Below are 144,179 nucleotides of genomic sequence, written 5' to 3'. Positions count from 1 at the left end.
GTGCTAGAGTGAAGGAGTGTGAGTGAGCATGTGGCCGAGATTGTAAGATTGTAAGACTTCATGGCCGTGGCAGACATTTTGTCGCCCATTCAGCCCATAGAGATTTCCAAAAACATTTATATAAATTACTACAGCGGTGCCCGTTGGGCACTGGCCTACTTGGAACGATGCAAGTTGGAAATGCATGCCCCCAGTGGTGTCATGGTGTTTTTGTAGCTACTGGTAGCCTACCACAGCAATTTAATGACGTCACGTGCACACGCGTGTGCATGTGCGCATTGTGGCATGCACACAGAACAACTGATATAGCCTAAGCCTATTGTATAGTGTGTGAGAGTTTTAGACACAAACACAAAAGTAGACTTAAAGTGTCAGACAAATATCTTTACTGCACACTATAGCAAAACTAAAAAGTTTGCTTTGGACGAATGAATCGGTTCTTTGATGGAGGAAGTAACTAGTATAAAGTTTTCAAATTATTGTAGTGAAGTAAAAGTAAAAATGTTGTCTCGGAGATGTAGTGGAGTAGAAGTATAAAAGTACAGAAAATGTGACACTCAACTTGAGTAAGGTACAAATACCTCTAAACTGTACTTCAGTAAATGTACTTAGTTATACTTTCCACCATGGCCCACACAACTCTGATGAATTGAACATGGTGGACCCTGTTGTAAACAAGTGTAATTTATCAGTGTGTCGTCCACAGTAACAGTCTCTGTATTGAGTTGTGCTTTCATGTGAAATGCACTCATTCTGCGCACCCGCCAACCCCTTGTCATGGTGCTGCGGTTCCGCTTGCTATAGTTAATGTAGAACATACATTATAGATACCCTACATATATATATGTATAATTGTATATATAGCTATAGTTCATGTAGCATTATACATATATAGTTCATGTAGAACATATACTATACACTTCTGCTATTTATTTTATAGTCTTGAATTAATTTATCATTTAAATACATTTTACTTTGTTTATTTAGTGGGTTTGACAGTTTAGTTCATTATTTTGTCTTTGGTCTTTAGTTAATTTAGCTTTTATAACCTTAAATATAGACGGTGTTAGTGTATGTTTGTCATTACAATCATGGGGTCATCAGGGTGATGTTAATTAAAACAATGGTTTCCTTATAGAAACATAAAGTTACGTCCATAACTGTAACTTGAAACGATGGACACAACTTACTTAACCGTTTCAAAGGCAACACTGCCCTCTGCTGGACTCAAGTAGTAACTGCCAGCTGTTATCCAACAACGGTTTATAAACATAATATTGTTCATTGAGTATCTGCACCTTTAGCTGAGTATTTGTATATAGGAGGGGCCCTCCTATATACAGGTTTTTAGTTCAATCTTTGTCTTAAAAACGTTGACAATGAAAATAATTTAGTGTTTGTTTTTTCCCTAACACAAACATTAAACACCATTAACAATAAAGATAATTTAATGTTTGTTTTGTCCCTAACACAAACATTAAACGCCATTAACAATAAATATAATTTAATGTTGGTTTTGTCCCTAACACAAACATTAAACGCCATTAACAATAAAGATAATTTAATGTTGGTTTTGTCCCTAACACAAACATTAAACACCATTAACAATAAAGATAATTTAATGTTTGTTTTGTCCCTAACACAAACATTAAACGCCATTAACAATAAATATAATTTAATGTTGGTTTTGTCCCTAACACAAACATTAAACGCCATTAACAATAAAGATAATTTAATGTTGGTTTTGTCCCTAACACAAACATTAAACGCCATTAACAATAAAGATAATTTAATGTTGGTTTTGTCCCTAACACAAACATTAAACACCATTAACAATAAATATAATTTAATGTTGGTTTTGTCCCTAACACAAACATTAAACGCCATTAACAATAAAGATAATTTAATGTTGGTTTTGTCACCGTTTGTTTTACATCATCATCACATCACCTAATCCACATGAGTTAGACTTTAATAGAGTTAGATTAATAGAGGTTACACGTAAAACACACCTGTATGTATTACGTTTGAGTCGTTGTATTTTCAGGTAAAAATACCTGTGTTCCCTTATTGGCCATTGATGATATCCTGGGTGAGTAAAGGCCCTGTGATTGGTGCGATTGTTGTCAGGGTAAAAAAGAATGTCCTCTCCTCTGCGTCATCAGTGCCCATACCTTCTAGGTGGGGTTGGCGAAAGGGCCTTTCTGTGTGGAGTTCTTCCCGTGGCCCCTAGGGTAGGTACCCTAACATGTTCTCCCCGTGACCCCTTAGGGTAGGTACCCTCACATGTTCTCCCCGTGACCCCTTAGGGTAGGTACCCTCACATGTTCTCCCCGTGTCCCCTAGGGTATAGGTACCCTCACATGTTCTCCCCGTGTCCCCTAGGGTATAGGTAGGTACCCTCACATGTTCTCTGTCCCTAATCCATTCTGTGGATTAAGTTTCTGAGAGAGAGACCCCAACGAGTCTGTATTAATAACACTCTGTCTGACTGCCTTGTCCTAAATACTGGCATTCCACAGGAGTGCGTTTTATCCCCTCTGTTATTTTCCCTATACACAAATGTGTTGAAATACAACAACACAGAACGTTCTCTCTCATGAAGTACGCTCATGACATGGCCTTGGTTGCCTGCCTGCAGGACATTTCCAGTCTCTCCTACTCCCAGCACATTGACCGTATTGCCACCTGGTTTGACCTTAATGGAAGACCAAGGAGCTGTGGAGGGGGGTCAAGAGCAGAGGGTTCAGGAATCAGGGTTCATCTTTAGGCCTGTTACTATGAGTGGGGAGGAAGTGGAGCAGGTCAGTGACTTTAAATATCTGGGAACGACCATAGACAATAAACTCACCTTTCAGACCAATGCAGATAACATCTACAAAAAGGCAACGCACCCTGACCATGGTCTATAGATCACTCACTGAGAGTGTAACATCGTGTCTTGGTTTGGGAATCTCTCAGTTAGAGATAAAAAACAAACCCACCCAGGTAGTCAACCAGGCAAGTAAGATCATTGGAGACAAACCATTTCAACTTCAGGACATATACAACTGCTCCATAACCAAAAAAGCAATTCAGATTTACAATGATTCTACCCATCCTCTTCACTCTGAATTTGACTTGTTGCCATCGGGCAGGAGGCTTAGGGCAAAATTAGCTAAAAAGAAGGGTTACAAAACTTTGTTTGTGCCAACTGCTGTGGACATTTTAAATAAGAAAATGTTTAAATAGTTCACCTTTTCCCTACTGTTCATGATCACTGTTGCTGTGTTTATGTGAATGCATTTTATATGCTTTTCTTTTATTCTCCATTTTCCTGTAAAGCACTTTGAGCTGCATTTCATGTCATGAAAGGTGCTATACAAATAAAGTTTTATTATTATTATTATAAAGTATTTTAATGCATCTGTGTAATTTATGTAATGTATGCACGCACGCACGCACACACACTGCAGGTCACAAAACCTAACCTACTGACTGCACAAACACACACACCCACACAAACACCCACACAAACACAACGCATTGAACCATGTGATATTTAATTGGTGTTATTGCAATGTTTCAATCAATGTTTCAACTTAACCCTTAGAGGCCTCTAAGGCCTCTAAGGGTTAATTAAATAACATCAGTGTGTGTGTGTGTGTGTGTGTGTGTGTGTGTGTGCGTGTGTGTGTGTGTGTGTGTGTGTGTGTGTGTGTGTGTGTGTGTGTGTGTGTGTGTGTGTGTGTGTGTGTGTGTGTGTGTGTGTGTGAGAGAGAGTGTGTGTGTGTGTGTGTGTGTGTGTGTGTGCATGCGTGCCTGCCTGCCTGCCTGCCTGCCTGCCTGCCTGCCTGCCTGCGTGCGTGCGTGCCTGCATGCATGACATCACTCAACTAAGGGACTGTCATTTTGGACACAACTGGTGAGTTGAAGATGCCTTGGGTTTTGCTCTTGTTTTCCCTCACACTTCAGCGGTAATCAGGAGTGGCCACCTGAGAAGTGGGGAGGACTGACCACTGCTCTGATTAACAACTTCAGAGCTGAACAGTTTTATGGTGCTCAAATTCTTCACGTGCCACTGACCGGCAACCTGCCACTGACCGGCAACCTGCCACTGACCGGCAACCTGCCACTGACCGGCAACCAAGGTCGTCCTCAGACGAGCCCTCCATCGTCGCTTCCAGTAATCCCGGTTCTCCACACATCTGGCCAGCTCGTTGGTGCTTTGCGCTCCTGCGTCGTTCTTGAGTACATCCACATGTTAATGTAGGACGTCGCCATGACCGGTGCCCGTGTGTTGGTTCTCACAGCACTAGTTTACTGGCTGGCAGCTCTTGATGCCTTTGGCAGTGTCCTGCTGTAGTCTCATTCTCCTGGCTGCTATTTTCTGGCTCACCCTTGGCATTCCATCATACAGATTCTTGTTGGTAACATGTGTGCTCTTACTGATGTTAAGTACTGCACACAGCATTCTGGTATAGCACCCGTCTAGAGACTTCTGCAGAGTAGGCTTCATGGTCCAGCACTCACTGCCGTATAGGAGAACAGACTCTACCGTTGCGTAGAAGAAGCTGAGTTTGGTTTGACACTAACCACCAACCTGCCACTGACCCTATACCTGCCACTGACTACCAACCTGCCACTGACCACCAAGACACTGACCACCAACCTGCCACTGACCACCACTGACCACCAACCTGCCACTGACCACCAACCTGCCACTGACCACCACTGACCACCAACCTGACACTGACCACCAACCTAACACTGACCACCAACCTGCCACTGACCACCAACCTAACACTGACCACCAACCTGCCACTGACTAAGGCGACATGTTGCGAACCGATTTGCAAGTTTATTGCAGATCTCATTGTCTCTCGTAACGTACAAAAGTAATGGCATCAAAATGTACTTAATGTACCAAAAGTAAAAGTAGCCTACTCATTATATAGAATATGGCCCATTTCAAATGTCTAAAAAAATCTTTTTTTTAAATAGCTGATCTACAAGCTCACAATGCGTTGCAACCGGCTATTTTCAAATGGCCGAAATGTATATAAGGCTGAAGTGGTTATAATGTATGTTTTGTGACTTTCACACAGTCCAAGGAACACAGTCCCTCCTGCAGTCGGTGAGTATCACAAATAGCCAGCAAGACAACACCAACCTTGTTTTGATGTATAGAAACATGATTAGTTGATGTGTATGTTTCTGTCGGGTGGAAACCTTCTCAGAACATGTGTTTGGATGGATCTAGGGTAGTTTTTTTGTCACACTGTAGTATGACAAAGTAAGTAAGTTATTAAACAGAACGTTTAAATATTGAGATACAAGGTTTCTACCCGACAGCAATGATATTCAAGGCTACAGTGTAATTGTGTGTGTTAGTTTTTTCATTCCAACGTTCAGATGCGCACAGATCATGGCTTTTGCCATCACTGAGATCAACAGAGACCCCAGCCTGCTCCCCAATGTGACTCTGGGATACAGTATCTATGACACCTGTTTAGCGCGGAGTTGCAGTCCCTGCAGCGTTGTCACTGATCAGTGGGAGAGAGGAGCAGTTTACACTGGATCAGAGCTGTGTTGGGTCTCCTCCAGTACTTGGAATTGTGGGTCCTAGTACCTCAAAAAGTTATATTACCCTCTCTAGAATATTAGGTGTATACAGAGTGCCCATGGTAAGTTCCCTATCCCCTTTCACCATAGCCTATTTTATTTAATATTGCTTACTTACAGAAGCTGCTTGTGGCATATCTAAGCACATTGTGCATATACATGGATGATCTATCTAGTGAATTAAATAAGTGCAATACAGGCTGTCTTATAGGTAACTATCATTAATCACCTTATGTACGCTTATGACCTGGTCATCATGAATCCACACAGTGGAGGGTTAAAAGCAGCTATAGAAAGTGTTGTCAATTCTTTTTTTTTTCTTTTTTAACAGTGCACGACTAGTCTAAAGATGAAGGAAACACAGAGTAAAAAGCCACATTTCCATCTACTTCCAGCCAAACCTCAATGAACAAAAACATTGTGATGAAGTTACAACAATTTACAATTTAGGCATTTAGCAGACACTCTTAATCCAGAGCGATAAATTAAGCAAGAACAAAAAGCATCGCAATACATCACATACATTAAACGTAGTTATCATAAGCTGAGAACGTAACAGTGGAATATTTATGGGCTCAGATCCATGCCAATATTATCTGTGTGTTCGTAAAAGAAAATGCGTAAAAAAACAATCCGTAAAAGAAAAATGCGTAAAAAAACAATCCGTAAAAGAAAAATGCGTAAAAAAACAATCTGTAAAAGAAAAATGCGTAAAAAAACAATCTGTAAAAGAAAAATGCGTAAAAGTTACAGATGCTTTTTTTGGTTCCCCAGTGATATCACTGCCAAAATTCACATGACGGCTGAGAGCCAATCACTTACGAACAGAAAAAAAGACAACCTAAATTACGAATGCTTTTTTTGGTTCCCCAGTGATATCACTGCCAAAAATCACATGACGGCTGAGAGCCAATCACGTGAGGCCTTTTCCTCTACCCAATCAAAAAGCTCCATAAGTCTGCCTGGCAACTGAGGTTGCCATGTTTGTCTGGGGCTACGTTATAAGTATAAGTATAAGTTTATGAGTTACAAGTTTAGCTATATTATATCCATATCTTGTCTTAAAACAACCACTCAATGGCATTATTGACTAATTCATTATTTTATTATATATATATATATATATATATATATACTATAATTAGTGAATCACTGCCTGCACCAATCGCTCCCACTTTTCACACGGGGGGGCAATATCGCACAACGGGCAAGGGCTAGTGTAAAATAGTAATACATAACTTAAAAATATATATTTAATCTGGGACTGGGCTTTCCTGTCTATAGGTTTAGCTATATATCCATAATATCTTGAATTAAAACAACCAGTCAATTACACAAATTCGTTATTTTAGTAGCCTAAAATAAATAAAATAAATTCAGCTATATATCCAATATACATATGATATTTAAACAATCGGCAAATAGGCTATATCCTAATTTCTGCACACAGGCATCATTATTTTCGTTCTGACGATTAAGTAAGGCATTGTATAATTTCACCACAGGGAGACGCTGTACGTCTTGCTCACTGTCTCATGCACACACCACCCGCACCCCCCCCCCCCTGCCTGAAACAGGATGTGACGTTTATGGGCGTTCCAATCTAGTATGATAAAAATCGCCAAAGAAGAAGAAGTCTTCACCTATCTAGTCAGGAACCCTGCTCGCTCGCGGCTAAAGGCTTCTCCCCATAGAGTGGCTTGGAACAAACAAATTAGGCTACACAAACCGACAGCAGCTGAGGGAGAACGTCACATCCGGTTTCAGGCAGGGGGGGGGGTGCGGGTGGTGTGTGCATGAGACAGTGAGCAAGACGTACAGCGTCTCCCTGTGGTGAAATTATACAAGGCCTTACTTAATCGTCAGAACGAAAATAATGATGCCTGTGTGCAGAAATTAGGATAGCCTATTTGCCGATTGTTTTAATATCATATGGATATTGGATATATAGCTGAATTTATTTTATTTATTTTAGGCTACTAAAATAACGAATTTGTGTAATTGACTGGTTGTTTTAATTCAAGATATTATGGATATATAGCTAAACCTATAGACAGGAAAGCCCAGTCCCAGATTAAATATATATTTTTAAGTTATGTATTACTATTTTATACTAGCCCTTGCCCGTTGTGCGATATTGCCCCCCCGTGTGAAAAGTGGGAGCGATTGGTGCAGGCAGTGATTCACTAATTATAGTATATATATATATATATATATATATATATATATATATATATATATATATATATATATATATAATAAAATAATGAATTAGTCAATAATGCCATTGAGTGGTTGTTTTAAGACAAGATATGGATATAATATAGCTAAACTTGTAACTCATAAACTTATACTTATACTTATAACGTAGCCCCAGACAAACATGGCAACCTCAGTTGCCAGGCAGACTTATGGAGCTTTTTGATTGGGTAGAGGAAAAGGCCTCACGTGATTGGCTCTCAGCCGTCATGTGATTTTTGGCAGTGATATCACTGGGGAACCAAAAAAAGCATTCGTAATTTAGGCTGTCTTTTTTTCTGTTCGTAAGTGATTGGCTCTCAGCCGTCATGTGAATTTTGGCAGTGATATCACTGGGGAACCAAAAAAAGCATCTGTAACTTTTACGCATTTTTCTTTTACAGATTGTTTTTTTACGCATTTTTCTTTTACAGATTGTTTTTTTACGCATTTTTCTTTTACAGATTGTTTTTTTACGCATTTTTCTTTTACGGATTGTTTTTTTACGCATTTTCTTTTACGAACACACAGATAATATTGGCATGGATCTGAGCCCATAAATATTCTATATAATGGAACTATGCATGTATGCTTTAGTGCTATGTCTACATAAAAATGCTATAAGTCTACATAAAAAATGTTGCGGCTACGGAAAGTGCCATGATGGAGTCTGAAGAGGTGGGCTTTCAGACCACGGCGTAAGATTGTGAGTGAGGCTGCAGTTCTGATTGTAATGGGACGTGCATTACATAGTTTTGGAGCCAGAAGAGTTTGGGACGTGTGGAGCGTTTTCCTCTGCGTTTTTAGTGAAGCTACTATAATAATGAACAGATTATCACAGGTGATAAAGTAAGTGATTTATACTAAGTTGACATCAGGCCATACAACCTTTTACAATACAATAACTAAAATCTTGTTCAAAACTTGTGAAAATAACAAATATTATATTTTCATTGTTGGCCGCGGATACATTAAGCAGGGGCCGCGGGTTGAGTAGCACTGCCCTGAGGGTACCAGACGCACTGTTGAATACCTATGATCTAGTACATTACAGAATAGATATGTTGTATTTGTTTTTATTCTGTTTTTCCAGATAAGTTATTATGCAGGTTGTTCCTGTCTGAGCGACCGGACTCAGTTCCCATCCTTCTTCAGAACAATGCCAAGTTTTGTCTTCCAGGTGAACTTCTATAACAATAGATGTGTTGGTATTTAATAGTTCATGTTTCACAAACTGGAATACTCAAACCCATGGGGTGGGCCACTATATTTCTACACTCACTACAGAGAACCACTATTATTTCCACATTCACTCCAGAGGGCCACCATATTTCCACACTCACTCCAGAGGGCCACTGTATTTACACACTCAGTCCAGAGGGCCACTGTATTTCCACACTCACTCCAGAGGGCCACCATATTTCCACACTCACTCCAGAGGGCCACCATATTTCCACACTCACTCCAGAGGGCCACTGTATTTCTACACTCACTCCAGAGGGCCAGTATATCCACACTCACTCCAGAGGGCCACCATATTTCCACACTCACTCCAAAGGGCCACTATATATCCACACTCACTCCAGAGGGCCACTGTATTTCCAGACTAACTCCAGGGGAATACAATTGTAATTATGCTACTAATATTGACCATTATAGATATAATAAAGCGGGTCATGTTTGCATGTTTGGAATTGTAACAGCTGAAATCAATAATATAACAGTATTCCAATATTAACCTGCAGGCCACATAAGTGAACACACAGGTGGCCCCTGGACTTTATGATCTAACCTAAGTACATTTCCGTCCATTGTTCGTCCACTCAGGTGCGAGCTATGCTGCAGACTATGAGGTGGTTGGAGTGGACCTGGGTAGGACTGTTGTTCAGTGATGATGATGCTGGCCGTGACGCAGCCCGATTGTTCCAGTCTGGCTTGGACCAGTCTGGTCTGGGTTGTGTGGCTTATTCAGAGGCTCTGCCCTTCCACAATGACCTGGATAAACTCCAGAGGATTGTCTCTGTGATGAAGACGTCCACAGCTCGTGTGGTCATTATGTTTGGATACGGGCCCTATATCCATAATGTCTTGGATGAGGTTTGTGTTACGATACATCTGTGGAGGATGTTAATTTAGGCATTCATAATTAGAAGAATCTAAAATGAGAATGTATTGAAAGAAAGACATGCCTTTCATTTCTTTCGAAACTTTCGAACAGGTGGTTAAGCAGAATGTGACAGGTCTGCTATGGATCTTACCTGCCACTTCAGCTTGGTGGGGAGACGGTTATCTCCAGTCTCCTCACTACCTACCATACCTCAGAGGCACCCTGGGTTTTGCCATCCGTCGTGGAGAGATACCAGGTCTCAAGGACTTTTTGTTAAAAATACTTACTGACCATGAGGATAACATAGTAAGTATTTTTGTTTAATTTGATTGTATATTTATTTATTTGTATGTCTTTAAATGTCTCAATGAATTGAATACACAGGACCACAACAGAAACACACCCTTAGGGCATGTGTTGTACTTTTTGCACCATTGTATAATTGTACCACTATAGTATCTGCAAACTGTGAATGAAGTGAAAAATCAATACATTAATCAATGAATTGTACTTACAGGTATTTTTATGAATTAACTTTCTTTCAGGTGAGGCAGTTTTGGGAACACACATTTCAGTGTAAATTTCCACCCCTTCCACCAGAGTGGGTGGACACTGTTGGAAGGGTGTGTACTGGACAAGAGGACCTGGTAACGGCAGAAACTAACCTGTTAGATATGTCTGACCTCAGTTCAGAGTACAATGTGTACAAGGCTTTGTATGCTCTGGCCCACGCCCTCCATGACATGTTGCAGTGTGTGCCAGGAAGAGGGCCTTTCCCTGGGCACAGCTGTGCCAGTTTGCAGACAATACAGCCATGGCAGGTGGGATATTAATTCAGTTAACCTGTAGGATTCTTTTTATTTATAGTTTATTTGCACATTTAAAAACACCACATTTGAAACAACAACATATTATTGGGTTGTGCAGGTGAGACTTAGGTGACATTCACACCAGAAAGCTTTACTGCGATAAAACAAATCCTGCTGCACATTGTCAGAAAGTGCGCTTCGTTTGGCAGGTGTGAAGCATCATTCGAATCCTAATGCACATCAATGAAGCACATTCTACTCCGACCAAATGATCTGACAAAGAACTGAAAAAACAGGGGAGTATAAATACACAGGGAAAAATGGGCACAGTGAACATAACTAATAATCAACACTGGGATAGGCTGGGGAACTAACAGGACAAGGTGGAAAAACTAGGCTAATCATGGTGAGACAACACGTACAGGCAACAAAAGCAACAGAGGAAACCAAGAGACAAAACGTACTACAAAATAAGAGTATACAAGTGCAAAGGAAACTCCAACTGTCTGGAACTAAGATACAAGGAAAACAATATAACAAAATCATAGGAAAATAGTAAGGTAAAGCACTAACTAAATACAGAAAGTGTCACGGAACGTGATAGTGCCTCCAGACATCCCCAGAACAAAGTCCAGAACATCGAGCAGGGTGGGCGGTGGGGGTCTGGAAGGAGGGACACAGAGTCAATGGACCAGAGCAAAGGGGAACCCGGACCCCACATGGGGAGCCAGAATACTGGACAGGGGCAGTGCAGGTGCCTTCAGGTGGGCGGCCTGGAGGCTGGGTGGGGGTAGCCTGGTTATTAAACCAGACTAATATCGCACGGACCGCGGGATATTAGTCTGGGGAGGCTCAGCTTGGATTTCATTTCCAGGGCGGCGGGTTGAAACATTTTCTCTTTGACGCAATTGGTCAGAGCTACTCAGTCAGTCTGGAGGCGACGCCGGAGGTGCTGCAGGCCTTGAGAGGCGACGTTTCTGAAGTATAGGGGGCAGGTGGTAATTACATGTTCTTCTGAATGTGGTATTTTAAATAAAATCCACGTTTACCGCTGTGTCTTCTTGCGGTCATGCCTCTCTTCATTATGCTATAGTCACACAAAATGCAGAAGTCTTCCTCACTCCTAATTCTCAACAAATGTGGGTGACAGTATGAATATGGTTTTGTTGAAAGGCAATGCATAATGTAAGGGGTAGAGCACATGTTTTAGTAATGAGGCTGGTGGCGGAAGATAGCAACTCAGCAACAGGAACACCCCTTGAACAATGCTTAAATCCCCAAATAGTGTGTAGTGTGACTTGTGCACAAACTTATGTTTTTAAAGTCTCTTGCTCTTCATGATTCTGCTCATCACCATTTCTAGCTTCTCTATTACCTGGAAAAGGTCAACTTCACCACATCTGGTGGTGATCCTGTGTACTTTGATGAGAATGGTGATGCTCTACCAATCTTCGATATATTGAACTGGGCATGGCTCCCTGATGGAAGCACGAAGATTCACAACGTAGGTGTGTTCAAGATTACAGCCTCCGGAGATGAAGAACTCACCCTCGATGAAGACAGAATCTTCTGGAACTTTCAATCCGCAAAAGTCATTTCAGCTTTCTAATTTTTTTAATTGAGCTCATGATGTGAATGAAATTTATACTTAAAATGATCATTTTTACTTTCCTCTGTGTTGTGATATACACATCGGACACTCTGTAGCCTCCTCGGTCGGTGTGCAGTGAGAGCTGTTCTCCTGGAACCCGTGTGGCCAGAAGGAAAGGAGAACCTGTCTGCTGCTTTGACTGCATTGCTTGTTCTGAGGGAGAGTTCAGCAATGAGACAGGTAGGGTTACATCATGTAGCTACAGTATATGTACAGAAGGTTATAATACGTGTCTGTCCCGTATGATATCGACTACATTGACAATTTCAACCTTTCTTGGACCGTCCTTTTTTCTACAAAGACGGTTTACACCCGAGCAGACGGAGAAGTCAAGCACTGGCTACAAACATAGCTGTTAGCCTTCGCCATCACAACTCACCCTACTTGACCACAACAACACTGTCCAGTCCCAACACGTTCCCAGCTCCAATAGTTCCGCCTCATTCCCATTGGGCTTGGACCAACCTTAACTTTATAGCCTATAGAGTGTCTCAGTCCCGCCCCCTCGAGAGACCCGGAAAATAAATCCCCGTTAATTTTCCTCATAGACTTTTCAGAAAGTATTTATTTAAAGACGTTTACGCCGCGGACAAAGCCAAGTCTTGTCGTGACAAATCATGACAATAAACACAATGTTTTGGGCCAAACAACGAATTAGAAAGTAGAAAAAAACGGCAGGTTACAATACTTTTTTTGTTTGTTTTTCTTCTTTGTAATTACTAGCCTTTACCCATTGTGGAATACTTGCCGTCTTGTGGCCGCAGGGGGTACTGCGCCCTGGGTGCGTTTTCGCATTTTTAATTCACTAATAAATTCATTGTGAATTTATAATTTGTTAAATTGGAAAAAGGGCTTCGTTAAGACAATGCCTGTGTGAAAAGTGGGAGCGATTGGTGCCGGCAGTGAGAAGCTACGGAAGTGTTTCTGACACAGACAGACACACATTCATTTAGACAGACATTGGCTTAATTATAGTATGATTTGTTTGGTCCAAAATATTGTTTTTGTTGTCATGATTTGTCACGACTCGAGTTGGCTTCGTACGACGCTTGTCTATGGGGGAAATGCATTGGGATTCATTTCCTGGGCCTGGTGTCGTCATGAAAGGGGGCGGGACTGCGACGCTCTATAGACCACCAAAGAAAAATGTCCCTCTTTTTCCAACAGAATTTGCCGAGCTCTATCATTAACACAAACTATGACATGACAATCATCAGTGGGGATATTAACTACCATATCGATATGAATTATTTTACTTGTTTTTAAAACATTGAATGGAAATGCACCTGCCTATTTCTCAGAAATGCTTCCTAAGCATGGGGGATCTGTAATGAAAATGAAAAATTGCTTAATAAAAATGAAATGCTTCCTATATATGTGCCCGGCAGACCCCTTAGATCCTCTAGTAGCCTAGTAGCCAAAAAGTGAACCCGGACATGTTGAGTACACCAACGTTTTATGTTAGAAATGTTGAGTATGGATCCCCAGCATGTAGAAACTGCCGGATGCTAACTTGCATATGTTGAGCAATTTTCAGAATTGGCATAATATGTGACCATACCATTATCAACCTATAGAAGGCAAAATTGCATCATGATTTATCTAGCATGTGACGTGTCAAACTAGGGGGTTTTCATGATGCTGAATCCATTCCGAGCATTAGTTTTGCAAAAAAACGGCCCTGCCCACTTGCCCAAATGTGACATCATCAATTTGTGATGACGGCATTGGCCGTTTTTAGCCCAATGAGTGTTTTTATATATATAGTGCTGGTCTCCTAGAGATTCCAGAGACCCCTAACATAAAAAATATGGAGAAGCCGCCTTTAGCTACTATGCCCCTGTGCTGTGGAACAGCCTGCCAAGGGATCTACGGTTCTCTGAATCTGTGGACATTTTTTTACTTTTAAACTTTAAACTCTTATAGACACAGCTCTTTAGCATTGCTTTTAGTTAGATCATTGCAAGTCCGTTTCCTGTTTTAGTTGCTTCTTTTGTTTTTGCTATTACTATTACTATGTAGTAACTTGTAGTTGATGCTCTCTCGTTGTGTTTTTGCTTTGTTATGTTTCTGTGAAGCACTTTGAACGGCACTCGTCTGAAATGTGCTATATAAATTGATTGATTGATTGATTGCTTGATTGATGTCCCTTGAATCTTGTCCTATTTGTTAGACTCTACAGAGTGCACCGTGTGTCCAGAGGACTTCTGGTCCAGTCCCCGGCGTGACCACTGTGTCCCTAAGAGCATTGAGTTCCTGTCCTACCATGAGGCCCTGGGAATCTCCTTAACAACCATCTCATTGCTAGGAACATTTTTCTGTGCTATTGTCCTGGGGATCTTTGTTTATCATAAAGAGTGGTGCGCGCCAACAACTCTGAACTCAGCTTCCAACTCTTGCTTTCACTCAAACTATGTTTCTTGTGCTCACTCCTGTTCATTGGCCGTCCCAGACTCTGGACTTGTCAGCTGAGGCATGCAGCATTTGGGATCAGCTTTGTGCTGTGTGTCTCCTGCATCCTGGTAAAGACTATGGTGGTGCTGGCTGTGTTCAAGGCCTCCAAGCCTGGTGGTGCAGACATTATGAAGTTTTTTGGTGCTATACAGCAGAGAGGAACAGTTCTGTTTCTTACTGCAATCCAGGCAATAATCTGCACAGCCTGGCTTGTGTCTGCCTCACCAACTCCTCATAAAAACACACAATACTATTCTGAAAAGATAGTCCATGAGTGCAATGTTGGATCAACAGTTGGTTTTGCGGTGTTATTAGGTTATATTGGCTTACTAGCACTCCTCAGTTTCCTCCTAGCATTCATGGTAAGGAATCTTCCAGACAACTTCAATGAAGCCAAGTTAATTACTTTCAGCATGTTGATCTTCTGTGCCGTGTGGATAGCCTTCATACCAGCATATATCAGTTCTCCAGGCAAATATGCCGATGTAGTGGAGGTGTTTGCTATTTTAGCATCTAGTTTGGGCATTTTGCTGGCGCTGTTTGGACCAAAGTGTTATATAATCATTTTGAAACCTGAGAGAAACACTAAGAAGTCCATCATGGCTCGAGGTGCCACCAAGATGTAGAAGCAGACATTTTTAACCAATTAACTGCTCGTGACGGAACGTTCCGCCAGTTGGAATCGAACCGGCAACTGCTATTGGCGTAACGTTCCGTCTGATAAGCTTTATTATTGATACCAAACCGGATCGCTGATTATTATTTTATTGCTTGGCCTTTCCTTCTTTAGTGATCCTAGACCGGATAGCACATCCTCGCTGCCGTTCACCTCCCTTTATACAGGCTGACTAAAAAGATGAATAACTCGAAATCTACGGAGCTCTCACAGACTCACACAACACGCAAAAAGCATGGAATACAGATGATATTACAGGAAACTTTTTCACAATTTTCACAATTTAGTTATGATAAAGCACTTTGATAAAGTGAGCAACTTAAGAAAGGTGTACTCCATTTTCATTTTATAAACAATTATTGTCATGTCACACCATAGTACAACAAAATGCTGAATACATTCTGATTCCAATAAAAGATATAAAAACTAAATATGTTTCCACAAAGATGAGAGTGTGTGGAACAAAAGTAAATCATTTTTAATCCTGTTATTTAAAGGTTTTAAAAAAACATTTTTTTTTGGCGTGTCAGACTATTAACAATCTGAGAATCCCATCGTCAAATATTCGGGAAAACAGCGCCTCCCCAGCGCCTCGAAAGTTGACGCGAGGCAACAGTCTGTCTTGAGACTAGACTATTACTAACAAGGTTATCAGCAATATATATATATTATATATATATATATATATATATATAGCTGATAACCTTGTTAGTAATAGTCTGTTTTCTATTATTAAACTACATCTAGTCAGAGATACAAATCTATTATCTTGGAAAAAGGAGAAGTTGATTACCCTCCCTTAAAGACTGTTGATGTTAGAGCTATAATAAACCATGCGCACCTCAAAATAGAAAGTAAAGTACAGTAAGAGAGTGTGTGAGAGAAGGCACGCTGGCGCACACTGGCTGCCGCTCCTCTTTGACACTTATTATAGTACTGTTAACTTGATTAGCGTGACTTTTTAATACTACTTTTTTTGGCCTCCTATTGTTCGTGTCTTGTGCGTTTATTTTTTATTGCTTCCTGAGCTGGATAGCGGCATATCTGGATTAACCAATGCACGTAACGTGGAAGAAAACACCAGCTGGATGTAGCGCTGGCTGCCTAGCCCAGCCTGGACTCGTTGCCAAACGACCCAGCTTGCTTTGTCTGCTGTTTTTATTTACCGCGCTGGCGATGTTATCATACACCGCTCCACAACTACAGCGTCTGCGTAGCTGCACAGTGCCACTCGATGTAGGGATTTTAATCCACTGTCAACAACTCGGGATACAAAAACACAGACTATGTCCACAGAGGCTCTCGCCGAGGTTACAGAGTGGAGCCAGACAGGAAGCAAAACAAACCTCGACGTGGTGGCGTCATCGTCGGTAACGTCGCGAGATTGGCCAATACTAGGCGGGATGGAAAACGTGGAGTGGATTGCCGTGTGCTGCGGAGGTTGCAGAGACTTCTACCATCAGCTCTGTCTCCTGCCAGTGTCACCATGGAATTGTGGAATGCACAATCTATTACCAATAAATCCTCCCTCATACATAATCATATCTTGGAGAAAGAACTTGATTTCATGTGCCTTCCACTGTTACGCTGATGACACCCAGCTGTACATTAAGACTGCCCCCAACCCCTCTGCAGCCATATCATGTCTCACCACCGGTCTTGGGGAGATGAAGGCATGGATGAGCAACAACTTCCTTCAGTTAAACAGTAGCAAAACTGAAGCCCTTCTTGTTGGCACACCACACCAGATTCTTTCATGCCCCATGTCCCATCTCACCTTCGACGGCCAGGTTATCCCCTTCTCCTCCTCAGTCACAAACCTGGGTGTCAGGTTTGATCCTCACCTGACATTCAGTGACCACATAAAACTTCTATGCAGAACCGCATTCTACCATCTCAAAAACATCTCCAAACTCCGCCCCCTTCTAACCCAGTCCGATGCAGAGAAGCTCATCCATGCCTTTATCTCCTCTAGACTGAACTACTGCAACGCCCTCTTCACTGGGATTCCTGGCAAACATATACAGAAGCTGCAATACATTCAGAACAGCGCTGCCAGGGTCCTAATGAAAGTCCACAAGCATGACCATATCACACCCATCCTCTTCACACTGCACTGGCTCCCCGTTACAGCCAGGATCCACTACAAGGTCCTGCTGATCACATTCTACTGCATAAACGGACATGCCCCTCCATACCTACAGGAACTAATCACCCCTCCAAAAACATCCTCCACCCGCACCCTCAGATCTGCAAACAAACTCCTACTCCATGTTCCCGATACCAAGCTGTGCACCATGGGAGACCAGCACCACGTTTGTGGAATGGCCTCCCCATGGACCTGAGAGTGCCACAGACTGTGGAATGTTTTAAAACAGGCCTGAAAACCTTCCTGTTCCGGAAGGCCTTTTTATGCTGAACTGTTTTGCACTGTTTTTGTTAAACCTGTTTTTAACCTTTTATGATATCATATGTTTTTAAACCTTGTAGCACTCTGAGATTCCCTGTGAATGAAAAGTGCATTATAAATAAAATTCATCATCATCATCATCAGTAAGAGGCAAATTATGTATCGGTTTTAAATTGGCAAATATATAGCCTATAGCTTTGTGTCAAACAGCATTACTTTTTCAATGCCTCTCGTTTCAATGGGTTAAAGCTGCTTTGATTAATATTTTCAAAAACATATTTCAAAACATACAAGAGATATTATTATAATAAAAAAATAAAGACGGTTTGGACATGCAAGGTTTCCACCCGACATTGTGGATTTGTAGAATGCGTTGGTTGTCATGTGGTCTTTAAAGGGACACTTCACCCTTTTTGCAAAAAAATACATGTTAATGACGTTTAGAAGCTTTAGATCACTTTCCTGGGGGTATTTATGTGTGTAATATGTGGTTTTAGATATTTTAGATTGTAGCAGTGAGCCTGTTGTCTCTGATGTCATGGACACTGGTCTCACTACCTTCCTGGACTACAATTCCCATAATTCTTTGGTGCACTGCTCCTCCTTGTGGATAGGGGGGAGAGCTGTCTTTCTGAGACAACATGTAGTCCAGGAAGGAAGTGAGCCCAGTGTCCATGACATCAGAGACAACAGGCTCACTGCTACAATCTAAAATATCTAAAACCACATATTACACACAAGACCCCCAGGAAAGTGTTCTAAAGCTTCTAAACGTCATTAACATATATTTTTTTGCAAAAAGGGTGAAGTGTCCCTTTAAGGCTCAGTCCTTGTGCAGCCGACCCGCTTTTACCACACCCCCAGAACGGCTGGCCAACATTAAAGCCACGCTACCCTTTGGCCAAAGTTGGAACTGCAGGACGTTCATGGAGGTGGACGGACGTTCAGTGACGTCATGACACAAAAGTTTAAATCAAATCAAACCAACTTTATTTCTAGAGCACAGACCAGAAGGTCAACCAAAGTGCTTTACACGATCATGAAACAAGCATACAATCAACACAAACAGCATAGTAAAACAACATCAAAGCAACAAAAATATTACACAGGTGAATTAGCCAGGGAGAAGAGATGGGTTTTAAGTAAATAAGTAAAGGCCTCTAAGGAACAGGCAGACTTAATATGTAGGGGCAGACAGTTCCAGAGTTGGGTTAAGTAAAGACTTTACCTCAAAGTTGACACGACGGACGAGCCAACCATAGCCATACTTCCACTGAGTCAAACATAGCCAACAGTCATACTTCCACTGAGCCAACCATAGCCAATAGCCGTACTTCCACTGAGCCAACCGTAGCCAACCGTCATACTTCCACTGAGCCAACCAATAGCCAACAGTCATACTTCCACTGAGCCAACCATAACCAACAGTCGTACTTCCCCTGGTTTCGAACACGGGCACCGTCAACTCAGCGTATGAGTAGCACGGCTGGGGTGTGGCAAGTTGTGTGATTACCACATTTCGGCGACCAATTTCACCATAACACAGAGTGACACAGTGTAGGAGACAGTGTAGGACACATTTTAGGAGACAGTGTAGGAGACAGTTTAGGAGATAGTGTAGGAGCGGGTGTAGGACACAGTGTAGGAGACAGTGTAGGACACAGTGTAGGACACATTGTAGGAGACAGTGTAGGACACAGTTTAGGAGACAGTGTAGGAGACAGTGTAGGACACAGTGTAGGACACAGTTTAGGAGACAGTGTAGGAGACAGTTTAGGAGATAGTGTAGGAGCGGGTGTAGGACACAGTGTAGGAGACAGTGTAGGAGACAGTGTAGGACACAGCTTAGGAGACAGTGTAGGACACATTGTAGGAGACAGTGTAGGACACAGTTTAGGAGACAGTGTAGGAGACAGTGTAGGACACAGTGTAGGACACAGTTTAGGAGACAGTGTAGGAGACAGTTTAGGAAACAGTGTAGGAGACAGTGTAGGACACAGTGTAGGAGACAGTGTAGGTAGTAGGCCTAGGAAGTCAACCAGGCAAGTAAGATAATTGGAGACAAACCATTGCAACTTCAGGACATATACAACTGCTCCATACCATGACCAAAAAAGCAATTCAGATTTACAATGATTCTACCCAACCTCTGAATTTGCAGACTGCTATGGACATTTTTAATAAGAAAATGTTTAAATAAGAAAATATTTAAATAGTTCACCTTTTGCACTGTTGACGATCACTGTTGCTGTGTTTATGTGAATGCATTTTATATTTTAATGCATCTGTGTATTTTATGTAATGCACACACGCACGAACGCTAGTATTGCACAGTCTTGTCAATTAAACAATAAACGATAAGATCAGCTAACTTGCCAAGGCATTGAACCATGTGATATTTAATTGGTGTTATTGCAATGTTTCAACCTTGTGTTATTTATATATCCTCTAAGGACTGGGTTAATTAAATAACATTGTGTGTGTGTGTGTGTGTGTGTGTGTGTGTGTGTGTGTGTGTGTGTGTGTGTGTGTGTGTGTGTGTGTGTGTGTGTGTGTGTGTGTGCGTGCGTGCGTGCGTGCGTGCGTGCGTGCGCGTGCGTGCGTGCCAGCCTGCGTGCACCCATCTAGAGACTTCTGCAGAGTTGGCTTCAGGCTTCAGGGTCCAGCACTCACTGCCGTATAGGAGAACAGACTCTACCGTTGCGTGGAAGAAGCTGAGTTTGGTTTGACACTAACCACCAACCTGCCACTGACCCTATACCTGCCACTGACTACCAACACTGACCACCACTGACCACCAACCTGCCACTGACCACCAACCTGCCACTGACCACCAACCTGCCACTGACCACCAACCTGCCACTGACCACCAACCTGACACTGACCACCAACCTAACACTGACCACCACTGACCACCAACCTGACACTGACCACCACTGACCACCAACCTGACACTGACCACCACTGACCACCAACCTGCCACTGACTATAAGGCGAACCGATTTGCAAGTTTATTGCGGATCTCATTGTCTCTCGTAACGTACAAAAGTATTGGCATCAAAATGTACTTAAAGGAGAATTCCATGCTAGAATGCTTTCTTATCTTTCTTACCTTTCTTTGTAGTTGTTACGTCCCCACCAAAGAGGCCCAGGGGTTTTTTTGTGCAAAAACTCCTTATTGGCTATTTTCCCTACCATAAGCGAATTGAATGGGGCTATGGGGTGTTATGCTAGTTCGCTTATTTCCATCGAAAGAAGTAGTAAAGTGTGCCGCTTGGGATATTATTTACATTATGAAGAGAGGATATATACAAAGAAATTATAATTTTGAGCGATGGAAATAAGCGAATTAGCACAACACCCCATAGCCCCATTCATTCAATTCAATGCAATTAATTTAGGGCTTATGGTAGGGGAAATAGCCAATAAGGAGCTTTTGCACAAAATAACACCTGGACATCTTTGGTGGGGACGTAACAACTACAAAGAAAGGTAAGAAAGCCTTTTAGTATGGAATTCTCCTTTAATGTACCAAAAGTATAAGTAGTCTACTCATTATATAGAATATTGCCCATTTCAAATGTCTAAAAAATCTTTTGAAAATAGCTGATCTACAAGCTCACAATGCATCGCAATCCGCTATTTTAAAATGGCTGAAATGTATATAAGGCTGAAGTGGTTAATGTATGTTTTGTCTACAAAGTATTATTCCAAATAAATGGAGGAGTAAAAGTACAATATTGGGATTCGAGATGTAGTGGAGTAGAAGTTAAAGCATTGGAAATGACAAATGTTCAAGTGAAATACAAATACCTCAAAATTTAACTTAAGTACTTAAGTAAATCTACTTTGTTACTTTCCACCACTGATACCTGATATGTTAAGCCCTTCATCTGTGTGTGCCTAAAGGCCCAGATTGGTGTTGTGAAAGATTGCATAATGTCATCATCTGGCACAGGGGAAGGCACTGCACTGTGTATAAAACCTAACAACTGGACAATGGTGGGGGGGTTGTTAGACAGAGGAGGACCGTCATGAGGGCTTCTTTAGACATACAACTGTTTTCATACTTGATGATGTTCTCTTGCTTCTCTCCTTTGTCTTCATCCTCGTCCTCTTCTTGTGAGTTACAGGCACCGTATAATCCTGGCAGAATGTACAAGGCTGGAGATGTGCTTCTTGGTGGTTTGTATCCATCCCACGTCTCCTCTGTGTTCCCTGAGCTGACTTTCACACAGTCCAAGGAACAGAAGCCCACCTGCAGTCGGTGAGTATCACGAATAGCCAGCAAGACAACACCAACCTTTCTTTGATGTATAGAAACATGATTAGTTGATGTGTATATTTCTACAAAGTTATAAGCTGTCGGGTGGAAACCTTCTCAGAACATGTGTTTGGATGGATCTAGGGTAGTTATTATTTAGTCACAAGCACTTTCACTTAAATATTTTCTTCAAAAATAGCACAATATTTTTTTTTGTCACACTGTAGTATGACAAAGTAAGTAATTTATTAAACAAAACGTTTAAATATGGAGATACAAGGTTTCTGCCCGACAGAAATGATATCCAAGGCTACAGTGTAATTGTGTGTGTTAGTTTTTACATTCCAGCGTTCAGATGGGCACAGATCATGGCTTTTGCCATCACTGAGATCAACAGAGACCCCAGCCTGCTCCCCAATGTGAGTCTGGGATACAGTATCTATGACACCTGTGCTACGGTTGGAGTTGCAGTCCCTGCAGCGTTGTCACTGATCAGTGGGAGAGAGGAGCAGTTTACACTGGATCAGAGCTGTGTTGGGTCTCCTCCAGTACTTGGAATTGTGGGTCCTAGTACCTCAAAAAGTTCTATTACCCTCTCTAGAATATTAGGTGTATACAGAGTGCCCATGGTAAGTTCCCTATCCCCTTTCACCATAGCCTATTTTCTCCATATTTCAACTTGTAATGCTTTTTTAATGCCTTATTTCTTCATTATGCTAGTGTTAGACAAAAGTATCAAACACAGCCGATGAACAAGGTCAAAGTGTGACGTTTTTTGAGCTTGTAGGCTGCTATTTTTCTTTCTTATTCTGTCTTTTTTTCCCCGCCTTTGTTTTACGTGAAAGTGGTAAGTAACTGCCCTTGGCCTGTGTTTTACAGGTCTGTTGGTTCATGGTACAGAGTCAATCACCTCTGTACAATTAGAGCCTGTCCTTAAAGTCAAGGCAGGTAAACTAAACAGACCTACAGATGTGCCATTCCAACTCTTCACACTTTACTGATTTTCTTGAAGGTTTCTAAAAATGCATGTCTTCCCTGCAGGTTTAATGTTAATGCTACTGCTTTGCTACTGAAAAGAAGTGTCCAGCAGAGGAACAATATCTATTTTAGGATCATTTACATTGACAATGCCCCCTTACTGAACGGTTCTGTTTCTGACAATCTACTGAACTGTTCTGTTTCCGACAATGCACTGACATTCTACTGAACTGTTCTGTTTCTGACAATGCACTGACAATCTACTGAACTGTTCTGTTTCTGACAATGCACTGACATTCTACTGAACTGTTCTGTTTCTGACAATGCACTGACAATCTACTGATCGGTTCTGTTTCTGACAATGCACTGACATTCTACTGAACTGTTCTGTTTCTGACAATGCACTGACATTCTACTGAACTGTTCTGTTTCTGACAATGCACTGACATTCTACTGAACTGTTCTGTTTCTGACAATGCACTGACAATCTACTGAACTGTTCTGTTTCTGACAATGCACTGACATTCTACTGAACTGTTCTGTTTCTGACAATGCACTGACATTCTACTGAACTGTTCTGTTTCTGACAATGCACTGACATTCTACTGATCTGTTCTGTTTCTGACAACGCACTGCATTCTACTGAACTGTTCTGTTTCTGACAATGCACTGACAATCTACTGATCTGTTCTGTTTCTGACAATGCACTGACAATCTACTGAACTGTTCTGTTTCTGACAATGCACTGACAATCTACTGAACTGTTCTGTTTCTGACAATGCACTGCATTCTACTGAATTGCCAATGGCAGGACATGTAAAGTTCTCAAACAGCATATCCGAATCTCTGGCCAGCATCCTCTCCACAGTATTGGAAAGAATCATGTTTGTACATCTGGAAATGTTGGTCTTTACTGCAGATAACCAGTTCAGATTAAAAAAATTACCCGGGCACAGTGTTATGCATTTTTGCAATTAAGGAAATGATTGCCAGCTACAGTATTTCCACTACCTTCCTATGCTACATTGAAACTTATTGAGCTTTTGACAGGATAAACCAAACGGTTTCAGAAGCTGCTTGTGGCATACCGGTATATCTAAGCACATTGTGCATATACATGGATGATCTATCTAGTGAATTAAATAAGTGCAATACAGGCTGTCTTATACAGTAGGTAACTATCATTAATCACCTTATGTACGCTTATGACCTGGTCATCATGAATCCACACAGTGGAGGGTTAAAAGCAGCTATAGAAAGTGTCGTCAAATTATGGCCATGATCATGACATCATTTTTCAGTGATAGGCCCCATGAAATCTATTTTTTGTATTCTTTGTGAAAAAATGATGAAATATTGAAGAAGAGTAGCTCAAGTTGCCATGCATGAATTGCTGTACTTCAAATATATTTTGATGAGAGATATTTCTTTATGGAATATTTTACATTGGGTAAAATATACCTGTGTTTAGTGATGGTGCAACAAAAAATATTCTAGTCTAAAGATGAAGGAAACATAGAGTAAAAAGCCACATTTCCATCTACTTCCAGCCAAACCTCAATGAACAAAAACACTGTGATGAAGTTACAACAATTTACAATTTAGGCATTTAGGCAGAGCGATTTACATTAAGCAAGAACAAAAAGCATCGCAATACATCACATACATTAAACGTAGTTATGATGAATCATACGTAAGCTGAGAACGTAACAGTGGAATATCTATATAATGGAACTATGCATGTATGCTCTATAGTGCTATGTCTACATAAAAATGCTATTAAGTCTACATAAAATGCTATCTATAGTCTACATAAAAAATGTCGGGGCTACGGCAAGTGCTAAGTGCCATGATGGAGTCACAGGCTTTCAAACCACGGTGTAAGAGGCTGCAGTTCTGATGGTAATGGGACGTGCATTACATAGTTTTGGAGCCAGAAGAGTTTGGGACGTGTGGAGCGTTGTCCCGGCGTTTTTAGTGAAGGTACTTCCAGCTTCCCTGCTGGCTGATCTGAGCGCTCGGGAGGGTTTGGGGTTCGATCAGACTTGCAAGATATGGGGTTGCCATACCTTTGGTTGCTTTGAATGCCAGCATCAGAGTTTTGTACTCTGTGCGGTCAGCGACCGGGAGCCAATGGAGGGAGCGGAGAAGGTGGAGACGTGTGAGAATTTTGGCTGGTTGAAGACCAAAATGAGGCTTCATTCACAAAATGTGAAGAGAACATATAATGAACAGATTATCACAAGTGATAAAGTAAGTGGTTAATACTAAGTTGACATCAGGCCATACAACCTTTTTGAATACAATAACAGAAATCTTGTTAAATCTGTTGGCCGCAGATGCATTAAGCAGGGGCCGCGAGTTGATTAGCACTGCCCTGAGGGTACCAGACGCACTGTTGAATACCTATGATCTAGTACATTACAGAATAGATATGTTGTATTTGTTTTTATTCTGTTTTTCCAGATAAGTTACTATGCAGGTTGTTCCTGTCTGAGCGACCGGACTCAGTTCCCATCCTTCTTCAGAACAATGCCAAGTTTTGTCTTCCAGGTGAACTTCTATAACAATAGATGTGTTGGTATTTAATAGTTCATGTTTCATAAACTGGAATACTCAAACCCATGGGGTGGGCAACTTTGATGTAGGAGAGGGCCACTATATTTCTACGCTCACTCCAGAGGGCCACTATATTTTTACAGTCACTCCAGAGGGCCACTATATTTCTACACTCACTCCAGAGGGCCACACTTATTTCCACACTCACTCCAGAAGGCCACTATATTTCTACACTCACTCCAGAGGGCCACTATATTTCCACACTCACTCCAGAGGGCCACTATTATTTCCACACTGACTCCAGAGGGCCACATTGTGTACACTGTTGGGTAGAAATATCTTATCTCCATTCTAGCTCAACACACATTGCACTGCGACACGTTTTGAGTTTGGGATCTTCTATTTTAGCTAATTTTTAACAGACTCCTGAATTATTATTTGCTAAGATTAATTGGAATCCTGAAAGGTAGGCCTAACAGTTTTATTTAATTTCAAATGCATTTATTTATACTGTTAACTTAAATTAAACGTATACTTAAATTCAAATGCATTGGACAATTCAAATGCATTAGACAATTTAAATTGTAATTGTTCTACTAATATTGACCATTATAGATATAACTAGAACTGCACTGTCGAGTGCCTACTTGTTTGTTGCACACTAGTAGTGCGCAAGCAGAGCACGCAAGTACTGTCGACCACTACAAACTATCAAATCTCAGCTTCTCTGTGAAGGAACGTTTGAAATGTTGAATTATTAGGTTTAGCTATTTGCTACCTACCTGCTTTATGCATGTAAAAAAGTAGTATTATGAAGTATGGTACAAGTTTCTATCTATAAAAGAAATACAGTTTTATCGATTTAGAATTATTCTGGATCCCTTTTTAGTTTCTCAAAGAAAAATAAATCATCGATATCTGATGAAAAAAAAGGTATATAAACTGAAATATAAGATGTTATCACGTATACAGTATAATTATTTAATTATTTATTTTAAATTGTCAATTGCTTTAAATTGACTTAATCTTGGACTATAGTGATATTAATACTAAATGCCTCTGTGTCTTTGTATATGTAATTAGTAAGTTGATTAGCGGAATACTGTGGTTACTTTGCGCCACTTTTGATGCGTATGCACCGTCCCAGCATATTCGATGCGTTTGCACCGTCCCAGCAAATGACGTAATGACTACTTGTTCCTGATACGGCAGTGGTGCCAGATTACATACATGTATACATAGGAGCATTACCTTTAATACTCCCGACACTAAAACATATCGTCATTACATCACCACCAAAAACCAATTACACTCTGGCATTGGGTCCTTCAATCCACATCTTTATTACGTCAGAGCTAGTTATACCAGTTATACCCTGACGTCATATGCTGGGGCGGTGCATACGCATCGAATATGCTGGGACGGTGCATACGCATCGAATATGCTGGGACGGTGCATACGCATCAAATATCGTGCTGGGCGAAACTAGTACTTGTGTTACGATGTGTGTCAGGTTGTGGACCCAGATGCAGAACAAGCAGGCAGGCAGGTAAAGTCCAGTATTTATTAGAGCAAAAAACATAACAGCTTACATGACGAGGGAAACAGCAGGACAAAACAGGCAGGAACACAAAGTAACATCAACTTTGATCTGGCAGTGAGAGAGCAGAATGAGTCTAGTACTTATAGACTACAGGCTGAGTGTAATCAGGCAACTGCAGGCTAACGACAGAATGGAGACAGGTGTGTAACAGGGAAAGAGGCGAGACAAGACAGGCAACAACTAGGCAAAACCGGAAACTACTAAGACACACTACAAAATAAGGGTAACTTACACAGTCAGATCATAACAGTACCTCCCCCCAAGGGATGGGTACCAAACATCCCAAAACAAAACATCAAAATACCAAGCAGGGTGGGTGGAGGGGGGTTGGAACGGAGGGACACAGGCACAAAACAAACATGGGGCAGGCAGGGCAAAAACAGCTAAATAACAGATCTACAAGCTCAAAACAGTAGGAGAAAGAAAAAAAAACACTGGACTGGCCTTATAGGCATGGTAGGACAAAAAAAACTGCATGGGCAAGAACAACACAAAGTCAACACTTGCTGATAGACTTGGGGCAGGGCAAGACAAAAAGGTACACTAAACACTAAACAGTGTTAAGGATGGACCTGGACTATCTGGGGAACTAAATTCTAACCGATAGGGAGACACACAGACAAACATGCAGGCAGACACGCAGTTAGACAGGCTGACAGACAGATAGACAGACAGACAGACAAAAAGGAAGACAAACCAAGGAACTGACAAGTGACCTGACATATAGGTAGACAGGCAGACAAACAAGTAATTTGACATAAAGTCAAATAGGTAGAAAAGTCAGACAGAAGGCTAGAGGACCGGGGGGTAGTCTGACAAACAAAAAAACTAGCGGAGAGACTAGCAGACACACAGACAGGCAGACATAAAGACAAGCAACTAGGCAGGGCAGGGTAACTAGGGCTAGCAGACTGGGCAAAGTGAGAGCTATCAACCCTAGTAACAGGGGGACTGACAAATGGAGGAACACCAAAGACAGGGCTAGGCACTGGGTTAACATGAGGGTTAGGAACAGATTGTGGGTCAGGGAGCTGAAAATCACCCCCGGGGTCCCGCTGCCGTAGTGCAGGCCCTTGACGGGGCCGCACCGCTGCGGGCGGGAGTGCAGAAGGACGTGGCGGGGCTGCAGGCGGGACTGCAGAATGACGTGGCGGGGCTGCAGGCGGGACTGCAGAATGACGTGGCGGGGCTGCAGGCGGGACTGCAGAATGACGTGACGGGGCTGCAGGCGGGACTGCAGAATGACGTGACGGGGCTGCAGGCGGGACTGCAGATGGACGTGACGGGGCTGCAGGCGGGACTGCAGAATGACGTGACGGGGCTGCAGGCGGGACTGCAGAATGACGTGACGGGGCTGCAGGCGGGACTGCAGATGGACGTGACGGGGCTTCGGAGGAGGCGAGCTGCAGCGGCGGGGCCTCAGAGGCGAGCTGCAGCGGCGGGGCCTCAGTAGCGCTGTGCTGCGTCGGCAGCGCCATGGTGTCGCTCTGTGGCGGCGGTGGCCGCGTCTCGGCGTCGCTCGGTGGCGGAGGCCACGTCTTGGCGTCGCTGGGCGGCGTTGGCCGCGTCTCGGCGTTGCTGGGCGGCGTTGGCCGCGTCTCGGCGTTGCTGGGCGGCGTTGGCCGCGTCTCGGCGTTGCTGGGCGGCGTTGGCCGCGTCTCGGCGTTGCTGGGCGGCGTTGGCCGCGTCTCGGCGTTGCTGGGCGGCGGTGGCCGCGTCTCGGCGTTGCTGGGCGGCGGTGGCCGCGTCTCGGCGTTGCTGGGCGGCGTTGGCCGCGTCTCGGCGTCGCTCGGTGGCGGAGGCCACGTCTTGGCGTCGCTGGGCGGCGGTGGCCGCGTCTCGGCGTCGCTGGGTGCCTGTACACTGGGCAGCCAGTTGCACTGGCGGAAGCGACGGCGACCACTCCTCCTCCTTGAAGACCCATGACAGGCAGGTTCCATTCTCACGAACCCCAGCCGTACCACTGGAGAAGGCTGGTCACAAGCCAACTGAAGGCTAGAAGGCTGGGAATCAGTGGAAACAGGAGTGGCCGGCTCGGGGCCAACAGGTCGAGGATGGTTGCTGGCTAGCAAGGATGCTAATATGGAAGTTAATTGTCTGGCCGTTCCATCCACCAATCTTGCGAGATCTGGTCTCTTCTTCATGAAACAAAAAACCTCCTTCAGAGCCATCCTGAGCGCAGTCTCCTGCTGTTTAATACAGGAGGTGTTCTTAACAGCTGAGTCCACATAGCTCTTGATAGCTAGTAGGTCAGCATCAATGTCCTGGAGTTCTGTTGGGTCCATGTTGGCCAGATCAAACTGTTACGATGTGTGTCAGGTTGTGGACCCAGATGCAGAACAAGCAGGCAGGCAGGTAAAGTCCAGTATTTATTAGAGCAAAAAACATAACAGCTTACATGACGAGGGAAACAGCAGGACAAAACAGGCAGGAACACAAAGTAACATCAACTTTGATCTGGCAGTGAGAGAGCAGAATGAGTCTAGTACTTATAGACTACAGGCTGAGTGTAATCAGGCAACTGCAGGCTAACGACAGAATGGAGACAGGTGTGTAACAGGGAAAGAGGCGAGACAAGACAGGCAACAACTAGGCAAAACCGGAAACTACTAAGACACACTACAAAATAAGGGTAACTTACACAGTCAGATCATAACAACTTGCGCGCTCTGCTTGCGCAAGTAATTAAAGCGGGTCATGTTTGCATGTTTGGAATTGTAACAGCTGAAATCTGTCAGGCACCAGAAAGGATTGGACTCAAAAGCAGGCAGCAAAAACTTGTAACGGGTTTTATTAAAGTCAAGGGAAAAGGCAGAGGCGTAGTAGGTAGGGATAGCGTGGGTCAGGGTTCCGGGAAGGCTGTCCGTGGGGCGTCGGTTCCGATAGGGATTAGGCAAGCCGTAAGTCAGAGTTCGGTCCGGGTCCATACACAGTGGTTCTGGGAACAGGCAAAAGTACAAGGCGTCAGGCAAGGGATAACCTGCAGGCCACATAAGTGAACACGGGGGCCACATGTGACCCCTGGACTTTATGATCTAACCTAAGTACATTTCCGTCCATTGTTGGTCCACTCAGGTGCGAGCTATGCTGCAGACTATGAGGTGGTTGGAGTGGACCTGGGTAGGACTGTTGTTCAGTGATGATGATGCTGGCCGTGACGTCGCCCGATTGTTCCAGTCTGGCTTGGACCAGTCTGGTCTGGGTTGTGTGGCTTATTCAGAGGCTCTGCCCTTCCACAATGACCTGGATAAACTCCAGAGGATCGTCTCTGTGATGAAGACGTCCACAGCTCGTGTGGTCATTATGTTTGGATACGGGGCCTATATGCATAATGTCTTGGATGAGGTTTGTGTTACGATACATCTGTGGAGGATGTTAATTCAGGCATTCGTAATTAGAAGAATCTAAAATGAGAATGTATTGAAAGAAAGACATGCCTTTCATTTCTTTCGAAACGATGAACAGGTGGTTAAGCAGAATGTGACAGGTCTGCTATGGATCTTACCTGCCACTTCAGGTTGGTGGGCTGACGGTTATCTCCAGTCTCCTCACTACCTACCATACCTCAGAGGCACCCTGGGTTTTGCCATCCGTCGTGGAGAGATACCAGGTCTCAAGGACTTTTTGTTAAAAATACGTCCTGACAATGACCATGAGGATAACATAGTAAGTATTCTTGGACACAGGACCACAACAGACACACGCCCTTAGGACATGTTGTGTTGTACTTTTTGCACCATTGTATAATTGTACCACTGTAGTATCTGCAAACTGTGAATAATCAATAGATTAATCAATTCATTGTATTTACAGGTATTCTTATGAATTAATTGTGTTCTTTCAGGTGAGGCAGTTTTGGGAACACTCATTTCAGTGTAAATTTTCACCCCTTCCACCAGAGTGGGTGGACGCTGGTGGAAGGGTGTGTACTGGACAAGAGGACCTGGTAATGGCAGAAACTGCCCTGTTGGATATGTCTGACCTCAGGGCAGAGTACAATGTGTACAAGGCTGTGTATGCTCTGGCCCACGCCCTCCATGACATGTTGCAGTGTGTGCCAGGAAGAGGGCCTTTCCCTGGGCACAGCTGTGCCAGTTTGCAGACAATACAGCCATGGCAGGTGGGATATTAATTCAGTTAACCTGTAGGATTCTTTTTATTTATAGTTTATTTGCACATTTAAAAACACATTTGAAAAAACATTATTATTGGGTTGTGCAGGTGAGACTTAGAAAACCCTGTGGGGTTTATAAAGTTAGACCGGCAGTGTCACATTTAACCAAACTGGCAGACCCAAATGCAGACACGACAAGGAGGGCAAAGTCCAAGGGTGTTTATTCAAACAAAATGATGAGCTTGTAGATAGGCAACTGTCCAGAATGAGCTTCTACATTGGCTACTTTTCAGAAAGCTAGCAGGGGCTGCCTAGCAGGTAGGCTGGCAGGCAAACAGGCAGGCAACTGAGGCAGAAGGAAAAACCAAAAAACACTGGAACAAAGCAATAGTAGAGCGTTACCGCACGGAGAACTGTGGGACGATCTGGCAGCGTGTGGCGAGGAAACCAGGGCTTTTATGGAGTGGTGGTGATGAGAAGATGGCAGGCAGGTGAGTGAGATTGGATGATCAGAGCCAGGTGTGCCAATCTGGAAAGCCAGGAACCAAGCCTACGCCCACACATGCTCACACACAGACACACTATCACAAATAGACACACACAGGACACTGGCAGGGGCCGTGACAGGCAGCTGCCGGAGTAGGTGGATGGATTATGACAGATCCATTCCGCTGCTCTGTCTGGTGGTATTTTAAATAAAATACACGTTTACCGCTGTGTCTTCTTGTCTAGAAATGCGGTCATGCCTCTCTTCATTATGCAATAATCACACAAGATGCAGAAGTCTTCCTCACTCCTTAATTTGTGGGTGACATCATGAATATGGTTTTGTTCAAAGGCAATGCATAATGTAAGGGGTAGAGCACATGATTTAGTAATGAGGCTGGTGGTGGAAGATAGCAACTCAGCAACAGGAACACCCCTTGCACAATGCTTAAATCCCCAAATAGTGTGTAGCATGACTTGGGCACATAATACGATCCTCAAGTATGTTTTTAAAGTCTCTTGCTCTTCACCATTTCTAGCTTCTCTATTACCTGGAAAAGGTCAACTTCACCACATCTGGTGGTGATCCTGTATACTTTGATGAGAATGGTGATGCTTTACCAATCTTCGATATATTGAACTGGGCATGGCTCCCTGATGGAAGCACGAAGATTCACAACGTAGGTGTGGTCAAGATGACAGCCTCCGGAGATGAAGAATTCACCCTCAATGAAGACAGAATCTTCTGGAACTTTCAATCCGCAAAAGTAATTTCAGCTTTCACATTTTTTGAATGAAATGTATACTTAAACTGATCATTTTTACTTTCCTCTGTAGCCTCCTCGGTCGGTGTGCAGTGAGAGCTGTTCTCCTGGAACCCGTGTGGCCAGAAGGAAAGATGAACCTGTCTGTTGCTTTGACTGCATTGCTTGTTCCGAGGGAGAGTTCAGCAATGAGACAGGTAGGGTTACATAATGTAGCTACAGTATATGTACAGAAGGTTATAAGAAGATACGTGTCTGTCCCTTTAATCTTTTCCTATTTGTTAGACTCTACAGAGTGCACGAGTTGTCCAGAGGACTTCTGGTCCAGTCCCCGGCGTGACCACTGTGTCCCTAAGAGCATTGAGTTCCTGTCCTACCATGAGGCCCTGGGAATCTCCTTAACAACCATCTCATTGCTAGGAACTTTTGTCTGTGCTATTGTCCTGGGGATCTTTGTTTATCATAAAGAGACGCCCATGGTGCGCGCCAACAACTCTGAACTCAGCTTCCAACTCTTGCTTGCACTCAAACTATGTTTCTTGTGCTCACTCCTGTTCATTGGCCGTCCCAGACTCTGGACTTGTCAGCTGAGGCATGCAGCATTTGGGATCAGCTTTGTGCTGTGTGTCTCCTGCATCCTGGTAAAGACTATGGTGGTGCTGGCTGTGTTCAAGGCCTCCAAGCCTGGTGGTGCAGACATCATGAAGTGGTTTGGTCCTATGCAGCAGAGAGGAACAGTTCTGATTCTTACTTCAATCCAGGCAATAATCTGCACAGCCTGGCTTGTGTCTGCCTCACCAACTCCTCATAAAAACACACAATACTACTCTGAAAAGATTGTCTATGAGTGCAATGTTGGATCAACAGTTGGTTTTGCGGTGTTACTAGGTTATATTGGCTTACTAGCACTCCTCAGTTTCCTCCTAGCATTCATGGTAAGGAATCTTCCAGACAACTTCAATGAAGCTAAGTTAATTACTTTCAGCATGTTGATCTTCTGTGCCGTGTGGATAGCCTTCATACCAGCATATATCAGTTCTCCAGGCAAATATGCAGATGTAGTGGAGGTGTTTGCTATTTTAGCATCTAGTTTGGGCATTTTGCTGGTGCTGTTTGGACCAAAGTGTTATATGATCATTTTGAAACCTGAGAAAAACACTAAGAAGTCCATCATGAGTCGAGGTGCCACCAAGACGTAGAAGCAGATTAGGCTATTTGTGTGTATTTGACATGTATATGGATATATCGGACTGCTGATAACCTTGTTAGAAGATTAAAACTTCTACCAGATAAACTAAAAGCAGTAACACAATCAGTGAAGCAAACATGGGGTGTATGTGTTTGGTCCGATGTACAGTCCTACAGGCATGAGACACTCTACACAACACCCAAAACTAACCTCACAGGACGCCACAGGTTAGTTTTAACCCACCACAGTTTAGTTTTAACCTGCCGTGCATGTCGGGAGCCACAGATGAGTTTTTACCCTGCTCTTACTACTTATTTAGATGGAAATAAGCATACAAATCTAACCCCCATTGAGGGCTTATGGTAGGGAAAATAACCAATAATGCACTTTTGCACAAAATAACAACTTGACCTCTTACGTAACAACTACAAGTTAAGAAATCCTTCTAGTCCGAAATATGCACTAACTTGTGCACTACAAGTTAGTGAGTTCAAAGTACCTGTGTAATACCTTATGGGTTTCTGCATACCATGCATGTGTGCATTTTTACTACCACATAGCCTAAGCCTACCAATTGTATTTATATTACAGCAGTTTTAACTTGAATGTATTGTTCTGGTAACTGAGTGAGAAAAATAAACTGAGTGTCAGACTCAGTCAGAAGTAAAAACCGTTTTGTACATGTTGTTGTCTTGGATTGACCTTAAAACCTTTACAATTATACAAGCTTTTTACTAAAGTAGATTTTGCTGAAATCCTATGTATCAAATTGTTTTTGGATAGAGATTGGAGACTATGGAGTCGAATCGAAAAGATCGATTTTGAATTGAATCGTGACCTCAAGAATCGGAATCAAATTGAATGGTGGGACACCCAAAGATGCCCAATCTTCAAATCACCACATGTGTGTTCCATCCAATCACCACATGTGTGTTCCATCCAATCACCACATGTGTGTTCCGTCCCTGCACGGAAAGCTGAAACACCACGCTAATACCACCAGCACGCACGCACACACACACACACACACACACCCCCTACTACCTTTGGCTACCCCACGGCAAACGTGTGGCCGCTGGACATCAAGCGCTTTGGGAACCTGCAGAGCAGTCGCACCTTCCTCAGACACTGGGTCATGGAGGTCATGCGTGAGTGATTGCGACCTTTGACCTTTGTCTTCTGCTGTCATTTTGCAAGACCTCCGTGCGGGTTTAATCCATTTAGAGTCGTCAAAAAGAAAAAAGAAAAAAAAAGTCATCTGAAAGATTTCTGAAAGAAAAATAGCAGACCTACAAGCTCGTAGCACGCCACTCGGTGGCGCGCTATTAGCTTGTAGGTCTGCTATTTTTGACACCAAAAGGGGTTCCCGTCCAGAATGGGTTAATATTGGACTAAATGACTATGTAAAAATGGAGATATGCTTTGCCAAAGGGACTTTTGTTGTGGCAGATTTTATTTGTCAAGCTTGTATAAATCTGAGTTGTAATATAATGAAAATATCCGTTTTGCAAAAGATCCATGTACGTATAGCTTGGGCCTAAAACACACACACACACACACACACACACACACTCTTTGAAAGTAATTATCAATCTCCTTGGCAAGTCATCTCAGGTGAAGTAAGGCCAACCAGACAGCAGGTATCACTAAATTATTTAACCACTTGACTGTATTTTCTCTGAATTATTTAAATGAGGACTTTAAATAGTTTAAAATATATAGTATAAAGCCTCTTTATTTTTTTTATTAAATGACAAATTTGATATGTACAGCAAAACAATATCACAATGTTTAATCTGCAAATATTACAAGGCAAAATAAAATGACACTTCCATGAACTTCGGAGCCTACAGAGGAACTTTACTTGCCACAGTCAAGATGATTCCAGGAATCTAATTTCCAACAGACAACTGAAAATGCTCAACAGAAAAAAGGTGCAGCTGTCGGATCATTCAAGAAGAGGGATTTGTCTTGCTATATGTGACGTGAAGGCATTGCTTTGTTTTGAGTGGCTGAGCTACATCTGTATCAATGGGTTTCGCCAGTACTTTATTTTTCTCACAAATTAACTCACTTTATTTTGGATTGGCCATGGTATAAAGCATGATAGAGCACTCCTGAGCTCTCCCAATAATATGGGGAAATATCACCCCCCAGGTCATCGTTTCCACAATATCTGGACATCATGCAATACTGCATATCTGCTGGCAGAGTGAGATGAAGATGGTGGTACAATAACCAAACTTCCCAGCCAACTACAGCATACAGTATTGCTTACCTGATGACGGTGATATTGACATAATTTAGGTTTCCTCTAGAGTCGTTATTATAGCGACATAATAGAAACCTTAAATTTGATTGTTGAATGTTCGGTCATATAGCTGAAAATCTATGCATGTAAAACAAATTCTATGTATAATGATCGGCGTGTCCATTTGGGCAAATGAGATGCAAAAATAAAAGCAAAACCTATGAATAGTATATGCATGTTTATTTATTTTTTAATTATTTTGCCAATAATAATTATTAGGACTTTTGTTGCTGGTTAAAGTGATATTTTTTTTGTTAAAACAAAGTTTTTGATAAAATGTTAAAGCTCTACATTCTGTAACAAGTGTCTCCAAGAGAAATACAGTTTCTAGTATTTCTATATATTACTAGTTTATGGATCACCAAATCCTTTCAGGAAAGAGAGCCCATTCATCAGCTTCATGTTCATAGTGTTGCAGTTCACATTTTTCTGCAAATGTAGTTCATCCTGTATGAGTTCTCTCTCCTGATTGGATGAAATTAGTATCCCAACCGAAAAAAACCGTAAAGAGATATTGCTCCATTACTGCACAGACATTCGATAGCAATGATTAACAAAAGAATATCACTTACGTCAGTTTTAATATGTATAAAGATGACTACTTGCATCTGGCCAAGTGTGGAAGGAGGATCTGTGCGACTTTGTTCACAAACTGCACACATACAGTGTTTCCACACTTGGGCAGACAGGCGCGGCCGTTTTCCGCTGTCGGACAGCGTCTTTTCCAGGTTTTTTAGACAGCTGGTGGATGGGAAACAAAAGCTCCACCCATGCGGCTGAAAGCCGCGACGGCCAGATTCCCGGGAACGCTTTCCCCTGCAGCGGCATTCTGCCGCGTGGGTGGAGCTTCACTTCCATCCACCAGCTGTCTAAAAACCCGGAAAAGACGCCGGCAGACAGTGGGAAAACGGCTGTGCCTGTCTGCCCAGGTCTGGCAACAGCTATACTGTAGATAGCCTAGTACTTATAGTAGTTCAAGATTGGACAGAGGCCATGCTGTCCAATGAGGACAGAGGCCATGTTGTCCAATCAGAGGTCAGAGGACAGAGGCCATGTTGTCCAATCAGAGGTCAGAGGACAGAGGCCATGCCATTAGACTAATTATCCTATTCCAATTGGCCAATGGGAGGACCACGGCCACGACACTCTGAATCTAATCTCTCAAGAACAGATTATGTGAAACAGCAGCAGGGTGGGCGGTGTTTTGTTTTGTTTTTTTGCCGTCGGGCCCCAGATTGCTTTGACTCAAGACATAAATAAACGGCATACATGGAGATCCGGTTATCCAGAGCCACAGTATCGTCATGTGATGTTGCACATAATCGGGACCGACCGACTTCAAACATCGGCAAGGAACTCAAGGTGTACCGGGTACCGGGTTCTCCAGAACCTGCTGATCTGACGATAATATGTCCAATCCATATATATATAGGCATATACAGTACGGGCATAGAAGGGACAAGGACTGACCGTTATAGCGATCTCGATATATGGGCATAAAAGTGACACAGGCAGGTAGGTACAACGGATACTCTGACAGGACCCCCAAACACTATGATTCAGTACAGGTCGTAGAGGCTCCCCTATGAGGGCCTCATAGTGGCCCTCATAGGGGCTCTAGATGTGAGGCCCTCATAGGGGCAACAAACCTCCAATTACATTTGAAAACTGGGGAACTGAATAAGTGCATTTGACTTCAGTAGAAGTATAGAAGAAGTCCCTGGTGTTTTCTTCTTCCACAATCTTGCAGTGAACCAGGTGTTAATTAAATTAAATAGATGACATGAAAGCTGTGAGCATGTCCGGGGTTTTAAGTGTCACCAAATGGACTGATCAGTGACAAATGTCTTGTGCACGTTGCCAGTAGTAGGTCAAGAAGAAAATCCCCCCACATATCTATTTTTCTTTTACATTGTAAAAATGTATAGTTGCAATGAATATATACTTATACTTTAGGTTTAGGTCAAAGAGGTTAGATTGGGCTGAGACTGTTAAGTAACAATGACTCATGTTGTTACCGACTGGCCACAACATAGACATCCCAGATCCACATGTATGCCACAGCATCATTTTACACCCTCTCTCGGCGATAATAGTCACACGTTTTATTTTAAAGTTTCACAACCCACGACGTGAAAGTAGTTTTTATTTTAAAGTTTCATTTAGACATAACCAATTATGTGAACACTCTTGGCCGTACTATATTTCGCTTCTAGATGTGATAAAAGCACCATTATACGTCTCCCTTTCACATGATGTATACGTATTACGTATCCAATCACAACGTGTTCAATAGGGTGAAGGAGAAAAAAAAAATGGTACAGTAGGTACAGACAGAGACTGTAGGAAGCTGTTAAGAGCGTCATAGATCTATCGGGGGGTCATCTTATAATGCAAACAAATGCTGTTGAATGAGCTGCGAAAACATTAAAAAGTTCATGACATGCACTGAAGCCTGTGATTGAAGCCTTGTGATTGAAGCCTGCTTCAATCACATTCATTTGCAGTAACCATTGCCCAAGGATTCAGACTAATCAGTCAGCGTCGATCAGAGCCTTTCATCAAGGCTGTTCTACACTACACATGTTGAGTGGACTTGCTGCTATAGGCATGTGGGCACACACTACATGAATGCCAATGCAGGTTTGATGTACCAGTATTATTCATGGCCATCGTTTTTTGTTAAAAGTCTCACGACTCAAGCAGCTAACATTCGAAGAGGATAACCTGCTTGAATCTCTCCCACGTCCTACTTTGTTTCGGCTCACTTTGTATCATTGTAACCTTTAACAATAGCCCAGGCCCTGTCGTTATACTTTTCTCTGATTCATTCAGCCAAAAAGAAAAACAAAAACAAAAATTGGCACCGGCGCAAAAAAACCCTCATCCATGAAGCCTTGAACTCTGAAACACATGTACAGTATATGTGTGCGTTGACCCGCCCGTCAGAACCGGTGATATTTTACGCTTGACCAAACTCACCCGACCTGCGGGTCAACTTGACCCATGCATCACCAGTCGATAGGGTCATTTAAACTCACGGTTTGAGTGAGAATGGCCAGTGAGGATCGTCTGACAGAGTGCGCATGCCTCCATGCAAACACCTACAGTGTACAACTACAAGGTACACACATGCGCACGCACGTACGTACACGCACACACACACACACACACACACACGCACACACACACACACACACGCACACACACGAGCAGTTCAACTGAAATCAGTATCAATCATTAGTAATAAACAATAAATAAGGCAAAAACAATCAAACAAAAAAAAAGAAAAAGTGCAATGATTCAGTTTAGCATTTAGATAAAACTTCTGAATGAAAATGTCCACTCAAAATCCCCCAACGATGCAGAGGGGAGGACGGACTGTTTGGCGTAGGATTTCATCATCGTCGTTGCCGTTATCACCGTCGTCCTCATCAACTGAGTGTGTTTTTCAGTGGTCAGTTGCCTGGACCTGAAGCGCTCTAAACCTGGGGAGCAGGGTGGGTGGGGGGGGGGTGACTGTGATCAACGTGGAACCATGAGTGAAAAAACCGAGGGTGATCTTTTTTTTCTTTTTTTTACATTTCAGGAGCCCAAAAACCCTCCGTGAAGCTGGCAGCGAGGCACCGGCATTATAGAGAAACGGAGAGCCTCGATCTCATGGGACTTTTTTTAACATGTGGCAGGAACCCCCAGGACTTCGTCGTGCCATCAATGGCCTCCTTCACATGACGAGCAACTGGACGCAGGGGGAAGACGGGGGACCCCTCCCCCACTCCCCAACAACACCTGACTTCAACTCAGTCCATTCAAGAGAAGCGACAAAGCGCGCTTGTTTGACCGTCAGTAAATCAGAGAAGCTGAAACTTAAAAATCACCGGACGGATGCGCAGCTTCGGTCCGAAACCCCCCCCCCTCCCCCCTAGTCAGTAAAAGAACGCTTGCTCATAGTTACAGCAGGGTCAGTCAGTAGTTCAAAAGATGCACAGCTACAAGGTTCTAGAAAAAACATGTTCCTGCATCTTCCTGGGTTAATTCAGAGAGGGAGAGAGAGAGAGAGAGAAAGAGGGAGAAAGAGGTAGGAGGGGCCTCTCTCTACAGCAGAACGACACATTTAACCATTAGGCTTCAGCAAACAGCAGGACGGGATCAAAAAGCAAATCCATAATGCAGGTCAGTTGGCACTTGGCACTGTGCCCAGTGGCTGCTCACACAAGACGTCAGTGCTTCTTCTGCAGGAGGAGGTGGTTGGTAGTTCAAACCGTCCCTCCCTCTCACCTCACCGGGGCCCCAGTGAGGTGAGAGGAGGCTTTTGGGTGCCGGGCGGGGGGGGGGGGGGGTCACAGGGATTAGACGCTAGTGTCTTTTCCAGAGTAGGGGGTCCCCCTCCTCTCTCTCTCTACCTATCTTTGAGTTCCTGAGTCACGCGCTTGGTGACGCGGCCGCACAGCAGGCCCACCAGGAAGAGGATGCACACGCTCAGCGCCATCACCAGCAGGATGTAGTTCTTGGAGGGCGAGGTCATCACCTGCACGGCCAAGTCTGAGAAACCCTCCGCTGGCGCCACCTGGAGGTGAAATACAAAATATTAACCCATTTTAGACCCGAGGACGATTCTACAAATGTCTTCTAAATCATGACAGTTTTCTGAAACATTTTCATGTCATGGACCCCCAAAATATATGTAATTGGCCGCGGACCCCCGATCTGAAAATATGTTGTTCCGGGGAAGAATATATATTCAAAGATTTGCACCACATTTTCACGATTTTTCAAAGAAATTGCAGATCTACAAGCTCGGTGTCGCGCTACTCGAGTTTGTAGATCTGCTATTTTTCAAAAGCTAAAGTATAACATGATGCTTAAAGGTGATATAGACAAGTTTCCAGTGTTTGTACACAGAATTCAAATAGCTCCATCTCCCCCCGTCATTCTATTTATATATTAAAAAGTGTTTAAACTATATCACCTTTAAAACACCAACGGTGGTTTATAAACATGCCCTTTGTTTGCGAGCACCTAATCTTGACAACATGTATTCACCTGCGCAAATCGTGAATGTAGTTAGGCAAGTTTGTGTTTGTTTGGTGAGGTCAGACCACAACCCGGTCAGCCGACATAAAGGCGTTTGTAGGGCCTTAATGCCCTTAGATGGTTACCTATGTAGGGAGGGTGTGATATGTTTGTATAGACAGACAATGAGAGTTAAGACGAGTCATACCGATCTAGAGAGACCTGCGTAGGGAGACAACGAGAGAGAGAGAGAGAGAGAGAGAGACACGCACAGAAACACTGAAAGAGAATCTGTAGCAACATAGCGCTCTGCTGGGAACAATGCTCCAGATTCTGCACGTTTTGCTTATCCTTTATCCCCTCAGTGTGCTTGTTTTAGCCTCGTCTGCATTAGCCCCTTTATTCATTAGGTCTTTAACTCAATCCAGAGTACAGATTGCTACCGATACCTGACCAAGCTGGACAAGGGGAGGAGGAGTGACGAATTCACCAAGAATAAAGCCGCTGTTCAGACATCTGGTTGGAATCCCAAGAGGCTATAGCCGTATTTTCAGAGGGTCTCTGTGGGCGTCTTTGTATTGTACATGTCTGTCCACGTTTGTTAACCTTGAGAAATGCTGGACCCATCAGTGGCCATGCTTTGTATACCCTCCCTGCGAGTAGGCCACGGAAGTGAGTACCCCCACTTATTGTCACACGTTTTACACCTTTTGAAATATTTAGCGTTAATTGTATCTTATACTGTATACTGTATATCATTACTGTATATGTGTGTCACATGAAGTCTGAGATGGGAGTCACGTCGTTCCTGTGTGGATCCCATAAGATCCACATGATGTCCTAGTTCATCACTCCCAGTGGACCCCGAGACGCGCATAACGAACAGTCATCTCCATATTTGGGCATAAAGAAACACAGATTCGTGGAATTTTATAGATATACTACACACCAGGCTTACTCTGGAGCGTTAAGTCGAGAATTATGCAAGCTGGAAATGCCCAGGGTCCAACCAGACGCCTGCTCTGCACAACACAACAGTTTGATCCACAGCGAACACGCCGAGTTAAATTAAGTGGATCGGTTGGCCAGGTTTGAGTTAGGGGACGGACACACGCTCGTGCACAGCCACACACACACACTTATTCTGTGAATTTATAGATAACTAAACATCTGCAGTATCTAGCTTGTATTATCTATTTTACTGACATTTTTTGTATCTTTTAAGTGTGTGTTCACAAGCACAAACTTTGTCCCAACACAAACATTGACCGGAATGAGATGACGTACGATGATAAGAGCGCCCCTCACTTCACATGGGTGTGATTTCATTATTATTTTTTACTTGTCTTAATTCTGGGTTGTTTTATTGGGAAGCACTATTTTGATTTATTGACGTTTTGCTAATCACGACACACATCGGACATGCGTAATGCACCACTATAAATTAATATCAATTAAACTATGAAACATATCACTCAGAAATATACATGCAGGACATTTCAGATGAAGCCGGTCGATTTGGCAGCTTACTTTTTTTCCCCCTTACATTTCTATCCCACGATTTCTGTAACCCATTTTTTTCCACCCAGTGTCAATCATCGTCTAATGTAATCCTGGCCGCTGCACTCTCCCTCTTTCTCTCCTTCTATCCAAGCCTCTTCTTCTCACCTGGCAGGGGGAGGTTCTCCGGTTGGACGTATAGTGAATGAACACGTTATTCCAAGTAACCAGTTCCTTTCCCCCTCCATCAGGCTGACCAGGGGGAGGTACTAGTTTAAAGACCAGGATTACTGCATGTTTTTTTGTGAGGATACCTACCCGAGTGGACACGGGGAGAACATGCAAACTCCATGGGCACTGATGACGCAGAGGAGAGAACACGCCCCCCCCCCCCCCAGCGGGAATCGAACCCAGGACCTTCTAGCTGTGAGGCGACAGCGCTGGCGCCTGTGCCACCGTGCCCCTACACCAATATTATATGTATATATTGTGTTGCAGGATGACTGTATGAGGAGCAGCATGCAAAACTTTGGGGCAATATAACAGAAATAGGTGAAATCATTACCGTACTACTTATACAGGGGTTCCTACACATTTCCTAGAACTTCCTACACATTTGGAATTTCAAGATGACATTCCATACTTTTTCTAATAATTTATTTTTCTATAATTCCTAACCCATTCTGAACGGGAACCCATTTTGGTGTTAGCATCATGTTATGCTTTAGCTATTGAGAAATAGCAAATCTACAAGCTCATAGCGTGCCACCGAGTGGCGCGCTATGAGCTTGTAGGTCTGCTATTTTTGAAAAATCGAAGAACGACTGACCTTTCTAGAATCTGATCTCAGGTCAGAATGGGTTAATCAGACCAGTGTGTGTCCAGTGGAAACCTCGTATGAATCTGATCTCAGGTCAGAATGGGCTAATAATAAAAGGGTTAGTTTACCTTAGCGGCATAACTCCACATGTCTATGCGATCCTGTAGTCTTTTCTTACACTCTGGCTGCAGACGCACTCGCTTGTCCTGCAGCGCCTCCATCAGACAAGACATCTCTGCAGGGAAAGGGTTAATGGTATGGTCAGATATTATGCCAATTATGAAAATTGCTCAACATAATGCAAGTTAGCATCCGGCAGTTTCTACATGCTGGGTACCCGTACTAAACATTTCTAACATACAAATGGAACCAAACAGCGTTTGGTTCCATTTGTACACTCTCAAGAGTTACAGACCCATAAAAGGGTCCATTTGGTTACAAACTATCATCTAGCTGGGGACCCCCTGGAACTCCCTCAAGGACCCCTGGGGGGACCCCACTAAGGGAACTACTGGTTTACAGTAAGGGAGTACTAACGGCGTCCTCTGCCTGGAGTGATGGCGGCACAGTGATGTTTCAGATCGAGAGCACAGGCTGTGTGCAGGACCGGGTCAACAAAGATGTCCGCCTTACTCTCCTTCAGCATGGTCAACACCTCCTGGGAAGACACAAGAACATCAGTCAAATCGTCAACAACGGGGGGGAAAAAACTGCTTTTAACCCATTTAGGCCTGAAAACAAATGTCTTCTAAATCCCATATCACTAAATATCACTCAATATTTCATGTCAAGGACGGCCCAAAAATTATCTGTAATTGGCCTCCGACCCCCCCCCCCCCCAGAGATGCGGAATCAGCTGCGAATGATATAAAAAGTGATTGAAGGTGTGGGTTATGGGTGAACGGTCACGTGACGGTAACCAGCCAATAAGAATCAAGTATTGGGACTAACTGTTTTAGAACTGCCATTTTTCAATAGGAAATTATAACATAACGTTTAAAACACCAAAAGGGGTTCCTTCCCGCCCCGAAAATGGGTTAAACGGCACTGCTGCTGCGGCAAATCACATTAAAGTTGGAGCAGCAGTAGAGGCTGTTTATTAGAGTTGTAGGCGGTGTCGTGCAGTGACCTTCTTGCAGGCGTCCTGTTTGATCTTCAGCAGGTTGACCTTCAGACACTCCTCCACCTGACCCGTCTGCTCCTGAGCCGCGGCCTCCTCGGAACACAACCTGGAGATCTACAGCGAGGAAGAGACGACACGGGAACCACATGTTTTGCAGTTTTACTGTAGTTATCCCTGTGCGTGCGACGTGCGTGCATGCGTGTGTTTTCATGTATACCTCTTCGGTGCAGTGGATCTGGAGTTGTGGATCCAGTCTGTAGTCCAGAGCAGACTCCTGCAGGATCACCCTTATCTGGTCCTCACAGTCTGGAGACAACCTCTACACCCACACACACACACACACACACACACACACACACACACACACACACACACACACACATAACAGTAACGTATAAGTAACAGGTGCATTACTTTTAATAAACTATAGGGGCAGTTACATAAAAAAATAAAAAGGCATATCCATTATTATTCAGTATTATACTGTAGCTATCTGAACACATGTAGAGGAATAATAATAATAATAATAATAATAAACTTTATTTATATTTAATAGATGTTGACAAAATGGTGTGTAGGCCTACATAAACAACAGGCTTAAATGAGTCAACGTGTGTGTGTGTGTGTGTGTGTGTGTGTGTGTGTGTGTGTGTGTGTGTGTGTGTGTGTGTGTGTGTGTGTGTGTGTGAAGTTAGCATTTAGCAACGCAACTACAATTACAATACACTGTTATACGCCAGTAGGATACTGAACAGCAGTGAGCGACAACACAGACATGTGTACGGGGAGGAATCAATTGGCATAAACGACTAAATTGGGAAGAAAAAAAAAGTGGTAAGAGATGTAAAAAAGGAAAATTAATGTAGCCTGCCGACAAACCTGGTCCGCATATTTGAGTTTAAGACAGGATATGACTTGTCCCTCGAGTTCGGAATCGTCACTGGCTTTGTTCAGGATGCTCTGACAGAACTTAGGGATGTCCGCCCGACACGCCTTCCTCAGCACGGGATTCAACCTGTAGTCTGACACACATTATGCAACGGGTCATTTCGAGGAAGCAAATCCGATCGGTTGAAACGGCTTCTAGCCGTGGATCAAACCAGCACCATTCACCACCTAATCAAAACAAAGAATTCAGCTGCTCTGTTTTCCCAGAGCGCTAGCAAACTCGGTGGCTAGGCAAGCTAGTTTCTTGGGACATTTGTGGTCGTAGTGACTACATCTGTCATTCAAAAATGAAAAAGAAAACAATTTCAGCGATTTTCTTAGTTTTAAGGGTAATTGTTGTATAATTGCAATACACTTGAGGGTGTGGTTTAACGTGATTATTGCCACTTCAGTGATGCTTGCGGAAATCGACTTCGTCTCGTTCCTTACCGCATCACTGTCGTGGCAATAATCACGTTAAAACACACCCTCTCGTGTAATATTGCTTAATACACACACAGTTATAAATGTAGTTGATTCTTATTGATTGTATCTCTAGTGTGTGTGTGTGTGTTTACCTGTATTCTGTGTGATTTGTCTCTTGGTGATCATTTGTTTGCACTTGGGGTCCATTAGCTCGCTGTTCTTATTCTGTTTGAGACACTGAAGGACGTTTCTGGCATCTGCATCCGTACAGAACCTCTGCGCACACACACACACACACACACACACACACACACACACACACAGTTTCCTAATTGTCCACATGTACCTGCTTTGACTAGGTTTATTCATGTTCTCATGAATAAAGCACTTTGTTTGTGAGCTGAACATTTTATGTTATTACTAAATCCTGTATTTCTAAATATCTGTTCCTTCTCTCTCTCTTGTCTACATTTTTACGGTCAAATAACACACCTTGATCATCTGCTTGCAGACTCTCATGAGCTGGTAGTCCAGCTCTGGGTCGCTCATCTCCACCTCCTGCAGTCTGAAGATCCTCTGATGACAACGCTGAGATAACTGCTTCTTATTCTCCTTCAAACACTCTATCATCTGAGAGCGAGAGAGAGAGAGAGAGAGAGAGAGATAGAGAGATTTTAACCCATTTAGACCCGAGGACGATTCTACAAATCTAAATCTAAATCATGACAGTTTTCTGAATAACTAGTATAAAAAGGTAGGTGGCTAGCGCACATCCAGTTCCTGTCTGGTGCTGGACTAATAAGGTACATACAGTGAAGAGAAGAGAGTCCGCACACAGGTTTGCTCCAAGGTGTTTGTTTTTTATTCAAAACACCATAAATATAACACGACGTTTCGGCCGTGAACGGCCTTCATCAGGTGATAATCGGCAGTATATGTGACAACTCCCTTTTAAACCTAGTCGTCACATCACGTGACTGATGACGACTGCATGGGCAGGTGATTCACTAACACCAATAAGTGACATGACAATCAATATGAACATGAATAACCACCACATCAAGCAAGTTTACAATAAGGCAACACAGTTTTCAAAAGAACAATTTCAATAAAACTTGCTGGTTTTTGCTTGTTACAGACTGTTTTAGTATTTTTTTAAATACATTTTTTAATATTTTTTATATATTAGATTTTGCATTTTTTGTTTGTTTTTAGTTTTAAGATTTAAAAAGCTTTTGGTACCAAAAGTAGTTTACAGTTTGGGCAGTCTGCTCCAAAATAGTGTTAATCAGTCAGTGCTTCTTGACTTACTCTCCACAGGGAAAAGAAATTGATAACATCCTAAACAAACACTGGCACATAATCCAATCTGACAACGCCTTTAAATCAGCGTACGAAGGACCACCACAGATAGTATACAAAAGGGCACCAAACATCAGATCGATGTTGGTGAGATCGGATCATAATCCCCAAACACCTCGTACTTTCTTGGACAAAAATGTCCTTACAGGCAACTTCAAATGTGGATCCTGTGCACAGTGTAACTTCACCACCAGATGTGACACGTTTAACCATCCACATACAGGCAAGGCCATTAAAATCAGAGGAACAATTACGTGCTCAACCACAAACGTTATATACATGTTGACATGCCCATGTGGCCTCTCATACGTGGGACAAACCAGTAGAGCCCTAAAAACACGTATTAGTGAACATAGATCCAACATCAGAAACACCAATCCCAAAAGCCCAGTAGCCCAACACTTTAATAAAATGGGCCATACCGTGGCATCGCTCCGGTATGTGGGCATAGAGAGGGTGCAGCTACCACGGAGAGGTGGAGATATCCACAACCTCCTCTTAAGAAGGGAGGCATATTGGACCTACACCCTCCGCACCCTACAACCCCATGGACTAAATGAGGACTATGAGTTATCAGCCTTCCTGTAAATAGTGAGCAAGGACTTAACAATCAGATTCCCCTGTGTGAACTGAACTGCATGTTGACTCTATATTTATCTATTTATACTTATACTTATTATTTAAGACTTTGGGTCTTGTGAAGTATACTTCTCGTTACTTGTCTTTTATCAGGGTTGTCCACTTTAAATTAAATTTATCTTGATGGCTTTACTGGCCGATGTCCAGAGAACCATTGATTGATCTTGAATGCTAGCCTTCATGTGTCTCTTACCTGTTCCCTTTGATATTGTTCTGACTGATTAACACTATTTTGGAGCAGACTGCCCAAACTGTAAACTACTTTTGGTACCAAAAGCTTTTTAAATCTTAAAACTAAAAACAAACAAAAAATGCAAAATCTAATATATAAAAAATATTAAAAAATGTATTTAAAAAAATACTAAAACAGTCTGTAACAAGCAAAAACCAGCAAGTTTTATTGAAATTGTTCTTTTGAAAACTGTGTTGCCTTATTGTAAACTTGCTTGATGTGGTGGTTATTCATGTTCATATTGATTGTCATGTCACTTATTGGTGTTAGTGAATCACCTGCCCATGCAGTCGTCATCAGTCACGTGATGTGACGACTAGGTTTAAAAGGGAGTTGTCACATATACTGCCGATTATCACCTGATGAAGGCCGTTCACGGCCGAAACGTCGTGTTATATTTATGGTGTTTTGAATAAAAAACAAACACCTTGGAGCAAACCTGTGTGCGGACTCTCTTCTCTTCACTGTATGTACCTTATTAGTCCAGCACCAGACAGGAACTGGATGTGCGCTAGCCACCTACCTTTTTATACTAGTTATCAACTATTGCTGCAGCACTCCACCACGAAGACTCCTACTGAAAATTACCCTACCACCTCAGGATGGAAGAACAAAGGACCCATGGGCCTAAAGACAATGAAGGTAACACATTCCAATTCTCTACGGAGGAAATAGAACGGATCGTATGGAAAGAGTCACTGTTTGACCAGGAACCCATTGGCAGTAACACGGAAACGACCATGATCAAAACACTGAAAAAACTGTATACACAGGAAACAAGCGCATTCCTACATGGTCTCACTCTCAGCGACTATTTACGTAACAAGAGGATCCCCAGAGGACTCCGCATACAAAAAGCCCCAACACTGGGCAGAAACAACGAGAAGTTTTGCGACAGATGGTGCGAGATTCTAAATAAGTGTTCCTTTGATCTTATGGCTCTAGTGATTCAGGAGGAAACTGAACAATTAGAACGCACCCGTGAAGAAATAAAAACAGCCACACAAGAGCTCACCGCAGCTGTCCCAGACAAACAGAAACTGGACGAGATCCACGCTACACTCCAGGAGCATAAAGCCAGAGTAGAGCAAAGAAACCGAACCGAGAAACGGGACAAGTACATGAATAACGAGAAAGATTACGCTTCAAACTATGTTTACTTCTGGAGATCCGGAAAACAACGCAACGCCGCCACCACCACCCCGACGACGGATGTCGAGGGAACGCACCATGAACAAAGAGAACAGAGACCGCGGCTCGGTACCGAGTGGACCTCAAACTCCTCCCTGGATTCCCACGCCAGCACACAATCCACCGAGCACCACCATCGTTTTTTAGGCAACGCCAGAGGACACCGAGGCCGCCGACGAGGACGGGGTGCAGGAGGGGGAAGAAGAAGAAGAGACTGGCATTCCCCACCATTGACCCGCAGCCAGACACGGTCATAAACATATCCACAAGGTCAGTCACAGATATCGAAATTGCAGCTCTATGCAAAGGTCTCTCTTTTGTACCCACGACTACATGCAACAGTTTTGAAACTCATATAGACTTGAACAAGTTTTTCAGATCACTCAGGCTGACAGAGTTTTTTAACAAACCCAACAACACTGTGCATGAACCAACCCGTACTAGTGAACATGACACAGGTACCATAGATGAGACTAACTCGAGCACTGTGGCAACCCCTAAGAATGTGTTTCGTCCAAAATCCAAATTTATACCTTATAAAGGAAGGAATGCGTCCCTTGATACTTACTGCCGCCTGGTGGAAAGAGACGTATATGTAGCTCTCAACAAGAGACAAGAACAGAGAATCCACAACAATATGACAAAAGCTGAAAGAGAGGCCCTTAAGGATCTAAAAAATGACACAACAATCATCATTAAACCTGCAGATAAAGGGGGAGCCATAGTTCTACAAACTGTTCAGAACTATGAAGGAGAGATTGAGAGACAATTACAGGACTCAGATTTCTACCAAAAACTGACAAAAAATCCCTCCACAGAGTTCAAAAAGACCATCCATGGCAAACTACAAGAACTACTGGACAAGGGAGACCTCAACAAAAACGAGCATGATTTCATGAAGGTAATGCACCCCAGAATTCCAGTGTTCTATACATTGCCTAAAATTCACAAGTCATTACAGAACCCCAAAGGCCGACCCATAGTTTCATGTATTGGATCACTGACTGAAAATATATCTTCTTTTGTAGACCACCATCTCAAACCCAGTGTTGCCGGACTACACTCATACATCCGGGACTCCGGTGATTTCCTCCAGAAACTCCAGGAGATCGGACCTGTAAGTGAAAATGACTTCCTAGTCACCTTCGATGTAGAAAGTCTATATACAAATATCCCTCACCAAGGAGCCCTAGAAGCTATCAAATATTTTCTAGAACTACGACCCAATGACAACCCTCCCAACACTAATTGTATCCTCGATCTGACGGCTTTGGTTTTGCAACACAACTACTTTTTATTCAAAGATACTTTTTATCTACAGAGGGTGGGCTGTGCGATGGGCAGCAAAATGGCCCCACAGCTAGCCAACATATACATGGGACTATTTGAAAACAAGTTCATATTGAACCCAGTAAATCCGTTCCACAAACTAGTTAAGTTCTACAAACGCTTTATCGATGACATCTTTATTGTATTCTCAGGCACAAAAGAGGACCTTGCCAACTTCCATGGCTATCTCAACAGCCGCAATGAGCATCTTCGTTTTACAGTGGACGTAGACAAAAGTGAGTCTAACTTCTTGGATATCAAGATAGTCAAAGTAGGCAATACACTCACCACCAACCTATATTGCAAACCAACTGATCGTAATACTCTCCTCCGTTGTGACTCTTATCATCCCACAGCCCTGAAAAGGAGCCTACCCATCAGTCAGTTCAACAGAGTGCGAAGAATATGCAGCACAGAGGAAGCTTATGAGGAACAGTGTCAACGCATGTCAGTAAGGTTCACACAGAGAGGATACCCAGACCAATGGACCCAGGAGGCTAAAGACAAGGTTAATCATATCTCTCAGACAGAGTGTCTTAGTACAAAAACCAAAACCAAATCACAAAAGAAAAGACCCATGTGCTTCTTGACTTACTCTCCACAGGGAAAAGAAATTGATAACATCCTAAACAAACACTGGCACATAATCCAATCTGACAACGCCTTTAAATCAGCGTACGAAGGACCACCACAGATAGTATACAAAAGGGCACCAAACATCAGATCGATGTTGGTGAGATCGGATCATAATCCCCAAACACCTCGTACTTTCTTGGACAAAAATGTCCTTACAGGCAACTTCAAATGTGGATCCTGTGCACAGTGTAACTTCACCACCAGATGTGACACGTTTAACCATCCACATACAGGCAAGGCCATTAAAATCAGAGGAACAATTACGTGCTCAACCACAAACGTTATATACATGTTGACATGCCCATGTGGCCTCTCATACGTGGGACAAACCAGTAGAGCCCTAAAAACACGTATTAGTGAACATAGATCCAACATCAGAAACACCAATCCCAAAAGCCCAGTAGCCCAACACTTTAATAAAATGGGCCATACCGTGGCATCGCTCCGGTATGTGGGCATAGAGAGGGTGCAGCTACCACGGAGAGGTGGAGATATCCACAACCTCCTCTTAAGAAGGGAGGCATATTGGACCTACACCCTCCGCACCCTACAACCCCATGGACTAAATGAGGACTATGAGTTATCAGCCTTCCTGTAAATAGTGAGCAAGGACTTAACAATCAGATTCCCCTGTGTGAACTGAACTGCATGTTGACTCTATATTTATCTATTTATACTTATACTTATTATTTAAGACTTTGGGTCTTGTGAAGTATACTTCTCGTTACTTGTCTTTTATCAGGGTTGTCCACTTTAAATTAAATTTATCTTGATGGCTTTACTGGCCGATGTCCAGAGAACCATTGATTGATCTTGAATGCTAGCCTTCATGTGTCTCTTACCTGTTCCCTTTGATATTGTTCTGACTGATTAACACTATTTTGGAGCAGACTGCCCAAACTGTAAACTACTTTTGGTACCAAAAGCTTTTTAAATCTTAAAACTAAAAACAAACAAAAAATGCAAAATCTAATATATAAAAAATATTAAAAAATGTATTTAAAAAAATACTAAAACAGTCTGTAACAAGCAAAAACCAGCAAGTTTTATTGAAATTGTTCTTTTGAAAACTGTGTTGCCTTATTGTAAACTTGCTTGATGTGGTGGTTATTCATGTTCATATTGATTGTCATGTCACTTATTGGTGTTAGTGAATCACCTGCCCATGCAGTCGTCATCAGTCACGTGATGTGACGACTAGGTTTAAAAGGGAGTTGTCACATATACTGCCAGTTTTCTGAATAACCCTATGTTTCTAGGTCAGTCGTTCTCAAACTATTTCATGTCAAGGACCCCAAAAATATATGTTGTTCCAGGGACCCCCCCCCCCGCCCCCCCCCAGAAGCAAAGATTTGATTTAAAAACGTTGGCTCTGAAAGCATATAATATTCAAAGATTTGCACCACATTTTCACGATTTTTCAAGAATAGCAGATCTACAAGCTCGTAGTGCGCCACTCGGTGGCTAAAGAACACCAAAAGGGGGTTCCCGCCCAGAATGGGTTACGGTGTAAAAAACATTGCTGTATAGAGAACACAATGTCACGATTGACCAATAAACCATGTGAATAATAGGTTATTAGAATAATCACGTTAACACAACTGTACACCTGTAAACACTTGAAGGGGCATGAAAACCCTGAACCCTGTTTTAGATAAAGATATACAGTTCCAGAGCTGAGGAACTCACTTAAAGCAGTGGTTAAAGTTACAAACTCTAACCCATCCAGGCAGAGCAGCCGAGTGTAGCCGGGCGGTTTAGCTCAAAAGCTCAATCTTTGGCATCTTGTTTGCAAAGAATGTCTACATTATCACTAACCAGCATTTCACGGCTGGTTAAAAACTTTGATATCACAATTTGCACCTTCATCCGTGCGGTCTTTCTGGGCTGTGAAGTACCGTCCGAACTATTCCACACTCCACTCCTTCACCTTACACTAACCCCCACGTCTACAATATTTTGTGTTACAATCATTTTTGATATCCTGAAACCGACGTATCATTGAAAAAAAGATTCCCCTTTAACCGACTCATTGTCCGCTGTAATCATGCTATTGGTGTGCACGTCAACAGTTGCTGATTGTATGCATGTGTACAAGACTCACCTGGGCATTACCAAAGTTCACGTTGGAACACAGGCGGTTGATGTCCGTCTTACAGGAGTCGTATAACTCGGGCTCCAAACGGATGTCTTCCGACTGAGGAGAGGAGAGGACCTGCTTTTTAGCTTGTTTTTTATACACAGCACACAATTAGTTTGCAGTTTTAAGTTCCAGCTGAGAAGTATCAATATGTTTGGTGACAGAACCAAAAATAACAAAGCAATGATATTTAAGGTGTTGGGAAGCAAGGTGTTCAAGGCTGGACCACCATCTCTAGGGTGGGTGAGTGGTCCTACCATCTCTAGGGTGGGTGAGTGGTCCTACCACCTCTAGGGTGGGTGAGTGGTCCTACCACCTCTAGGGTGGGTGAGTGGTCCTACCATCTCTAGGGTGGGTGAGTGGTCCTACCATCTCTAACTCCTCCACGCGCAGCTGTTTGCGGCATTTAAGGGAAACCCGCTGTTCCTTGACGTCCTGGAGCGTGTCATTTCTCACTGTGGTGCTCAGACAGATCACTACATCCACCCTGACAGGCAGAGAGACAGAGACACACACAGAGACACACACACAGAGACAGAGACAGACAGACAGACAGACAGACAGAGCAGATTAATCACAGGTACAAAATATGCCATGCTTTTCCATATAATGTTGTGGGAATGGAAAGATAAATGACAGCAGGCAGATTAACATACGTATGTTTTATTCTTTATTATGTTTTATTATGGGATGTATGTCATCCAAGCATGCATTCATTGCTATTGCTGAACCCTGGCTAAAGAATCAAGTCAGACAACAGAAGAGCTTTGCATTTGCATTGAATTTATATATGGAGTATTTAGAAGATTGGCACTATAGGGACACGTCTGTTTTTTGTTCAACACTCTCATAGCCTCTGTACGCAGGCTTCTATTTCCCTCGAAAAGAAAAGCCTGTGGGAACAAGACATTTCCTGGTCTAGGAGTGGGAGAGAACTACAGTGCAGAGAGAGGAGCGTCGCTCCAAATTTGGTGACGTCAGTGTGCACTGTTTTCTACCGGGGAGGGGAGGGGCGGAGGGGGGGGAGGGGTGCTCAGATCGGTGAACCAATTATGATCCAATGCCGTGATCCCAGCGCCCCTCTAGACCGGAAATCACGGCGGCAGCGCTCTCATGACCAAAGAGGAAGCCATTGCCGTGTCCACACACACATGCTGAGACAACTACCAAACGTTATTAGCCTTCATTTTCACCAAACAAGTATACCCTGGGGCTAGAAGCAAATGTTTAATCATAACACATCAGCGTCCACATTCAAATCAACGAGGGACTCACTTCTTCTTGATGTTGGGACACAACTTGAGCACGTCCTCCTTACAGGCCATCTTGAACTTGTAGGAGAAACGGAAGTCTTTCATCTGAATCTGGAGGAGAGGAGAGGACGAGAGAGACACGGGCACATTATGTCACGTAACTCTTTCCTTTTTATCTTGACCGTTGGGTCATCTTAAAATCGTCTCATGTCGTCCAAATTTTTTTTTCTTTTTTGGAACACAGTTCATATTTGACGTGATTTTCTATGGGAATACATCTGTATTCCCATAGACTTTTTAGTTTTTTAAACCAATCAACAGTAGGACGTGTAAATTACGTCAGACTTCGGTGCTCTATGGTATCAGATGAACTCTGAAGATGCAGAAATGCACTTACAAGGTGAGCGCAAGTGAATGAACAAGACAAAGGAAAACAAAGGATACAAGACATCCAACACAGACGGGCAGAACAACAGACGGGCAGAGAGGGAAGGGATAAAAAAAAAGACAGACTGACAGACAGAGGTCATACAGACAGACGGGCATAGAGGACAGACAAGACGGGCTGTACTTCACTGACCAGCTGGAAGTGTGTGACTCCCACGGAGCATTTGTCGTTCATCTCTCTCTGATGTTTGTTCTGGACCAAACACTCCATCAGCTCACCTGTATCCATCTGGTTATCAGCAGCATCCTGACACACACACACACACACACACACACACACACACACACACACACACACACACACACACACACACAAGTTATGGTAAAAAGATGTTGGCAGTTGCCTTTTAATTAAACAAAGGCTATGCCTCCTTTTAACTTCGAGTGCCTGGATCGTCTCTTTTTTTTCTTACTAACTGAACTTTTATTTAATTTAACCACTTTTCAAAAAAAAAAAAAAATCTAAAATAGCTCACAGTGTGTCACAACACACATCATTGTGAGCTTCTAGAACTGCTTTTTGGCCTATAATGACTTGCCCAAATTAGGTGACGGCAGGTTGAAAGTGGTTACAAATGGGGACACGTGGGTTGAGGCTTGAGGGTGGATGAACACTTACGTGACAGTGGGCCTGTAGAACTGGCTCACAGGCTCTCATCAGCAAGGCCTCTATCTGGATGTCCTGTCAAACACAACATCCAGCACGTCACAATACAACCTCACACTCCAAAAGTCAACATCCCACTGAACTATACAGTAATACACAGTAAACAAATGAAGCCATACATAAGATACATGTGCTACCAAACCCCTCTAACCCACCCCTCTAGACCAGAAAGCACGCTGGCTGGGCCACGCACCATGCGCTACCCACCCCTCTAGACCAGAAAGCACGCTGGCTGGGCCACGCACCATGCACTACCCACCCCTCTAGACCAGAAAGCACGCTGGCTGGGCCACGCACCATGCGCTACCCACCCCTCTAGACCAGAAAGCACGCTGGCTGGGCCACGCACCATGCACTACCCACCCCTCTAGACCAGAAAGCACGCTGGCTGGGCCACGCACCATGCGCTACCCACCCCTCTAGACCAGAAAACACGCTGGCTGGGCCACGCACCATGCGCTACCCACCCCTCTAGACCAGAAAGCACGCTGGCTGGGCCACGCACCATGCGCTACCCACCCCTCTAGACCAGAAAGCACGCTGGCTGGGCCACGCACCATGCACTACCCACCCCTCTAGACCAGAAAACACGCTGGCTGGGCCACGCACCATGCGCTACCCACCCCTCTAGACCAGAAAGCACGCTGGCTGGGCCACGCACCATGCGCTACCCACCCCTCTAGACCAGAAAGCACGCTGGCTGGGCCACGCACCATGTGCTACCCACCCCTCTAGACCAGAAAGCACGCTGGCTGGGCCACGCACCATGCGCTACCCACCCCTCTAGACCAGAAAACACGCTGGCTGGGCCAGGCTACTACAGACGTTGCCTGCACTAATAGGGGTGTGTGGGCAACGGGCAGTAACAGTGTTGAGGAAAACTCAGTTATTCTAAAATGTTAGCTTCGACTAGCTCTGGTCCATAGCGATAGAATCTAACGCTATGGACCAGAGCTAGTCAAATAATAAAGCCCAAAACGTGTGTAGCGTAACGCGGTGGATTGGTAGAACACGCCACTGAGTGCAGTGGGTCTGACTGGTAGTGACAGACTGTACCTCTGACTCCAACTCGGTCAGGTTCCCCACCACCTCTTTACACAATGGAACCAGGTCCTCCAGGTGGTCCTGAAGACACTCCAGCTCCTGCAACAATAACACAGCATAGTTCCACCATCAATGAATCAGTGATTTTGATTTGGGTTGATTAGTAGGTTAAGTCTGTTGAATAAAATAAAAAAATCGTTTATTTTTTCGACAAAATCTTTTTTTTTGGCGGGCCTCGATGCACGATTTTAGACTTGTGTCTAAAGGCTGAAAATGGCCGATCTTGTAGATCTGCTATATTCAGAGCATAACACCCGAGCACAACTAAACATAAATTAATTTGCCTTAGTTCTACTCCTGGATCTCTCCTCCACAATATATTTAGTCTTCGTTGATGATTGGTCACGACAAGAGTTGGCTTTGTCCGCGGCGTAAACGTCTTTAAATAAATACTTTCTGAAAAGTCTATGAGGAAAATGAACGGGGATTTATTTTCCGGGTCTCTCGAGGGGGGCGGGACTGCGACGCTGTAGTCTATAGTGTATGTATGTAGTAGTATTAACTGAGTATTACCTGTCCAGTATCTACAGTCTAGTGCATGTATGTATGTAGTATTAACTGAGTATTACCTGTCCAGTATCTGTCTTGTCACTGCACCATTTTCCCAGGTCAGTCAAACAGCGTCTCTGGAGTTCAGGGTCTAACTTGACGTCCAGCGCCCTCTGGTGGAGAACCCTCTGTACCTCCACCTTACAGTCCCTAGATAACTGCAGCACACACACACACACACACACACACACACACACACACACACACACACAGTGAGTGCAAAACACACGTGCACACACAAATATGCAAGCATGCTGACTGACACACAAAATAATGCTGAGGATTCGATAATCACAGAAGCAGTTCATCCATTGATTAGACGGAGTAATTACACCACTGAGGCCAACCAATCAGCACATCCTCTACTAGCACCTCATTGGCTCCGGGCAGGAGACAGTGTAATTACACCACTGAGGCCAACCAATCAGCACATCATTGGCTCCGGGCAGGACACAGAAAACCCGGACGGAGCTTAAGTGGACTCAATTCGCTGCGCCATGCTTGAAATAAATCGCGCCATGCCAAGCTGAGGGGGCTAGTGGATCATGGTGTGTGTGAGATATGAAATGTCCAGTACCTCCCCAGTGCCTCCCCCAGTGACACCAGTGTCTGCCCAGTGTCTGCCCAGTGCCTCCCCAATGTTTCCCCAGTGGCTGCAGTTTCTCCCCAGTGCCTCCCCAGTGCCTGCCCAGTGCCCCCCAGTGTCCCCCCAGTGCCTCCCCATTTCTCCAATATCAATACAAGAGCAATAATACAAATTAATCTTAATTTATTAATCTAATTTATTAATGAATTAATCAAATGAATGAATTAATCAAATGAATTAATTAATCAAAATGTTCAATTAACCAAGCATTTTCTTGCAGGAAACACTGAGGCATATGCTGCTCAAACTGGATTGTTTTGTCCACGGTTCCAAACAGGTGTGTTATTTATTTCTGATTTTCTCTTTAACATGCTGTATTAAAGTCGATCCCAATTGGGGGGGGGATTTTCTCAAGCCGCCACCACCATGATCAACACTTTTCATTGGAGAGGGTGATTGGGTGGAGACTTACATGGTCTTCTGAACTTGGCTGTCAGACAGAGAGTGAGAATGTGTTACTTAAGCAATATTACACGAGAGGGGGTGTTTCAACGTCATTAATGCACACCTGAAGTGTAATATTGCAATTATACAACAGTTATCCTTAAAACTAAGAAAATCGCTGAAAAAACATATTTTTTTTAATGACAGATGTAGTCACTAAGACCACAAATGTCCCAAGAAACTAGCTAGCCTAGCCACCGAGAGAACAGAGCAGCTGAATTCTTTGTTTTGATTAGGTGTGGAGTGGTGCTCGTTTTGAACCACGGCTAGAAGGCTGTTTCAACCAATCAGATTGCTTCCTCGAAACGACCCGTTGTATAATATGTGATGATGAGGCAACGGTCCAATTCTTCTTGCAACATTATACCACCATGAATACCATCACCGCTATTTTAGAAAAATCGTGAAAATGTGGCGCAAATCTTTGAATATTCTTTCAGAGCCAACATTGTGTTTAACCCATTGACGCCTGGTGCAACGTATACGTTGTTCTACCCTTGATGCCGGCCGTGCTCTCTGTGTCTCATCAGCTATTGCTATACATGTAGCAACATAACTATTTAACAAAAAAAATCATCAGAATTTGAAGGTTTTCAGAAACCTTAGGTCAGGCCCTAGAAGGCGTTCCCAGATTCGGCCTCAGGCATCAATGGGTTAACTAAAAACCTTTGCTTCTCTCTCTCTTTCTCTGCCTGTCTCTCCTACAGTGTCTCCATATCAGCTTTTCTATCCATCCTTTCACTGGACATGGAGGTGCAACTTGTGTATGGAGTATGTGGTGGTCAAGCATGCACGCACGCACACACACACACACACACACACACACACACACACACACACACACACACACACACACACACACACACACACACACACACGTACCCTGCGGCCTTGTTCCTCAGTGCGGTAGGCATGCCGGTACAGACAGGAGAAGACCGCTCCAGGGGGCATCAGTTCACTGCTCTCATTCCAGCCGTGTGTGTGACAGAGCCGCGCTGCGTCACCCTGACATTTCTTATACAAGATAGGATCCAGTCTGACAGAGGATTACAAGTACAACCACACATATATGCAGTTTTTTTTATACAATATAATATAATATACAACATACACATCACAAACGTACCGAAATCAATGGAAGGTTAAAGATAAAAGAAATGTCTACGTCTTAATTTTCATCCACAGTCCTCACAAGAAACCCAAAACGGCAAACATTTACAACAATACATTTACATTACCGGTACATAGGGAACACAGCATAAAAAGGAAATACACCTAAAATAATCATGAATGGATGCAGCTTTGGTTTTCAAGCAACAATTAAAAGATGGAAATGTAGCACAGTCCCTTACACATTTATATTAGTGCTACAACAGACTTGCACTTACTTCCAGTCTCTGGAGATGAAGTACTGCAGCTCCAGCAGTCTGTGTTCACAATCCTCCACCATCTTCTCTGTGTACAGGTGTTCCATTAGACAAGACAGGATCCTACACGCACGCACACACACAGACAGACACAGTCCATTAGCCTGTGCTCGTACCAGGGCTATGCATGCTTTTATACAGGTGTGTGTGTGTGTGTGCGTGCTTCTTGTTTTCAGCTCACATGGGGTCTCCATTGCGGATGTGTTTACATGCCGTCTGGATGACAGACTCACAGGCCTCGTTGAGGGCCCGGTCGATCCTGTAGTCGGCCCCGGGGTCCGCGGCCTGGATCAGAGACTGGAGCTGCAGGGAGGGAGACCAAGACCACAGCCTGTCACTTGTGTGTATAGAAACACTTTATTATTGCAGTGGTGTCCCCGAGACATTTCGTAGATTGGACTTTACGCTATAGGTACAATGTAATGTAAACAGATGGATGGAAGTGTGAAAACCTTGTCCTCACCGCATTCTGACAGGGTGCGTCCATGGTGCTGCCCTTCTCCCCTCGGCCCAGTCTCATCAGACAGTGGAGGGTGCGTCCCTTGCGGTGCAGTCCGGAGCAATGGGACTCGATCTCCGTGCGGCAATGGAGCACAATCTCTGGACTCAGAGAGAAGTCCTCCATCAGCATCCTCCTGTAGTCCAACATCTCCCCCTGACACTCCCCGGTCACAGCACGGCCTGGACAGCGCACGCACGCACACACACACACACACACACACACACACACACACACGGACAAAAATTCATCCATGGCACAGTGTTGATTTCGTCGTCTAAAACTATGACGAAAAATGTTCGTCGACTATCCTTTTTCACTGACGAAAACTAAATGGAAACTAAGCCATGATGACTAAACAAATACAAACTAGACTAAAATGTTAGGAAGGGACTAGACTAGTGGACAAAAGATCCAGTATAAGTCACTCATTTTACACTTGAAAATAGCAGATCTACAAGCTCACAACGAGTCGCATTGTGAGCTTGTAGATCGGCTATTTTCAGCAAGTGTAAAATCAGCCATCACGACACCATCAACCATCGACTAAATGAACTGTAGATTTAGTCAACTAAAATCTTATGACAGTTAGTCTACTAAAACTAGACTAACACTAAAACATCTCAGGTGACTAAAAACTAAATGAAGTTTCATTCCAAAGACTGACTAAAACTAAAATCTAAATTTGCTGCCAAAAACGACACTGATCCTACGGCACACGAACTCCAATGCAGCTCACAGTGTTTACATTTGACTAGTATTGATTGTTTTCATTATTTCCTTATTCTATAGTATACTCTCAATTAATCAAATAATCGAGAAGCGAAGTCTTATTATATACCTAATACATGATGCTGAAGTGGTTCCCCGGGGACCGCGAGAGTGTTACATTTTCACTACTTTTAATTTATGGGATTTCTTTGATATTTTCTTCATTGAATTCAAAAACTTAATTGAATTTAATACATGGAAATCTTTGCTTTTTTGGGCAATGTTTTTTTTAAATGCTTTGAAATAATGATTAAAAATGAAATGTAGGGAATTGTGGGATTACCAAATGCATTTCCCCAGCAGTGGACAAGTCCACTGACACCAGTGATAATGGTCAGTTGGCGGTGTTTGTGAGGTATTATGATGATACCAGTGATAATGGTCAGTTGGTGGTGTTTGTGAGGTATTATGATACCAGTGATAATGGTCAGTTGGTAGTGTTTGTGAGGTATTATGATGAGGGTATGAGTTTATCGAGTATTCATTTAGTGTTTGAGTGGTGCAACCACTCCTATAGACAGCTATGTGTGTGTCCCTCCCTGTGTCCGAGCACGAAAATAGAGTTTTTTCAGTTCCAAGTATTTTGTAGTTGCAGATATCGTCGATATATCTCAATATATCGAATATCGTGATATTATCGTTATCGAGGGTCTAATATCGCGATATATATCGTATTGTGATGTACCCATATCGTCCCACCCCTGGTAGGTACCCTCACAAAAACATGCAGTAATCCTGGTCTCTAAAATGCCTCCCCCCCTGGCCAGCCGGGGCGCCTGATGGAGGGGAAAGCAACTGGTCGTAAATAACGTGTTCCTTCCACGCGCTATACTGTACGTCCGGCCATGGGAAACTTCCCCCTGTTAGGTGAAAAGTAGCCTGGAACTCACCTATGCTTTTTATGGCATAGGCAGCTATGCGCAGCTGCGCGACATGAGACTAATTACTTAGAGCGACAGAGAGAGAGAGGAGCGTGTGTGTGTGTACATGTGTGCGTGTGTATGTAAATTTTACAAAGGTGCAGACAATCAGAAATCAGCAGAGAGTGAGCAATGTTTGCGCTACTCTATGCCGAATTGAAGTGGACTCAGAGCCCAGACTTTTTTTTTCCTCCCTGGAAATAAAAACGTCTGGGTTTCCGAGGCTATAGGTGAAAAGAAGCAGCTTGGACTCCTCATGCATAGAAAGAAGCATGAGGTCAGTCCGTTGCCTCTCCCCAGGTTGGCAGAGGGAGTGTATAGCGCCCAGGATTACATTAGATAATTGACACTGGGTGGAAAAAATGAGTTACAAAATCGTGGGATAAAAAAAACGAAATGTAGGAAACCCAGTGCTGTGGAAACAGTGCTCCACTGTATATGCGACATCCAGCCGTGCACCCATACCTCTGTGCACGGCTGACTCCAGGCAGAGCAGCAGGTAGGAGAGGCGTGCCTCGCGGGCTCTGGGCAGGCTGGTGTCCAGGTTACAGCGATAGCGCCTCAGGTCCGACTTGCACGCCTTGGCCAGAGAATAGCTCACCTTGTAGTCCTGAGCTATCAGCTTCTGACGGGTGGTCAGCGCATCTCGACACTGACAGACACACACACACACACACACACTAAAGTAAATAATTCAGTCAAACGATAATCTAGATCAGTGGTTCCTAAACCTTTTAGCCCGTGAAAGATTTGACGGGACCGATCTACAAGCTCACAAAGCGTCGCTACACGCCATGTTGTGAGCTTGTAGATTGGCTATTTTCACTTCTAATTAAAGCCTTGTTTTCTAATTTAAGAAATGTAAGAATTTTTTCTTTCAAAAAAAGAATTTAATTTGTTTTCAATTAATGAAAAACAAAGAATGAGAGAGAGAGAGAGAGAGAGAAAGAGAGAGAGAGAAAATGGGGTAGAGTATCAGGGCTAACACCTCATCTACACAGGCACGGAGCGAGTGTTCAGACGGAGATATCACGCGAAGAACTGTTCTCATACGGAGCGTCGCCGTTGCGTTGCGACGTAGCCTGAACCAATCAAATAAACAGTAAATAAATAAATAGTAGCATGTAGATCTCAACCAATGACAGTGTTTGAGAGGCCGCGAAACCTCGCTCAAATAGAGACTCTGCGAGCGAATATAGGAGGGGTCGACGACCTCGCTGCACGCTCGCGGTACGTCAGAACAGTCTCATTGACTCATTGAGATTTCATCGTTTGCGCGCGTCGCATCGCCGGCAGTGCAGATGAGGTGTGAACATGACAATGTGCCAGGAGGCAAGAGGCCAGAGGTACCTTCTCTGACATGGAGTCTTCAAACTTGTGGTTGAACAGACACTTGTACACCTTCCCTTCACCAGCCAGGGTCTGATAACACACAAGAAATAAAGTAGTACAATGAGGGACATTTGCTTGCACGCACGGTCGCACGCATCAGAGATACAGGTGACAACAGAAACGCATCAGAGATACTGTAGGTGCCAACAGCAACAGGTGATTCATTCTCATCTTCTTCTGATATTTCAAAGTGATTCATTGAATCAACATTGATTCATATTCATATTCAGCAGTAGTAGTAGTAGTAGTAGTAGCAGAACTACAAAATCAGATATTCACCACAAAAGAGATTTAGGCCATTTCTCAATTCCCCCCTTCTCCATGGCCCTTCCCCTTGCTGATGCGCGTTCACATGAGGAGGAAGGGTTTTCTCAATTCTCTTTGGAACGAGGGCTAGGGGTGAGGGCTAGGGCTAGGATCCCCTTTAAAACGAAGGGACATCGCGACCTGACTTAAAACAGAGGGACATCACAGTGGGCGAAAGGCGGACGAGGTAAGAAGCCTTTTTTGTCCTTGGAAAAATATGATAATAACCAATATTATTTGAATGTATTAACAATCTGCATCGACAAAAACATCACAATCTCTAGCAAAGGTTAACGTTACCTCACGTGAACTAACGATATGCTACGGCGTTGCATTCATACAACGTTACCCATTCATTTGGCATCGGCGCTTTATTCTTTTTTATTTACCACCGGTGCCCCGCTGGAACAACTCGGAAGCAAGCTAGCAGGCATCAGTTCAACCCCCCCAGACCACGATATTTCAACATTCTGCAGTTTTGGAGCTCTTAAAAGCCGTGAAATAGCCTACTGTGCCTACATAACGCTGTTGCTGCATAACGTTGGCTACTCGCTGAAGTGATAGCTGATATGGTTTTATCATGACCAATGTTAAGCTAATCCCCATAAGTTGCAAAACTTACATAACTAATTAGCAATAGTGTTTTTTTCCCAAGGCAAACCAGCTATGGAACAGACTGCAAGCTGCTGTACAGACTGTACATTGGATGGAGATGAATCACGATGGCATTTTCATTGTCCTAAATGTTGTTGAATTTGAAACATTGTCATTCATATTATGTAGCATACCACCACTTGTCATAGGACATGATAGAAAATGACTGTCCTTGATGATATTTAAAAACTATGAACACAGTGACCACAGCCCCTTCTTTCTATACTGTAAATAGTTTTTCCTTTTTCTAACCCTGTATATGATATATATCTGTACCCATTCTATACAAACTGTTAATACAATAATCAATGAATCAGGTACAACTGTTGAGCAGGTGTCAGAATGAGCTATATCTAGCTGAATTAAATTCTGCATGGTGGGCTACCAAGATGAGACAAAATTACAATATATTTATTTCATCATAACCACAGCAATGTTATATTTACGTTCCATCTCTTCTCCCAAAATAGCCGATCTACAGCTTATGGAAAGTTGTTTCCACAGTTGGTTATGGGGACCCCCAGGGGTCATTGAGAGTTCCAGGGGGTCCCCAGCTAAATGATAGTTTGTACACTCTCAGAGTTAATTGACGTTGATTTTACAATATAAATTGGGGGTCCCAGAGACAGAAATGTCATCAAATGGGGGTCCATGGACTAATGCATGTCACACTGGCGGTCCGTGACACTGCTAGATTCGTAGAAATCTATGGGGTCCCTGGCATATCTCTTCAAATGGGGGTCTGCGGGCTAATTAGTGTCAATTTGGGGGTCCTTGACATGAAAACGCTTGGGGACCACTGGCCTGTAGTGAGCTTGCAGATCAGCTATTTTCTGAGAACAGGTTGTATATCAATATATTCTATCACATATCAATATCTACAAGGGACGTTCAATATTTAGGGATGTTCCAATTCCTAGGGGGATGATTTATCTAACCTGACTTTGCCAGCTGGGGGCGGTATTGGGTAACCATGTTCCCCAACACCGCAACCATCTGGGATCTCTCAGGGAGTTGAGCTAACGCCGAACCACTCGTGGTTCGAACCAAGAGAGCGGACCACGTATACACTCCAAGTATACAGCACAATCAGACACAGATTGTGTCTGTGAGAGTGAGAGAGAACGAATGAAAGTCAGAGAAAGAAAAGCGTAACTGTGTGTGTGTGTGTGCGTGAGTGCGTGCGTGCGTGCACGTGGAGGATTTTGATTGATAGATAGTGGGCGTTGTGTCGTACGTTCTCACAGAAGCGCTCGCGGTCGTCCCGGCAGGCGAAGTACAGATGTCTGTCCAGGTGGAAGTCGTCAGAGGACAGCTCCGCCACGCGCATCGTAGCCCTCCTGCAGTCATCCGTGACGGAGGAGCGCTCCTCCTTCTCCTCGGCCTCCTTCACCAACGCCTTCTCCAGACACGAGATCACCTCCCCCTGGGAATGGACGTCCTGGAGACACACACGAGACAAAAACAAAAGTGGGCATTTTGTTGAAGGGTGCGTATGAGGCGTCTGCGAAATGGGACAGCCCTCTGCGCGCCTCTGTGACATATCCGCACTTCGGACGGGGTCCAAGCCCCGAATTGAGACACTGCTTCCGTTTGGAGTAGGAGGATGTTTGCATTAATTAACTGGTATAAAAGTGACCACCGAGTGTAAAACTGTAATGAGACCGAGTCCGTCTGTAGATAATCTTTATGTATGCAACTCAAATGTTCACACATTTGTCCACCGGAGGGTGATGAAGATGCCCAAAACAAAACTAGTGCAATATTGTACTGAGGTACACTATAAGACTCCCATTTGAAAGGCGATGATCCACATGGCCTTATTTCACTACGATGACACGTTTATATTAGCATTTAGTTACTCAGAAACGAAAATACACCGCATGGATGCAACTGGGACGTATCCTCAGTGATGTATCCCAAGGTCATCAACTGGGACGTATCCTCAGTGATGTATCCCAAGGTCATCAACTGGGACGTATCCTCAGTGATGTATCCCAAGGTCATCAACTGGGACGTATCCTCAGTGATGTATCCCAAGGTCATCAACTGGGACGTATCCTCAGTGATGTATCCCAAGGTCATCAACTGGGACGTATCCTCAGTGATGTATCCCAAGGTCATCAACTGGGACGTATCCTCAGTGATGTATCCCAAGGTCATCAACTGGGACGTATCCTCAGTGATGTATCCCAAGGTCATCAACTGGGACGTATCCTCAGTGATGTATCCCAAGGTCATCAACTGGGACGTATCCTCAGTGATGTATCCCAAGGTCATCAACTGGGACGTATCCTCAGTGATGTATCCCAAGGTCATCAACTGGGACGTATCCTCAGTGATGTATCCCAAGGTCATCAACTGGGACGTATCCTCAGTGATGTATCCCAAGGTCATCGGGGTTTCAGGTCTCGCAAACATCATACCCCTCACTCGGGTGACCCAGCCGGGGTGATCAAGTCCCGACTTACGTCCCAGTAGCTACCCTCGATCAGTCCCACTAGGGAAAGACCAGGGCCACACAATCCGTTGGAACGTATTGCTGCATTATGAATACACAGAGGGTTGGGTGGAAGTGGCCTGGGTTTGTTTGCAACGACAGAATCGATATTGGATATGGAGGTTTTTTTTTTTTTTTTTTTTAAAGATCCATTCAATATCGACATTTTAATGATTTAGTAAAGAAACTGCTACAAAATATAACTTTGCTGTCACCCCCCATGGCACTTTGGCATGGGGGGTCAGATCAACATATGGAATGAATTCCGTACTGGCAACATATGGAGCGTGTCTTGAGTGTACAGGGTTTGAGGAGGTCAGAATAACATAAGGAATGTCAGAACAGGTCAGCTCCATATGGAGATTTAAGGTTGACAGCGGGGGCAGTGTCTTGAGTGTACAGGGTTTGATGAGGGCCCAGTTCATTTGCATACATTTTGGGGCGATAAATCTTAAGGTTTTTGAGAAAATGTTCTTTAAAGATTTGTATTGTAAAATTCCAAAAGTAATTTCTGACTTAACCTAGCATCTTGTTTGGACTATAAACGCTTCTAGAGAGAGTTTAAGATGTCACAGCGCAACGTGACAATGGAAGAAAATGTGTTCCCCTGCTTTGGGGGGGGTTAATGGAAGTCGGGGATTTTCAGAGTGAAATCCGCCTCATCTGCTGGGCTATAGCTATAGCGCCTTTATTCGGAATATTTCTGGGCAAAGAAAGCGTCAACAGTGGGACACCTTGGTCACCGCAGGCAGCAGAAGTGTTAACAGTGGGACACCTTGGTCACCGCGGGCAGCAGACGTGTTAACAGTGGGACACCTTGGTCACCGCAGGCAGCAGAAGCCTGGTGGTCGCAAAGAGGCCCAGGTCGTCACAGGCCTCGAGCCAGCGCTGGACGTTGGCAGGGTGCGAGTGCTCGGCCAGTCCGCACCGCAGCACACAGCAGTAGCAGGCGATATCCGCCAAGGTGAACTCCGACCCCGCCACCCAAGTGCCGCGACCCAGGACGTCGTTGAGGTCAGAGAGCGTGGCGGCCCGCTGCTCGGCGCTGCAGCTGCCCCCCTCGTCGGCGGCCAGCTGGAAGAACGCCCGGTCCACCCAGCCGTCCAGCAGCACGCCGCGGGCCGGGTCGCCGCCGGGGCGCTCCGCCAGCAGGCGGTACAGGAAGCGCGCCGCGTTGGCCTCGCCCTCGACGGGGCACATCTTCCGGACGCAGTGCCTCATCTGCAGCCTGGGCACGTCTCTCCAGAGGAGGGTGAAGCCCACCTGGAAGCACCGGCGGTCGTAGCTGTCGGGGTGGCAGGGGCCGAGGCAGGAGAGCAGCTCGGGGGGGACGACGACGACGCCGGACACGGAGGAGTGGACGGCGACTGTGGACAGCACCCGGTAGCGCCGGCTGAGCAGCGCGTGGAGGACCAGCAGGGTCAGGGGAGGCGGCTGCGCCGGGTTGGCGCTCACGACGATGTCCCGGAGAGCGCCGCCGCCCGACTCCTCCTCCTCGCCCAGAAGAGCGCCGAGGTCTGCGACGGCGCCTCTGAAGGGGGCGGTTGCCGTGGAGATGTGAGCGGAGGGGGAGAGGAGGCTGTCGACCGGTTCGGGGACGACGGTCACGGTCTTGGTCTTGACCAGTCGCTCCACGGCCGCTTTCAGCGCGTACGCCTTCTTCATGATCCGATCCTGAAGAGCCAACAGGCGTGCTATTTCACCCGACTCCGACTCCGACTCCTCCTCGCCCAGAAGAGCGCCGAGGTCTGCGACGGCGGCGGCGGCGCCTCTGAAGGGGGCGGTTGTCGTGGAGATGTGAGCGGGGGGGGAGAGGAGGCTGTCGACGGGGACGGTCACGGTCACGGTCTTGACCAGTCCCTCCACGGCCACTTTCAGCTCGCACGCCTTCTTCGTGGTCCGATCCCGACGAGCCGGCGCCAGGCGTTCTTTTACTCGGTGGATATTTGGTATCTTGTACATGAGATCAGGAACGGCGACCTTTATTTCACCACCACAGGCGGGCATTACCTGGTACATGGGCATGGTGGCGATATTATGTTGACAAATTAAGAGTTTTTTTTTTCTCCCCTTCTCTTCTCGAAGTGTTATTCCTGACAGACAACAATGAGCCAAAGAAAGGAATCAAGCCCCCGCAATACGTGTCTGGGTTTATAAGCCACCACGGTGGCTTATAAACTGTCCTGGCGCTCTTGTTGTCACGATGAGGGCCATGCCCAAATATGGAATTCCACGTCAAGACTTGCCAAATATGGGGTCAATGATGTCAGACTGCACTCTAAAGCTAGGAACATGCTCCTTCTGACTTTACTTCAGACAAGGGGGTGATAAAATCAAATACACTATCGCTACCACACAGAACAAACTACAACAAAGTACAAACAGACACATCACGGAAAAGTACAAGACGCGACAGCGTCAGACAGTGAAACAAAACATTTACAAGGACCGAAGAAACTCAAGCGGGTTTAAAAGCCAAGGTATAACGGTGGGTCTTAAGGCGAGATTTAAAAGTCTCGATGGAAGGGGCTAATTTGACGTGGGAGGGGGTTCCATAATTTGGGGCCTACAACAGAGAAGGCTCGGTCGCCTCTGGACTTTAGGCGCATCTTCTGATATATAACTACAGGTCAATGTCATTCTATACAAAAATTTATCATATCAAAATACATGCATTTAGAAAACTAGATCATTCAAATATGTTCAGACATTGAAGTTCTACAATGAAAAATCTTGTTTTGCATTTTTCCACACAAAATCTTTTTAGGTGACTAATGGGCTTTTCTGAAAAGGAAGGTTCTAGCAATTATTCACGCCGTATGCGATGCTTGTATCACAAGGTGAACGATTGTGTCGCCAATCTGCTACCCTATAGTGTATTTTCAGGGCTCTTTATGTTGCGTTTCCATGGAGAAAGTCTCTATATATGGACATGTTACATTTGTGACATGCAAAGTCCACCCACAAGACACAAGGGGCCTATTTTAGCCCATTTTGGGCGGGAACCCCTTTCGGTGTTTCAAGCATTCTGTTATACTTTAGCTATTGAAAAACAGCAGATCTACAAGCTCATAGCGCGCTACCGAGTGGCGCGCTATGAACATGTAGGTCTGCTATTTTTTTTAAATCGTAAAAATGCGGCACCAATCTTTGAGTAGGTATATATTCTTTCAGAGCGAACGTTCTTTTTATTTCGACGTCAGGCCTAAATGGGTTAGGCTGGTCCGGCGCATCTCAAGGGCAGGACCGGTATGAGGTAGAAGAAAAGGCACTGGAGCAAACGCGGACAGTTATAGCCTTTATTTAGCAGAGTGCAAGTAAGAAAGAGACAGCGCTTCAATGTATCTAAAACATCTTCGTACCGGCCGTCTGCTCCAGTGCCTTCCTTCTACCGTACCTCCTCCCACATGGCCATTTTAATGTAGGTGTGCACAGATGGACTGTGCATTCAGGTGGTATCCGGAGAACTCAGTTTACCAACTCGCCGCGATTTAGTGCATTTTAGTTTTACTTCACCTTCATTTAAATTGCATCGAATTGAGAGAGAGAGAGAGAGAGAGAGAGAGAGAGAGAGAGAGAGAGAGAGAGAGAGAGAGGGGATAGTTGTTTAGACGTAACACTAGAGAAAGTAGGAATGCTAATAGAGATTGCAGAAGGCAATAGACCTGATGTGTGGTTTCTGTGAAAAATGGAAATTGAAAATCAATAGTGAAAAAACAAAGGTCACAGTCTTTGGATGTAGAAAAGCTGATGTCAGCAAATTAAAGTTTGTCTGTAATGGAGTCAACCTAGAGCTTGTCCATAGTTTCAAATACCTTGGAGTTATTATGAACTATAATGGATCATTTAAGACTGCTATCGAAGAATTACACAAGCAGGCCTCACGTGCCATGTACTCCCTCCTTAGTAAATGTAGATCATTTGATTTACCAGTAAATGTTGCATTGGAACTTTTCTCACCAGTCATGCTGTACACATGTGAAATCTGGGGGTTCGAAAAACTAGAAAAACGACATCTTAAATTTCTCAAGTATATCCTAAAAGTTATAAAACAACTACCTGTAGTAATATGGTGTATGGTGAGCTGGGGAGGTACCCAATTTGTATCGCTGTTAAAAAGAGACTTATCGGGTACTGGGCAAGGTTGATCGAAGGAAAAGAGAGTAAACTGAGTACGACTGTCTGCTTAACCTGTTCAACACAGGTGCCCATGTGTCACCTTGGGTTGCACAGGTGAAGAAAATACTGGATGACTGTGGTATGTCTTACATTTGGTTGGCCTAGAAATGTAATAACATTGACTGGTTGAAGCGAACTGTCGAACAAAGGTTGAAAGATCAGTTTCTGCAAAAGTGGCAAAGTGAACTCAATAGTATGTATGACATCATGTGACATCTATGTTGAATACAAACAAGAGTTCAAACTAGAAAAATACCTTCTATGTGAAAAGCGTAAGTATAGACAGGCTATTTGCAACCTTAGGCTAAACAACACAAGAATCCCAAAGGTCATCGGTAGATATAAAGGATTGGAATAAAGTCAGAGGATTTGTAACCTATGTAATGAAGCCAGAATTGGAGATGAGTATCATGTTTTGTTGGAATGTAAGAACACTGGCATTATGAATTTCAGGCAAAAATACCTGCCACTTACCCACCCTTCTATGTTTAGATTAATTGCATTACTAAAATCTGAAAAACAAAAAGTAATCTATAAATTGGGTGCTTTTCTGAAAAACTTTTATGAATCTGTGCTCCAAACCATGTGATCATGGTCGTGAGTTAAATAAAATGATGATGATGATAAGTTTAAACACCAAAGTACCGAAACAATGTAATTAATTAGTAAACAATTCCTACTTATCATTGGTATTCACAAACTCACCTTTGTATCATCATCTAGCTGACCATTTAATTGCACAAAAATAATTTGATCACTCTGGAAGTGAACTATAACATCTGCGAGTTTGACATACTACACTGATGAAGACAGCATGTTAGCATAACGATGAAGACCGATGAAGAGTTTTCGCCGACTTGGTAAACTGGCGAGTTCTCCGGTATCCATTCAGGTCACATGTAATGGTATGTGTACATACAGATGATACAGTATGGATGTGCATTGTAACCTATTTTGATTCAGTGTGTCCCTTTTTGGGGTGGGGTGGGGGGTTCTGACGTTTGGTTTCTGCTGAGACGCTGTATACATGCAATGCATTGTCTCCAGTGTCGTTTTCGTCGACCGATACTATGACAAGAAAATGTTCGTCGACTACCTTTTTACACTGACGAAAACTACATAAAAACTAAATAAAAACTAGACTAAAATGTTATAGGAAGGGACTAATGGACAAGAGATCCAGTATAATTCATTTTACAATTAGTTGCATGCTGAAAATAGCTATTTTCAGCAAGTGTAAAATCAGCCATTACGACGGCATTGGCCCGCCAAAACACATTTTAGTCGACTAAATCAACTGTAGATTAAGTAGACTAAAATCTCATGATATTTAGTCAACTAAAACTAGGACTAATGCTAAAACATTCCAGGTGACTAAAAATTAAATTAAACCTAATTCAAGAGACTACGACTAAAAACATAAAAATGCGCTGTCAAAAACAAACGGCGACACACATACCTTCTGCCCCGTGCTGATGCTGCCACAGTGCAGCCTGTTGATGTCCTCTTTGCATTTGTCCATGAAGCCACAGATGAGCCGGTAGTCGCTGAAGATGATGCCCGTCATCTTGGTGATGTACTGGTTGCACTGGTACTCGCTGATGTTGCCGCGGTGGTCCACCAGACAGGACACCAGGTAGCCCCGCCCGCGCTCCTCTTCGTTGCACTCCTTTGTCTGCGGCGTGGGAATAGACCACACACACACACACACACACACACAAGCAAAAACTAGGGCTGTCAAATGATTAAAAGTTTTAATCAGAATTAATCACAGCTTCAACATTAATTAATCATGATTAATCACCATTCGAAATATGTCCAAAACATATGCCATGTTTTCCTGTTTATTGTTGTGGAAATACATTTGTTTTCTAATGTTTTTTTGTCTTCTAATGCATTTAGTATAGCCTATGATGTGATGTGAGCGTTTGTGACTAGATTTGATCGAGAGACTGCCATTGGATTTTTTGTGTCATATGTAAGCAGGGAATCATAGCTTCAAATTGACATATTGGTTGTTCAGTTTGACCCACCAGTTTTGGAGATATGGCTTATAGAAAAATGTCTTGCAGGAGGAGTAGTGGAAAAAAGACCAAGCAGAGAAAATGGGCTTCAGAGCTTTAGTTCAGTGATCTGTGACTTTAGGGGGTGCTGTTTTCCCTTCATTCCTCCATTAGTCAACCAGCAGTGTTGCCATGTCTGCTTATTATAATTAGTTGGCCTTGTTTCTAAAGAAAAATAATGCATAGGCCTATGCATGCCGCCATTACACCAAAACAGCATGGACAGCCTGTTGTAGTCCAAACAAACCCCTCATTCACTTGAATTGAACTCATTTTCCCAGAAGCAGTAGCAGCCCAGAGCATGGCTTGATTTCCGGTTTCGTCATCATAACGTGACGGCCTTGTCACCAGGTCTGTGACAAATCCGCTCTCTCTTTTTAATTATTAAAAAAACGGCGAATTAAACACATGGATTAAATAGCGGGGAACGCGGGTTACGCAGTAGAACTGTTAAACTTGCTCAAGTAGGTTCATCAAATAATCGAGAAGCATGTATTTTCCCTACGTGTCCCGTAGGTCTGCTATTTTCACTATGTATTTTTTTAAATACCCCCCCCCCCCGCCCCTACACACACAGGTTTAGATTTTAGTGTTGGGAGAGTGTAAATCATAAAAGTCAGTGTCATGATGACTCATGCTCTATACAGTCTAGAGTATAGTCTACACAGAGCTGGTTGAGAGTACAGCAGAGCAGACAGACCTCGGCGATGGTGCTCTTGCAGACCTCCATGGCCACAGACTCAAACTTGGGATCTGTGGTCAGATTGAGTTTGTAGTTCCATAGAAGCTGATGAGGAGAGACACAGAGAGACAGGCAGAGGTTAGAGAAAATGATAGACCGAGGCAGGGGGAGAGGGGGGGGGGACGACGACACAGAGAAAATGTGATTTTCCAATAACTGTCAACAAAGAAAGTCATGTGACGAAAGATCATTTGGGCTTCAGTTCAGTCACAATGAGGTTATGCAGGCAAGTTACTTTGATGCGTTTGCCATTTATATTATCAGATTAAACTTTAGCCGTAGGATCAGCTACTGCAGACGGCAAAGCTCTAAAAAAGAAACCCCATCTCCGTCTCTGAAATGGACAGTTTGTGCTCATTTCCAATTGAATGCTGGTCCAGTGAGCTTGTGACTTCAACCGTGGGTGTAAGCCAGGTTCTCACACATTTTAATTTCAAGGACCCCCATAACTCTAAAGCCCTATTAATCACACCAAAGGGTCGAGACCATAGACTGTAAATAAAGCGTTCTAACATGGACGTAAAATGAAGCCTGTAATTCCTTGCACTGCAAGTCGCCATATTTCTAGATCCGTTTGGGCCCAGCTGGCCATTGGCTGGCTCCATTTGGGCCCAGCTGGCCATTGGCTGGCCCAGACAACGAGGCGGGACTTACCCCCTTACTCTTCGTTGGTTTTTATTTTGACTGAACGGGGGGGGGGGGGGGGGTGGCTCCCGATCATAGACTGTAACGGTAGACACGCCCCTCAGAACAAACACGACTTTATGGTAATTTTTTGAATAAATGGGACCATCATTTTCCAAAAAGAATATTATGACATGAGAAATGAGACTTTAACTAGTGACTGGAAGCAGAAAGTATTCATGACCATGTTTATTAAGGTAATACAGGTGAAGTTGGGCCCAAATACATGGGCCTCTATGGAGATATGGTTTTTTTTGGGCCCAATGACAGCGCCACAACAGGCCATTATATGAACTTTCAGGAAATCTCGATGTCCTTAGCGGCTTCACGAAATATCTGTCTGACTGCCCCCCTGGTCGAGACCCAAGGAGTTGCATGGTGACCCTTTGGTGTGGTTAGGGCGTTAGAGTTACAGAGCAGTAAAGGTTCATTTGGAACCACACGAAGGGTACACCTGAGGGTCCCTGGACCCTACATTAACATAAGACATTTTTTTAATCTGATCTCAGGTCAAAATGGGTTAAGAACTACTTAGTTATTCATTTTCATTCATTCATTCATTCATTCATTCATTCATTCATCCATTCATCCATTCATCCATTCATCCATTCACATGTTGCATTGCATTGTCTTCATGTAGTTTATGGATTAAAGTCCAGTGAATTTATTGGGAGCACCAATGCATTGGGAGCTGCAAGGTTGAAGGTTTCAAACTAGCAGCAAACTGGGCAATCTCAGGCCACTTTCTTACAGCCACCTCTTCAGGCCAGGTCATCACATGTACAGTACAGATATGACAATGTGATGAAAGGTAGCAGGAGGGTACTCGTCGGGGGAGGAACTTACATGGTTGCAGTCACTGGAGATCTCTGCATCCTGCAGAAACACAGACAAGACAGACAGAGAGAGACACACAAACAGTTGTCAAAATTATGTGCAAATGCATACAGCATGCATTTATTTGTTCACACAAACTGGCAGCGAAGAGTGTGTGTGTGCGTGCGTGCGTGCGTGCCACTTAATAAAAAGGTTCTGAAACCACATCATCATCATTTAATATTGTGTCAATTGAACATGTAAGGTGTAACAGGACAGGAGTCACTATTTACAAAATAAGGAAATATAAATATTAGCAATCTTTTAGAGAGGAAAAATCGTTTCAGGCTGGTGTGTTGATGTGTGTCTTAGTGGGTTCTAAGAAGAGTATCCGTCAATGTACAGTACACTCTAAAATGTTTTGTTTGTCTGTCCGTGACTAATCTTGCAAACAGCCAGTGCCAAATTATTGGTCACGTCGTAGCCAGTAGGAGTAGGGTAAGGAAGTCAATCCCCAAATATCTTTCACATTTTGTAAGAAAGAAAATCTCAGATAAATTAATATGGCCCCAACCCAGTGCTCCTTTTGGGGTATGTTTTGCCCCAAAAGGATCCATCCAAACTATTAGAGGCTTCTGGGGAGTATAGTTGGGGTTTGAAGGAACTTGCTCGAAAAATGTTCGTCGACTAGCTTTTTTTCACCGCAGAAAAGTTAATGGAGACTAAATGAAAACTAAGCTGTGATGACTAAAAGAAAGACTAAAATGTTAGGAAGGGACTAGTGGACAAGAGATCCAGTATACGTCATTTTACACTTGGTTGCATGGTGAAAATAGCCAATCTACTGTTCAAGCTACACGCAACACGTTGTGGGCTTGTTGCCATTTTCAGCAAGTGAAAAAAACAAAACCAAATAGCATATTTTCCAAAAGGAAGAAAGAAAGAAAGAAAGAAAGAAAGAAAGAAAGAAAGAAAGAGTGATGAGATCGTGAGGGACAGTGTCAGTGACAGAAATACAACAACAGCCAGAGAGACAACAGACTAGTTTGCCAGCTCCCACACATTGACATATCTTAACACTTGCCAAGTACACATTCTCCAGCGATTCTCCAGCCTTACTGGATGAACTGTCCTTGGCCATGCTGGGACACAGAATGCATCATAGAAGACAGTGTATGAGAGACAGACAATAGGGGAGCTTAGGCAGACAATAGGAGAGCTTAGAGACTAAAGAGACAGGCTAGGGGAGCTGATGGGGAGACACTGAGACAGTATAGAAGAGACAGACAGTAGGAAAGCTGAGAGGGAGACAAAATATAGACGAGACAGACGCAGTAGATAATCTGAGAGGAAGATAGTGAAGGAGAGACAGTAGGATGGCTGAGAGGGAGACAGTGTAGTACGAGAGACATAAAGTGAGGTATTTAAAACCTTTTTTTGTTTTAATCTGGATGATTATGGCGTACAGCTCATGAAAATAAAAAAATCCTATCCTAATGAATTAGAATATTCTACGAGACCACTAGAACAAGTTTTTTTTTAACGAGAAATGTCGACCATCTGAAAATATATTAATGTATGCAGTTAATACTTGGTCTGGGCTACTTTTGAACAAATCATTTCATCAATGGGGCGTGGCATGGAGGTGATCAGCCAGTGGCACTGTTGAGGTGTTATGGAAGCCCAGGTTTGCTTTGATAACAGCCGTAAAAAAATGATTTATTGTTCAGTCTTATGTCTCACACCTTCCTCTTGACAATACAACCTAGATTCTGGGTGTGGTTCAGGTCAGGCCAGTTCGCTGGTCAGTTAAGCACAGTAATACCATCGTCAGTACACCAGTTACTAGTCGTTTTGGCTATGTGGGCAGGTGCCAAATCGAGCTGGAAAGGAAAATTAGCATCGCCAAAGAAGCTTGTCAACATACTGAAGCACAATGTACTCTAAAAAAGATGGCTGTGTTGAAACCATTGTTACATTTTCAGTCATGAGTCAGTCAGTGGATCAACACCAGCCGATAACATGGCCTAAATCATCACTGTGTTTTGTCATGTCCAGAGTCTCAACACAACCATCTATTATGATATTTTACAGCACTGTGTGCTTCAGTATGTTGACAAGCTTCATGGAGATGCTAATTTTCCTTTCCAGCTCGTTTTGGCACCTGCCAACAGAGCCAAAACGACTAGTAATAATAATAATAATAACTTGGATTTATATAGCGCCTTTCAAGAAACCCAAGGACGCTAGTAATTGGTGTAGTGACGATGTTATTACTGTCTGTGCTTAACTGACCAGCCAACTGGCCTGACCTGAACCCCACACAGAATCTAGACTGTATTGTCAAGAGGAAGGTGTGAGACATAAGACTGAACAATAAAAAATAATTTACGGCTGTTATCATAGTCTGGGTCATTTTCCCAAATATATGAACCCCGAAGGCAAATCGTGTTAATTTATGGCATACATGCTTTCTAGGGGTATTAAGGTCTGCTGAATCCAAATCTGCTGTATGCCTAAGCTGCAAAGCAAACCTGGACTTCCATAACACCTCGACAGTGCCACTGGCTGATCACCTCCATGCCACAAAATATTCTAATTACATGGGATGGAGCTGTACAGTAGGTGCTTTGTAGAAGGATATTAAAAACATTATCCAACGCTGCACTTTTTTCGTCCAGGATAACGGTGTTTGCTAAATCTCTGCTATGTATGGCCAGTTTTTGCAATAAACGATTTAAAATTCCGCATTTGCGGCGTCCCCCTGTGGATGAAAATGGAATTGCTTTGGGCTCTCCTTTGACTAAACCACCCTCGACGTGTGAATACATTTTTGGGTGGATTGGACATTCCGTTGGTGATTTGTGTAATTCTTTGTAAAACAGGCCCCTCCCACTAACTTTGGAAGCAGATTACAGCCCAACGATATGGACTATGAAGCTTCTGCCCGTGGTGTTTTAATCGGATATAGGTCCAGAGATCATGTGTACCGATTTCTGTGAGATTTGCACAAAAGCTGTAGGTGGAAGAGCCAAAAATGTGTTTTGAAGAAAAGTGAAAATGGCAGTGGCAAAATGGTAATTATGTATTACATTAATTTGAATAGTTATTATGGACCTCCCTTCCAACTAAGTGGTGTAACTGTAGCTCCGACTGAGAGACAAAGACTTGATGTGAATTCTTGCATTTTCCCATGTAAGTAGATAGGACATTTTTATTCACCAACAAATAAATAAATTAATAAGTTGTTAAATTGAAAAAAGGGCTTCGTTAAGACCTCCGTAATATTATGGCCAATGCCTGTGTGAAAAGTCAGAGCGATTGGTGCAGGCAGTGAGGAGCTACGACAGTGTTTCAGACAGACATTCATTCATTCATTCATTCATTCATTCAGACAGACAGACACTCAAGACATTGAGTGAATTATAGTATGATGATAATCCAATTCTGGACACAGCTGCATATCATCATACCTATTTTATATTCTATCCTGACCTAAACCATACATGATGCACAGATGCTGAGGTTCTCTAGAAACCATGTTCAACTGTCTGACAATGTATAACAGTGAACCAACCCTCTTTTAATTGTGCTTGCGTCATGACTCATGACTATTGTCTGTTAGCAACCAGCAAACTTTCAAATAAAACTCATTCTGACCAGTGATTAACCCATTCAGGGCGGGAACCCCTTTTGCTGTTTCTAGCATTATGTTATGCTTTAGCTATTGAACAATAGCAGATCTACAAGCTCATAGCGCGGCACCGAGTGCCTCTCTACGAGCTTGTAGGTCTGCTATTTTAGAGAAATCGTGAAAATGCGGCGCAAATCTTTGAATATATATTCTTTCAGAGTGAACGTTTTTAACTCAAATCTTTGCTTCTGAGGCGTTCTCGGAAAATAACATATTTTCGGATGCGGGTCGGCGGCCTAATGGGAAAATAAGGGAAAAAGAAGGGAAAAAGGTTGAGCACCACTGACATAGAAACATAGGTGTTTCAGAAAACTGTCAGGATTTAGAAGCCATCTTTTTAGAATCGTCCTCAGGTCTAAATGTGTTTAATGTGTTCAACACATTGTGTGCTGCTAGATGTATGTTGTCAGAAAGAGACAGACAACGTGTGAGCATGTGATGTAATGCTACAACAGCATGTCTGCCAACACTCCTGATTCTCGTAGGAATGATGTATGATCTACAATATGTACATATATGCATGAAATAGGTGGTCGTGTGTGTGTGTGTGTGTGTGTGTGTGTGTGTGTGTGTGTGTGTGTGTGTGTGTGTGGAGGAGTACACTGAAAGCTAGTGGTCCATGCAGCCATCCATCGTTGTATTGGAGAGCACACAGTCTGCAAAAGAGAGATAACGCACAGCTACCGTGTGTGTGTGTGTGTGTGTGTGTGTGTGTGTGTGTGTGTGTGTGTGTGTGTGTGTGTGTGTGTGTGTGTGTGTGTGTGTGTGTGTGTGTGTGTGTGTGTGTGTGTGTGCGCGCCACGGTATGGTTATATATTTTATAATACATTAGGCTACATAAACGCTGCTGCCGCGGACGGTGCCACCTATCACAAGGCATTTCGTTTACATCATGCTTTTACATTCACCAAAAAACTACACTAAAATGTTAGGAAAGGACTATAGTGGACAAGAGATCCAGTATAAGCCATTTTACACTTGGTTGCATGCTGAAAATAAAATCAGTCATTACGACGGCCTCACATTTTAGTCGACTAAATCACCTGTAGATTTAGTCGACTAAGATATTATGACATTAGTCGACTAAAACTAGACTAACAATACATCCCGGGTGACTAAAAGAGACTATGACTAAAACTAAAATGGAAAAATGCTGGACACTGGACTGGACACTGTAAAACACTCTAAGCACATGATGAGTAATGTGCTGCTGCTGACAAGACTTTAGCAGCTCACTGTCTGTCTGTCAACTGTTTGCCACCAACCCCGCATTTAAATTTCAAAACTATTATTTCTCATCGAAACTGAAAGCCTAGACTTTGCCTTGTTGTATAATCTGGTCAAACAAGCCTCAGCACAGCCAAAAGTCAATAAGACAAAAACATTTCCCAGCCCTTAACACATTTTGTCTTCTTCTACATCCTGGCAGTTTTCTGAAAAAGCTATGTTTCTAATGTCAGTGGTTCTTCGATTTTTCAAAAAAAGCAGACCTACAAGCTTGTAGCTTGTAGGTAGCTTGTAGGTCCGTCCTTCCATCCGTCCGTTATCAGCTAATCTCCGGCACCGTTGGCCCGATCCATGCCAAACTTTGCACACACACACTCCCTGGATGCCAATGACGAACCTCTGCCCCAAATATTCCTCAACGGCCTGTTATAGCGCCAGTAACCGGCTGAAACGCACCTCCCCCCTGCGCAACAACGGGATTGGACCAGAAATAAATAACTGTTTACTACAGCTGAGAAGGAGATCGAGGATGATTGTTTTAAAGCAAATTAAAAGAAATGTCTAGTTTTCTAGACAGTCTAGACAGTTTTCTGAAATACCTCATGTTTCTGTATCAGTGGTGCTCCATAATTTCATGTCAAGGACCCTCAAAAATGATATGTAATTGGCCACCTGAAAATATGTTATTCCAGGAACCCCTCAGAAGCAAAGATTTGAATTAAAAACGTTCTCTCAAAAATAGCAGACCTACAAGCTCGTAGCACGGCACTCTGTGCCACGCTATGAGCTTGTAGATCTGCTTTTTCAATAGCTAAAGTATAACATGATGCTTAAAACACCAAAAGTGGTTCCCGTTCTGAATGGGTTTAGATAAATCTACATCATCTGGGGGAGGAGGGGTCCATCCATGCACAGAAGAGATGAGAGATTTATAAGAGCCATTTATACCTCTTCAGAGTGCAGCTGTTACTCAAGTGGAGCAAAGTCATTATTTCTGTAATTAGGGCTTTGCTCAAGCCTGAGATCACCAGGGGAAGCAGTCATGTATCGCATCAGCATTTGGAGGATAGAGCATGTAGGAGGATGATGTGAGTCAAGGAGGACAAGAGCAACTAGAAATGTGACAGCACTCTACGGAGGCATATTAAAGCACATTCACTCTTTTGCACAGCCAGTGTGAGGTTTTACTTTAGGCCTTAATTCACACCAGCGTAGAGGGAACACGCTCTGACATTCGGTCTCTTCACTATCCATTCTGCAAACAAGAACACACTAGTGGAATGTAATGCTTCATTCATAAAATAACTAGTGATGCACCGAAAATTCGTCCGCAGAAGATATTCGGCAGAAAATGGCTAAAAATGCTTTTTCCAGTGCCCATACCCGAGGCGGGGGGTTGGCGAAAGGGCCTTTCTGTGTGGAGTTTGCATGTTCTCCCCCCGTGTCCCCTAGGGTAGGTACCCTCACAAAAACATGCAGTAATCCTGGTCTCTAAACTGCCTCCCCCTGGCCAGCCGGGGCGCCTGATGGAGGGGAAAGGAACTGGTTGGAATAACGTGTTCCTTCCACGCGCCAACCAGGGAAACTCCTCCCTGTCAGGTGTAAAGGAGCGACTTGGACACTCATGCATGAAGGAAGCATGAGTTCAAGTCCGTTGCTCTCCCCAGGTTGGTGGAGGGTGTGTAGAGCCCAGGATCACATTAGATAATTGACACAGGGGTGAAAAATGGGTTACAAAATCGTGGGATAATTCTTTTTATAATAATGCATTTTCAGCCTATTCGGTTTCGGCCCGAATAGGCCGAAAATATATCACTGAATAGTTTATGCAAGTTAAATAAACTGTGTTTAGGCGGCCAGTACAGCCCCCACTTGAAAGATTGAGTTGTCCATGTACTTCTAAGTATGTGTACTTGAACTTGAGATACAGTGTACTGCCTGTACTGTAGCCTACTTTATAGATAGGCTACGAGAGACATATTTTAGTCAGCCTTGCTGCGTTGTCATTATCATGTCACGTTTCTATGTCTCGTCATATCTTGTTGTCACTATGTCACTATGATCCAGCACAATATACGTTCCCTGTTTGTGTAATAAACTTTGTGAACCTTTAGCGTGATACTGTCTCACGTTGCGTTATTGTTTCTCCTGGGCCTGCCGCCGCCGCCGTACCAAAGGAATACTTCAACTGGATTATCACACACTACCAGCCTGTCAGAACCAGACCGAGGGTCCATTTAGAGATCACAACAAGTAGTATTAACAAATCCATGTTCAGTCCAATCAACAGCCGGCGATGACCGTGTGCATTGCACAAACTTCTGCAAAACCCTCCAAGTAAATTGCTTACTTATTGCCATGTGTAATAATGACCAAAGCATCAATCTAAATGAGAAATGACTGTAGGTGTATAATAGCCGGCGTGTCGTCGCTGACCAAAGTAAAATCCAGGACCTTTTTTTAGTCTCACGAGTGATAAATGAACACTCTGCAACTTACTGTAGACGGGGAGGAAATATTTACTGTAGTCGTGGACAGGGGAGGAAGCATAGCGTGATGATGAGGACAGTGGTGACAGTTAATCAGGCCCTGTCATCTGCCGTGATCAACACAGCAGTCTGAAAGCACTGAGCTAAAGGTCTTGGACAACATAGGGACAGCCAGCTCCCAATGACACCACCACACACAGACAGAGAGAGAGAGAAAACAACCCAATATAAGGATGATGAGATAAAGAACACAGAGGAGTAATGTATAGGCTACTACACTGACTGTACCACTGTCCCCATGTTGTCTCAACTGAAGGTTGAAACATTGTAGTAGACTAGACTTCATACAACACAAGTAATAATAAACTAGGTACAGAAAAAAATGGGTCAATCATAATAATGGCCGTCATCAACAGTACTTGTAATGTCTCCAACTACTGCACACACATCACCGTTTGTCTCCGAGGTCGCAGACTGGCCAGCCTCACATAATCACATACACACTACACAGTCACACTGCTAGCAATTAGGCTCACAGACATAGAGAGACTGACAGAAGGGGAGGAGAAGAAGAGGGAGATGAAGAGACACAAAAAAGAAGGGAGGACATTTTCAAAATGTGAGCTCAGAGGATAAAGACATGCAGTCATAGCGTTTGGCAGAAACACACTGTGTGTACCATTCCTTCTCCAGAATGCAGCCGCAAAATAAAGGCTCACTAGTAGTGCTGCCTACCCAGCGAATGCTGCTTTTCCTGTAGGCTAACAGCAGGGAGCATTCCTGCTGTGTTCTGGTGACGACCCCAGGCCAGGGTCAGTAGATATAGCACATAATTTGCGAGCCCACCAAGGTTGCTTAAAAACTGCCCTTGAGCAAGGCATGGCATAATTTAAGATAACAGTGCAGTAAAACCTTGAGCTCAGCCCGCGCAATCAATGTATTCAAACCTTGGTGGTCCCCAAACACACAAATACATCTCCCTGCGGCCTGACCACAAACAGATTAGGAACTCACTGTCTGTCCCCCCCAACCCAACCCACCGCCAGAAGAAGAAAAAAACGTAGGCTAGAAACATTGAATTTATTAAAGCAATGTTCTCTCACATTGCAGTGAGATGTGAGATGACCATGTGATATTTGCTCAGCAAAGGGCAAATAAGGAAATGATCTACATTCTACAGTAAAAAAAACAAAAAAACAAAAATTAGTGTTCAAATAATATACTAGAAGTGAACATTGGCTGTACTTCAAAAGAAATTGTCCCACACTATTCTAAAAATCAAGTTGGTTGGCACGAGACAGGTGTCTGAATAAAGGAAAGTGTGTGTAACAGTAGTAGATGCTACAGCCTACTACCAGCCAATTTGAAGACATCAAACTATAGCCACTGAGTTAGCCACTGGCACCAATATCACTAAGCGCAATGTTAACCAATATGTTGGAGTGTAAGGTAATTTTATAACAGAAAAGCATGTCCATACATTTTCATAAATTATATTTTATTTTTACTTCATTAAAATGCAAGGACCCAGTTCGATCCCAGCTGGAGAGTGGAGACCTTGTACCCCGGCCGCTTTCTCCTCCATACTTTTCATAAGTCAATTCTAAGGTACCGGTAAGTATTCATTTGCACTGAGGATGTTAACATGTTTGTGTGTGCGTGTGCGTGTGCATGTGTGTGTCTGTCTTAGGTCTTAGACCCTGAAAACAAGCGTTATTGTTTGTGCGCAACCCACATAATGACAGGACATGATGATGAAATCTGCATCATCTTCTGTACCATCTTTCTCAATTTGTTCCTGCATGCCAATGACTCTGCACTGCTGGTCTCAGACAGGAACAGAGTACTGCACATTGAAAAGGCCCTGAGGTCTCTCAGCCAGGCCAACGGCTTCTTGGGTAAAGTGAGTTACAATATTATCACGAGAAAAGATGAAATTACCTAGAGGTTCCATCCTGGAGGCTAATCTTTCGTGTGGAATAAATGGCCACCAACGTAATCAAAAAGGTCAACCAAAGAACAAGATTCCTGTACAAGTACAGGATCTCCGCACTGGTCAATAAAAAAATACCTATTGCCCTCATACAAGCTAGTTCCTTCGACTATGCATGCACCTTATGGTACCAAAGCACCTCAAAAGCACCTTAAAACAAGGCTCCCAAAACAAATTGGTCAGGCTACTACTTGGCCTATACCTCACCCCTGCCCCCATAGGCTGGAATGGCTGGAATGGCCATGTATTGTACAGTACCTCAAAAGTCAAAATACTTCCTTTATGTCAACGAAGTCCACAATCACAACACCAGAGCAAACAAACCACGAGCAGCCCAGATCCGGCTCTAACAAGGGATTAAATTCATTTAGCTCCTATTTTCCACATACATGATACAATAATCTGTCATTTAACAAGGAACACGTGTCTGTCTGTCTGTCTGTCTGTCTGTCTGTGTGTGTGTGTGTGTGTGTGTGTGTGTGTGTGTGTGTGTGTGTGTGTGTGTGTGTGTGTGTGTGTGTGTGTCTCTCTCTGTGACTGTGTGTGCGTGCGTGCTGTCCGCTGGGGAAGCTGAGCTGACACAAACAACACTACCACGGACTGGTCTGACAGACAGAGAGAGTCCGAGGATTTACACACATGATCTGTTGTGACAGCAGCAGCTCGCCTTGCCTTGCCTAGAGAGGCTCATCTCATCTGTAGCTAAGATCATTGTAAAACACACTCAGCAGGAATTAACCGGTATCCCCCCCACCGTCTCCCCGCCAGGCAGGCAGGCTAGCTTTGCTTTACCTCGGTCCGGTCCTGCAGACACTCCAGCACGGCCAGGTTGTTGGTCCAGGTGTGCTTCGGACAAAGCCGAGCCAGGTCCTCCCGGCAGGCCTCCTCTTCGGACAGCTTCCAGACGGCGGTCGCCCTTCGGGGCTGCGAGGCCGCGGGCGGCGGAGCGGGGGCATCCCTGGCCGCGGGAGGAGGAGGAGGCTCCGCCGCGTTCGCCGCCGCCGGTGGCTTCGGCGGATCCGCGCCGGGGTCGTTTAACGCGATGTCATTGTTTAATAAGGCGCCCGCTGGCCCCTCGGCGCCGCACACAACGCAGAATGACAGGGACGTCAACAGCAGGAGCAGCCGAGCACGTCTGCACGCCGCCATCTTCAGGGAGGGAAATGAAGGCGAGGATCCGCTAGGCGGCAGGAGAACGCCGCTGACAGGAGCCTCATGTATAGTCCGTAGTACAACGGTGTCTCTTGCCCAAAATAACTGATAGCTTTGACTGACAGAGATTAAAAAAACAAAACAGAGACGCGTAGACACTTTTTTTATTGATTGATCAATGAATACAAAGACTGTTAACTGTGAGTGGACGACCCAATAAACACTTGTCAATTCATCAAAACATTTAGAGACACAAATAGACACTTCTATATAGCCAAAGAACAGTAATATATCAACAACAGTAATATCATTTAAGGCATGATATTACAACAATTGCTAAATTGCTGCAATAAAACATGTATATTAGAACAAGAAAGATAGCCTAATTTAATGTAGGTCTGCTGATATGCAATATGCTGTATGATAGGCCTATGCAACATTACATGCTTCTGTTAAAATCAAATAAACAAATCTTTATAAAAGAAATCACACCCGTGTGAAGTGAGGGGCGCTCTTACCATGTACAATACATCGTCATGACGTAAAATAGAGTATGCCTATTTGCTCATACACTATGATGTAAAATTCTCCATTCATTGTCAAATGTCAATGGGAATTTAATGTTTGTGTAGGACAAAAATAGACACTATAAGCCGATTTGCTCAGACACTATAAAGCTAGACTCTGTATGTTTGTCTCATGTCTGTGTGTACCTCTGTAATCCACGTAACTCGAGAACCATTAGCCCCACCGACTTCAAATTCACTTAGTTTGGACTAGTCATTTGGTTAGACCAGTCATTAGTCCTACAACTACAACCTATCTCAAACCCTCACCCTCACCCTAACCTCCCACGGGGCAGCACACCCCACCTAAACCTAACCTTAACCCATGTCTAACCAATGACTAATGTCTAAACTAAGTACCGGTATGCACCTCCCTGACATGCGCGTTCCATATACCCCCACAGGGAGTGCAATAGGCTCTGGACAGGGCCCAAATTAGCCAATTGATCACACCTGATCACCCCTAGATCTCCATATATGGAGCTGGCCTGTTCTGACATCACAATGATGTTCTGACATCTGTAACGTAAAAGTATCCATTCATTGTCAATGGGAATTTAATGTTCGTGTAGGATGAAGAACTGAATATAGGCGCCCCTCAAAAACATCACACCCGTGTGAAGTGACAGTGAGGGGCGCTCTTATCATCACATACTTCCGGCCAAGCACAAGTTGCGTCCCCACCTTTGTCTTCAATGTCTGTGTTTACACAAACACTTCATTGTCAAAGGCACAATGTTTGTTTTAGGACAAAAATATAAAGCTTTGAGGGTTTGTGGACAATGTTTGTTTTAGGACAAAAATATCAAAGCTTTGAGGGTTTACACAAACCCTCAAAGCTGGACATAGGAGGGGCTAGCGGTGCCCCTCAAAAATAATTTAAATCTGATAATGATTATGATGTACCATGTAATGTGCATGTTCAAATCATGAAGTAGGCTATAGGTATTGACATTTCAGCTCGTGTGAACAGCTATAGTTCCCTGTGTGGAACTATTCCATGTGTAGAATTGCACCCACCTTCAGCCTCGTGAAGAAATAAACTCGATTTTTATTTAATTACTGGCCCTGAGCCTGAGATCCTGACACTGACCTCATCAAACCCTGGATAGCCCATACATGGAGAAGACATCACCTGCAGTCAATTCAATTCAATTCAATTCAAAGGGCTTTATTGGCATGAGAAAACGTACGTTTGCATTGCCAAAGCAGAAAGAACAATACAGCAATACAATCAAAACAAAAATGATGTACATTTGAAGGTCAGAATCTTCAATAGATCAAATTCTATGTACCAAGGTCACTCAATGCAGGTATAGTGCAGGGATATACACAATGATTAGTCTTTAGGGTGGTTGTGTTCCATTTGATATCCAGTCACATTCAGGTCACATTCAGGTATGCGGTTAGGTGCAAGCTTGGCTTAGGGAGGACTGCCATGCAGAGTCCAAGGCACTTTGGATAATAAATTCATAACATCATATTCTGTGTTTGTAAAACTGTGTGCATAGGCTATATGACAGTATGATAAAATCTGTTTTCATAGGTGCATACTGACTGCATAGGCTATATGACAGTATGATAAAATCTGTTTTCTCTGTGCTAAGTGTTACCGTGAAGGTAAGAGAGAGAGAGACATAAGGGAGTAGTCATCCCTGACAATACAGTAGATGTAACATATCCGTGCTGTGCCCCTGTTGTATTATGCCGGTGAGAATTGAAAGCTATGACACTGTGTTCACAACAATAATGACTCAAAGCTGCTGCATATGACATTACAGATGGATGCCACGTGTACAGTATTACACTAGCAGTTCTTGGTGTAAAAAGATTTAGTCAGCAATGTAAGTATACTTCTGTAAGTATTGCACTTCTGTTCTGTTTAGCAAAAACAAAACAAAATGTTTTGCAACTAAACCATGTTTATTTTATTTCTATTTTATTAGTTTGAATTATTGTATGTCCTCTGTCCTATGCCTGTTGACCTTTTTCTATGTTCCTTTCTTGAAAGGGCCTGGTCTTTTCGTGGGGTCCGTCCCTCGTGCTATTTCACACAAGAAATGTGGACCTACATTGGATGTCTCCATTATGCTAATGGTGCAAGATGTTCGACAATAACTTGGCACATGTCACTCGACAGTAAAATAAGCAATATGCTCTCATTAAATGTAAACATTAAAAAATATATATAATCATCTGTGGCCTTTTTTTGTACAGCCTGCCATGTTTTTTGGGGGGAAAGGTAAAAGGTAAAATGGCAACAAATAATAATAATAATACAATTTAAAAAATCTGTAATTACAAAAATTAACTAATTAAAAGGTTAAAAACTAGAAACCAAAGGTAGAGGTGTCGGGGGGAGGGTGAAGTCACATCTCATCGGAGCAATTTTTGGTGCAAATGATTGTAAAATTGTATGCAAATGATACAAATTTTATTTAATTATACGATCAAGGGCAGATTCTAGGCATACAATAATTTAGGCTATATAAATATAAATCTCTATGGGAAAAATGAATGGCAGATTTTTCAGTGGTGCCAAAAAACCATGCCCACGGCTATGCGTGGTCCAAAGTGGGGTCCGGGGACCCCCAGGGGTCCTTGAGGGAATTCCAGGGGGTCCCCATGGTCCCCAGCTAAAGCCGTAAAAATCTTCTCGTATGGTGTTCCCAGGCATATCTCTTCAAATGAGGGTCCGCAGGCTAATTAGTGTCAATTTGAGGGTCCTTGGCATTAAAAGGTTTGGGAACCACTGCCTTATATACGGCATATTGTTGTTATTATTATTATTATTATTATTATTATTATTATTATTATTATTATATATAAGGGGCATGGGGTCATGTGACAGGGTTACACCACCCGGTATGAAATAATGAACACACCCAATCTATCCAGGTCACGTGGTCTCTCCCAAACAATCAATGTGAGGCTGAGCCAAGGAGCAGGAAGGAAGCGTTTCACATGATCACATCACACACAGGGGGGGAGAAAAACGGAATTTGTATTATTTATGAAGAACAATGAGATATCTACTACACTAAATTGGCAACAACACGTAATTATCTTACGCTTCTTATATTAGGGAACCTGTTTGTTTGGTTCTTTTCACAACAAAGAGACAAAGCGCATTAGGTAGCGCTGCAGACCAAAAGGCTCCAAACAACAAAATGACAGCCTCTGTGTTTTTCGGTTGTACCTTCATTGCATTTGGCCCCGCCATTGCGTTGTTCCTGTTTACTATCGCCCGAGACCCACTGAGAGTCATCTTTTTAATAGCAGGGTAAGTGGCTTGGTGGCTGGTATGTGGCGAAGGACTGACTATCCAATGGAATGTTCTTTAATAGTTCTTTGTTGATGGGCTATCGCACGATAGCCTTTTAGCTAGTGAATCGTAGTTGTTACACAGATTCTGGTGATGTATGGAAGTCAGTGACTCCAGAGATCGCTGTTTTGCTATAGAAATTGACATAATACAGGGTAGCCTAGAACGTGTCAAACAGAAAACTCTCCTAACATCAGTTTGCTATATTTAAATAAGACCCACATCATCTATCAACCCTTTTCAACGTAACGGCATTCTCTAATTTGCACATTAAAGACTTATAAGAGTGACTTCTGGTTTACAGTATTAGGTAGGTCACCAACGTCGGCGTAACGTAGCTGGGCTACGGTTCGCTACAAATTACGACTATAGCTAGCTAGTGATTTCCATTTGCAAGTGGGGAAGGATTTAATTCAATAAACGATGACAATTTCTTTGAAGATGCAGAGGGTGTCCCAATTTTAATTGTTTACAAATTAAGCAACACCAACATTGTTGAAACAAACAAGCACTAAAAGTGCTGTGTTGTAAAATCGTACCACTTCAATAATAATAATTAAAAAAAAGAGATGATGGATTCTGGAATTTTAAATAAATCGTGATTATGGTTGGGCTTAGTTCCATTCGGAACAATGTATGTATGTATATACAATTATTACAATATATACATTTTACAATTTAGGCATTTAGCATACCGGTACGCTCTTGATCTAGAGCATTTAAGCAAAAACAAAAGCATGGCATACATCACATAAAAAGTAGTTATCGTGAATCATGTATAAACTAAGAACGTAACAGTGGAGTATCTATGTCAACTATACATACACTATACTATATTATATATTATACAATATACATGTGTACTATAAAGTGATATGACTACATGAGATGCAATTCTAGTGCTGTCTACGTAACGAGCTGTATAAGTCGACGTATAAGTCTGTCTAAAATACTATCTAAGAGTCGTCATAAAATGCTATCTAAGGGGCTAGGCTAGGGCAAGTGCTATGGGCCATGGTGGAGTCTGAAGAGGTGGGTTTTCAGACTACGGTGGATTTTACAGTAAACTAGGCTGTATGCTTAAATTGCTTGCTAGAAAGCATGTAGGTTTAGTTTTCTTTTACATAAATCTGAATCTTTTGAAAATAAATCTGGTTTAATGAAACATTTGATGTGCAGTTGTCCACCTAGCCCTCACAGATGACCAGCATCACCCTGTGATACAAAACAGGGTTCTGAGAGGGGCTCTGCTTGGTTGGGGCTCTTTGCAGAAAATATCTGCCTGTGTGGAACCCTATCACACAGTTACATTTGTGCCGTGGCGTGACCTTCTGTATCTTCAAGAACATCAACATCTTAATCTAGCGGTTAAGATGTTGGCTTTCCACACGGCTCGAATCGCGAGTGTTTAATTTACATTGAAAGGTGCACTAGTGCACCTTTCAACCATACACCCACACGCAGCTGTTACTGTCAAGTAACTTAATATTCAATGGGCTATTATTTCAGAAACTGCTGATCTACTGTGATTTACTGTTTTTCATGCAATTACAGATGTTATTAATTGCATATTGCCTTTATTTTTATTATTTTTTATTATTATTATTTTTGAGGTAAAGAAAATCACACTTACTGCTTTTTCAAAGGGAAAATAAACTTGCTCAAAAGGCTATCTCCTTTGGGGAAATGTGGTCACAGTGTACCGTATGAAAATGAAAAAGATCATCAAGGGAGCACACACATAATTGGTGTGATGATGTGATTGCTTTGTCCACTCCTGGCCTCTCCCAGCATGGAAGCACATCTACCCCTCTTTCTCTTTGTGCAAAACATAATGTGTCATTTATTACTTACTGTAAATAATGTGGCGCAGGCACAACAAACTATTTAGAAATCCAGAACAAAGCATGAAAGATTCAAAACCTGACAAAGCAGCAGAATTTGAATCTAGCCTTTTCAAGCCAAATAATGTGTGTACCAACCAACTAGCCTAGGCCAGGATTTGTGTACTTACTTGTGTCTATCTTTTGTTGTCTTCCTTCCAGAGCATTTTTCTGGCTGGTGTCCCTGCTGCTGTCCTCTCTAGTATGGTTCATCACAGTTCAGATCAGTAACAAAGAGAGTGCCACCCAGCAGAAAGGCCTGCTCATATTCGGCGTGGTGCTCTCTGTGGTTCTCCAAGAGACGTTCAGGTTCGGTTACTACAAGCTCCTCAAGTAAGTCTAAATCCAAGTGCACTGATGGTCTAAATTATTTTACACCTTTTGCATCGACACTTTAAACACTTTGGCAGGGTGACGTGACTGACGTACTGGTTAAATTATGGTTTAAAATGAATATTATCAATGTTTGATATTGTGGGACGTGTGAGCTTGTAGATGTAGCTTCCCCCCAGAATGTTACTTGACGCTGGGGATTCAAGTGGTTAACAAAAGTGGCAATTTACATTTGAAGCATATTTTGTTTATCGTGGTAATATTGTTGATTGAAATTATTTTTGCCACAATAATCGTGACATGTAAATAATTGTCATTATCATCCCATCCCTATGTATCATCGTCCATTTGTAACTTTAAGAGTGGGTTTGTCCACTTTTGTAACTGAGAAGGTGCAAATGATACAAGGGCAGATTCACACAGTCTGTTTGATTCAAACTGTTTCCCAAATACCATTGCCTGGTCCGCAATGGCCATGAATCACATTGGCCTTGATTCTTCCCCACCCGAGTACACTTCATTCAAATGCAGAGATTAAAATTGTGTGCATTTTGCATCCCAAAACGCAGTTTATAGTTAAGGGACACAATAAAACAACAACCTCTGCATCCACGGGATGCACTACTTTTTTTATTATAGTTTATTTTGCTAGCTTTAGTTATAATAATCATTTCTTCTTCTGTTTTCTACATGAATATAACCATATAAAATTAAATGGGAGTTAAATGCTGCAATTTGTAAAAAAATAATAGCAAAATATGACTCCTAACGTCGTTAAAGTGGGACTCATAAAATGTCCCTGGGACTCATCTAAAAGACCATCCCTGCATCCCGGGACTCATTACATTGAAAAGCTATTTACATCACTGCAAATGTATTCAATGCTTTCACATTGCACTGATCTGTATCCGAGTACACTTCAATCGGTCCCGAGACTGCCTCCATGCGGTCCCGGGAAAGGTTGGGTGATCCGCAACAGTACGCGGCATTCACACTAACTACAACATCTGCCAAGTGGTGTCGAGTGCGCGCCCTGGACCATAGTGTGAATCTGCACTATAAAACCCATCAAAGTTGATGAACACTCAGGATTTATTGAAACCGTTTTAAGCATTATGTTATGCTTTAGCTGTTGAAAAATAGCAGATCTACAAGCTCATAGCGCGGTACCAAGTGCCGCGCTATGAGCTATGAACTTGTCTGCTATTTTTGAAAAATCGCGAAAATGTGTCGCAAATCGTTGAATAACTAAAATCTTTGCTTCTGAGGGCGGATCCCTGGCTGGAACTATATATTTTCAGCCAAATATAGATAATTCTGGGGGTCCTTGACAAGAAAAAGGTTGAGTAACACTGACATAGAAGCAGGTTTTTCAGAAAACGTTTAGGATTTCGAAGACATGTCCTCAACTCCTCATGCTCTGTTCTATAGGCCGGGTCATTGTTTGACTTAGTTGTTGAGGGAGTGTATTTTGGAAATGGACATTCTTCTGAGTTTCTTATTTTGTTATTCCTCCAGGAAAGCAAATGAAGGTCTACTGGTTCTCAGTCAAGAGGAGACTATGCCCATCTCCATACGACAACTGGCCTACGGTACAGCTCCACTCATACTCATGAATTAACCTCATATATGTGCACAGCTGCTGATATACTGTTGTAAGACCACTGGTCTATGGTACAGCAGCTCCAGTCGTTCTCTGAATTATATGATGATTTAAGCGAAATATCTCCAATGTTTAATCTGCTGACGCATACAGTAGGCATTTAAATAATAATAATATTAATAATAATCTTCTTGTGGTATCCGTCCTTTACTATTTAATGTTAAAGTGTCAAATCTTCTTCGTTGGTGATTGATCATTTTTCAAAATATAAAGTTACGCTTTACTCTGAGTTGATGCGTGGAAATGATTTCAACTTGGCCAATAACTTCAACTTGGTCACATGAGTTTGGAGACTGGATCTTGTGATCTACTTTACCGTTAACAATGAATTCCTTTGCTAACTTGATGACTCATACATGAGTGGTTTGGATACAAAGAAATGCGCTGCGAGCTCATTTAATAAATACAGTTATACAAATAAATAGTTATTTGTCTTGTAATAATAAATTAGAAATAGGAGATTCTGTGAACAATTTACAAAGCCTCACATTGCCTCTCACTTGCCTGATGTGGCAAGTACATTATCAAGTGGGGATGTGTGTGCAGCTAGTTGACAAGTCTATTGCATTTTGCTGCTCCTGCTAGTTGGCATGGAAATACTAGTCGGTATACTATTATTTATCTTTTACTACAATTGAGAACTGGTTCAGTGCCATACCAAAAATGGCCACACGATGGGGTCCTTGCCCAGTGCCAGCCGAATTTGAAACGCTAGTCCCAAAACCTAGTGGATGTTGACAGCATAGACTGTAAAAAATATGGACAAAGCGTTCCGCGGGTCTAACGTGAACGTAAAATGAAGCCTGTCAGTCCTTGCAATGGAAGTCGCCATCTTTCTAGATCCGTTTTGGCCCAGTCCAGGCCAGCTGGCCCATTGGCTGGCCCAGACAACGAGGCGGGACTTCCCCCTTCTTCTTCGTTGGTTTTTATTTTGACTCGAGTGGGTGGGGGATCCCGTTCATAGACTGCCACGCCCCTCAGAACATGCGCGACTTTATGGTCATTTTTTAAATAAATGGGACCATAATTTTCCAAAAAGAATATTATGACATTAGAAATGAGACTTTAAACTAGTGACTGGAAGCAAAAAGTATTCATGACCATGTTTATTAAGGTAATACAGTCTAGGTGAAGTTGGGCCCAAATACATGGACTTCTATGGGGCTATGGGTTTTTTTGAGCCCAATGACAGCGCCACAACAGGCCATTATATGAACTTTCATTTCCTTAGTGGCTTCACAAAATATCCGTCTGACTGCCCCCCTGGTTGACAGTTGATCAGTTTGAACCTGACGTGAAAGTCGGCCAGGTCACCGTAGTGGTGCGAGGCCTTTCTATACTAGCGATTCGATTTATTATCATAAATAAGTCGATCTAAGGTCGAATCAAGCGCCGAATATCGCATTTTTTGCACATTACGATCCATAATGCACTTAAAGACTGCACGTGTGTGTGCACGTGAGTATTTTAGCCGTTGATGCCTGTGCTTTGTGGCCCTGATACGTAACGTCATTGACTTTACCTCTGCGTTTTCAACCCAATTTTGTGATTTTTTTCTTTTTTTTTCTTTTCCCTTCTGTGATGCTATGGCCCGATTACAATCACAGCGGAGCTTTCCTAAAACCTTAACCCATTCTGGGTGGGAACCCCTTTTGATGTTTTAAACATTGTGTTATATTATACTTTAGCCATTGAAAAATAGCATCTATAGGATCTACAAGATCTGCTATTTTTGAAAAATCATGAAAGTGTGGCACATATCTTTGAATATATATTCTTTCAGAGCGAGAGTTTTTAACTCAAATCTTTGCTTCTGGTGGGGTCCCTGGAACACCACATTTTGAGATGGGGGTCGGAGGCCAAAGTCATATAATTCTAGGGGTCCTTGACATGAAATAGTATGAGAAACATGTCATACCGGTAATTTAGAAGACATTTTGTAGAACCGGTCTCGGTCGAAACAATATACATGTACAGCGGACACACAATATTCACAGAAACGACAACACAGAACAACAACACAACCTGCCCTGCATGGAAAACACACGGTCAGTGGGCAAAGATAAATCGCTCTCTGCCTTCTTTCAAAATGTACACTTTGTCTGTGTCTCCCTCGGATCGCACTGCTGAACACAGACGAACAGCACGACACAATCAAGACTGTAATTAAATACGATAAAGAAATTAATGTGCATGAATAGGAACCAATATAGATGTAATAACATTATAAATAGATTTGACAGCGTGTGTGTGACTTTTGAGGCCTAGTCCTGAGGGAATATTATTTGTTTGGACACATTTTTGTCTCTGTAACTTGATTTCTCTTTCACTGTACATGACCAAATACTGGCGTTTGTTTTTTCTAGTCTCCGGCCTGGGGTTTGGCTTCATGAGCGGAGCGTTTTCCGTGGTCAACATCCTGGCTGACTCTGTGGGGCCTGGCACTGTGGGGATCCATGGAGACTCCCAGCACTATTTCCTGTCCTCAGGTACAAAAAGGTCTTAGCGTAGTTAAGCGTACCATTCCGCCTTGCAGTGGTCGTTCGGAAAATTCCGAGCAAATGGCCGAATAACTGATAATATCAGAGCACTTTACGAGTCCTTTTTAAAATATATTGAATGGACACCAGAGGTCAGTACATTCTGTATAACCAAATGGTTGGTACTAGGGTCCTGTGTCTAACCTGTGAGCTGTCCTCACCAGCCTTCATGACCATGGCCATCATCCTGTTGCACATGTTCTGGGGTGTGGTGTTCTTTGACGCATGTGAAAAACAGCGCTGGTGGGCCATTGCTGCAGTCGTCGTCAGCCACCTCCTTGTGTCATGCCTGGTAAGTATAAAAGTAGATCATCTAGCAATGCCAATAAGAAGAATTAGGTCACAATATGTACAGAAAAGTGGGCTGTTTTAGTGTGTTGAGTCTGTATGGTGTGCAGATATGAGTTACTTGATTTTACACTTACATGGCAACACATCGAGTATTGGAATGTACAAAGGTGTGGCACCAGTCATACTTAGTACCATAGTATATCCTGTTAATCTTGTAAGATGCAAACGGATGGAAACTGTAGTATAAAAATAAGAACAATGCAAATACATTTGAGATTAATTTAAAAAGAATCACACACTCGTGTGAAGTGAGGGTCGCTCTTATCATCGTACATCACATTCCGTTCTGTGCTCAGCCAATCAATTCATCACAAATGTCATTCCGGCCAATCACTTTTGGTGTCTTCACTTTTCTGCCCTCACTTTTATCTTCAATATGTACTTTGCTCAGCCAATAAAATCATCGCTATGGGGTGTTCAGCCAATCATCAGCCAACGTTTGTGTTCGCACAGACCTACAAGGCTGGGCATATACTAGGACCCCTCAAAAATACGGAAATGATTAAAAAAATGAGATCATATTGTGCATATAGTGAATAATAAAGGAACTTTCTACTATGAGTATTTAAATAAAGGCTTATTTGTACCTCTTTCAGACATTCCAGAACCCTGAGTATGTGGGAAGCCTGGTGCCCACATACGTCATCGTGTTCCTGATGGGCGTGTGGGCCTTCTACTGCGCCGGCGGCTCCCTGCGCAACCTCAAACTCTGTCTCACCTGCAAAGACAAAGACTTTCTGCTCGCTAACCACCGGCCCAGATAACGCATTGTGCTGGATCTGACTGGGGGACTTTATTCCAAAAAGAAAAAAAACAGAAAAGAAATCACATACATACACTTTGGTCAAGATGGAAGTTTGTGATTTTTCTGCTAAATCTGCTCATTGTTGTCATACTGCGAAACAAAATGAATCGAGGCGATATTTGATGCTGATATCATTTCTTAAACGGGTAAAGGTTAAGTAACATAACTTTCCATTTAGTAAAAGAAAAAATGAAAATTATGCAGGGAACACAAGTGAACATATGCCTTAACTGTAGGCATCACAAAACACATACTGTACTGTAGCTATCACAAAATGTAATTGTTAATAAGTTAATAATAGTTCTTCTTAACACACTCAGTAATTTTGAGACCATAATTACATTTTAGTTTTTTTGTTTGAGGTGGGGGATACAAATTAAATTAGGCAAATGTAACATTTAATTTCATCCCCTCCAATGACATGCAAGTGATGATGAAGAACACGAGGCTTATTTTATCGGTGCCAATGTAACTACAGTGTGACTGTCCTGTGTCCAAATTCTGCATCAGAACTTTTCTTTTTTTTTCCATCTTTTTTTTTAAATCTAGCTCTACTTGGCTCTTTTCAGTGCATCCCAATGGGATTTTGTTTTAGTCATGTTTGTCGCTTATAAAAGCAAAAAATATTGTGTCTGCTCTTCAATGAGATGTTTAGATTTGACCTGAATGTATTTCAGGTATTTAATGAACACTTTCTTTAGTGGTTGTAAACATGAAATTATGTTCAGTCTTATGTCAGACCTTAAATGATCAAATATACCTTTGACTCGGAATACAAATGGAGGACATTAGCAGAAGGTTTACTTGCATTTTCTCTGTAGCTGTACATGCACAGAAATACTAAACAATTTAAATATGAATATGGCGTGCATTAGGTAAATTTGGTTAATTAAATATAGCTTGTTAAAGCTTTACTGTACAATGTCCTTATTCCAGAGAATGAACCTGTGTATTTATAGGTTTATATTGCAAGTACATAATACTGTGCTTGTTCTTACTCAAAATATACCATATGTTTAAAAGGCTTTTGAAGTTATTTAAGCTATTTGCAACATTTTCATCAAATTATTACATAGTGCATACAACACTAAACATTTTGTTAACGTGGGTAAATGCACAGGTTTGATCCGTGGATTAAAGTCTTTGTATAGCAAAGCATTTAAGTGTCTTATCTGGATTATGTTTTCTTGGTACTTGGTAGATAAGCGTAGTAATATGAAATTGTGATGCCTTTTAATTTCAAGTGTGGCCAATTCTCTGATGCATCGCTCTTACCAAAAAGTGAAGCCCTATAGGTTACATCATGGCATCACAAAGGGTTGTATACGAGTCCCATTTTATATGGTTCTTTATAGAGAACCCATACAAGAACCTAATTGTTCCATATGGAATATTTTATATAAATTGGGTATTTTGGGTTATTTTACATCAAATGCTGACATGGTACACGTTTCCAACTGAAACCACTTTAGGAGCCATAATATGAAGTGAGGTATAGGACCCTATTTTGGTGAGAGTGGTGACTCCAGATGTTAATGGTGATGATTTTAAGGTCGCTGAACTGCCTTTTCACTAAGGTCAAAGGTCAGACAAGCATCCTGTGGAGTGCTTGTTTCTTGGTATCTGGCCTTTTCTCTACACAATTGGTTAAAATGCCAATTGTTTTATAAACTCGTTAACCTTTATGGTTAACTGAGCTAGCATGTTCCTATTATTTTTTTTCTCCCAGCAACACACCCTGCTTTATAATAAAGTTGTGCACATTTCATATCTGGGACTTGTCCAAGTATAACAACCACAATGTTACTGTTGGCCGGGGTTAAAATGATTCCACAAGTACAGCAACTTTAAAGTCAAGACTGTGGAGAGAATGCAAGATAATGCCATATAAGGATTTTCAAGTCAAGTAGTGCTTGGGGTAAATGGGGTATTCTTGTGAATAACTGGTGATTTTGGTCATGTATTTGAGTATTTGTAGTTGGACATAGTGATGCAAAAAACATTTGCGCTTTGTTTTTGGAGTATCAAAATTGGGGGATTTCTACCTGGGGAATCGTTTCAGCATTATTCTGAGAAGCACCATATTAATCTGATTTGTTACTGCCTAAAAACTTTAAAAAGGTACAATACATTGTACAACACCAAATACCTTTACAACAGGAGCTTTGAATTGCTACAAAAGTGACAGGCAGGCATGTAGCATACGCAAAGTTCCTCTGTTAGTGCATACAAAGAGTGAACTCAAATCAACTCAGAACTGCACCCTGTCCCCGGTAGAACAAATTGGGCATATAAATCACATTCTGATATGACTACCTTGCATGTGGATTTATTCTTTTAAGCCTTCAATATGGATGGGACTTTTGGAAAAACTGGCCTATAGTCTAGTGTGGTGGTTCCCAACTTATGCTTTTTTTCTTAAAAACTACTGTTGGTTTTCTATCCTAACTCTGGCACAGCTGGTTTTCCTAACGGGGCCCTGGCACACATAGCACTGTTGTGTTGTTGTCCATCCTGACAGGATTCCAGTTCCAGCTAGTACCTGATTGGACTCGATGGACCGCTAGAATGACAAGGACCACAGATTAATGTAATTAATTAAATAACGACTATACCAGGGGACTCTTGAGGGCAAGGGTTAGTAACCACTGTATTGGTAGACCTTCATGTAACAGAGCAGCGCTATGTTCAAGTCCCTGCTGCAGTATTGACAAAGGATGCCGGAATCCCTACTGTACTGTACCTGCTCACTCTAGATAACAGCAGTGGTGCTTTAAATTCTGTAAAGCCCAGGAGACAGGTCTGTGAGTACATCTTGTTTAGAGTGGGCTCCTGGGCTCAGCCAGTGTGCTTTATTGTATTGGCCTAAACAGCAAGACTGTTGCAGGCAGGATTATGACTTAAAAGGAAATAAAAATGAAATGTGCCTGTTTCTGGCATAAAATAACGGCTATCCTCTCCCATTCCTGGTGCTTCACTGTCCCCCTCTCAGCTCTCCTACTGTTTGTCTCCTCCTTAGCTTTCCTAATACAGTATCTGTCCCTCTCAGCTTTCCTATTGTTTGAGTGTCTCCTACAGTATACTGTCTCCCTCTCAGTTTTTCCTGCTGTCTTAATAAAGAAAAAATGACAATGGGAAATGGACTGTCCACTTCAAAAAGTATAATGCAAATCATGAATAATTAATATTTTTTTGCCATAATTCATTCATACACTAACACCATAGGTTTACAGTAGCTGATGAATTGCTAAGTTTAGGCAAATTAAAATGTGTATACTGAATAATAGATTTCCCTCTTTTTTAATTGTATAAGATTCCTTCTAAATCAGGGTAAAATGACAGTTTCTATGTTAGTGGTTTTAGTTTCCACTTGGGAAATAAAAAACAAAATGTGTGTCTTCTACTTTTTTTTATTACAAGTTTGTCTGCATTGTTCTCGTGTGCATTGCGCAGTACAGTACAAAAATAACAAACAAAAAAACAGTATGGAGTATCACCCTTCCGCTATACAAGATAAGTCTAAAAGTCCTGCTACAGTAGCTAAACTCAACCAGACTAAAGTGCTTTGAAATGACCTCCAACAATACTTTTACATATTACATTAATCACTCCTCTAACTATTCTCAGTGTCAGTGTCAGTCTCTGCTATCCCTGCTCAGCATATTGAAAGACGTTCCCAAACTTTTTAGCTTGAGACTCAAAACAGAATTGTGATGTTTGGGAACCAGTAATCACAACCATAAGAGCAGGGAGATATAAAGTACATTCAGGATATATAAAATCACTCCAGGGGAAAACAGAACTCTTAGGTAAAAGGTGGTGGGGGTAAATAAACAGATATAGCACCACCTGTTGTGGTGCTATAAACCTCTCAAGTAGCCTTATATATCTTCCTGAACTATCTTGTTTAAAAGGTAAAAACGTAATATGGGGGATATTTTTTTGGGGGGGGATTTTTAAACTCATTAATCTTACCAGACTTTGGTAGGCCTTTGTCCTTCTTGGGCTCGGTCCGAAGCTCTTCATAGACTGCATCGTCTATCTTTTGCAGGTCAAGACTCTCATAATGTCCTTCTTCAGACATTTCTACATAATAGTTCTTCTTGCAGTGACGGTGGTTTCATTCTCTTAGTTTGTATCGTCTTGGTCTTCATCTTTGACCTCTTCTCACAATGCCTAGCTAGTAGCTACAGCCATTTGTACCTCCATGACTTCATTCTTCCTGCAAGTATTTGACCTCTTCACAACACACTGAAGATATACTGTACTGTACTGTACTGTACTGTACTGTACTGTACTGTACTGTACTGTACTGTACTGTACTGTACTGTACTGTACTGGAGTGGAGTGGACGATCTGCGAGGGACAGAAATGAAGATATACTGAAGATAAACTGTCTGTATCCTCACTACTACCCTAAATGAGAACATGCGCTTGAACACACACGCACGCACGCACGCACGCACGCACGCACGCACACACTCATAGCGCGCTATGAGATTAAAGCTTGTATAAGATCTGCTATTTTTCAAAAGCTAAATTTCCAAAAGGGGTTCCCGCCCAGAATGGGTTAAAGATGGAGTGCCGTGATTTTCGTGTGAAAGTCCAACATCTTAACCACTAACTAGACCAAAAGGATATCCCTGTGAACTGAGGAGATATTAGACTTTTGAGGCCATGCTCAGGCCGAGGCTCTGACTAGGCTACTGACTTTCTGCTACATGAAAACAACATTTTAAAGGGAATTCCCTGTGACTCGGGGGAGATATTAGACTTTCAGGCCATTAGGCAGACGGTCGTGAGCCACTCCGACACACTCACCTCCCTTTTGACCTCACACGGGGAATAAACACGTGTTGGGCCCTGAATGAATTGAACCAGGATTTGAACCCCAGTCTCCCATGTGGAAAGCCAACATCTTAACCACTAAGCCACAGGGAATTCCCTGTGCACCTGTGAGATATTAGAGGCCATCAGGTAGACCAGGGGTTCTCAATGTTTTTGGCTGGGGGGACCCCCGGATATGCTTTGGCCATGTCTCGCGACCCCCGCCTCGCCCTCCTCCCACCACCCCATATTTCTCCAAGATAGATATAGCTCAGGGGTGATTCCACCCAACACCCTCTAGCGCACTCTGCTACACTAAAACAACATTTTAAAGGGAATTCCCTGTGACTCGGGGGAGATATTAGACTTTCAGGCCATCAGGCAGACGGTCGTGAGCCACTCCGACACACTCACCTCCCTTTTGACCTCACACGGGGAATAACTGCATGCTGGACAGACCCTGAATGAATTAAACCAGGATTTGAACCCCAGTCTCCCATGTGGAAAGCCAACATCTTAACCACTAAGCCACAGGGAATTCCCTGTGCACGTGTGAGATATTAGAGGCCATCAGGTAGACCAGGGGTTCTCCACGTTTTTGGCTGGGGGGACCCCCGGAAATGCTTTGGCCATGTCTTGCGACCCCCGCCTCGCCCTCCTCCCCACCATCCCATATTTCTCCAAGATAGATATAGCTCAGGGGTGATTCCACCCAACACCCTCTAGCGCACTCTGCTACACTAAAACAACATTTTAAAGGGAATTCCCTGTGACTCGGGGGGGATATATTAGACTTTCAGGCCATCAGGCACCTCACCTCCCTTTTGACCTCACACGGGGAATAACAATTGAACCAGGATTTGAACCCCAGTCTCCCATGTGGAAAGCCAACATCTTAACCACTAAGCCACAGGGAATTCCCTGTGCACCTGCGAGATATTAGAGGTCATCAGGTAGACCAGGGGTTCTCAATCTTTTTGGCTGGGGACTCCCGCCTCGCCCCCCTCCCCACCACCAATACAAACTGACTGCAAAAATAACCTTAATAATAGAAAAAATATGTCATAAATTAATACTGAAACCAGATATAATCGTTAAGGAAAGTTTGTGCATGCACCACATACTATGTAAATTCTTAATTTCCATTTTCCAGCCATTCAGTTGAACTTTTTTTCATTTATTCTTTTTGAAAATAATTTGGGGACCCCCCAAAATAATTTGAGTGGCACCACACAAAGCCCAACCCAGTAGACACTTTGAGTGGCACCACACAAAGCCACAGTGTAGGCCTACTGTATGTCGAACATTACTATTACGACCCCAAACCTCAACATAACCACAAGCACGTCGCACCACATGTCGGACCAAAGCAAACTTCACTTTATCTGCAAAAGAAAAAAAGTTGTTTGCAGTGGACACAAAAGTCGTGGCATGAGCAGGATTCAAAGCCACTCAACCCAGAAGTATGGTTTGAAAGTCTATTGCCTAATGAGCTATGCTATGAGCTGAAGCTGCTGCAGTGCCTTTCCAGACTCTATTACATTATGACACGCCCAACTCATGAGATCTCCGCCCAGTGAGGAAGGACCCCCGCCCAGTGGGGGAGGGGAAGCCTCGCCCTCCTCCCCACCACCCCATATCTCTCCAAGATATAGCTCAGGGGTGATTCCACCCAACACCCTCTAGCACACTCTGCTACACTAAAACAACATTTTAAAAGGAATTCCCTGTGACTCGGGGGAGATATTAGACTTTCAGGCCATCAGGCAGACGGTCGTGAGCCACTCCGACACACTCACCTCCCTTTTGACCTCACACGGGGAATAACTGCATGCTGGACAGACCCTGAATGAATTGAACCAGGATTTGAACCCCAGTCTCCCATGTGGAAAGCCAACATCTTAACCACTAAGCCACAGGGAATTCCCTGTGCACCTGTGAGATATTAGAGGCCATCAGGTAGACATGGGGTTCTCAACGTTTTTGGCTGGGGGGACCCCCGGAAATGCTTTGGCCATGTCTCGCGACCCCCGCCTAGCCCTCCTCCCCACCACCCCATATTTCTCCAAGATATAGCTCAGGGGTGATTTCACCCAACACCCTCTAGCGCACTCTGCTACACTAAAACAACATTTTAAAGGGAATTCCCTGTGACTCGGGGGAGATATTAGACTTTCAGGCCATCAGGGAGACGGTTGTGAGTCACTCCGACACACTCACCTCCCTTTTGACCTCACACGGGGAATAAACACGTGCTGGAACCTGAATGAATTGAACCAGGATTTGAACCCCAGTCTCCCATGTGGAAAGCCAACATCTTAACCACTAAGCCACAGGGAATTCCCTGTGCACCTGCGAGATATTAGAGGTCATCAGGTAGACCAGGGGTTCTCAATCTTTTTGGCTGGGGACTCCCGCCTCGCCCCCCTCCCCACCACCAATACAAACTGACTGCAAAAATAACCTTAATAATAGAAAAAATATGTCATAAATTAATACTGAAACCAGATATAATCGTTAAGGAAAGTTTGTGCATGCACCACAAACTATGTAAATTCTTAATTTCCATTTTCCAGCCATTCAGTTGAACTTTTTTTCATTTATTCTTTTTGAAAATAATTTGGGGACCCCCCAAAATAATTTGAGTGGCACCACACAAAGCCCAACCCAGTAGACACTTTGAGTGGCACCGCACAAAGCCACAGTGTAGGCCTACTGTATGTCGAACATTACTATTACGACCCCAAACCTCAACATATATAACCACAAGCACGTCGCACCGCATGTCGGACCAAAGCAAACTTCACTTTATCTGCAAAACAAAAAAAGTTGTTTGCAGTGGACACAAAAGTCGTGGCATGAGCAGGATTCAAAGCCACTCAACCCAGAAGTATGGTTTGAAAGTCTATTGCCTAACGAGGAATGCTATGAGCTGGCTGCTGCAGTGCCTTTCCAGACTCTACTAGATTATGACACGCCCAACTCATGAGATCACCCGGCGCCCAGTGAGGAAGGACCCCGCCCAGTGGGGGAGGGGAAGCCTCGCCCTCCCCATCCCATCCCCTCCCCATATTTCTCCAAGATAGATATAGCTCAGGGGTGATTCCACCCAACACCCTCTACCGCACTCTGCTATACACGAAAACAACATTTTAAAGGGAATTCCCTGTGACTCGGGGGAGATATTAGACTTTCAGGCCATCAGGCAGGCGGTCGTGAGCCACTCCGACACACTCACCTCCCCCCTTTTGACCTCACACAGGGAATAAGTTGCGAAACCCTGAATGAATTGAACCAGGATTTGAACCCCAGTCTCCCATGTGGAAAGCCAACATCTTAACCACTAAGCCACAGGGAATTCCCTGTGCACCTGCGAGATATTAGAGGTCATCAGGTAGACCAGGGCCAGGGGTTCTCAACCTTTTTGGCTGGGGACCCCCGCCTCGCCCCCCTCCCCACCACCAATACAAACTGACTGCAAAAATAACCTTAATAATAGAAAAAAATCACACCTGTGTGAACCAAGTGGCGCAACTCCCCTCTGTAAAAGCTGAATAACTCATAATCTACGGAGCTCTCCATGGTTTGGTCCATTAGCGCGATTTTCGGAGGTTTTTGCTGATAATCCGGTGGTCTAGATGGAAACATTAGAGCTTTCTAGAGCAAGGATGGCTATATTTTAGCTCGCTAGCATTGACGCTAATTATGTAGCAACAACGTCCACACACGGGTGCGTGCGCACACCAGTGGTGCACGCGCACATGCACTGCACTACACACAAGGGGGCGGGTGCACACCAGTGGTGCACGTGCACGCATGCGCACACCACTCGTGCTCATTGACGTACCTACGTACACACGTACACAAACAGGTACATGACATTGCGAGCTGGTTGTAGAAGTGGTTGCACCACTTAAAAATGTCATAAATTAATACTGAAACCAGATATAATCGTTAAGGAAAGTTTGTGCATGCACCACATTCTATGTAAATTCTTAATTTCAATTTTCCAGCCATTCAGTTGAACTTTTTTTTATTTATTTGTTTTGAAAATAATTTGGGGACCCCCCAAAATAATTTGAGTGGCAACACACAAAGCCCAACCCAGTAGACACTTTGAGTGGCACCACACAAAGCCACAGTGTAGGCCTACTGTATGTCGAACATTACTATTACGACCCCAAACCTCAACATAACCACAAGCACGTCGCACCGCATGTCGGACCAAAGCAAACTTCACTTTATCTGCAAAACAAAAAAAGTTGTTTGCAGTGGACACAAAAGCCGTGGCATGAGCAGGATTCAAACACACTCAACCCAGAAGTAGGGTTTGAAAGTCTATTGCCTAACGAGGAATGCTATGAGCTGAAGCTGCTGCAGTGCCTTTCCAGACTCTACTACATTATGACACGCCCAACTCATGAGATCTCCGTCCAGTGAGGGAGGGGAAGCCTCGCCCTCCTCCCCACCACCCCATATTTCTCCAAGATAGGGTGATTTCACCCAACACCCTCTAGCGCACTCTTCTACACGAAAACAACATTTTAAAGGGAATTCCCTGTGACTCGGGGGAGATATTAGACTTTCAGGCCCATCAGGCAGACGGTCGTGAGCCACTCCGACACACTCACCTCCCTTTTGACCTCACACGGGGATTATATTGAGTTAGTGTTCGTGGACGGACCCTGAATGAATTAAACCAGGATTTGAACCCCAGTCTCCCATGTGGAAAGCCAACATCTTAACCACTAAGCCACAGGGAATTCCCTGTGCACCTGTGAGATATTACAGGCCATCACGCAGACCAGGGGTTCTCAACCTTTTGGCTGGGGACCCCCGCCTCGCCCCCCTCCCCACCACCAATACAAACTGACTGCAAAAATAACCTTAATAATAGAAAAAAAATGTCATAAATTAATACTGAAACCAGATATAATCGTTAAGGAAAGTTTGTGCATGCACCACATACTATGTAAATTCTTAATTTCCATTTTCCAGCCATTCAGTTGAACTTTTTTTCATTTATTCTTTTTGAAAATAATTTGGGGACCCCCCAAAATAATTTGAGTGGCACCACACAAAGCCCAACCCAGTAGACACTTTGAGTGGCACCACACAAAGCCACAGTGTAGGCCTACTGTATGTCGAACATTACTATTACGACCCCAAACCTCAACATAACCACAAGCACGTCGCACCGCATGTCGGACCAAAGCAAACTTCACTTTATCTGCAAAAGAAAAAAAGTTGTTTGCAGTGGACACAAAAGCCGTGGCATGAGCAGGATTCAAACGCACTCAACCCAGAAGTATGGATTGAAAGTCTATTGCCTAACGAGCCATGCTATGAGCTGGCTGCTGCAGTGCCTTTCCAGACTCTACTACATTATGACACGCCCAACTCATGAGATCTCCGTCCAGTGAGGAAGGACCCCCGCCCAGTGGGGGAGGGGAAGCATCGCCCTCCTCCCCACCACCCCATATTTCTCCAAGATAGGGGTGATTTCACCCAACACCCTCTAGCGCACTCTGCTACACGAAAACAACATTTTAAAGGGAATTCCCTGTGACTCGGGGGAGATATTAGACTTTCAGGCCATCAGGCAGACGGTCGTGAGCCACTCCGACACACTCACCTCCCTTTTGACCTCACACGGGGATTATATTGAGTTTGACGGGGACGTGCTGGACCCTGAATGAATTGAACCAGGATTTGAACCCCAGTCTCCCATGTGGAAAGCCAACATCTTAACCACTAAGCCACAGGGAATTCCCTGTGCACCTGCGAGATATTAGAGGTCATCAGGTAGACCAGGGCCAGGGGTTCTCAACCTTTTTGGCTGGGGACCCCCGCCTCGCCCCCCTCCCCACCACCAATACAAACTGACTGCAAAAATAACCTTAATAATAGAAAAAAATCACACCTGTGTGAACCAAGTGGCGCAACTCCCCTCTGTAAAAGCTGAATAACTCATAATCTACGGAGCTCTCCATGGTTTGGTCCATTAGCGCGATTTTCGGAGGTTTTTGCTGATAATCCGGTGGTCTAGATGGAAACATTAGAGCTTTCTAGAGCAAGGATGGCTATATTTTAGCTCGCTAGCATTGACGCTAATTATGTAGCAACAACGTCCACACACGGGTGCGTGCGCACACCAGTGGTGCACGCGCACATGCACTGCACTACACACAAGGGGGCGGGTGCACACCAGTGGTGCACGTGCACGCATGCGCACACCACTCGTGCTCATTGACGTACCTACGTACACACGTACACAAACAGGTACATGACATTGCGAGCTGGTTGTAGAAGTGGTTGCACCACTTAAAAATGTCATAAATTAATACTGAAACCAGATATAATCGTTAAGGAAAGTTTGTGCATGCACCACATTCTATGTAAATTCTTAATTTCAATTTTCCAGCCATTCAGTTGAACTTTTTTTTATTTATTTGTTTTGAAAATAATTTGGGGACCCCCCAAAATAATTTGAGTGGCAACACACAAAGCCCAACCCAGTAGACACTTTGAGTGGCACCACACAAAGCCACAGTGTAGGCCTACTGTATGTCGAACATTACTATTACGACCCCAAACCTCAACATAACCACAAGCACGTCGCACCGCATGTCGGACCAAAGCAAACTTCACTTTATCTGCAAAACAAAAAAAGTTGTTTGCAGTGGACACAAAAGCCGTGGCATGAGCAGGATTCAAACACACTCAACCCAGAAGTAGGGTTTGAAAGTCTATTGCCTAACGAGGAATGCTATGAGCTGAAGCTGCTGCAGTGCCTTTCCAGACTCTACTACATTATGACACGCCCAACTCATGAGATCTCCGTCCAGTGAGGGAGGGGAAGCCTCGCCCTCCTCCCCACCACCCCATATTTCTCCAAGATAGGGTGATTTCACCCAACACCCTCTAGCGCACTCTTCTACACGAAAACAACATTTTAAAGGGAATTCCCTGTGACTCGGGGGAGATATTAGACTTTCAGGCCCATCAGGCAGACGGTCGTGAGCCACTCCGACACACTCACCTCCCTTTTGACCTCACACGGGGATTATATTGAGTTAGTGTTCGTGGACGGACCCTGAATGAATTAAACCAGGATTTGAACCCCAGTCTCCCATGTGGAAAGCCAACATCTTAACCACTAAGCCACAGGGAATTCCCTGTGCACCTGTGAGATATTACAGGCCATCACGCAGACCAGGGGTTCTCAACCTTTTGGCTGGGGACCCCCGCCTCGCCCCCCTCCCCACCACCAATACAAACTGACTGCAAAAATAACCTTAATAATAGAAAAAAAATGTCATAAATTAATACTGAAACCAGATATAATCGTTAAGGAAAGTTTGTGCATGCACCACATACTATGTAAATTCTTAATTTCCATTTTCCAGCCATTCAGTTGAACTTTTTTTCATTTATTCTTTTTGAAAATAATTTGGGGACCCCCCAAAATAATTTGAGTGGCACCACACAAAGCCCAACCCAGTAGACACTTTGAGTGGCACCACACAAAGCCACAGTGTAGGCCTACTGTATGTCGAACATTACTATTACGACCCCAAACCTCAACATAACCACAAGCACGTCGCACCGCATGTCGGACCAAAGCAAACTTCACTTTATCTGCAAAAGAAAAAAAGTTGTTTGCAGTGGACACAAAAGCCGTGGCATGAGCAGGATTCAAACGCACTCAACCCAGAAGTATGGATTGAAAGTCTATTGCCTAACGAGCCATGCTATGAGCTGGCTGCTGCAGTGCCTTTCCAGACTCTACTACATTATGACACGCCCAACTCATGAGATCTCCGTCCAGTGAGGAAGGACCCCCGCCCAGTGGGGGAGGGGAAGCATCGCCCTCCTCCCCACCACCCCATATTTCTCCAAGATAGGGGTGATTTCACCCAACACCCTCTAGCGCACTCTGCTACACGAAAACAACATTTTAAAGGGAATTCCCTGTGACTCGGGGGAGATATTAGACTTTCAGGCCATCAGGCAGACGGTCGTGAGCCACTCCGACACACTCACCTCCCTTTTGACCTCACACGGGGATTATATTGAGTTTGACGGGGACGTGCTGGACCCTGAATGAATTGAACCAGGATTTGAACCCCAGTCTCCCATGTGGAAAGCCAACATCTTAACCACTAAGCCACAGGGAATTCCCTGTGCACCTGCGAGATATTAGAGGCCATCAGGTAGACCAGGGGTTCTCAACGTTTTTGCCTGGGGGGACCCCCGGAAATGCAAAAATAACCTTAATAATAGAGAAGATATGTTGGGGGGGGGGGGGGGACTCCATCTTTCAGTCAGTCAGTCAGTCAGTCAGTCAGTTTTATTTTTGGAATTTTGGACTTACAGTTCATACATAACTTTTTTTTCTTTCATTTTTTCTTTTCTTCGTTTCTTGTATCCTGTCCAATCTTTAACCCATTTTGGGCGGGAACCCCTTTTGGTGTTTTAACGTATGTTATGCTTTAGCTATTGAAAAATAGCAGATCTACAAGTTCATAAGTTCATTTAAGGTCAGTCCACAATGCAACACTTTGTAACTGCCATTGGGGGGTAATGGTTGCAAGTAGCTTGTTGCGAATCATTGGTGTTGAAAACAGTAAAGTGGCATTTCTTCCAAAGCCTAGTGGGAATATGCATGCACAGTTTCACCACAATCGGTGATCTCATGACTTGTACCGATTTGCGTGAAATTTGGTTTAAAATCTGAAGGAGTAATATTAGAAAATGTGTTTTACATATGTCTGCCTCCTGGTCGCGCTATAAAGAGCAGAATTTCTGAAAGACCCGTTTCGTTGAATGGCTCTAGAGAGACTGTGTACCAATTTGCATGATGTTTGGACAAAATCTGTAGGTATACTGTCCAAAAACTTGTTTTGCACAAAGCGGCCTCCTGGTGGCATTATAACAGGCCGTTCTGGAAATTCTGGGGCAGAGGTTCATCGTTGGCATCCAGGGAGTGTGTGTGCAAAATTTGGCATCGACCGGGTTAACGGTGCCTGAGATTAGCTGTTCACAGACGGACGGACACACAGACACACAGACACACGGACGGACGGACGGACGGACGGACGGACGGACGGACGGAGTGCAAAACATTCTCTCTCCCCATGCCTTCGGCCTGGTGGAGACAAAAAGGACACATTTATTGAGCCAAAAGTAGTACCATGTTTTGTAAAATTGTAAAACGTAATATAAACATTTTATTATTCGACTTATGAGTGACAGAAATGTTGACAGAAGTTCTGATCCCAGTATGTGGGAATTACTTTTTTAACTGTAGCCTACATGTGTGCATGAACTTTCAACGTATATCTTCCTATACTTCCAATTCTCACTAATGCTCATAATACTATACCATTTTTTATCTAATGAAAAGGAAGGGATACCTGACGAAGACCCACGAGGGTCGAAACGTTGTTCATTAAATAAAGTATTTTCCTGGGAGCAGTGAATCAATGTGCGGACATCCCTGCCTTTTCATTGTACGTATATTTTTGACCCGCACCTGTAGAATTTCTGAAGATGTGCGTGCTTCCTGACGGATGCTATCACCATTTCTTATCTACTCACTTACAGGAGGGCTGTGGCATCTTCCCCAGAGAGTTTAGAGCCTTTGGAATCATCCTAATTCTCAGCAATATACAGAATGTGCATGACATAATCAACATATGTGACAATCTAGTGTGAAAATCTATCATGACCTCATAAACCCTTTTCTCATTTTGCCCCCTCTCCCCCACCCCTTGCCCCAACAATGCCCCCCCAACTCCCACCTGAACCCTGGTCTTTTTTCCATTTATGAAACTGCACACCCAACGGTGGAGCAGCACAAAGCAGAGGACACAGGAGTCCCCCAGACTGTCTCTGAGGGGATTCACTCAAAGGCTTTTTCTCTTTCTCTGTGAGAGACACAGGGCCACTTCCTGTGGTGAAAGCCCAGTCTCCATGTAACTATTCACATTCAAATGTTCCTTTTCCAGCAGCGGTGAGCAATATGAGCTGTATTCCTTACAATGAGCAGGCATTGTGTTAATGTTAATGTCATGATAATAAGTTTAACCATATTATTAAAGGCTTTTGCATGTTGACTAAATTGTGTTTGTCGTCCATTCTTCTTATTTGTTCTTCACAGCAGAATATTACTTCTGCTGTGATTAGAATTCCTGTTAATTGGGACAATGCATGCCATGAGGCATGCAATCAGAGGCAGGGAGGAAAACTAAGCGAATACATCCCATTTTGATCTCCAACCTGGACATGCAGATGACATTGCCTTAGTCTTGGACACAGCAGAGAAAGGAAGGGAACCAGTGGCGGAAGGTTCCTATAACGACAGTGGGTGCCCACCTTAGAGTATAGCCTATATATTTTAAGGTGCCCAACCGCCCCGCAACTTATTATTATTGGCTTATTATTTTGCCAGTGGGTGCTTCTGCTCCTGAGCACCCACGGAGTTGACGCCACTGCAGGGAACTATTAGTGGCAGTAGAAACAAAGTGCAGGAAGATCGGCCAAACTCGATGCCACAAAAGTAATGTATAATTTTACAAAAGGACAGAACCATTGCTATACTGCCAGGGGATGGTGCCTGGACTGCCTCGACGGAACAAGACATGAACGTCTGGGGACACTTGAATGCCTTGTATGGGATGAGAAAACTCAGGAAAGTGTGGAAATCTGAGATGGGAGATGACCTCAAAAGATGGCTGTTCGTGGCTCAGTATACTGCTGTATATACATGGACACTCTCACCAGGCCCTGCATGGATGGTGTCTACACAAGAATGCTATGAAAGAGGCGGCGATGATGACTGAGGAACATATAAAATATATAGCCACCCATATGGAAAAAAAAATACTAAATTTGTATATGTTTTACATGAAACTTGTAGTTAATATATATGACAGTCAAAGCAGATATAAGATCCATAGTATTTTTTTGTAAAGTGAAACTTATATAATTTTGTCATTTATATGAACTATATAAAACAGTCAAAGCAGATATAAGATCCATAGTATTTTTTTGTAAAGTGAAACTTATATAATTTTGTCATTTATAGGAACTATATAAAACAGTCAAAGCACATATAAGATCCATAGTATTTTTTTGCAAAGTGAAACTTATATAATTTTGTCATTTATAGGAACTATATAAAACAGTCAAAGCACATATAAGAGCCATAGTAAGTTTTTGTAAAGTGAAACTTATATAATTTTGTCATTTATAGGAACTATATAAAACAGTCAAAGCACATATAAGAGCCATAGTAAGTTTTTGTAAAGTGAAACTTATATAATTTTGTCATTTATAGGAACTATATAAAACAGTCAAAGCACATATAAGAGCCATAGTAAGTTTTTGTAAAGTGAAACTAATATAATTTGGTCATTTATAGGAACTATATAAAACAGTCAAAGCACATATAAGAGCCATAGTAAGTTTTTGTAAAGTGAAACTTATATAATTTTGTCATTTATAGGAACTATATATAACAGTCAAAGCACATATATAGAGCCATAGTAAGTTTTTGTAAAGTGAAACCTATATAATTTTGTAACTTATAAGAACTATATGTGACGGTAAATCGACATACAATATTCTTAGTAAATTAGTATAAATTGAAATATATATGAACTTATAAATAATTACTGCAGTAAATCCACATACAAAATCCTTAGTAATTGTGTGTTGTCAAACTTGTAGAGTTGGGCAAACATCAGTGAAACCAAAATCTGATAGGATATTGTATAGAAACCATACAATACAGGCCATGTATGTCACAGAGACATCCAAATTAAACAAAACCTAATCTTACAATGAAATAACATGAGATGACAAAATAATGAGTTGTATTCCCTTTTACATTTTATGACTCCTACATTATTTAAGATCCCCCCACCCAGTTCCCCCCCAGCCAGTGTCCTCCCCAGCCAGTGACTCCCCCAGTGTGACACCCCCCACCCAGTGCCCCCCAGCCAGTGTCCCCCCAGTGTGATGCCCCCCCCCAGCCAGTGTCCTCCCCAGCCAGTGTCCCCCCAGTGTGACACAAGCCCCCAGTGCCCCCCCCTCAGCCAGTGCCCCACCAGCCAGTGTCACCACCAATGTCCCCCCCATGTACCTCCCAATGCATTTTTTTTTATACTGCTATGGTAACTTATAAGAATCTTCTAAAAAAAACAAAAAACATAAAGAGAGCATATCAAACACTTCACATATGTCAGGATGTTTCTGGGTAGCTCAGTTGGTAGAGCTCACGCCTTAAGACCACAAGTTCGTGGGTTCGATCCTTGGCACTGGCAACTCAGCGTATGAGTAACACAGCTTGGGTGCGGCAAGTGATGCGGGAAGAATTGGGAGTTGATGGTATAGTAGGTGTGGTGCTCTATCTCAGCAACTCTCTCCCAGGGGTCTATAGCGCATATGTTTTTTATACCTATCATACACTTCACATATAAAAACTTATATATAGTCATAGATAAAACATATGTTTTTTTTACAACTATAAGGTATAATGTATTGGCTGATTTTATAACAATGTTATAAAAATCATATAAAAGAAGCATACTTTTCTTGTAAATTAAATGGTTACAAACTATAAAATACATACTATAATGGTATTTTCTTTATATATGGAAAGGATATATCTCATATAATTTAAAACTACAAACATTGTATGGAACATGTAAGGAAAATACAGTTTGCATGTACTCAGTGGCGGAAACTCCGTGGGTTCAGAGGCGCGATTGAACCCCCTGGCATTTTGGCAAAGGCGCGACTGAACCCACTGCATTTTGGCATAATATAATAATAATATCTATATGCACTGCAGTAAATTATGCACCCACTGACTGTCCACTGAAATTTCTCCTCCCCAGTGGTCATGTTGTCATGCACGTAGTCACATACCTACAAGATAGGTGTTGGGCCGCCGCGCATGCCGCATTCAAATGCTAATAAGGTGGCGTTTGTTCGAAAAAACAAAACTCGTTTTTTTTCCACCGCTGGGGGGGGGGGGGGGGGCGTGGCTGCTTGAACCCCCTGCCGTTATAAGAACTTTCCGCCTCTGCATGTACTTACCTCATAGATCACATACATGTTGTTTACTTGATTCATACATGATTCACTTTATTGTCTTATATGAGGATTGTATGAAAGGTGCCACTTTCAAGAGTTCACATATAAAATCTAGTATGTACTTTACATGACATACATAAAAAATGTAAATACTTACTATTGGAGGCAACAGGACAACATATATGTTTCTTCTACTTTTTTTTTCCATATGGGCATGATTCTAAACTACGTCCGTCTATAGAAGCCCCGCCTGCCTCTGATTTAACCTAATTAATTGGTTCAGATCCCTAAAAGTTGGAACTGGAACCAAAAGAACTGGAACTAAACTGGAAAGAACTGGAACCGAAATATACTTCTTGCCCTGAAGTGGGAAGTGGGCGTGTCACTATATATTCAGGTTGGAAGCTGCAGATGTGATATAAACCAATATAAAGCACTGAACCAGTTCTAGAACCAAAGTTATTTTGGCCCGTTTTGAACAAAAACCCTCAAATCATGAATGCAGCGTGCAATTTACGTGAAATCTTTCTCAGACGTTCCTATACTATATAGGCTTTTTCACATTGGCCTGTTATAGCGCCACCAACAGGTGGATTTTTGCAAAACACATTTTTGGAACAAAATGCCTCAAATCATCCAATTGCCATCCAAGGTGTAAGAAGAGATGGCACCCTTTTCACATTGGCTTATTGCCACCAGGAGGCCACAACCTGACCTGAGGGGCACTTTTTCTAGTTAGTGTGGTTGCCCTAAAGGGGCAACCAGACTCTTGTATCTCTAACACTTTATTAGTGTGGTTGCCCTAAAGGGGCAACCAGACTCTTGTAAGTGTAACACTTTATTATTATTCTCTCCACTACTGGAGTAAGACAAAGTTGTAAGACAAAGTTTGGCGCCCTACAACAACAAGAAGTTTTGACTGTACGCACTTGAGCCATATGTCAAATTGACCGGAAAAATCGGGAATCGAGCGCTTGTACTTTGCGAAGAGAAATGTTGTATATTTTATTTGATATGAATTTATTAGTGAATTAAATTTCCCCATTGACATGAATGGGGAAATGCAAAAAAACACATTCAAGTATTTTTCCCTCTGAGACTGTAAGCACTATAGTTACAAAACTTTCAGGGATATTTCCTAATTATCACTAAAATTAATTAAAAATATATTTTTTTAGGTCGGCCTCATGGTGGCGCTATAACAGCCCACTTTACCTTTTGGCTCATAACTCTTGAACCGTAGGTCGTAAAATCAAAAATAATTTTACCCTGGATTCCTTGGGTCATGACGCATCTCCCCATATAGGCCACGCCCTTTTCCGCCATGATGGATTTTCCGCCATTTTGAATTTTGTCCAAAACACACTTTTTGCTTTCCCCACTACAGATTTTGTCCAAATGTCACAGAAATCGGCACACGTGACCTCTGGACCCACCCGATTAAAAAAACAACTTCAGAATTTCGGTAGTGCGGATCGTTCGGCCGTAACCGTCGTCCGAAGTTAGTAGGAGGGGCCTATATCACGAAAAACGCCATAAATCACGCACGGGATGTCCGATCCATCCAAAATTAGAATCGCACGTCCGGGGTGGTTCGTTCGACCGAGTTCCGAAAGCAATTCCATTTTCATCCACAGGGGGCGCCGCAAACGCGATAAATGTAACCGTCTGTCGGGAAAACATGAATTTCGGGGGTCAAATCCCCTCCGAATTACTTACACGCGACCTGAGACGTGACTCGAAACCGTAGCAGGCCGGCGATATCAGCGGGAGGGGTATATACGTAAGCCGCCGCGGCAACCACACTCTGCAATTTTTCAAAATTGCGACCTTTCTAGTTATTCTCTCCACTACTGGAGTAAGACAAAGTTTGGCGCCCTACAACAACAAGAAGTTTTGACTGTACGCACTTGAGCCATATGTCAAATTGACCAGAAAAATCGGGAATCGACCGCTTGTACTTTGCTAAGAGAAATGTTGTATATTTTATTTGATATGAATTTATTAGTGAATTAAATTTCCCCATTGACATGAATGGGGAAATGCAAAAAAACACATTCAAGTATTTTTCCCTCTGAGACTGTAAGCACTATAGTTACAAAACTTTCAGGGATATTTCCTAATTATCACTAAAATTAATTAAAAATATTATTTTTTAGGTCGGCCTCATGGTGGCGCTATAACATCCCACTTTACCTTTTGGCTCATAACTCTTGAACCGTAGGTCGTAAAATCAAAATCATTTTTACCCTGGATTCCTTGGGTCATGACGCATCTCCCCATATAGGCCACGCCCTTTTCCGCCATGATGGATTTTCCGCCATTTTGAATTTTGTCCAAAACACACTTTTTGCTTTCCCCACTACAGATTTTGTCCAAATGTCACAGAAATCGGCACACGTGACCTCTGGACCCACACGATTAAAAAAACAACTTCAGAATTTCGGTAGTGCGTATCGTTCGGCCGTAACCGTCGTCCGAAGTCAGTAGGAGGGGCCTATATCACGAAAAACGCCATAAATCACGAACGGAACGTCCGATCCATCCGGAATTCGAATCGCACGTCCGGGGTGGTTCGTTCGACCGAGTTCCGAAAGCAATTCCATTTTCATCCACAGGGGGCGCCGCAAACGCGATATATGTAACCGTCTGTCGGGAAAACATGAATTTCGGGGGTCACATCCCCTCAGAATTACTTACCTGAGACGAGACGTGACTCGAAACCGTAGCAGGCCGGCGAGGTCAGCGGGAGGGGTATACATGTAAGCCGCCGCGGCAACCACACTCTGCAATTTTTCAAAATTGCGACCTTTCTAGTTGCTCATGCTTTACACACAGTTGCACTTTTTTTAGACACCATTTATTTCATTCTGATTGTTGGGGAAACTTTCTGTGGAGCTAATTTTTTTCAATTTAATTTACTAGAGTTCTCAAAAAGGCCCTAAAAATTAAGGCCCGCCCGGAGTCTTACTGGTTATTATTATTATTGTTATTGTTATTGTTATTGTTATTGTTATTGTTATTGTTATTGTTATTGTTATTGTTATTGTTATTGTTATTGTTATTGTTATTAGTATTAGATGCTACTAATTATATTATTATATTTCTATTATTATTATTATTATTGTTAAATAATTACTTTAGCATTTAGCAATTACTAAATTAGATTTAAAAAAGAGTCAATAACAGAAATAACTTAACATATAGGCTAAATTGCTAAAACCTAATTGAGACAAACAGTAGTCTAAAAGAAATGTGGAAGAGGCAATAAAACTAAGAAAAGGCCTGATATGGCTTTATGTTTTAGGTCATTTAAAAGACTTTGCTACAGCCTTAAATCCTCAGGAAAGGCATTCAAAATTAAGCCTATTATTGTTGGTATATTATTATTTATAGATGTGATGTACTGTATGGTCTGAAAGTGCAATGCACTAAGTTAGACTAGGGGGCCCTAATGTGAAAAGGTGAATGGTATTGTATTGATGATGTCATGAGGTCAAAGGAGATGAAAGAAGAAGTAAAGAAGTGAACACATGGTATGGAAGCTGACTTGTCTGCGTGCACTTATTTCTATACGAGAATACAACATATTTGGTGGCATTGGCGCTACCCTATATCCTACTTTATTTTATTTTGTTTGTTTTCTATGCAAGGATGGAATTGCGTGACTGTGAGTGAGTCGTGACCTATGAAATTTCGTTACTCCCAAAGTTGTTGTTTTGCAACTTAGGCTATAGAGAATATTTGTTCCACCCCCATCAATGAATACCGGCAAAATAGGCCTACATTTGCACTCTGTGCAGTGTGAGTCTGTGACCCAGCAGTCTGTAGCCTACTCTGTAGGTTAATTACAACAAGAATGGACTGGTGGCGGACCGGCGGTGCACCGGTGCGATTTGCGGCGGGTGGTAGCCCCCCGAGAGACTCTTATTAGTGGTGGCCGGGTCACCAAGTTCGGTGTAACATCGAGCTCTACTCTCCTTTTTGCCACCGTTCAGGACACGCGCGGGCGTGCATACATTATGCAAATGAACAGCTGCGGTCGCGCCCGTCGCGGTGTTCTTTAACAGCAGCGCGCGGTTGATTGCTTTGCTCCTCGTGTTTTGGAGGCTGAATGGCGCACGAGAGGAGGTCGCATCGCATGCAGCAGCCCGCGGGTCTCAGCTGGCTCAGGACAGATCGACGTGATGCTTCGGTGTGAGTCCAGCATGTGTGCATGGTGCTGCTGCTGAAACTACACTTCACCTGGCAGGCAGGAGGACACAGAGCAGCCGATCCACTCACTGTGGATCGCCTGAATCACGAATGGATCCTAATTTAAGTCTTTTTAGCCGGAAAAGGTTTTTGCATATATTATCTTTTTATTTTATCCTAATTTATCAAGGTGAGTACTAGCCCCATAATACACAGATTGTTATTTTTTGTGATGCACAAGAAAGAACTGTGTTTGTCTTAATGTTTATAGAGACACAAAGTTTTTGTGGGATTTTATCTCCAGTCCTGAACCTTAAACTACTAAATAAAATGCTGTTTTAGCAGTAGTAGGTCTAGGTAATATATAGCGTTCCTAACTTATTTGGTCTTAACTAACACTTGTAAGTTACTTGTAATGACAGACAAACAGGACTGCTTTCAGTCAGCTTTACTTTGCACTTTATCTCGGACTAGTAGGGCAGTAGCAGGTGCATTCAATGCAATCATTAGCAGAACATCTCCAAATCCGATCGCCACAAATAATGCTCCAATTAATGAAAATGTTCTCGCAACATTACAGGAGTAGGGCTAGAGTAGCCTAGAACTATACAAGATGGATAGGATGGTCCACTTTGGCTTGCCAGCCAATTTGCATTACAGATGTGCTTTTTGTTTTGGCCATTGTATTTGTCGTGTGTGTCTGTAGTTGGTTCTGTAATATTTCCAGAAGTTCTATTCTGTATAGCGGATATTTTACTTTCTTTGTTTAATCATTGTTAAGTACGTTTGTTTTGAAGTGACCCAGCATTGAATTCTGAATCTTTTAAACTCTTTTCCAGCACACATTTCCTGGGGTATTGGCATAGTGAACATTTCGAACTCGAATGTACTTGATAGTACTAATAAGTGAGTTGATTATTATTATTATTATTATTATTATTATTATTATTATTATTATTATTATTATTATTACTAATTGCTAATTACTATTATTGTTATTAGATGCTACTACCAATGCTACTAAATTAAAACAACACATACTTTATTTTAGGACATTATTATTATTCAATAATTAATATTAACAATAAATTCTTCTGTTAAGTAGGCCTGTTCATTTCAATGTCCTCGTGTTGACCACTCAGATAGGACTCGGATCATCACATATTGGATATGATCGGAGTCCGTCCTCCTTTGCAGATTGTCTGCCTGTTATGTCAGTGTCAGGGAAAAGCTCAGTGTGTGTATTATGCAGGGCTTCTAGTCAATCTAGTGCTGATTACCTGCCGAGAACAAACCCTCCCTTGTTCCCTTTTCTTCCAGCAGCGACAGCAGCAGTATAATGCTGCAGAAATGGGATCCGGCTTCCCAGAGAGGGCAGGTAGGCGAGCGGAGCCGCTGTTTTGAAACGCTGCATTGATGGATGTGCCACGTTAAATAACGTCAGGGCGCACACACAGACATCTGCAGACAGCAGAGTCATCCCTAATACAAATGCGTGGCTTGGCCGGAACTCGTTTCATAGAAGCAAACCATTCAGTGGCCCCGGCCTCGGCAACAAAAAGCCTGCTTACACCTGGCTTGACCCCCTTCACAAAATTGCCAACATGAGAAACTTAAGTTGCTATTGTCTGTCTGATTGTTTATCCTACTTTAAACGATATATTAGAAGACTGTCAACATTTGTTGTGTGTCCCATCATGAGTGAATGGAAAATTCCATGCATTTGTTCTTTCAAAAGGCATGTTTAAAAAATTGTTCAGGTTCGGGAGGTCCCAGCAGGAATATAAAAGAACGGGGACTTTTGTCTCCCTGTCGACACTATCAGTGCATCACATCAGGGTTGAATGTGGTCACTCCCTTTGTCCAACCCTTCATTTAACACAAAAAGGCGTGAGAATCCAGACGCCGACAATAGGGATTAGGAAACTGACAAAACAATTAATAAGTTAGCAGGCCTACAGGTTACTAAGGGGAGGAACGTTTAACATTTGACCTCCCTCTCCAGAAACTATAGTCCTAGGAAACAATACAAACAATGCAAACTCCATAATACCTCATAGGAGGTCACTGAGAGACTTGGGTATTATTATTACATTATTATTGGTATGGTTTTGTTCAATGGAAAAAGACCAGTTTCCTTGATTTCCCTTCGTCCACTCCACTGAAGAAATCCAAATTGACGTGGACTATACTTTTATCTGGCCAGTGGCCATGTTGTTTTCTTTGTAACAAAAGCCCACCCTTTTAACCATTCCTCACCTCAACACATTGAGTCAACTTCTGCCACATTCCATTGGATGAAAATGTACCCTATAATTAAGAAAAAATGATTGTGAGAGTAGACAACGTCTTTATTGGGGCAACATTTTGCATTTTGTTCATTGCTCACTGGCCCAGAATCTGTGATTTGACAAACAAGGAATCAATTCACGTTTAGCCTTGCTATTTTTTTTACACACACAATAAGTGCTTAATAATTCATAGTAACATCTTAACATCTATCTAGCGCTTTTACCCAGACGTGCAGTCTTTGTTCCTGCCCTTTGAGATGAAAGCAGAGGTTTGAGCTCTCAGGTATCCTCCAGACCCACTAGGAGTACTAGAGCTGTCAGTAATACTGGGATCTAAGCAGTGTTGTTTTCGTCGACTAAAACTAAGACGAAAAATGTTCGTCGACTACCTTTCTTCACTGACAAAAACTAAATGGAAACTAGATGAAATCCAAGCTATGATGACCAAAACTAAGACTAAATATACTGATAATTTCGTCAACAAACTAGACTGAAATCTTAGGGAGTAACGTACTTTACAGTACGTTACATGCTGAAAATAGCAGATCTACAGCTCACAACGCGTCACAGCATATGGGAACAGACAGCGCTAGAAAAATGCAGACTTAAGGTCATTAGACACTGGTGAATTGGCGACGCGATATATTCGTGCGAATAATTCGCATTTAAAAAATACAATTGAAGTCCATGCAAGCTTCCACATCAGTGGCGAATGTGCGAATGTGCGAAAATGCGACCGTTTTCGCTCTTTATTTGTTCGCTCTGGTGTCGTATTTTGCAGAGATTCGCTGGCGAACTGCAACATGCAATATTTCGCATTTTCAGATCGCTTATTCGCATCGCGTCGCTAATTCGCCAGTGGGTAATGACCTTTAAACTGACACATTATTATAGATTTCTGGATGATATATTTGGAATATGGGAACATAGCAAAGAAGAATTCCAGGAATTTATTGATGTTTTAAATAGCCATCATAGATCCACAACGATAAAATATGTGACACACACAAAAAGGATTGACTTTCTTGATGTAACAATCTTCAAGGGCCCAAACTTTAACACAAATTGGAAACTAGACTTAAAAGTATTCTTTAAAGAAACAGATACTCACGCCCTATTACACAAAACGTCATTCCACCCGGCACACTCCTACACAGGAATAGTCAAATCACAACTATTAAGATTCCATAGGATTTGCACGCAAATAAGTGATTTCAAAATAGCTTGTAAAACGCTATTTAATGCTCTCAGACTAAGAGGATACACTAGGACATTCCTCCGGAAAGCTCAAAATACCTTCTTAGAAATAAGAGTGCGGAATCCAGGCCCTAAATTGGCCCTGATAACCAGTTATTCAACACAGAGCACACTAGCCAAAATCAGAATAAAAAGGAATTTTGAGAACCGAACGGATGATCTTCTAAAAGATTATAAAATTATATCGGCCTACAGAAAAAACAAAAACCTTAAAGATTATCTAGTACACACCAAGCTAAAAGAAATCAACACACCAGCACGCCAGGGACCAGAATACTTCAAACCCAAACAATTAGTCAAAAATAGAACTACAAAACGCGTGTTGGAGATTAAACAACAAATAACAGCCAGAACCAGCAACTGCATTTACTTAGGTACAAGGCTGGGACAACACAGATACAATATTAACAATGAAAAAAAGACAACCACAAGATTTGTGCAACATGGCTCACAGCATTGAAGCTCAAAAATGCGCTGGACTTCAACACAATCCCAACTGGACAGTAGGACAAAGACGTTTTAATGAAAAACTGTGGATTAAGAACCTCAACACGGATTTTCCTGGAGGCTTAAACATGCCTAAAATCAGATCTTGAACACTACAAAACTTAAACTCAGGATTAAACTGGAGAAATCTAAAAATGATTGGATCAGACTTCCTTCGGATACATGGCGAATGCATTTATTCCTCGCAGTGCACTGAAGTTTTTTAATTCCCCCCCAAATGCTGCATCAGTTCCATCTTTGCCAGGCAGGATTCCCACTTAAATAACTTATAATTGTAAAACGTCTGGATGTTGATTTCGGCCCAGCGTTTTGATCAAATCTTTATTAGATCTGCCACCCGAGAGCTAAGCCTGTTTCTCAGCTTTTGCCTTATTTTATATGTTAACGTCGGGGGAACTCAAATACACTTAATTACGAGAATCCGTCTATGTTACAAAGTCTTAGTTTTGATTAGCTGAACACAGTCACTCCCCTGCTCCACTGCCAAGACTCTCCCTATGTAAATGATAGGATATTATCCCATTTAGGCCTGACCTCAAAATTAAAAAATAAAATCACACCCGTGTGAACTCCCCCCCCCCCCCCCCCCCCCCCCTCTCTCTCCCTCTCTCTCTCTCATTAGCAGCAGAGCAGCACTATCCCTCTCTCTGTTTCTGGCACCCCCTACTGGTACTAATAGTCATATACTGGTGCTCATTAACGTCACATACATGTCACATACATAGGTGAACAACACATAGGCGTACACAGACATTGCTGGTTGTAGGAGTGGTTGCACCAGTCAAATATTCTAAATCCTCCAGTTTTCCGAAATAAATATTTTCACGATTTTTCAAAAATAGCAGACCTACAAGCTCATAGCGCGCCACTCGGTGGTGCGCTATGAGCTTGTAGATCTGCTATTTTTCAATAGCTAAATTAAAACATAATGTTTAAAACACCAAAAGGGGTTCCCGCCCAAAATAGCTTATACTTTCCTTTGGAAGAGGCTTAGAAACAGCTTGATAACATCAAATTGCGGCTTCCGAATGCTATTGAATAGTTTCTCAATGTTCATGAAACAACTGCTAATTTGTTTCTGTCTCATCCAAGGAACTTCGGAGTGCAGCCCCTACAACATCAGCCAGCAGACTGTCAATCAGCTCAACGCCATCTAACTTGACATCCATTGAGTCTGATCAGCCATCTACCGCCACTTTCTCTACATCGTCCAACCACACGCTATCGAGTGTGACAGGATATATATATAGCCCAACGACTTCACCAACAAACTTTTCAGCTTCTGTGCAATCACCATCCAGCTCAACAGTTTACAGCCATTCAACAAATTTGATGCCATCCAACCAATCATCATCTAGTTCAAGGGCTATCAACCAATCATTAACAAGCCCGACGTTACCGAGCCGACCACAAGTCAGCTCAACCGCTTCCAGCCAATCGGCAACTAGCCAATCGACTTCCAACATATCATCCAACAAGAGCCCAGTGCCATTCAACCAATCAGAAAACAGCCAAGCGCCATCCAGTCAACCACTATACACATCTACTAATTCATCCTTAGCTGAGCCACATCCAAACCCTGCATCTCAAGATAATGCTCCATCTGTCAGACATGCAAAGGAAGGTCAGAGGGCGGCCTTGCAAGTTACAGGTAAAGTTGGGTTGGAGCTGTAGAGATTTGCTAGCACTGATTGAGTACATCCATTTATATAAGCAAACAAGAGTTGCTGAATATAGATAGGCTTGATTGATCCTGCCTAGGGAAAATATCAGTCGCCAGAGGCAGCACAGCAGTTAAGGTACAGATACAAAGTAAGAGAAGAGAGAACTTAAGTACTGTAAGCCTTACAGTACTTAAGTTCTCTCTTCTCTTACTTTGTAGGTACATCAAGGCTAGGTGGAAGGTAGGAAAGTTTCACAAGTCCTGGCCTCACACGGTTTATAGATTGTATGGGTTAATTAATAACATGATACAAATGAATACATGCCTAACACAGAATGTTATGAATGAATACTAGATTCAAGAGGGTTTATTTGTCACTCACTTATACAGGTAAAAGCTACGAAATATTCACCTACTGTATATATTTTGACGAACGTTTGGCTAATATGACATACCCAGAGTATTAAGAACCCTAGAATGAATGTGGTTAATCACTAATCACTAATTGTGATAATCACCATATGCAATTTATAATGTCTCATATTGACATGCTCATGACATATCATATATTTGTAACAGGTCGTTTCGAGGAAGCAATCTGATTGGTTGAAACGGCTTCTAGCCGTGGATCAAACCAGCACCATTCACCACCTAATCAAAACAAATAATTCAGCTGCTCTGTTTTCCCAGAGCGCTAGCAAACTCGGTGGCTAGGCTAGCTAGTTTCTTGGGACATTTGTGGTCGTAGTGACTACATCTGTCATTTTCAGCGATTTTCTTAGTTTTAAGGGTAACTGTTGTATAATTGCAATATTACACTCGAGGGTGTGGTTTAACTTGATTATTGCCACGACAGTGATGCGGTAAGGAACGAGACGTAGTCGAGTTCCGCAAGCATCACTGAAGTGGCAGTAATCACGTTAAACCACACCCTCGAGTGTAATATTGCTTAAGTAACCACTTTCCAATCATTCCGTGACAGAACATCGTCAGGTTGAACCTCCATCAGCAGTAGCTTTTCCCTCCAGTTTTCATCCTGTTTTTGTCTTGTCATCTTTCTATGGAAAAGTATTTCTACTACAACAGTACATATGATCTCCCCCAAAATCAAATGTGCTTACAAGAGAGTAACAATGCGGTCTAGAGTACAATGTAATATTGTGCATGGCAAAGAGTCGTTACTGTATGTAAGTGCACACATCCTTATGAGTGCAGGAGGCTTTAGGGAAGTTGCAAGTGCACATCTGCAGGTTAAAGGACACATTAATACACACAGCAGAGGGAAAACGCCACACTTGTCAGCGCATACGCTATGAGGTACTCTATGTCACAGCTGTCCTCCTATGGGCTGCCGTGGTTGGAAGCACACTCTCTCTAGGAGGTCTACTGCTCAACACCTGTCCCATTGATCACTGAGAGCACGTGATCCGAGGGAAGATAAGGAGCCAATGTGTGTGCAATGTCTGGAACTGGTTAGCTCCATGCCCACCACCCCCCAGATCCTGCACATGGAACACTGCATAAGAAAAGAACTCCCCAGACACTTACCGTAAACCCCTTATCGTTGACCAACTGCTCTGGCTTTGACCATTGTACAACGTAACAAAAGAAAAGAAAAAAAAAAACATGTCATTTTACACTTTCAGAATTAAATGAAACACTCAGGATTTAGCTGTGGGGTTCCTTACTATTGATTCCTTGCCGATGTTTGTGTCCTAGGAACTGAAGCTTGGATGGATCAGAGGTTTAGCTAAATGCCTGCGACGTAAATGGATCTTATGGCAGTAAGAAACAGTAGAAGGAGAGTTTACGGAAAGAAGCAATTGTGGCATTGCTTGTTTGAAGTGAAATATGTATTTATTCATGCCTGTATATAATGTGCAAGTACTCTAGTATATGCTTCCAATTGTAGAGAGCCACACTTGTGAGTCTCTACTAATAATTTTTTTTTCATGACAACGACAGGCCTGTAAGAGAATTCCCCATTCATTTTTCCCATAGTCGTTTCAAATTTTTTAAAGACCTTTTAAGCCTTGGACAAAGCCAACTCTTGTTGTGACAAATCATGACAATAAAAAAGGGCAGGGTACAAGCATTTGTTTTTGGGGTTTTTTAGGGCGGGACTGCGACGCTCTATGTACTGTACTCTACATACTGTTGTAAATGCCCTCACTGGAGTGCATTATCTAAAGATGAGAATCTTACCTGCATGTGGATGTTCTTTTTGCAGAGAACTGCTTGGACGCATGTCTAAATGGGGGCCGATGTGGTTTGTCAGAGTCATGTGACTGCACCCTTTACCAAGCTGCTGGCCACCGATGTCAAACAGGTAAATGAACTGCATTTCTGTACGTTGTCATTGGATTTAGGTCATTATTTTGAAGGCGTTTTTAGAATCGTCCTAATTTCAGTAGGGCCACCTTTTTTAATACTTTAATAGTGCCAGCTGTACAAATGTTGATGCTGTTTATCAAACGTACAGTTGCATTGGCAATAAACATTAACGTTTACAGGCCTCAAACTAGAGAAGTTTAAAAGCCACGTTAGATTGCGACGCTTCCTGTGACCAAAAGTGGTTTGAGCTGCCTGCATGCTTGAGCCACTTATGTATTATTCTTAAATGATTGCTGGGCACGAAAGCATTCTTAACTAATTTAACAATACAAACACGATAATAATGATATTAATGGTGCACATGTATGATTGTCTGTGGTCATTTATGGGCTACTTAACTCAACACCCTTTTGTGGTCGCCCTTTCTGTATACAGTTCCAAACCTGGGTTATGAGAGGGAGATGACCTGCAGAGCGTGGGGCCAGTATAACTTTGAGACCTTTGATGGCCTGTACTACTACTTCCCTGGTCGATGCACGTACACTCTGCTGAAAGATTGTGAGGGTACCTCCCAGTCCAGCGTGGTCGTTCAGGTATATTTTCAATTTGATACGCTCTATTGATAGTACTAGGAAAATCCTTGGCGAAAGGTCAACAATGGCCATTGGTCCGATAACGACAACGTATCTCGAACCCTCACCCTAACCTCCCACGGGGCAGCACACCTAAACCTAACCTTAACCCTCTGCCAAACCTTAATGCACCCCTCACCAACCTTAATCTGGTCGTTTTAACGCACCCCTCACCAACCTTAATCTGGTCGTTTTAACGCACCCCTCACCAACCTTAATCCAGTCGGACCAATGCCTCGCTTTGAAACTCTGTTTCCCCTTTTTTCATCCGCATGTCGGACTAAGGGACTTGAGTAGCTATGGGGACTTGTACGTAGTTCAGACAAGTCATTGGTCCGACAAATGACAACCCACCTCATCTCTTGACCTAACCATAACCGCAAGCACGGGAGCAGCCGCTAGTCCGGGGTGCATACTTAGTTTAGACTAGTCATTGGTTAGACATGGGTTAAGGTTAGGTTTAGGTGTGCTGCCCCGTGGGAGGTTAGGTTTAGGGTGGGGGTTTGAGATAGATTGTAGTTGTAGGACTAATGACTGGTCTAACCAATGACTAGTCTAAAACAAATACTGTCTAAACTAAGTACTGCAGCCGCTAGTCCGACATGTGAATGAATGTCGGGCTAATGCCCTGTCTGAAAAGCGTCCACCTCCCATAAAGGAGGGGTGCAGTACTTGGTTTAGACTAGTCATTGGTTAGACCAGTCATTAGTCCTACAACTACAACCTATCTCAAAACCTCACCCTAAACCTAACCTCCCACGGGGCAGCACACCTAAATCTAACGGGAGGTGGACGCTTTTCAGAGTGTGAGTGTGAGTGTGAGTGTGTGTGTGTGTGTGTGTGTGTGTGTGTGTGTGTGTGTGTGTGTGTGTGTGTGTGTGTGTGTGTGTGTGCGTGTGCGTGTGCGTGTGCGTGCGCGTGTGCGTGCTAATCTTGCAAACCTCTGGACTGATCAGTTCCAAATTTTATATGCACACTGCCAGTAGGCTCAGGTCAATTATAACCGTGCCCAAATGTGGACTGATTTCATTCATAGATGGGCCTCATTGGAGCCACGACATTCCAACGTGAATCCCCAAATCCACAGGATATTTTTAGTGGCCATCCATCCAATCCAAGCTCTAAAATGAAGTTGCTCAGGAGGATGCTGTTGACCAAACATTTATTTGACCAACTGGGTTTCAGCATAAGAATCACATAATTGTTGCTAAACATAATCTAGGTAGTGTAGTGTAGTGGAATATGCCTTGTGTAAACCAGCAGAGAGACAGCACAAACGCTCACTCACACATAATAATAACAATAGGTCAATACAATGAGCACATCATAAATACAGTATTACTCTTTGCCTATCAGTGTCATACATACAGATGGAGATACCAAGTGCTCATACAAAGTGAAGAAACTAGTGCAGACACTCATAATAACCTTTCCCCCAAAATACTTGCCTCTTGCCATCTTCTCTGAAGTCTAGTTTTCGCCTCAGGAGGAGATTTGTTCTGAAGATTAGTGAAAGCTATCTGGTTATTAGGGTCAATTACCATTAAATACTGCAATTATCCACAAGGCCTTGAGAACATCCACAACAAACCTTGACTTTGTTCCCCCAAATGGACAGGAGATAGGCTACCTCTCCATGGGAAAACGAACTATATGGAACACTAACGATAATTAATTCGGACTTTAATGGGGTTGCTATTATTATTATTATTATTATTATTGTTATTGTTGTTGTTGTTGTTGTTGTTATTGATGTTGTTGTTATTGTTATTGTTATTGTTGTTGTTGATGTTGTTGTTGTTGTTGTTGCTGTTGCTGGACATGCATTATAATTGTGTTTGTTGAAAAAAAAAGTGTTTTATTAATATATCATTGCTATGTCTTTCATGTACAATTTTATGAGCTTGTGTCTTTGCATGTACAGCTTCACAACGACCCAGACTGCCACTCCTTCCCCTACACCTGCATTCGATCCGTCAGTCTCTTTCTCAGTTGGGATGGGGAAGTCCGGTTGAACGGAACCGACGTCAGCTTTAAGGGACAAAGGTAACTCTCAATGGCAACTTGACTTTTACCATTGCACATGCTTTGGTAATAGAGGGGAAAAAATCACACCTGTGTGAAGTGAGGGGCGCTCTTATCAGCGTAAATCGTCATGACCCGAGTGGAATAGTAAGAGAGTGGCGACACGCTTTGATCTCGCCGCAAAGCGAGTGCCTATGGGCTATAGTTCCAAACATTGGAACTATCCCATTGAGATTGAATGAGCACTTCCTCATTCCATTATTACAATGGGAGTCAACGCTCTAGTGTCGTGCTCAGACACATAATGACGTAAATTCTCCATTCATTGTCAATTGGAATTTAATGTTTGTGTAAGACGAAAATCGACACTAATAGCTGGATAAAAATACCTTGAAAATTATGGTTTGCTACCTGTCAGAATGGCCATAGATGTATTTCTGCTGCAGTTTATGCATTTGTTTTATATGTTTAATTCATTTAGTTCATGGCAATGAACGTTTTTCGGTGCAACTATTCTCCTTGCCAAACCCCCGAACAGAAAGCTAAATAAATCCACTTTGACTTGTTTAGTCTCCAGTTGCCTGCTCATATCCATGACCTGGAGTTGGAGAGGATCTCGCACTACGTCCTGGTGACCCAGCGGCAAGGCTTCACTCTGGCATGGGACGGACACAGTGGCTCCGTCTACATCAAGCTCAACCCAGAGTTTGTGGGCAGGACATGTGGCCTCTGTGGCAACTTCAACGCAGATGTCCAAGATGACCTCAAGACCAGCTATGGTACACTTGCTTCTCAGTGTTGTCACCCATGAACCCCCTCGAGATACGGTATACTGAGTGTAAAAGCATGTCTTATTTGAAGCGTAAGAATTTACCTATTTCACTCTCCAAGCCAGCACTGAGGATCATTCTATGTGCATTGCAAGAATCCATGCAGTCTTAAAATCACGTTTAAATCACAATAAAGCTTAGCTATGTCAAGATGTTTCTTGACCCAAGTTAGATGACCATGAAAACAAGTGATTTAACTCATTAAATCAGGTGCTGCTGGTTTAAAGAAGATTTTTGTGAAGTGAATGTTAGACAGACTGCTCATCATCCTCACAATGGCAAAAAACTGGGGGTACTGTACTGTACTGGCACACCCGACATCATGCTCAGACGCACCCAGTCAGCCACCCACCCACCCACACACACACATAGCTCCGTAAGGGAGTGGTTGCACCACTCAAAAATTACTAGACAATCACTTCACCTAAACAAATTGTGTGCTAGCAGAGTGAGTGCATGCGGGACCATTCCAGGACCATGGACAGTTCCTCGCGTCTAAACGCCTGAATGAGTTTTGCCAGTGCATAATTATGATGCTGATGGCAGTGACCACTCCGGATCATGTTGTTTTAAATGTGACAAGCACCATGAGTTGTGAAGAGCCGTATTTTGCTCACATCCCAATTAGATTGAACTGCTATTGCAGAAAACATATAGAAGATACATTCATGAATTGAAAGCAAGTATGTGCACTGCACAAAATAGACTCATTTAAAGACTATACATCCATCTATACCTGACACACTTCAAAACAGCTTTAGTGGCTTACTTGCTGCTGCCACCATGTTTTGTTTCATTGAGTTGTTGATGCACTCCGCCGCCTCACCCATCCCGCCCCCATGGGACGACACATACTGTCACATAACGCATACAGCCCCATTCTATCCACTTGTCAATTAAGGATTCCCCAGGGTTTGTTGTTTCTAAAAGAAGCAACCCTGGGATCCACTGTTAGGTTAGTATTGTGACAACAAAACATTCCCCAGGGTTTGTTTCTAAAAAGAAGCAACCCTGGGATCCACTGTTAGGTTAGTATTGTGACAACAAAACATTTTAAAGTCTTTTGTCATGTTTAAGTGAACATATGACATCCACTGGTGTTGTTTAGCTTGTACTGACCTAAATGCTGCCCCCCCCTCCCCAGGTGTACTGACCCAGGACATTGCCATGTTTGGGAACAGCTGGTTGGAGGCGGAGCCTCACCAGGCCAGGTGTCCCACAGTTCCTACTGGATTTCCTTCACCTTGTGCTGAGCTAGATGCACACGTTTTGCTGGTAATTTAGTCTTTAAACGCACACACGCACGCACGCGCGCACACACACACACACACACACACACACACACACACACACGCTTCATAACACTGTTGAACCATGTGTGTGAAATTATTTTTTGCAATATCCCAATAGGGGCACCATCAGTCACCAAATACATGCATGATCCTGGGGCGATATGATATGATATGATATGATATGATATGATATGATATGATATGATATGATATGATATGATATGATATGATATGAAATAGTACTTTATTGTCAGTTCGCACTTGTATGCAACACATACCGGTACACACATTTGACATAACACAGGACAACAGTTCAGTCTAGTCCTGGCCAAAAACCTTGGCAATTTCCCCAAACATCACTCACCCAAAATTGCTGGACATTTTTAATTAAGCCGTTGAAACATGTCCTCCTCTCACAATGTTTTTGAAATAGACCAATAGGCATTATCGACATTGCTCCAAAAGGATGTGACCTTGAACAAAATTGTAAAAGGATGCCCTGGGGATTCTACTTAAGCTTCTACTGCATTAGCTTCCTAGATGGCACAGTGCCAGTCACCTGTTTGTAACATGTGGAAGCTCATGTACATGTAGAAGTACACATGTGAGGCTTCCTTAAGGCACTCCATGTATGGATTCATGTCTCGCCTGGATGAGTCCCGGAACAGTACTATTGATATAGCTATATCAATGACTCGACACCGGGCACTCCCTGTGTGGGGTGTGGAATGCGAGTGTCGAATTTGAAGTCGGTGGGAGGTGAGAAACAGTTCTCGCGTACACACAGACACAGTGCATTAATAGTTAGATAGATAATATTATTATTATTATTATAGAAATTCTATATTTCTATCTCGCAGGAAATACTGTAAGTGTATTTTCAGAAGAAAAGTATCAATTAACGTCACATGAATTGTAATAATGTCTGTCTGCAATTTACGAGCTGCGTTCGCTTCCCGCGTTCATGCGTCTTACTTGTGTTATTGTATGTAATGTTATATACATTACATATGTAATGTTATATACTGTTGTATGTAATGTTATATACTGTTGTATGTAATGTTAAATACTGTTGTATGTAATGTTAAATACTGTTGTATGTAATGTTAAATACTGTTGTATGTAATGTTATATACTGTTGTAATGTTATATACTGTTGTATGTAATGTTATATACTGTTGTATGTAATGTTATACTGTTGTATGTAATGTTAAATACTGTTGTATGTAATGTTATATACTGTTGTATGTAATGTTATATACTGTTGTATGTAATGTTAAATACTGTTGTATGTAATGTTATATACTGTTGTATGTAATGTTAAATACTGTTGTATGTAATGTTAAATACTGTTGTATGTAATGTTAAATACTGTTGTATGTAATGTTATATACTGTTGTATGTAATGTTAAATACTGAAATACTGTTGTATGTAATGTTAAATACTGTTGTATGTAATGTTGCAGAAGGTGGAGGAGGTTTGTGCCATGCTGATGGAAGAGCCTTTCAGAAGTTGCCATGACTATGTCAGTCCCCTGTCCTACATGGCCAGCTGCTCCAACGACCTCTGCCAGTAAGATTCACGTCATGTGTCCTATTTCATAAGATTATGTTAATTTGCACGATGAAATGTAAAGGTTTAAATGATTATTATACCATAACTTGTGAAGGTTGTCAAGTTTATTGGGACGAGGGCTTACATTTTAGTTTAGTCTCCATTGTAGTGTACCACTGTATACCAGTGGCTCCAGGTATGTCTTTCTTAACCCATTTCGACCTGAGACCAGATTCTACAAAATGTCTAATCTAAATCATGACAGCTTTCTGAAAAACCTCATGTTTCTATGTCAGCGGTGCTCAACCTTTTTCATGTCAAGAACCCCTAGAATTATAATGTATTTGGCCGCCGACCCCCATCTGAAAATAAGTTGTTCCAGGCAAAGATTTGAGTTAAAAACGTTTGCTCTAGAAGAATATACATACAAAGATTTTTTCAAAAATAGCAGATCTACAAGCTCATAGCGCGGCACTCTGTGCCGCGCTATGAGCTATGTAGATCTGCTATTTTTCAATATAGCATAATAGCTTTAAAACACCAAAAGGGGTTCCCGCCCTGAACGGTTTAAACAGGCTCGACTAAATGAGTAGCCCTCTTGTTTCCCCCCTCTGTTGAAGGTCGGGTCCCAACGGTGATGCGGTATGCCAGGTGTTCACTGAATATGCCCGCGCCTGCGCCCACGCTGATCACCCTCTGCACTCCTGGAGGCAGCACATACCTCAGTGTGGTACATTCTACTCTCTTTCCTCCCTCTCGTTTTTTTATTTTCTATTGTTTATCCATGGTTACTAACTATATCTATTTGAACACTTATACAACTTCACACCCTTCACCTGTGTGATTGTAAATGACCTATACAATACAAAGTGATTGCTAAGTGAAATACTCAGTATTAACTCAACTCTGAGAGTATGTGGAGCCTCAAGGCTCATACATAGTCTGGATTTTGGGTGGTTAGGTGACCACCGAACTACAACATGACGTCACGAGCCGGGGTTGAAGAGCAAACCACCGCCACCGCTCCAGCCCTTCTCTCTGTTTTTACTCACCACCGCTCAACATTATTTCAGCTCCGGTGGTCAGCTCACCACCGGAGCGGTGGTCACCTCACCACCGGAGCGGTGGTCACCTCACCACCGAAAATCCAGACTATGAATAGGCCTTTACTGGTCCATTTCTACTCTGACTTAAACGAGTGTTGCGCACTAAATGTGCAGAGCAACTTCAGTCAGGACATGCTCTTTTCAGTTGCTGGTAGTGGCCGACCATTGGTCAGCCTCAGCTCCACGCTTCTATTACACTCTTCACTAATAGAGAATCCCATTTAAACGGGGAAAGTTTCCATTGGTCATTTGCTTCTTTGCTGCATAGTCATGCTGCTGTCATGCTATACACTTCTAGTAATCGCTGCTCAGTAGTCAGTACTCACCTTCCACCACCCTAGCTATACCACCTGTCGTTTTACACCTATACTTTTATCTACTATGGAGGATTCGGGAAGGCCCCTGTTTTGGGGGGAGGAGATGTAATGTGCTCCCTCAGACTATACCTAAAAGCAAGATCATCACTAACTCAAATAAATGTATTCACATTTTTTTATTAAGGTTTTATCATGGTATTTACTTATTTTAAATACTGTTATATATACATAAGAATACTATTATATACTAATAGATAATGAAATGATAGATGTTTTAATATAATGTCCTAATTCCGTCTGTCTTGCTGTGATCAGCAAAGCAGTGTCCTCCGGAGCTCCAGTACAGAGAGTGCATCAGCTGCTGCCCGGCCACCTGCAGCAGGGAGCGCCTGTGCATCGACAGCAAACTGCTGTGTTTGGATGGATGTTACTGCCCCGAGGGTGAGTCGTCCAATCGATGCCCTGCTTCCCAAACTCTACAGTCGGGACCGTAGAGTATTAAAAGGATAGAGACTCCGCCCCCCCTCCGCTATTCATGTCACTGGAAGTTGCTCAGTGGCGTTTTGAAGCACCCGGAAAGGACCGTCTATTTCGGCCTTTTTTCGCCGATTCAGCATGCGGAAGTGTAAAGCCCAGCTGCACGGGGGTTTCCTCGTCATGAATCCACGGGTCTGCGACCGTCCGCCTGCAGTCCTTCCTCTTACCACTGCTACAACCTCTTACTCTAACATGTGGTTGTACACAATAGTAATAGCTTGACATTTACAAACGCAGACATACACTTTATGCAGTACTTTACTAGCTCTCATTGTCGGTGTGCCCAACTCCACTCACTCGCATGCTATAGGTGTATTGCTAAATGGTGCATTTATATAGCACCTTTATCCAAGGCGCTTTACATTGTGCATTACATTCACCCATTCACACACACATTCACACACCGATGGCGGCCGGAAACCATGCAAGGCACCAACCTGCACATCGGGAGCAATTAGGGGTTCAGTGTCTTGCTCAAGGACACTTTGACACTAACTCTGGAGGAGCCCCCGGGTTCGAACTGGCAACCGTGCGGTTATACCATCCGGCCACTCTATACCCCTGAGCCACCGCCGCTCTATACCCCTGAGCTCCGCTGTGTTCCTCCACAGTGTCCCTATATGTCACATCGTCGTGTCTGAGCTTTCATCAGTTGTTGTTCCTAATGTTGTCTGAGTAACCTTTGTGCTGTCGTCCTTCCTCCTCTCCCCAGGGCTGATCTATGAGGAGGGGAGCTGCGTGGTTCCGTCAGACTGTCCATGTGAGTACCATGGCATGCTCTACCCCACTGGACAGTCTATACAGGAGGAGTGCAACGACTGGTGAGTGTCGTTTCAACTGTCACTGTATACTTACTGTATGTATGGGATGTTAGATATGGCCCACTGTGCTGACTAGAAGAATGACCTCGTCAGACTATAGAAGACAGAGAGAGAGAGAGAGAGAGAGAGAGAGAGAGAGAGAGAAACACAAAGAGACGAATTTCAACTTGAACATCTAGCTTTATCAGACATTACAACAAAACAAAACAAATACACCCCTGGTGCGTACACCCCCGTTGGTACCTTAATGGGGTGTACGCACCAGGGGTATATTTGTTTTGTTTTGTTGTAATGTCTCTGTCTATGTGATTATATGTATGCAGCTGTGGTCCTGTCTCCAAGACAAATTTCTCCCAAGGGAGACGAAATAAAGACAACCTTGAACCTTGAACCTTGAACAGAGGGTATAATCTCATTTACACTTCACAATTAGACATTTATAGCAACACACCTAATCACACAACAAAATAAAATACATTTAATTAAATGGCACAACAAGCTTATACGTTTGTGTACAAAAGGTTAAAGTTTTTCACTGCTTCCGTGATCGAGCGGCATTATCAGATAATGTATAATACTATTACTACTTACTTACTACTTTAATACTACTGATACTGTACATACAGAAGAAAACATTATTCCCAGAAAATGAATGAATTAATGAATGAATAAACAAACAAACAAATAAACAAATAAACAAATAAATAAATGAAATAAAATAATAAAATTTGTTTATAGCCATAATACAGTCAGTATCAATAGGATATAGAGGTGAGAAATATGGGTTTTTGAAAATCCTGAATATGGACATAGGGCTATATCTTGCGCCACCCTTAACCCTCATCCCTAAACTTTTTCACTATTTTAAAGATCGGCTAGTTGAACTATTTTAAAATGATTTTCAAAATAGTAAAAAAATGGCAAATAAGTTTAGTGATAAGGGTGGCGCAAGATGGAGCCCTAGTTTATATGAGAAACACTCTTCCATCCCTCAATAACTACTATCAAGTTGTCCTTTAGCAAGTCACTTGATCCTCAGCCCTCAGCTCCCAGTGGCCCCACTGTAGAAGACTGGGGCTGCACTGGGCAGCTCCCAGTGGCCCCACTGTAGAAGACTGGGGCTGCACTGGGCAGCTCCCAGTGGCCCCACTGTAGAAGACTGGGGCTGCACTGGGCAGCTCCCGGTGGCCCCACTGTAGAAGACTGGGGCTGCACTGGGCAGCTCCCAGTGACGAAAGGTAAACAGTGTGTGCTTGTTCCAATGATACTCAAGTGTGTGTATAGCGAGTGTGTGTGTGGGGGGGGCAAAACTGCGTCTTCTAAAGTGAACGCGTATGTGCTGGCACTGGGAACTGTAGTAAGGGCATTTTATCAGGTATTTGACCAATCTGGGAACTAAATTGTTACCAAGAAATTTCTTCACCAATGTGTTTCTAAAGGTGTCTAATAACATGTACTAAAAGTTTGAAATTCAACTCCTGTGGGAAATTTAGTTATTATAGCATAATATGTGACCATACCCATAACATCCTATATAAAGAAAAAAAGTCCAAATTTCATCATTCTTTCAGTAGCATGTGACATATGAAACTAGGGGGTTTTCATGATTCTGAATCCATTCCAAGCATTAGTTTTGCACAAACAACAAAATTTGGTCAAGTGGATATGGCCTAATTTAGCCCAAGGAGTGTTTTTTGTGCAAAACTAATGCTTGGAATGGATTCAGAATAATGTAAAACCCCTAGTTTCATATGTCACATGCTACTTAAAGAATGATGAAATTTGGACTTTTTGGCCTTATATAGGATATTATGCCAATAACTCAATTTCCCACAGGAGTTGAATTTCAAACTTTTAGTACATGTTATTAGACACATTTAGAAACACATTGGTGAAGAAATGTCTTGGTAACGATTTCCCAGATTTTCATAGATTTCTCTTACTACTGGGATTTATGCTAACAACTAGCGGTAGAGTAACAGCTGCAGGGTGACCATGACATGCTCTTTTTAATCTCAGACACAGCTGGGTTTTTATTCCGGTCTTCCATGAGGTCCAGGTCCTATGTGTGATTAGTGCAGGATTTCATATTCCTTGATCCACCTGGTGGACGTCTCTGCTTTCTCTTCCTGCAGCACATGCGCCGGGGGACTCTGGAACTGCACCGAACACAGTTGTCCAGGTGCGTTCTCTTCCATCAACAGTGTGACATTAAGAGTAATGCCTTGTGTGGAGCTTTCGCGTGTACACACACTCAAATGCCCAGTGTTAATTTAACTCTGAGAATGAACGAATGCTATACCGAATTGACTTGCGGGGTTCATTTGGTTTAATTTGTACTTTCTCAGAGTTCTATTCTATTCTATTCTATTCAAATGGATAAATGAACACTGAAGTTCTGTGTCACCGGCGTCAAATCACAGCATGTGACACTGGACGCTTAATGGTAATATTTACCAATGAAACATTGTGGGGTGAGGTCCTTTACTCATGGGAGTTTATTTAACCCTGAATGTGTAATGAGGCCTCTGAAATCATTCTAATTTGTCAGTATTATTAGTGCTTATATGTGTGTCATTGCATACTGCTGCACAGTGCACTGCCTCAGTGTGCTTTTATCATTGCTTCACTTCATTTGCGTTCTATGGCCAAACATTCTATTGCTTAAATAGATTATTTTCTAAATGCTTGCATGCAGTCACATTTTTTTCTGGACCTTTGCAACACATTTTGGAATGAGGCAATATATTTGGACAACTAACATGTCATTGTCAATCATTCATGTTATAATAATAATCATAATCATAATACATTTATGTGTTGAGAACTGGTGATAGAATTTCAGCAGCGTTAATCTCTATGAAACTCCTCACTCTCAGTTGAGAAGAAGCGTCTGGTGACTGCATGTGAGTGTCACCAGAGCTCCCACAGACCCCCTAGGGATCCTTGAAGGGGTTTCAGGGGGTCCCTAGCCTAGCTAAATGATTGATAGTTAAGAAGCAAATGGTCGATTACGGCTCTGTAACTCCGAGAGTGTACAAATGTTTGAAGGGTTGATCAATACCGCATGTATGACGAGTAAGACGCGCGAACGCGGGAAGCGAACGCAGATCGTAAATTGCAATAACAATTAGAATAAATTACGAATTATCACTCAGCTCCATATATGGGCACAAAAGGGGCCAGGTCCACAACAAACAAATCACTGGCCCCTTTTGTGCCCATATATGGAGCTGAGTGGACCTGGCCCCTTTTGTGCCCATATATGGAGCTGAGTGATTGCTGATGCAACACACTCCATATTTGGATAGCGGGACAGACAGACAGACAGACAGACAGACAGACACACACACACACACACACACACACACACAGACACACAGACATGATCTGCTAGGTCTCATAGTAAGTGCTCACTGCGTTCGCAATTATGACACTTATGACATGGCTTTTGTTTGTGTGAATGAAGTCCAAATACACTGCCTCATTCCAACATTTTGTTGTAAAGTATAGTGTGCAAGTCACAAGGACCATGTCAATTAAAATCTAGAGAGTCCGTTATTGGCTTAATGACTTACGGTATACAGTAAGTGTGTGTGTCAACGGCTGAGCGGTTAAGACTTCCTCTGGATCCACGCCGCCCTCAGTTGCTACTGGGAACAAATCCAGATGCTGCTCTCTCCTTGTGCCGTTTTACACTCTTGCCGTCTCACATTTCTAACTTAAAGGACCACTTCACCACTTGTCAACCTATCTTCATATACTGTAATAGGTCCTCACTAATAATCATGAAAACGATTATTTTTTTTCTACTCAGTCTATGTCTCATGGGAGGGCTGTGGGCAGTTTTGAAACCGTCTTCCAGTGACATCATCATTAGGCAGATTTTTTTTAAACAAGATTTTTTACAAAATTGTTTATATGTTTATATATTTTTGAGAACGATGGCTTCTATTTTCGCATTGCAACTTTTCAGGACTAGAAAGCCTGCCGTTTCTATTAGCTTGTATTCCCCATAGATGTTGTCACTGGAAGATGGTTTTCTGAACTTCCCACAGCCCGCCTATGAGACACAGACCGAGTAGAAATAAATTGCGCCATTTCTTCATGATTATTAGTGAGGACCTATTATATGAAGATAGGTTGAAAAGTGGTGAAGTGGTCCTTTAATTTTTTATCTAAATGAAGAACAGATACAAAGAAGATTAAATGATTTATAATTTGTTTTGCCAGATACGCTGTAAAAATCATACTGTGTTAATTTAACTCTGAGAGTGTAGAAATGGATAGGCAGGCAGGCAGAGAGTGAGAAGGATACAACTGATATTAATAAAGATACAAGTACAGATACAGTATGTACTAAAGATCAAAATACGAAAAAATAAATAACAATACAAATTAAAATAGGTCGACTTAAATTGATCTGTGCTCTGGCATCACTGTAAGCTTCTTTCACCACCTTCAATGTGCTTGCATATTTACTTTTTCTTTCTCGGCAATATTACCACCTAGCATCACGCCACAAATTCCTTTGTCCGATTGGCTACGCCTGATCACGTGACGCATGTCCATCCAGTGCAATTCATGTTGGTTTACAGGTGCATGCTGGGAAGCTGGACTGCCATTACCTACGTTTAAGGGTTACAGTGAAGCTTGGGGAACCAGGGGTAACACAGTGGTTACTATCAATTGGGGTTCCGTGGCCTAATACAAAAAATAATCACTGGTTTACTGGTTGACCTTTGATCACATTTGCATTGTTTGTTCTTTCCACAGGAGAGTGTTCTGTAACTGGAGATATGCATTTCCATTCGTTTGACGGTCGGAGTTACTCCTTCCCAGCAACGTGTCAATATGTCCTGGCCAAGAGTCGCAACTCAGGGAGGTTCACGGTCACCATCCAGAATGCCCCATGTGGCCCCGTGAGTCTGAATGTTATTCAGTTAAATTGACACTTGAGAGTCTTTACCGTGTAAAAGCACTATTTAGAAGCTTAGTTATGCCAAATCAACAAGACGACGACTGCTCTACATTTTCATTCATTAGAGTCACTTCAAAGAAGTATAGGTACTCTTATTCTACTGTGAAACATGTTAATTTGAGAGAATGTCAAATGTGTTCGTTAAATGTATTTGGAAGAATGAAGTCAAACTTTGTACCCAGAGAAGTAGTCCAATGAGTCCAATGATAGCAGTGATACAGCTGCTGTGATACAAGAGTGGTACAAAGTACCATTCTTTGTATTACAGCAGCTTTGTACCACTCTTTGTACCACAGATATATCTATTATGTATATGTCACTACACTGTCAGATGATTTTCAGTTATTTATTATAATAACCCTAACTGACAATTAACGTTTTGAAGTTTTGTAACTTCTCACACAAGCATTTCGCTGCTTGTACCTAGTATGAGTGATGACAAATAAACCCTCTTGATTCCTGAGATGAGTGATGATGGAATCCTCCTGGAAATTCCCCCGTCAAACTCTGACAGACGGATACAACATGAAAAGCCATGAAAACACAGCGTTGGTTTTCCTCTGAGCCTCCAGTTTCCCAGCAGCCTTTGAGCCGCTGACAAGCCAACTCAATGCATGGGCAGCCCCCCCCCCCTGTTTACGATGTCACACGCATCAGAGCAGATGGGCCCCTAGCTGTGCCATATCTGAACAGCCAAAACTGACAAGACTACCTTATCTTGCTCCTGAGAGACACAGGCTCGAAATGGCTTTGTAGTTGTAGAGGTGAAGAGAGGATGGCGGGGAGGGGGTGTCACCGGGGGGGATGGATGGTGTCTGTGTTGAGGAATCACTTTAGGAAGTTAGCGATGGGAAGGGTAGGGGTAGCGTGGCGGAGTGTGTGGGTGCAGGAGTGGTAGATGGACTCGAAGTCTTGGCCGCTGTGCTGTGGCGCTCATGAAAGAGACGATTCATTGTGGCCAGATCGCTTACTGTCACTCCGCTCACTTCCCCGACACACTACTGTAACTCGCTCTAACTTAAGAGACCCGGGCTCTGCGTTGAGACACCCCATCATCATGCCCCATCCGTTGCCCATTTCACCCACTGACAGACCAACCGACCATCCGTCCCACATAGACTTTAAAGTAGAGCTATTTGAGGACTTTGAAGAAGGTCCGTCCCCCCCCCCCCCCTCATGACAACCGCCAGTCACTTTGTGGTCAAACCATCTCTTTTTCGATTGCAGAACCTAGACGGGGCTTGCATCCAATCAGTCTCCCTGGTCATTGATGAGGACCCAAGGACAGAGATCACACTGAGCCACCTGGGGGAGGTCTTCATGTCTGGACAATACCGCATCTCACTGCCCTACTCTGACGGTAACGCTCTATATGCACCGTCGCTCTCTCTTCATTGTCCGCGTGTTGTTTTTGGTGCTGCAAAGGGCTCGCCCTGACCGGCAAAGGGGCTAATATGCTCCAAGGGATATTGGTATGTGCAACACAATGTAACTAACTTGTGTGGTAACACAATGTTTCTGAACAACATCCAGCATAGTCTGTGAACCTAACCCTTGGATTGAATGGGTTATGTTCGCATAATATGCTGGACTTTGTTCAGGACACTGTTATCGGTGACATTGTTTTGCACACAAGGATGTCCCACGGAGCATAGCCCCTTTGCTCGCACTGTGCTGTTCTCATGCTCAAGTAACTGGCCCTTTGTATGTTTGTGTGGAAGTATGTCATAACAACCCTGTGAATCTTGTTGCCCCCAAAGGATCTGGCATGATTAAGAAAATTATTCTACAAACCTTGTTATATGACAGTTTTGAATACCTTAAGATTGTGGCCAAATAGTAAAAAGAAAAAGCCAGTTTAAAGCTCTGTTAGTAGTCTGTATCATTAGTAAAGAAATAGGTCATTGTCGTCAATTAGCAGGTGATTGTCGTTAAATGACAACTGCAAATGGCAAAACCTGTCATGAGGAAACTACTGAATAGAACCCCATGCTCATGGTGAAACAGAGGTGGTCTTTACACGAGAATGGTGTTCATAGAAAATGGCAAAATAAAGTATCGTTTGCTGGTGTCCCTTTAGACGAGAACGGTGTTTTCAGGAGGTGAAAACGCAACAAAGTGAAACCTCCTTCCAGAGTGGAAATCTTTGAGAATGCCGCAAATCCGCAAAACTTATGACATCATGGCTCACGTTGGCTCACAGCGCATATTTATTACATTGATGCAGAGCCATATATGATATAATGGAGTTCCTGAACAAGCCT

The 144,179-nt window shown here is 42.9% G+C and overlaps 5 protein-coding genes, 1 long non-coding RNA gene and 1 pseudogene across 7 annotated transcripts in view; 5 read left to right on the top strand and 2 right to left on the bottom strand.

Annotated features, from left to right (window-relative positions):
* Positions 1–9,678: 9,678 nt before the first annotated feature.
* On the top strand, positions 9,679–15,489 carry LOC308320995 (extracellular calcium-sensing receptor-like; annotated as a pseudogene). The gene is made up of 5 exons: positions 9,679–9,886; positions 10,550–10,770; positions 12,122–12,349; positions 12,466–12,589; positions 14,583–15,489. The product of its transcript is annotated as an extracellular calcium-sensing receptor-like (transcript).
* A 14,948-nt stretch (positions 15,490–30,437) lies between these two features.
* On the top strand, positions 30,438–33,916 carry LOC308320988 (extracellular calcium-sensing receptor-like; the record flags this gene model as incomplete). Its single annotated transcript, XM_080771745.1, has 6 exons — positions 30,438–30,645; positions 30,871–31,019; positions 31,198–31,473; positions 32,493–32,720; positions 32,791–32,914; positions 33,003–33,916. 6 exons carry the CDS (start codon positions 30,438–30,440, stop codon positions 33,914–33,916), a joined length of 1,899 nt encoding a protein of 632 aa, XP_080627871.1.
* A 1,767-nt stretch (positions 33,917–35,683) lies between these two features.
* LOC308315634 (Golgi apparatus protein 1-like) lies at positions 35,684–86,176 on the bottom strand. The gene is made up of 26 exons (XM_080763712.1): positions 85,814–86,176; positions 75,649–75,678; positions 74,077–74,163; positions 72,773–72,988; positions 65,872–66,075; positions 63,633–63,704; positions 62,748–62,934; positions 60,556–60,773; positions 60,274–60,395; positions 60,054–60,155; positions 59,548–59,701; positions 57,596–57,733; positions 56,979–57,065; positions 55,875–55,937; positions 55,389–55,502; positions 54,831–54,919; positions 53,925–54,042; positions 53,520–53,612; positions 46,519–46,656; positions 46,179–46,302; positions 45,553–45,695; positions 44,891–44,992; positions 44,680–44,787; positions 44,088–44,208; positions 43,679–43,785; positions 35,684–40,784 (listed from the first exon to the last, which is right to left on the bottom strand). Exons 1-26 carry the CDS (start codon positions 86,168–86,170, stop codon positions 40,617–40,619), a joined length of 3,462 nt encoding a protein of 1,153 aa, XP_080619838.1. The 5' UTR covers positions 86,171–86,176; the 3' UTR covers positions 35,684–40,616.
* Positions 49,563–52,240, top strand: LOC308319048. Its single transcript, XR_013964418.1, has 5 exons — positions 49,563–49,720; positions 50,269–50,351; positions 50,479–50,567; positions 50,932–51,015; positions 51,136–52,240. It is a non-coding gene; the product is annotated as an uncharacterized lncRNA (long non-coding RNA).
* Positions 67,936–69,159, bottom strand: LOC308314713 (aminoacyl tRNA synthase complex-interacting multifunctional protein 2-like; the record flags this gene model as incomplete). Its single annotated transcript, XM_080762368.1, has 1 exon — positions 67,936–69,159. One exon carries the CDS (start codon positions 69,157–69,159, stop codon positions 67,936–67,938), a length of 1,224 nt encoding a protein of 407 aa, XP_080618494.1.
* A 3,499-nt stretch (positions 86,177–89,675) lies between the features above and the next one.
* On the top strand, positions 89,676–99,407 carry aph1b (APH1B gamma secretase subunit). The gene is made up of 6 exons (XM_080778758.1): positions 89,676–90,022; positions 92,110–92,280; positions 93,799–93,872; positions 96,310–96,432; positions 96,648–96,775; positions 97,431–99,407. Exons 1-6 carry the CDS (start codon positions 89,910–89,912, stop codon positions 97,596–97,598), a joined length of 777 nt encoding a protein of 258 aa, XP_080634884.1. The 5' UTR covers positions 89,676–89,909; the 3' UTR covers positions 97,599–99,407.
* A 20,280-nt stretch (positions 99,408–119,687) lies between these two features.
* The window catches only part of otog (otogelin), a gene marked incomplete at both ends in the record, with an annotated part of 83,151 nt that continues 58,659 nt past the window's right edge, over positions 119,688–144,179 (top strand). Inside the window, 14 exons of the mRNA XM_080771734.1 lie at positions 119,688–119,768; positions 121,088–121,145; positions 127,716–127,814; positions 128,255–128,412; positions 130,376–130,497; positions 131,047–131,255; positions 132,451–132,581; positions 134,065–134,171; positions 134,774–134,883; positions 135,892–136,017; positions 136,826–136,934; positions 139,070–139,116; positions 141,711–141,856; positions 143,143–143,275. Coding sequence (XP_080627860.1) covers positions 119,688–119,768; positions 121,088–121,145; positions 127,716–127,814; positions 128,255–128,412; positions 130,376–130,497; positions 131,047–131,255; positions 132,451–132,581; positions 134,065–134,171; positions 134,774–134,883; positions 135,892–136,017; positions 136,826–136,934; positions 139,070–139,116; positions 141,711–141,856; positions 143,143–143,275 — 1,636 coding nt within the window. The remainder of the gene's footprint in view (positions 119,769–121,087; positions 121,146–127,715; positions 127,815–128,254; positions 128,413–130,375; positions 130,498–131,046; positions 131,256–132,450; positions 132,582–134,064; positions 134,172–134,773; positions 134,884–135,891; positions 136,018–136,825; positions 136,935–139,069; positions 139,117–141,710; positions 141,857–143,142; positions 143,276–144,179) is intronic.

Source organism: Protomyctophum bolini (assembly GCF_963924005.1).
Source record: "Protomyctophum bolini genome assembly, chromosome: 1".
Classification (NCBI taxonomy): domain Eukaryota; kingdom Metazoa; phylum Chordata; class Actinopteri; order Myctophiformes; family Myctophidae; genus Protomyctophum; species Protomyctophum bolini.
Note: the sequence above shows the minus strand (reverse complement) of the source record. Positions and strands in the feature narration are given on the sequence as shown.

Excerpts from the sequence above, each read along its gene's own strand:
- LOC308315634 (XM_080763712.1), bottom strand. The coding sequence starts at position 86,170 with ATGGCGGCGTGCAGACGTGCTCGGCTGCTCCTGCTGTTGACGTCCCTG. Across the intron at positions 72,989-74,076 it reads GCAAGAGCACCATCGCCGAG|ACAAAGGAGTGCAACGAAGA; the intron begins GTCTGTCTGCTC and ends CCCACGCCGCAG. Across the intron at positions 60,156-60,273 it reads ATCCGCAATGGAGACCCCAT|GATCCTGTCTTGTCTAATGG; the intron begins GTGAGCTGAAAA and ends GCGTGCGTGTAG.
- aph1b (XM_080778758.1), top strand. The coding sequence starts at position 89,910 with ATGACAGCCTCTGTGTTTTTCGGTTGTACCTTCATTGCATTTGGCCCC. Across the intron at positions 93,873-96,309 it reads CATACGACAACTGGCCTACG|TCTCCGGCCTGGGGTTTGGC; the intron begins GTACAGCTCCAC and ends TGTTTTTTCTAG. Across the intron at positions 96,776-97,430 it reads ACCTCCTTGTGTCATGCCTG|ACATTCCAGAACCCTGAGTA; the intron begins GTAAGTATAAAA and ends TACCTCTTTCAG.